The following is a 133,307-nucleotide window of genomic DNA, read 5'->3' as shown; positions in this document are numbered from 1 at the left end:
GACAGTGCACACCATTTACAGACAGTCATATCAGATTACCAGTTTGGAAGGCAAAGTATTGCTTCGACTGTCAGTGGCACGACTGTCAGACCCATATTTACCGATCATCAAACAGTCGTAAATCCTGTCGTCATGGACCAATCAAAATTATTCTACTTTCATTTCTTATATCTTTTAGTTAGCTACTAAGGAGGTTAAAGTCTATTTCAAGCACATTTTCGGAGATAATCAATATTCTTGTTATTATTCAAAACAGTTTGAAAGAAATGTTCAGAAAATTTGAATAAATTATTATTTCTTACTAAATATCTACTATATCAACGAAGGACAAAACAGTTAGATTGTCTCCACTTAGTAACGAAGGTTACCGCTATATCGCAAATTCCGTCCTTCCGCCGGACAGAAATTAGACGAAAATTACATGTGCAAACGTGCAAAATGAACTGTGGAAGGAAATATCATAGAAATTAATGTGATAGTTTGTGACGTTACTTCCTGTAGATGATTGCAATATGACAGGTGTAAACGCACCCATTAAAAAAACAAACAAAAACAAAAAACAAAAAAACCCCCAAAAAACCGCTATAGTATATTACTGAGATAAGTTGAAAGACTTTCTTTTATTACCTTGCTTTTTGTCTCACCTGCGACAAAGTCGCGAAGCGAGAATATGGTGTTACCGATGGGAACGGCGCCGTCGTCAATATTTAACTTTTTAAATTGTTGCGTTAAGATCTGTTCCTGGTCGCGATGCCGCAAACTGTCTTTTTAAGGTAGACACACGCGGGTATATTATGGCACCAGAAGAAATATCAATCCATCTTCCAAAATTAACAATGTAGGTCAAATGGGAAGTTAAAACAGATGTTAACTGTTGCAGGAGCCTACACAGCAACGCATACCAGGCTATGATATAGGGTGTAAAAGAGAATAATGCTCTGGACAAAAATTTGGTGACGTCCTACCACTCCGACAACTTCGTGACTGATATCCTTTCGAAGACTTGCGTGTTAGAGATATTTTGGTGTGTCTATATCGGATTAAAAACCAGCAATGCAGTACAAAAATGGTCAGAATCATGCTCTGAGCATTTCAACAAATAACATTTAAATTCATCTTCTGAGATAGCGTTCATTGAATTCCCAATCATATATTACAGACCGATCATTTCTATTAAGTTTCAACCAGATAATTTTATCACAAGAAAAAAGAATATTGAACTGTAAGAAACACTTCTAACTTAAAACAGAGGTCAAAATATACGTATAAACATTCACATGCCGACCCATAAAATGAAAAATAGAAACACCTTTTTTTCTGAAAGAGTCTTCTCCTTCAGCAAACACACTCGCTTTGTAAGCTTAAGTACAGGATAATGCCCACTTATCACACAAACTGCACAAGGAAATAGATCGCTTTAGGTGACATCTTCATGACGACCATACGACTTTCTCATACTTTACAGTAATATTAATTTCTCGAAACCATTCGCTTTATTTGTTCTGTAAACAATTAACAGCTATCACGGGCCAGGAAGGTTGTTAATGGGATTATACAATTGGTTAGAGAACCAATATCTACATTGATGCTGCTGTATCACGATTTGAACCTAGTAAGTTCAGTTTCGAGACTATAGTACTAAGAACCAAAACGAGTATGAATTGCAAACATGAGACTAATATTAACAAACAATGCAAATCACATTGGTCTCCCACGACGAGAAGTTATCGAAACAATAATGACTATATTTATTGCCGTCAAAATAAACATCTTGTGTCGTGTTTAAGACGAAATCGAATGAACCATCAGCACCCACATCAGCTTTTACCCACTTACTGTCTGCCATTGTCTTGATGTTTGTCACCATGCCGACACGAGAAAGACCATTACTAAAGGAGCGTAGTCGTCCAACAATATCAGGCATGCATTCGGGTTCTCATGCAATATATTATGTAATAGCGGCTTTTTCAATTTCAACAAATAACTGGACGCAGATGTTGTCGACCGTTTAACTCATTTTTCAAATTCAGCAAACATGCCTCCGCAGTATGACGTAAATAAACACACAATGCCATTTGTTGTATTGACAATTCTTCCCAACGTCAAGAACAATACAAAATGACAAGTTTTCCACTTTTGTGAGGTTCTGGGAGATATCTTTTATTTGATTTTCGGTCACAATAATGTAAAACATAAGTGTGATCAGGACACGATGGCATATGTGAATGTGTGAGGAGTGCAAGCCCTCCTGAATAAGGCCTGATGACAAAAAATATTTAAAGATTATAATCGAATCCTGCTCCTAACATGTCCTTCTTGTGAGGTTTCCACTAATGACACTGAAAGAAAAACAATCCTGATATGCACGGTCAACTATATCTATCATAAATAATGTATAATACTGAGTCTGGTAAAGAGGACTGTTGTTTACAGTCCTGAACCAGAATAAACTTAAATTATATCTCAAATGACCTTGGCGTCGATTTTTGTTGAAATATGTCATCGACCTGCATTGTTCGAAACCTGTATGGTATGGAAGTGGGGAAAGAGTTTTAAATTATTTTCAAGATGGCCGTTATAGCCATAAACATCAGCAAATATTCATGTTTGGGTGAAAGAAAGGAAATTTGGTTTTTGTTCATGTATAGGGCCTTCGGCGTCCAGTCGGCCGAATGGACGATCGTCAATACTTGGTAGTTTACAATAGTCTACTGCATAACATCGTTCTTCGCTTAATTACATAATGATTTCATGTTCTATGTATGTGGAGTAACTTGTATATGATGTTACTTGTATGTAGAGTAACTTGTGTAACACCTTGTGAAAAGGGGCAGATTGCCTGGATGATTCGACAATTCACTTGTCCGTGCTGTCGTTAATATATATCTAAGTCAGCAATGCGGTTCAGTACCAACATGTATATTGGTCCTTAGCGTCGTTATATTACTTACGAGACAATACACACTTACAGATATATGACGTATATTGGCTTATGAGAGTATAAATCAAATTAATGTTATTAATACTTTAATCGGTAGACAATTTTATCGGCATAAAATTACAGGGGACCTCGTAATCAAGCACCACTACCTTTTATGTGAGTGGCCAAGTCAGGCTGTACTAAGCTAGCTTCACACCTCACCAATAACTGATGACCAAATACTTGGCCAAGGTTTACCAATGGGATGCCGACATCCCTACCGAGGGGATACCCTCTAGTGTTTCACCACTTCCTGATTCTATGCTAAGGCATAAATTTCCTTTTTAACGTATACTTGTAAATTATGTTGTATTAACGTAGCAAGAGAGTCCGTAGTTTTGAGTTTAATCTAGAAAATTAATTTTACCCTAAACGAAGTTTTGGGACTTATTGTGATTACTCAGTTTCTTATTAATAGGGGGATTGATTGTGATAACTCTCCTCCTTCTGTAATGGTTTCCAATTACAATTAGTATCTTATTATAAGCAGTCTATTAACATATTATTTAGTTAAATCAATAGCTAGATATCATTTATGTATCGTCGTTCGGCAATCTATTTCCTCATCATACTTACACAATAACTCGCCGTTATTATACACTGTATATGATACTTATGCAGCAGTCTGACAGTGTTTATATTACAGTATCAGTTTTGCATATGAATAATTGGACTTTATAATATGTAACAAACGTTTTATAAAAATAAAACAAGATACTACCAAAATGCAAAATCCATCCATCTGTTACCTCATTACAAACAAAACAATGCAGGTATAGATAAAATCAATACCCAAAGTATAAGATATCCGACCGTCAGTCACCTATTCTGATAAGGCAAACATTATAAAACAAAACCATCATTACTCCATTTAGTCACGATTGTTTCACTAAGCGCCAATACATGTAACACATTAAAAGCTTGTTTCTATCATTTCCTATTGAGACGTTTCGTTGTAAAGATTTATGAATGTCGATGTACACGTAACACTTACCAAAACCTTTCAATGCGGCCTTTTGTTTTATCTGCTATCAAAATAGTACGTTCCCGATTTATCCAAGTATGTATTGCTTCAATAAAATCCAGTAATTCAGATCGGCATGGATTTATATCGAACTGTCTGACTTCCATCGATGTGAAGGGCTGCAGTCTCTTTTTGTTTGAATATTTCCACTGTTTGGTAATTATTAATTGTACAAAACTGTGGAATTCGTAGAGGTTTTGTTTAGATTTAGCAGCAATACCAATTTCAGCGACCATGACACTGACAAATAAATATATGTGATGGTGATAGACAAATCGATATGCAATAAATTTAATAATTTTATTATCAACGAATCATCATCAAATGAGTCCGTATATACACACAACGGTATCAACAATTAAAATAAACAAGGCGCAATCAACTCCTTAATATTAGTTCGTTGGTTGGAAATTTGGAGATTTTAATCCAAATTCTTTCCGTGGAAATAAAACAAAATAAAATAGGAAAATCTTAACAGTACAAAACTAAATTACAAATGGATGTGGCAAAGTACTGTCTGTGAGAGTTATCTGCTATAAACTGATTAACTAAAACATAAATAAAGAGCACTATACCGTACAACAAGTATCTGTGTATATTATTTCACAATATAAATAGTTTATCATGCAGACCAACAATTAGTACGAAATGAGATTCTCCAATCAATTTATTATAACCACAGAATAAATAAAATATGGCAAGATAGAAATATCATCCTTAACAAAATATTTTAGGTTGGAGATTACATTGTTACAAAACCTGTGTGTGTGTCAGTAACCAGTTACCTTCTAACAATTGTGATATAAAACAGAACAGAATAACAAAAACAATACAATAAACACAAACCCCGTGTGTATTAGCTGGTGGTCCGTTGTGGGACCATGTTGTATATGTATGTATTGTTATATTGTCTACCGTAATAAACATGGACACAAAGCCTTACAAGTAGAACTATTCAACGTGTACTTCTAGGGATATCAAATACAGTGATTTAATCGCATATACAAAGTGAGCTTTAAGGGAAGTTTTTTTTAAAACTTGTGTTCATGTTTGGTGTGTTTAGTCTTTCTCTGCTCTTAAAAATTCTAAAAGTAGGGCAATGAGATAACAAAGCGTTGCAAACGTTGTAAAACGAGTCCTATATTTGCCATAAGTGTTAAGAGCTCCGGTGGTATACAATATGTTATAAAACTGCTAACGATGAAATCAATTGAGGCACTAAACACAGATGCCATATATCTGTATACCAAACAAAACTATAAAAACGGGACCAACATAACATCATAAACTTATATGGAATGTAATCTATGTAACACTGAAATACCTGTTCATCCAAATAAGTACTCATTCAAACATAACTCATTTAAGTAAAGCAAGCAATGTACATGTTCATTTATCATATCGATATACCAAGCATGACAGTTTACCGGCAGTTTCTAGCGGTTACCAAAATGATATCATACAGATCAAGTCTGGCCAATAGATATCTTTCAAAAAGTATAATTTGAACAAGGCCTACTACTACTCTTAATTTATGGGTGTTATCTAAAGCTAACGCAATACACCAATCAAACATACGCAGACTTGGTAACCCTAACTAGACGTATTTGATCTAGGATTCACTTTATCTGGGACCCTTTGTAGAACGTAACAACACATCTATTTAGGTCCTCCCCCCCCCCCCCCCCCCCCTAATAATACATAAAATACAACCGTTATAGTCACGTCTGATCAATAACCTTTTCCCAATGCACATAAAATGATTCCATACTGTATAAAACGTTTAGTCCCTGACGTTTCATCAATACATTTTTGGCGGTATCCGTCTTTGGACAGAATCGTTATTCTGAATTTATAGCCACAAAAATGTTGTTCTCCATTGCTCCTTGCAGATGTTCGTGTCGATCAATAAAACCATAATCCCTCAGTCATTACATAACTCCCCACTTAACCCCACGGGAAACGTCTGTGCTACAACATTCACACCTCCAGTACCACTGCTCAATGGCACAGTTATCCGAAACAGTATGATTTATACTCTTTTCACATTAATGTTTCGAGAAAGTGCAAAACCAAAAACAGACTTTGACTGGAAATCTTATAATACACGTTAGCATGTGTGCCCTTAATACATTCTCGGATAAGAGATCAAAGGAAAGACATGTAGCACATCAGTAGGTGATATTATAATTTGTCAGATTACATAGCCTCTTAAGGGATTGCTCAAGTACTGACAAGTTAACAATTTTAAATGTGTCCAGTGAAAAAAGAACGCAGTAAAACAAAATAAAAGCAAATTTTGTAGCGTAAATGAAAAGAATATCAAAAAGTTTTCTTTATACAATAATAGCACATCTCAATCTAATTTAATCAAATTATAATAAAATTGGATAAAGGCAAAAATCGTTCAGCATGTAAAATACATATAATCACAATGTATTGCTTCCTTTGAGATTTTCAATATCTTACCACCTGGACCTATTCTCACCTTCAAACATCAATGTCTGCATTGGACTAATGACTTGAAATAAGTATGAAAGTCTAACCAATCTATCATTGATAAACGGTAGCATGCAAAATAACAACTTTGGTATACCTTTATCTCAGCATGCTACTGGATTAATATAATGACTTAAAAGTCTCTTCGATAATGGGGAAAAAAACAATGAAATATTTTAGCATTTTTTATTCCGGTGACCTAAAAAGAAGGTCAAAGTCATTGATTTGAACACACTTTATAGCCCTTCATCCCAGCATGCTACCTGCCTATTATTATGACCCTAGACATCTTGATTATTGAGAAGTCGTTTAAAGATCTTAACATATTTGACCCCTGTGACCTTGAACAAAGGTAAAGGTTATTGGTTATAGCAAACTTTAAAACCCTTCATAATAACATCACAATAGGCCACTTGTCTCAGTTGACCTAAATACATTTTAAAACATCAGGATTACAGTAAATAACAAAATAACTTACAAGCAATACACACCAAATTCAACGTGTAACCTACATCAAATAAGTATTTAAAATCAAGATTATATTACATATATAGAAACAAAATCTTTTCGCCAAAATATCAACTTCATAGATCGTTAAAAGTAACGGCGCAGCCATTTATCTGTGTTAAGCATGTAGCACATATACAGAGAAACGAACGATGATTATGTATACATCAAAGGTATTCCTTTAGAGTAAAACGATTCCTCGTTAACAGGTTATATAAGTTCAGTCTACCAAAAAAATTGCTTTCGGTGAAAATCTTAGCGCATGTCTTAACTTAAAACGAAAAGGATATAGATTAAAGAAATAATATGTGAAAATAGAAAAAAAGATTTTTAAAAGTAAAACCTAACATATGTAAATGAAATAAGCTAAATTTACAAATTGCAGACACACAAAAACAACAACAAAAATAACTGACAACATATCCGATTTACATTTAAATTATTAAACATCCCGTTATTAAACAATCTCGATGAGCTGTATGAAAAAGAATTCATGTTAACTTACTTAATCGACATTTATGTGTATATACCGTCTGGCTATGAAACATTAGGTAGGTAACATGTTCTGTTCAAGATTATGCAACGCTATAATCGAGTTCTCTGTTAAGTAATATTAGCTTCAAGGCCACAATGAATACTAAGAACCCGGACAATAGGTTTTTAGTCCGAGTATATAATGTCTATAAATACTTTCTTAAAATCAAACAGCGATGAGAAACTCAACAAATTATGCAATGTAAATAAAAAAAAATTAATAAAACAAAAAATGCTCGGTACTGTGGAAAGTCACTTCATGTGCTCGAACACTTCTACTGAATCAAAAATGAAATAAAGAATTAAACAAAAGAACCAATTTCATTCAAACATCTATCAACTACCAAATTCTAAGATGGACGAAAAGACCACCAGCACTAAAGTTGAGTGAACCGCCATAACACGTGAAAATTATCATCGCCTCGAAATGAATTACATTACGTTTATTCACTGCAATTTACATTTACTTTGGAAAAAAAACTTCATCCCAACAACACCTGTAACCTATAAAATTAATCATGCGTAAAGGATACCTATATGTCCTATGATAACACATGATGCCCGACACACCATCTTATTACATTTCTATCACCGCATCCGAATATTCCCGAAAGTTTTGATTTACCTTCTGCATCATATATACATGTAGAGGTGGTAATCTATCAGTGCTCCAGAAATCAAATTACAAGGATCTAGTTGGTCCAGCAACGTTTTTTTTAATTGTTTGCATATGTGTAGAGGGTGGTGTGCGGTATGTAGTGTTACTACAGCCACGGGCACATGAGATTACAGTCGGATGGTATTTGCATCACTTGAAAAAATTAGTAAAATCCCCATTATTTCTCTTTACACTACAGTTTCTATTTCGGTAACAGCAAATTTCGTAAAAACTCTGGATACATCCTCTTGTAATTCTTCTGTCAGTGGTTCCACCTCACCCTGGAACGTCTCCGGTCCATTTGAGGTACCAATGCAGGTATTTTGTATTTTGTCCCCGCGGCATCTCCAGATGAGCCCCTTAACATATTTATAAAAGGGTATCACAAGAAGGACAGTCCCTGAAGCGGCGATGAAAGTCCCGCCGGCGTAAAACGTGTGATCATAACTTCCGGAGTCATCATACAATTTTCCTACAACATCATGTGGAAAAGATATTATACATTTTTCATAAAATAAAACAATGTATGTTTTGTTTAACTTATCTTTTAGGAAAAAGTATTTTTATCGTTAAAATATATGAGTATTGTGCTGTTATTTGAACAATTGGATTAGACAAGGCAAGCCAGAACATGCATTCAGCTTCACCATAAATGAAATAAGTGAGCAGAATTATTTGGAATGGACAAAAAGAAATTTTAAGCTTTAAAATTGTAGTGAATCAAATATAAATTGCTTCGGAACTCTATTTATTTCAGGGGAAAAACCTTCAATCCCTTTGTTAAGATACTGATACAGGATTTATCCTGTTGTCTGGTCCATTTGTTGAAATAATGATATAGAAGTTATCCTCTCGTCTAATCCCTTTGTTAAATTGAATTCATGTTTAGCTTACCCGCAACAGGTGGTCCAATCATATTGGCCATTCCTTGTAACAGCATAGTCAATCCATAAGCATTTGTCAGTTTATCCATTCCCAAGTATTTCACTAAAAGTACTGTACTCAGCACATAATTTGCGCTAACGAAAATTCCATAGCATGCGGCCAATATGCAGAGAATTATCTGATCAACAAACAGAGGCACCAAAGCCACACTTATCCCTGCAACAGCGAGAGAGATCCCATACAGAAGTTCTAAATCTATGTCACGATCCCCTACTATTCCATACAGAATTTGTCCGAATGTGTTCGCAATTCCAAGACTAGATATTATCAGAGAGCTCCTATCCTCCGATATACCGAATTCCTTTGCTCTATCAACAATGAAAACATATGGTACATCATACCAAAAATAAAGCATAAAATTGGAAAACAAAAATAAAATAAAAACAGGAGTTTTCAAAATGGCGATGTCAAACATAGCTTTGAAAACCTTGACCATGTGAATCGGGAATTTCAAAATGTTGGTAACTTGACAAATATCTCCAGCTTCTGAACTTTCCTCGTCTATGGATCCCAGATGGAGCTCTGGGCAACTAGAAGAGCGTATTTCAAAGTGAGGAAGTTTCATTAGATTCCCTCTATAGAACAAATCTTTTCTGTGAAGTGGATAATATTGAAATACTTGTCGCTTTCGCCTTTGATTATCTCTCTTCCATATGCTTCCATTATCGATAAGAGATATCTTAGGTTCCACAATACAACCACTACAAGTATTCAATAAATGGCCATTCTCTCTGGTACTGTTGTTAATAACACTTTGGTTTAAGGACGAGTTCGTCACATTATTCATTGAAGAACTGCATCCAACAGCGCTTGGATGCCTGGTTCGAAGAACGTGCTGCCAGCTTTTGCCACTTTTCGTCACTTCAACAACTAAATTGTCTGGTGCATATTTTAGCTCTTTTTGGATATAAGTTGGTAGTTGTACTTGCGAGTAGCTCATATGCTCAAGGTCTGGTGTGTCTGAATCGGAATCAGCATCATCCGTGTGACTGGTGTGTCTACTACGAGGGAAGTCAGAAAGACTTGTTTTCGATATAGATCGCGAAACAGTCTTGGATAATTTTTCGAACGCTTCCAATTTTCTTTTCCATTGTTCTTGTGGTGAAAATTTCAATGGTCTAAGAAGAGTGCCACATACAACCAAATTCAATGTGATACCACTGAGAATAAGAAAAGATCCTCTCCACGTATAATGTTCTATCAAATATTCAATAAGCGGTGCAAACAAAAATGTTCCTAATCCTGAGCCACATACTGCCAGTCCCGTGGCCAAAGCTCTCTTCTTCTCGAAATAAAATGCTACCATTACTATAGAAGTTACATATCCGACCGACATCCCGAAACCAGCTACAATACCAAGTGTAACACATAACATTGCAACGGAGTTAGCAAAAGTACTTGCAAACACACCAATAAACGCAAGAATTCCGCCAGCAATTTGCACTTTTCTACAGCCATACTTCGTTGCTAATGCGCTGGAAATCGGTCCACATATAAGGGGTACTCCGTAGAACAAAGAAGCAATCCATGACGTGTAACTTTTGCTTTCCTGAAAAACTTCCAGCAATTCCGTATAGAGTACTCCAAATGAAAAGGCGAAGCCATCACTGATCAACATTATCATGAATGAACTTAATACAACAACCCAACCCCAGCCGCCATCGGGAGCTGGGGGCATAGAGTATGTAGAGGACGATGAATCAACTGTAAAGTCACTAGAGGAAGACGAGGACGAAGACGATATACTTTGAGATCGTTTTTTCTTTTTTCGTGAGCTGCTCTGGAATTCTGCCATTTCTGGACAACTGCAGAGGTGGTTTTTAAATTATTACTGCTAAAGAATTCAGCCAAACTGATAGAAAATATAGATGAAAAGCACAATTTAGTCATTGGTCGGATGAGATGTAATTTACTCTCTACGCACAATGTGAAGTCCCACGAATGGTTCGCCATACAGCTGTTCCACTTTGGGAGTACTCTGGAATGGGAAGAAAAAAACGAGTCAATACGTAGCATCATATTATACAACGATATTAAACAGAATAAGGATTAATAATATGCATACACGATACATCAATACACCATCAGCGTATACACACCTATAGTTACCTACGTTGGGTGTACCTCGATTTCCTGTCAGAAAAAGGCCACATACATGTAACACGTCTCTGAAATACGAACGCCGAACACTCATGCTGTAACAGGCATGTGTATTCAGCAAACTTAGGGGCAAATTACATTGTAGTCTGCATAATTAAGAGAGAAAGTCTACTAAATGCTCAAGCATGTAGTGATTTTATACGGAGTCAGGCTGGCAAAGAACCTAAAAACTGTTCGAAGTATCCAATGCCAGTATTCTGGCAGCCACGACGGAGTGACAGGAATCAATTGTGTAGGCAAGGTGAAGTATATATATATAAATATATCCCTGTTCTAGATACGTTTTCGTCTACACAACCTCGAGCTACTTGGGTATGCTGTGCATGCATATATATGTAGTCTTAAAAATTAAACATAAAATGTTCCAATTATCTTAACTAATTTTAGGTAATTAATAATTAACTTCTTATTTTCAATGATAGTATTATACTACCACCACCCTTCATAAGAAAATATCTCAGATTGACTTTACAACTTCATAACTCAACTATACAACCTATTACATGATGAATATATCAACGTTTCTTACATACCCATACTATAGCTCAACTATACAACCTATTACATGATGAATATATCAACGTTTCTTACATACGCATACTATGTCTATGTAAGAGTACATCAGTCGTATATTACATACGACTCTCTGAACCCTGATGTTCATTATAAGAAGATGGTTAAGTAGCCTTCCATAGTTTAAACTCTGATTATTGGATTGATTTGCATTTTTTCTCGAGATTGATGGAACTACCTAATCAGCAATACGTTTGTCACTACGCATTTATTTCTGATTACAAGAAGAATAAAGGCTTGCTTGACAATTAGGGTAGCCCTAGTCAGATTTTTCTGAAAACGAAATACTGTTCCAATCATTCTTCAGTATTTTTTTGTATCTTGTTCAAAATCCCGGATAATGAGAAGTATGTCTCTATATACATGTATCGGGTTCAACTAAGTCTTTATCTTATCTTCCTTCTAGCCTGCTTAGTACAATTTAGTCGGGGCTGCAGTGCTATTGGGATACTGTTTCCTCCAGAAGTGAAATAAATGGAATTTAGATTTTGAAAAATTCCCTTCTCAAAACACCCCCGTTCACTTGTAATGAGCGCTTTCCTTTCCAAGAAATGCGAACGGCAATACAAGTACGTAATTGTGAAATATACAGGAGCACATTTGGTAAAACATATGACTTAGGATCATAGAAAATGCACCGAAGATGGAAGCGTGAGACTGATTGAATTTTTTATCGCCAAAATCTTTGCTGATTTTGGTTACCATATCTTCAAACAGAGTATTATCATGGCCATCGGAACAAACTGTGCTCACCTGTTGGCTGACTTGTTTTCGTTTTCATACGAAACTGATTATATTGAAGAATTTATCAAAACAGGTACCTGAGACCTTGCAATGTCCTTCAATTTCACATATAGGTATATTGACAAGGTTTTATCTTTAAATAACAAAACTTTTCTTGACCATGTCGATCAGATATAACCTGCATGTAGAACTTGAAATAAAGAACACTTCAAACTTTTCAACATCAGTCGTTTACCTCAATCTGCTTACAATCGTCACGATTTTATTTGGAAGTATTCTATTTCCTTGTGCGATATGAAGTAAAACGTGTGTGCTGCTTGTTGATATGTTAAGTGGTTCCGTTATCACTAGTTCTAATTGTTGAGAATGTGACTTAACCCGAATAATACATAGATTCATATGGCATGTGTTATCCATTAGGCAGAAGGCGCATTTTCTTCCGGATCATCTGGTTTTATCATCCTTGTACTATTTCGTGAGTCTCTAGCAAATCTTTATATTCGATTTAGAGTTTGAAGCAGTATGGTTCCGTTATCATGTTGGTGTGTTCTTTTAATTCTTTATTCATGGTGGAATAAACACATTAAACTGTTGATCCAAGTATTACAATGAATGTAGTGTAAATGTTCTCCATAGCAACATCAGATATTTTATAGCATTGATACAGCCATGTAAAGCGGGGTCCAACTTTCCTGCATAGTGTGTTCTCATGATATATGAAAAAAAATATAGTTATATAACTCCTATGACAATGTTTCTATCGGTTCCGATTACACCCCTTTATTACTATAGCAGGTGCCTATGCCAATAAAGCATATATATCATGTTATATAGGACATGAACAGGAAGCCTGCTACAACAATTCGGATTAGATTTTCTGATGACTACTCAGTGTATAATAACACTGGATGTATCAAAGGTCGAGTGATCGTGCTGTTTTGTATACGGAATATGTATAATATCTTGACTCAAATCTATTTGTAAATCGAGGCAAGCACAATGAGTGTCGTTATCTTGTCAAAAGTCTATCAACCTTTAAAATCAGCTTAAGTAATTGATTTCATTATTGATTCTGACATTGTGGCCTTGTTTGGCCGTGTTAGACATTTCAGATACAAGGCTGTGGCGTCCAGGCAGAGAAACCAGACGGAGAAGCATGTGTAGTGCCTATCCAAAGTGAGCTCAAATCGCATCCTTCCGTGACATCTCACTGCATCAGACCAAAACTTTACATGCTGAATCAAAAGGGCAACAGCTTATGTCAATGGTTAACCAACATTTCATTGGAACATAGTCTTGTATCTAATCATTGCACAGAGATGACAATTGAATTAAATTACAGTGTGCTTTTACCCCTGCTTAATTTGCGATAAGTTGTCTTAGAATTACTACCTCAATACTCATTAGACTCTGTATATACAGAATTACAAGCTCAATCATCATAACACTCTGTATCTACAGATTTACCACCTCAATCATCATAACACTTTGTATATACATATTACCACCTCAATCCTCATTACACTTTGTATATACCGAATTACAACCTCAATCATCATAACACTTTGTATATACATATTACCACCTCAATACTCATTAGACTCTGTATATACATATTACCACCTCAATCCTCATTACACTCTGTATATACTGAATTACAACCTCAATCATCATCACACTCTGTATATACAGATTTACCACCTCAATCCTCATTACACTCTGTATATACTGAATTACAACCTCAATCATCATAACACTTTGTATATACATATTACCACCTCAATCCTCATTACACTCTGTATATACTGAATTACAACCTCAATCATCATAACACTTTGTATATACATATTACCACCTCAATCCTCATTACACTTTGTATATACCGAATTACAACCTCAATCATCATACCACTCTGTATATATAGATTTACCACCTCAATTATCATACCACTCTGTATATACATATTACAACCTCAATCCTCATAACACTTTGTATATACTGAATTACAACCTCAATCATCATAACACTTTGTATATACATATTACCACCTCAATCCTCATTACACTTTGTATATACCGAATTACAACCTCAATCATCATTACACTCTGTATATACAGATTTACCACCTCAATCCTCATTACACTTTCTATATACAGATTTACCACCTCAATCCTCATTACACTTTGTATATACCACTCTGTTTTACCACCTCAATTATCATACCACTCTGTATATACAGATTTACCACCTCAATCCTCATTACACTTTGTATATACTGAATTACAACCTCAATCATCATTACACTCTGTATATACAGATTTACCACTTCAATCCTCATTACACTTTGTATATACCGAATTACAACCTCAATCATCATACCACTCTGTTTTACCACCTCAATTATCATACCACTCTAGATCTGTATATACAGATTTACAACCTCAATCATCATCACACTCTGTATATACAGATTTACCACCTCAATCCTCATTACACTTTGTATATACCGAATTACAACCTCAATCATCATACCACTCTGTTTTACCACCTCAATTATCATACCACTCTGTATATATATACAGATTTACCACCTCAATCCTCATTACACTTTGTATATACTGAATTACAACCTCAATCATCATTACACTCTGTATATACAGATTTACCACCTCAATCCTTATTAAACTTTCTATATACAGATTTACCACCTCAATCCTCATTACACTTTGTATATAGTGAATTACAACCTCAATCATCATACCACTCTGTTTTACCACCTCAATTATCATACCACTCTGTATATATATACAGATTTACCACCTCAATCCTCATTACACTTTGTATATACTGAATTACAACCTCAATCATCATTACACTCTGTATATACTGATTTACCACCTCAATCCTTATTAAACTTTCTATATACAGATTTACCACCTCAATTATCATACCACTCTGTATATACAGATTTACAACCTCAATCATCATCACACTCTGTATATACAGATTTACCACCTCAATCCTCATTACACTTTGTATATACCGAATTACAACCTCAATCATCATACCACTCTGTTTTACCACCTCAATTATCATACCACTCTGTATATATATACAGATTTACCACCTCAATCCTCATAACACTTTGTATATACTGAATTACAACCTCAATCATCATTACACTCTGTATATACAGATTTACCACCTCAATCCTTATTAAACTTTCTATATACAGATTTACCACCTCAATCATCATCACACTCTGTATATACAGATTTACAACCTCAATCATCATCACACTCTGTATATACAGATTTACCACCTCAATCATTACATCCTGTATATACAGATTTACATGTACCACCTCAATCATCATAACACTTTGTATATACATATTACCACCTCAATCCTCATTACACTTTCTATATACAGATTTACCACCTCAATTATCAAGCAAAGTCCTGTGTTTTATCATGCAGAAAAAAATATTGCCTTAGAAAACAATTTTATCATGTTTTAATAACCTTTTTAAACATTGTATTCATTAATTATTGATTATAAATAAGATATATAACTATACTACTAAGAACACTCACCTTCTTCCAACAGGATTCAATCATATTCAGTACTTTGTAGATTCATTGGATGTATAGAGAAATGTCTGGGATAAAATACAGCAGGAACAAAATTCAATACTTAAATCAGACGCCTTGGTATGAATCCATTCATAGCATAAGTTTGCCTTAAAAGGTGTCCACCTAAAGCTTTGACAAGCTATAGCTAGAAGTTATACAAACAACCAACAATTAATAGAAATACAGAGTACTTATGATGATAACGGATTTTAATTAGACGAACAATCAGATAAAGCAATACACAGGTCAGTATTTAAATGCACATATATATGATATATGAGTAGCCATTGGTGTATAATGTACTCAAAATTGATCTTATGTGGCCTTAAACCTCCAATATAGCCATGTATTACCAGTATAGGTAACTCAGGAGCAACAGTGCGTTGTATATGTATTGTATGGTGTGTCCACAAGACTGTGTCCATGTGGGGCCATTATTATAAAATATCAAATTCATTTATATTTCAATGAATGCTTCTCCATCACTTGTCTCCATTGGGCAGGCAATTGCAAAGGCAAAACATTTGTGTGTTTAGCAGTTGGAGATACAGAGAGATTTTCATATTTGTAGTACAACAGACTTACAACCTAATGTGAACTATTCTGTTAAATGGGTCAGTAGGCAGTGGTTAAGATCTAAAACTCTCAAACATTTAACATCATACAACATATCTTGAAGAATTATCTTCTACAATTTGTATTGATAACAACATATTTCACCTTCTGTAGAGAAATATCATGCGTGAACATTTACACATGGTCGCTATCACTCATGTGTAGTTTGACTTGAAGCAGTTCACAAGTTTATGAGGAGTTATGGGGGTATAGATACAAGAACAAAATCAAGTCCATCCACTATAAAGATGTGTGGATATCCTGATTGGGTTCTCAAGGTGAACATCTGAGAGAAAGCATCGGAAAGAACAAGAAAAGGATAATCAAGGGAAAGAATAGGATAAAAGAACAAGTAGTAATCCCATACATACAGGGTTATCCAAAACACCATTCAGAGAATATAGCGTGGTCATGTCATTGTAACAGCCATGAAACCCCATAACATAAGACTCCCTGAAACATCCCTGTACATCCGAAAAGACAAAACACTCAAATCATGAAATGTGTATATAGGATCAGATGGCCATGCAAGAACTGTGACTCTTGTACATCTATGAGACTATGACCAGTTCATAAATAAAGCATGGTGAATCAACTTCTCCCCTGAGTAGCTGTATCAACTTTGATACTGTTTGCCTCCTCATTGTAGATAGATTCTATTGTGGACAGGTAAACCTGTTGATATGATTACACTCTAATTCACATAACACCAAAGTTTACATTGCTGCCAATTGGGGCATGGTCATTTGTCTGATAAAGGTGACATGGTCATTTGTCTGATAAAGGTGACATGGTCATTTGTCTGATAAAGGTGACATGGTCATTTGTCTGATGAAGGTGACAGTGTAGTCACAGAAATGTCACACTCAAATCATTCACTGGTTGTGATATACCAAGTATTCAAAAGTCAATTCAAAAAGGTTATCTTATATTAAGTTATATATTTTTTTTATTAAAGAGTTACATATTACACAATGTACAAACATTGTGTTGATAAGTGACTTTACAGGACTACTTGTCCCAAACCAACCAAATGATTATGCTGAGAGATGTGATGTCAATTAGTAATTCACACCAATCTGGTGGACCAGGCAAAATATTGAATTTCCTATCAATTGAGTTGTAGGTCTGCATATAAAAAAACTGTAAAATGCTTGTCTACATGACTATTGTACTTAACAACCGTGTCTACATGACTATTGTACTTAACAACCTTGTCTACATGACTATTGTACTAAACAACCTTGTATACAGGTCTACTGTACTTAACAACCATGTCTACAGGTCTACTGTACTCAAAAACCTTGTCTACAGGTCTACTGTACTTAACAACCTTGTCTACAGGTCTACTGCACTTAACAACCTTGTCTACAGGTCTACTGTACTTAACAACATTGTCTACAGGTCTACTGTACTCAAAAACCTTGTCTACAGGTCTACTGTACTTAACAACCTTGTCTACAGGTCTACTGTACTTAACAACCTTGTCTACAGGTCTACTGTACTTAACAACCTTGTCTACAGGTCTACTGTACTTAACAACCTTGTCTACAGGTCTACTGCACTTAACAACCTTGTCTACATGTCTACTGTACTTAACAACATTGTCTACAGGTCTACTGTACTCAAAAACCTTGTCTACAGGTCTACTGTACTTAACAACCTTGTCTACAGGTCTACTGTACTTAACAACCTTGTCTACAGGTCTACTGTACTTAACAACATTGTCTACAGGTCTACTGTACTTAACAACCTTGTCTACAGGTCTACTGTACTTAACAACATTGTCTACAGGTCTACTGTACTCAAAAACCTTGTCTACAGGTCTACTGTACTTAACAACCTTGTCTACAGGTCTACTGTACTTAACAACCTTGTCTACAGGTCTACTGTACTTAACAACATTGTCTACAGGTCTACTGTACTTAACAACCTTGTCTACAGGTCTACTGTACTTAACAACCACCTTGTCTACAGGTCTACTGTACTTAACAACCTTGTCTACAAGTCGACTGTACTTAACAACATTGTCTACAGGTCTACTGCACTTAACAACATTGTCTACAGGTCCAGTGTACTTAACAACCTTGTCTACAAGTCTACTGTACTTAACAACCTTGTCTACAGGTCTACTGCACTTAACAACATTGTCTACAGGTCTACTGTACTTAACAACATTGTCTACAGGTCCAGTGTACTTAACAACCTTGTCTACAGGTCTACTGCACTTAACAACATTGTCTACAGGTCTACTGCACTTAACAACATTGTCTACAGGTCTACTGCACTTAACAACCTTGTCTACAGGTCTACTGTAATTAACAACCTTGTCTACAGGTCTACTGTACTTAACAACCTTGTCCACAGGTCTACTGTACTTAACAACCTTGTCTACAGGTCCAGTGTACTTAACAACATTGTCTACAGGTCTACTGTACTTAACAACCTTGTCCACAGGTCTACTGTACTTAACAACATTGTCTACAGGTCTACTGTACTTAACAACCTTGTCTACAGGTCTACTGTACTTAACAACATTGTCTACAGGTCTACTGTACTTAACAACCTTGTCTACAGGTCTACTGTACATAACAACCTTGTCTACATGTCTACTGTACTTAACAACATTGTCTACAGGTCTACTGTACTTAACAACATTGTCTACAGGTCTACTGTACTTAACAACCTTGTCTACAGGTCTACTGTACTTAAAAACCTTGTCTACAGGTCTACTGTACTTAACAACCTTGTCTACAGGTCTACTGTACTTAACAACCTTGTCTACAGGTCTACTGTACTCAAAAACCTTGTCTACAGGTCTACTGTACTTAACAACATTGTCTACAGGTCTACTGTACTTAACAACATTGTCTACAGGTCTACTGTACTCAAAAACATTGTCTACAGGTCTACTGTACTTAACAATCTTGTCCACAGGTCTACTGTACTTAACAACCTTGTCTACAGGTCTACTGTACTTAACAACCTTGTCTACAGGTCCAGTGTACAAAAAAACCTTCCCTTCTAAGTACTTACCACAGTACATACTGGTAAACATGGTACATGCAGGTAATAATTCCTTAATGTTCTCATGAATTTTCATAAAAACTAAAGCCATAAGTCTATTGTGTTAAACAAGGAGCCAATTGAAAGCATCTTTATTTTATCTGAAATGTTTATACATATGTAATTTCCCAAAATCAATACCTGCAATCTGAATGTTATTTCTTATTGGATTTTCACCTGATTGCATTGTGTTATACAGACACATGAGAGCAATACACAGCAAGTAATTATTTATAATCCCAAGTGAAGGATAACTTGGGTCAAATTGCAGCCATGTAGTTTTGGAGTGAAAATGTTATATTGCTTTTGTTTTATAATAGTCTTAACTGTACTAAGTGACTCCGACTCCTGCCAGGTTGATAATCCAAAAAAACAACAGGTTTTGAGACCTACAGTAAACATGTCTTTTAATATTTAACACTTTTCTAAAATCTTGAAGCTGCCCTATCTTTCAGTTCTTTTAGTAAATCTGGAATACCAACAAATCAGCCTCAGCAAAGCACAGCTTAGAATGGTGCACCACCCCACAATCCCAGCTAAACACAGATCATTACTGCCATGATGTGATCCTAGATCACACAGATTATTACTGATGTGATCCCTAACACACACAGATTATTACTGATATGATCCCTACCACACACAGATTATTACTGATGTGATCCCTACCACATACAGATTATTACTGATGTGATCCCTACCACACACAGATTATTACTGATATGATCCCTACCACACACAGATTATTACTGATGTGATCCCTACCACATACAGATTACTACTGATGTGATCCCCACCACACACAGATTATTACTGATGTGATCCCTACCACAAACTGATTATTACTGATGTGATCCCTACCACACACAGATTATTACTGATGTGATCCCTAACACAAACAGATTATTACTGATGTGATCCCTACCACACACAGATTATTACTGATGTGATCCCTACCACACACAGATTATTACTGATGTGATCCCTACCACAAACAGATTATTACTGATGTGAACCCTACCACACACAGATTATTACTGATGTGATCCCTACCACACACAGATTATTACTGATGTGATCCCTACCACACACAGATTATTACTGATGTGATCCCTACCACACACAGATTATTACTGATGTGATCCCTACCACAAACAGATTATTACTGATGTGAACCCTACCACACACAGATTATTACTGATGTGATCCCTACCACAAACAGATTATTACTGATGTGATCCATACCACACACAGATTATTACTGATGTGATCCCTACCACACACAGATTATTACTGATGTGATCCCTACCACACACAGATTATTACTGATGTGATCCCTACCACACACAGATTATTACTGATGTGATCCCTACCACAAACAGATTATTACTGATGTGATCCCTACCACATACAAATTATTACTGATGTGATCCCTACCACAAACAGATTATTACTGATGTGATCCCTACCACAAACAGATTATTACTGATGTGATCCCTACCACATACAAATTATTACTGATGTGATCCCTACCACAAACAGATTATTACTGATGTGATCCCTACCACAAACAGATTATTACTGATGTGATCCCTACCACATACAGATTATTACTGATGTGATCCCTACCACAAACAGATTATTACTGATGTGATCCCTACCACATACAAATTATTACTGATGTGATCCCTAACACAAACAGATTATTACTGATGTGATCCCTACCACACACAGATTATTACTGATGTGATCCCTACCACACACAGATTATTACTGATGTGATCCCTACCACACAGATTATTACTGATGTGATCCCTACCACACACAGATTATTACTGATGTGATCCCTACCACACACAGATTATTACTGATGTGATCCCTACCACACACAGATTATTACTGATGTGATCCCTACCACAAACAGATTATTACTGATGTGATCCCTACCACATACAAATTATTACTGATGTGATCCCTAACACACACAGATTATTACTGATGTGATCCCTACCACACACTGATTATTACTGATGTGATCCCTACCACACACAGATTATTACTGATGTGATCCCTACCACACACAGATTATTACTGATGTGATCCCTACCACACACAGATTATTACTGATGTGATCCCTACCACAAACAGATTATTACTGATGTGATCCCTATAGCTACCACACACAGATTATTACTGATGTGATCCCTACCACAAACAGATTATTACTGATGTGATCCCTATAGCTACCACACACAGATTATTACTGATGTGATCCCTACCACACACTGATTATTACTGATGTGATCCCTACCACATACAGATTATTACTGATGTGATCCCTACCACACACTGATTATTACTGCCATGATGTGATCCCTACCACACACAGATTATTACTGCCATTATGTGATCTTTGAAGCTAGGACTGTGGATGTTAGTTCAATATGTACAGTATTAGTTGAGTTAATTTGAGGGAAATTGCATGTGGCAGAGATTCAATCATAAAAACACTTTTTGTTTCTCAGGTACCCTGACACTTGTCAAACCAAACACAACAGTGACCTTTACAGTGACCTTTACAATGACCTTGTGACCTTTACCCCGCCTATCAGATAACCACTAGTGGAATGAATGCATATTACGCCATACACTAACTGGTGTAAGTTTGTTCCCAAGTTATTGCTAATACACAGAGCAATGTTTCAGCTTTATTGTCAGGCCATCAATCTAAAAATAGACATTTAACTGTGGTAAGATGTTTGTTTACTGGGAAGATCAGCTACTGCATAATTAATAGAAAAATGGATGGCTAAGGTAGAGACTTTACTGTGTAGAAATAGGTTGTTTATAGAGGTTTTGTTTTGTATTCACTGTATACAAATAAAAGCCAGTATGTCGAGGTTGAAGGTATATTCATGCAATTGTAGGGCAATGTGTAGCTGTATAACTGTTTGTGAAGAGCATTAAACAGATAACTGTTTGTGAAGAGCATTAAACAGAGGCTTTTTTTATTGTATATAAATAAATATGAAAGTATTTAGAGGTTTTACTGTATGTTAATGAATGACAATATGTAGAGGTTTAACTGTTTGTGGAGGACATTAAATAGTCTTTTTTATTATAAACATATAAATGTATGACTATGCAGAGGTGGTGTTGTATGAAAATGAAGAAGAACAGTACATAGAGGTTTTACTGAATGTTAATAAATGACAGTATGTAGAGGTTTTCTGTATGTTAATAAATGACAGTATGTAGAGGTTTTACTGGTTGTTAATAAATGACAGTATGTAGAGGTTTTACTGAATGTTAATAAATGACAGTATGTAGAGGTTTTACTGAATGTTAATAAATGACAGTATGTAGAGGTTTTACTGGTTGTTAATAATGACAGTATGCATGGGTTTTACTGTATGTTAATAATGACAGTATGCATGGGTTTTACTGTATGTTAATGAATGGCAGTATGTAGAGGGTAATTTGTAAATACGTAATAAGGAGTACTGGGCTGTCATGATTAGAGGTGATGGACTGTCATCAATAGAGGTGATGGACTGTCATCAATAGAGGTACATTGTTAATAAGGTAATCAGTAGTACTGGACTGTCATCAATAGAGGTGATGGACTGTCATCAATAGAGATAATGGACTGTCATCAATAGAGGTGATGGACTGTCATCAATAGAGGTGATGTACTGTCATCAATAGAGGTGATGGACTGTCATCAATAGAGGTGATGGACTGTCATCAATAGAGGTACATTGTTAATAAGGTAATCAGTAGTACTGGACTGTCATCAATAGAGATGATGGACTGTCATCAATAGAGGTGATGGACTGTCATCAATAGAGGTGATGTACTGTCATCAATAGAGGTGATGGACTGTCATCAATAGAGGTGATGGACTGTCATCAATAGAGGTACATTGTTAATAAGGTAATCAGTAGTACTGGACTGTCATCAATAGAGGTGATGGACTGTCATCAATAGAGGTGATGGACTGTCATCAATAGAGGTACATTGTTAATACAGGTAATTAGTAGTACTGGACTGTCATCAATAGAGGTACATTGATAATACAGGTAATTAGTAGTACTGGACTGTCATCAATAGAGGTGATGGACTGTCATCAATAGAGGTGATGGACTGTCATCAATAGAGGTACATTGTTAATACAGGTAATTAGTAGTACTGGACTATCAAAAATAGAGGTGATGGACTGTCATCAATAGAGGTGATGGACTGTCATCAATAGAGGTGATGGGCTGTCATCATTAGAGGTGATGGACTGTCATCAATAGAGGTACATTGTTAATACAGGTAATTAGTAGTACTGGACTGTCATCAATAGAGGTGATGGACTGTCATCAATAGAGGTGATGGGCTGTCAGCATTAGAGGTACATTGTTAATACAGGTAATTAGTAGTACTGGACTTTCATCAATAGAGGTGATGGACTGTCATCATTAGAGGTGATGGACTGTCATCAATAGAGGTGATGGACTGTCATCAATAGAGGTGATGAACTGTCATCAATAGAGGTACATTGTTAATACAGGTAATCAATAGTACTGGACTGTCATCAATAGAGGTGATGGACTATTATCAATAGAGGTGATGGACTGTCATCAACAGAGGTGATGGACTGTCATCAATAGAGGTGATGAACTGTCATCAATAGAGGTACATTGTTAATACAGGTAATTAGTAGTACTGAACTGTCATCAATAGAGATGATGGACTGTCATCAATAGAGATGATGGACTGTCATCAATAGAGGTACATTGTTAATACAGGTAATTAGTAGTACTGAACTGTCATCAATAGAGGTGATGGACTGTCATCAATAGAGATGATGGACTGTCATCAATAGAGATGATGGACTGTCATCAATAGAGGTGATGGACTGTCATCAAAAGAGGGACATTGTTAATACAGGTAATTAGTAGTACTGGACTGTCATCAATAGAGGTGATGGACTCATCAATAGAGGTGATGGACTGTCATCAATAGAGATGATGGACTGTCATCAATAGAGGTACATTGTAAATACAGGTAATTAGTAGTACTGGACTGTCATCAATAGAGGTGTTGGACTGTCACCAATAGAGGTGATGGACTGTCATCAATAGAGGGACATTGTTAATACAGGTAATGAGTAGTACTGGACTGTCATCAATAGAGGTGATGGACTGTCATCAATAGAGGAACATTGTTAATACAGGTAATGAGTAGTACTGGACTGTCATCAATAGAGGTGTTGGACTGTCATCAATAGAGGTGATGGACTGTCATCAATAGAGGTGATGGACTGTCATCAATAGAGGTGATGGACTGTCATCAATAGAGGTGATGGACTGTCATCAATAGAGGTACATTGTTAATACAGATAATTAGTAGTAATGGACTGTCATCAATAGAGGTGATGGACTGTCATCAATAGAGGTACATTGCTAATACAGGTAATTAATAGTACTGGACTGTCATCAATAGAGGTGATGGACTGTCATCAATAGAGATGATGGACTGTTATCAATAGAGGTGATGGACTGTCATCAATAGAGGTGATGGACTGTCATCAATAGAGGTACATTGTTAATACAGGTAATTAGTAGTACTGGACTGTCATCAATAGAGATGATGGACTTTCATCAATAGAGGTGATGGACTTTCATCAATAGAGGTACATTGTTAATACAGATAATTAGTAGTAATGGACTGTCATCAATAGAGGTACATTGTAAATACAGGTAATGAGTAGTACTGGACTGTCATCAATAGAGATGATGGACTGTCATCAATAGAGGTGATGGACTGTCATCAATAGAGGTGATGGACTGTCATCAATAGAGGTGATGGACTGTCATCAATAGAGGTACATTGTTAATACATGTAATTAGTAGTACTGGACTGTCATCAATAGAGATGATGGACTATCATCAATAGAGGTACATTGTTAATACAGGTAATCAGTAGTACTGAACTGTCATCAATAGAGATGATGGACTGTCATCAATAGAGGTACATTGTTAATACAGGTAATTAGTAGTACTGGACTGTCATCAATAGAGGTACATTGTAAATACAGGTAATGAGTAGTACTGGATTGTCATCAATAGAGATGATGGACTGTCATCAATAGAGGTGATGGACTGTCATCAATAGAGGTGATGGACTGTCATCAATAGAGATGATGGACTGTCATCAATATAGGTACATTGATAATACAGGTAATTAGTAGTACTGTACTGTCATCAATAGAGATTATGAACTGTCATCAATAGAGGTGATGGACTGTCATCAATAGAGGTGATGGACTGTCATCAATAGAGGTACATTGATAATACAGGTAATTAGTAGTACTGGACTGTCATCAATAGAGGTACATTGTTAATACAGGTAATGAGTAGTACTGGACTGTCATCAATAGAGGTGATGGACTGTCATCAATAGAGATGATGGACTGTCATCAATAGAGGTGATGGACTGTCATCAATAGAGGTGATGGACTGTCATCAATGGAGGTGATGGACTGTCATCAATAGAGATGATGGACTGTCATCAATAGAGGTACATTGTTAATACAGGTAATTAGTAGTATTGGACTGTCATCAATAGAGGTACATTGTTAATACAGGTAATGAGTAGTACTGGACTGTCATCAATAGAGGTGATGGACTGTCATCAATAGAGGTACATTGTTAATACAGGTAATGAGTAGTACTGGACTGTCATCAATAGAGGTGATGGACTGTCATCAATAGAGGAACATTGTTAATACAGGTAATGAGTAGTACTGGACTGTCATCAATAGAGGTGATGGACTGTCATCAATAGAGGTACATTGTTAATATAGGTAATGAGTAGTACTGGACTGTCATCAATAGAGGTGATGGACTGTCATCAATAGAGGTGATGGACTGTCATCAATAGAGGTACATTGTTAATATAGGTAATGAGTAGTACTGGACTGTCATCAATAGAGGTGATGGACTGTCATCATTAGAGGTGATGTACTGTCATCAATAGAGGTGATGGACTGTCATCAATAGAGGTGATGGACTGTCATCAATAGAGGTACATTGTTAATACAGGTAATTAGTAGTACTGGACTGTCATCAATAGAGGTACATTGATAATACAGGTAATTAGTAGTACTGGACTGTCATCAATAGAGGTGATGGACTGTCATCAATAGAGGTGATGGACTGTCATCAATAGAGGTGATGGACTGTCATCAATAGAGGTACATTGTTAATACAGGTAATTAGTAGTACTGGACTATCAAAAATAGAGGTGATGGACTGTCATCAATAGAGGTGATGGACTGTCATCAATAGAGGTACATTGTTAATACAGGTAATTAGTAGTACTGGACTGTCATCAATAGAGGTGATGGACTGTCATCAATAGAGGTGATGGGCTGTCAGCATTAGAGGTACATTGTTAATACAGGTAATTAGTAGTACTGGACTGTCATCAATAGAGGTGATGGACTGTCATCATTAGAGGTGATGGACTGTCATCAATAGAGGTGATGGACTGTCATCAATAGAGGTGATGAACTGTCATCAATAGAGGTACATTGTTAATACAGGTAATCAATAGTACTGGACTGTCATCAATAGAGGTGATGGACTATCATCAATAGAGGTGATGGACTGTCATCAACAGAGGTGATGGACTGTCATCAATAGAGGTGATGAACTGTCATCAATGGAGGTACATTGTTAATACAGGTAATTAGTAGTACTGAACTGTCATCAATAGAGATGATGGACTGTCATCAATAGAGATGATGGACTGTCATCAATAGAGGTACATTGTTAATACAGGTAATTAGTAGTACTGAACTGTCATCAATAGAGGTGATGGACTGTCATCAATAGAGATGATGGACTGTCATCAATAGAGATGATGGACTGTCATCAATAGAGGTGATGGACTGTCATCAAAAGAGGGACATTGTTAATACAGGTAATTAGTAGTACTGGACTGTCATCAATAGAGGTGATGGACTGTCATCAATAGAGGTGATGGACTGTCATCAATAGAGATGATGGACTGTCATCAATAGAGGTACATTGTAAATACAGGTAATTAGTAGTACTGGACTGTCATCAATAGAGGTGTTGGACTGTCACCAATAGAGGTGATGGACTGTCATCAATAGAGGGACATTGTTAATACAGGTAATGAGTAGTACTGGACTGTCATCAATAGAGGTGATGGACTGTCATCAATAGAGGTGATGGACTGTCATCAATAGAGGTACATTGTTAATACAGATAATTAGTAGTAATGGACTGTCATCAATAGAGGTGATGGACTGTCATCAATAGAGGTACATTGCTAATACAGGTAATTAATAGTATTGGACTGTCATCAATAGAGGTGATGGACTGTCATCAATAGAGATGATGGACTGTTATCAATAGAGGTGATGGACTGTCATCAATAGAGGTGATGGACTGTCATTAATAGAGGTACATTGTTAATACAGGTAATTAGTAGTACTGGACTGTCATCAATAGAGATGATGGACTTTCATCAATAGAGGTGATGGACTTTCATCAATAGAGGTACATTGTTAATACAGATAATTAGTAGTAATGGACTGTCATCAATAGAGGTACATTGTAAATACAGGTAATGAGTAGTACTGGACTGTCATCAATAGAGATGATGGACTGTCATCAATAGAGGTGATGGACTGTCATCAATAGAGGTGATGGACTGTCATCAATAGAGGTGATGGACTGTCATCAATAGAGGTACATTGTTAATACATGTAATTAGTAGTACTGGACTGTCATCAATAGAGATGATGGACTGTCATCAATAGAGGTACATTGTTAATACAGGTAATCAGTAGTACTGAACTGTCATCAATAGAGATGATGGACTGTCATCAATAGAGGTACATTGTTAATACAGGTAATTAGTAGTACTGGACTGTCATCAATAGAGGTACATTGTAAATACAGGTAATGAGTAGTACTGGATTGTCATCAATAGAGATGATGGACTGTCATCAATAGAGGTGATGGACTGTCATCAATAGAGGTGATGGACTGTCATCAATAGAGATGATGGACTGTCATCAATAGAGGTACATTGATAATACAGGTAATTAGTAGTACTGTACTGTCATCAATAGAGATGATGAACTGTCATCAATAGAGGTGATGGACTGTCATCAATAGAGGTGATGGACTGTCATCAATAGAGGTGATGGACTGTCATCAATAGAGGTACATTGATAATACAGGTAATTAGTAGTACTGGACTGTCATCAATAGAGGTACATTGTTAATACAGGTAATGAGTAGTACTGGACTGTCATCAATAGAGGTGATGGACTGTCATCAATAGAGATGATGGACTGTCATCAATAGAGGTGATGGACTGTCATCAATAGAGATGATGGACTGTCATCAATAGAGGTGATGGACTGTCATCAATGGAGGTGATGGACTGTCATCAATAGAGATGATGGACTGTCATCAATAGAGGTACATTGTTAATACAGGTAATTAGTAGTATTGGACTGTCATCAATAGAGGTACATTGTTAATACAGGTAATGAGTAGTACTGGACTGTCATCAATAGAGGTGATGGACTGTCATCAATAGAGGTACATTGTTAATACAGGTAATGAGTAGTACTGGACTGTCATCAATAGAGGTGATGGACTGTCATCAATAGAGGAACATTGTTAATACAGGTAATGAGTAGTACTGGACTGTCATCAATAGAGGTGATGGACTGTCATCAATAGAGGTACATTGTTAATATAGGTAATGAGTAGTACTGGACTGTCATCAATAGAGGTGATGGACTGTCATCAATAGAGGTGATGGACTGTCATCAATAGAGGTGATGGACTGTCATCAATAGAGGTACATTGTTAATATAGGTAATGAGTAGTACTGGACTGTCATCAATAGAGGTGATGGACTGTCATCAATAGAGGTACATTGTTAATATAGGTAATGAGTAGTACTGGACTGTCATCAATAGAGGTGATGGACTGTCATCAATAGAGGTACATTGTTAATATAGGTAATGAGTAGTACTTTGCTGTCATTATAAATCCTAATTTAAGTGAATCAATGTTACACTAGTCCAACAACAACAGCAAAGGTTGATATGCTAGTCATGCTCAGAATCTACATATCTTGTGTGTCAAGCAATTCTGTATGATGCTAACTACAGATCAGATGACAGCACACGCACACAGTATCACATGTATTATTTTGTAATGACAATCCTGTGTTTTGACCATTTTGAGAAAATTGGTAAGGAAAAACTGCAGGCAAATTGTGTTTGATGGGCCTAAAGGAACTCGAGTTATCGCAAGGAAATAAATTTTCTACTTTTAGTAACAGTGACATTGACCTTTGACCATCGGACCTGAAAACTAATCTAAAGCAAGCACTTGTGGGAAGGAAGATCTGCATGAAGTGTAGCGGGGGATGTTATCGTATATGTACTGATAGGTTAAGCTGACAGGGTTAAGCTTAACGCTGTGTCTGTACTATGTGTACCTGTGTCACCTTGACCTTTGCTAGTCCTCTGTTCACGTGTGCTGTCTCTGGTCGATGTTTTTGTCGTGCATTGTTCGTAGTCGCTTGCTTTTTCGTCAGTGTCTGTCGTGCCTGTGTATCCTCTGTCGTGATTGGTCCTTATAGTTTTGTATTGTTAAAAAGTGGGATAATTCAGGGTGGTGTATCATATACTGGGCAGTCCGATGGATTAATTTCCTGTGTGCTGTCACGTCTTTCTCGCTAGTACTAATGTAACGTTTGGGTATGTAGGGTCTTGGGTGGGTAGTATTAGTCGGGATGTTGGGTTTAGCTAGGCCGTACAGGTATGGGGGTTGGTTTTAGGTTAGGATGTTAGATATAGCTAGGCCTATGCTGTTGTGTGTTTATATGTAATTTCATGTTGTAAATGTTTATGTCATCGTTAATAAAGTGTTAATTGTAATTCAAGGCGTTTGTTTTCTCTCTATACGACAGATACAAGTTACCCATCGAACCTGGGTTGTTGGTCCACAAGGGTGAGTCGGGTGCTGTTTACATACATAAACCGGGCCCGACACGCTCCTGTTACAGTTTGACATTGATCCATCCAAGGGAACTTGAGTATTGGCACATAAATCTTTATGCAAATGCTGCTGCCACAGACACCGACACATCCAATGGCGACATATAGTGATACACACACAAAAAAAGGGCTGGGGAAATGGGAAATGCTGGATTTCGTGCCCAAATTGGATAAAAATATCAGTACTGGATAATCAACATTTTACTGAAAAACGTTAAAGCTGAACAGCTAGAAACATCTATTTCAAAACCTGAAATCATTTTCTAACACAAAGTCAATTTTTTTTAAGGATGAAAGAAGTCAGTTTCACTTGTTTTTGTTAAATTTTCAGCATAAATGCATCAAGGTCACCTACACATATGATATACAGAATGCGAGAGGAACAAAGGTGTACATTTCATGTTCAGCTTGAATGGGTTAATATTTTTAATCAATATGGTTCTTGTTAGTCATATATATATGAACACCTGCCATTCTCTATAGACTTGTAGTCTAACACAGATATAGCTTCAAAAATGGATACCACCGATTGATCAATACTCACAATTTATTTATATTGTATGAGAAATCCATTCATATAAAGAAATATTGGACTCACTAAAGCATGACAACAATTCAAATGCTGGCCATAAGAGCATTCAAATTAAAGGATATGAAAACAATTACTGGTCAGGAACTGCCTTTCAAGAAAAGCAAGAATTTAAAATCAAATATTTCCAAATTAAAAGCCACACTGTTTCATATTACTGCTAAGTGATATTTCAATACATCCAAGTTCTTATTCAGGGATATGAAAACAATTACTGGTCAGGAACTGCCTTTCAAGAAAAGCAAGAATTTAAAATCAAATATTTCCAAATTAAAAGCCACACTGTTTCATATTACTGCTAAGTGATATTTCAATACATCCAAGTTCTTATTCAGGGAGTTTGACTTGAATCATTTTCTTCTAACAGACTAACATATCACTTCCTTATAACAAGCAAACATATTACTTCCTTATCACAAACCAACATATTACTTCCTTATAACAAACTAACACACCACATTCTACCAGACGATTGGAAAAAAAACTGTGTGTGCTATCCATAGCAGGCAACTACAGACCAGTCAGTTTATATGGGACGCTGTTTTACTATTTATTAGCAAAACTGGATATCCATAATTCGAATTTTGGATATCCATAATTCATTTTTGGATATCCAAAATTCGAATTTATGATATCATTAAATAATTTTGGATATCCAATGTTAATTTTGGATATCCAAAATTAATATTGGATATCCAAAATTCGAATTATGGATATCCAAAGATGAATTATGGATATCCAAAATTCGAATTATGGATATCCTAAATTCAAAGCATTTTAAGATATCATAAATTCGAATTATGGATATCCAAAATTCATTTATGGATATCCAAAATTCGAATTTTGGATATCCAAATATCATTTCTTGATATCATTAAATCGAATTTTGGATATCTTAAAATGCTTTGAATTTAGGATATCCATAATTCGAATTTTGGATATCCATAAATCGGGGAAATGTTAATATTTTACTGTCTAATGATTTCTCCCTGCTACATCCTGTTCCCACGGGCGCGTTTTTTCGTAGGATCGTAAGTCCTCGGACTTCACTATACGAATCAATGCCAATCCAAGATGGAGCGAACAACGTTGCGCTGCCAAAATCTTCCCCCTAATGTGCCGCAGTATGTCTGTCGCCATGTTCTGTTTAGTACAAATTCCTCCGTTGACTTGTCGGAGCACCCTAAGTAGTAACTTTTGGTAAATGTTGTATGTAAGGGCCTAACTGTCTGGGGAAGTTTGTCCTTTGGAACTCCTCTGCTGTATTCTATTTCGTAAACGTTGTTTCCGGTCCATTACGCGTATTTACAAGTTCGTAACAAGGGTCGGTTTTGACCGGTAGTAGTGCCGGGAGCAATCCAATTTGATAACACTGAGCATTTTTGGATATCACAAAATCGAATTATGGATATCCAAAAATACATGGAATTTAGGATATCCATAATTCGAATTTTGGATGTCCAAAAATGAATTATGGATATCCTAAATTTGAATTATGGATATCCAAAAATGAATTAAGGATATCCAAAATTCGAATTATGGATATCCTAAATTCAAAACATTTTAAGATATCTTAAATTCGAATTATGGATATCCAGAAATGAATTATGGATATCCTAAATTCGAATTATGGATATCCAGTTTTGTTAATAAATAGTAAAACGGCGCCCCATAAGTTTAACATCAGTGGTATTCTGGAGACATTAATATGGGAACATTTAACCAAATTCATGAGATCTAACAAATATTTTTCGGATAAACAATATGGGTTTATATCTGGAAGATCAACAAGTCTTCAGCTTTTGGAGGTTTGGGATATATGGACAAAAGGATATCTACCGTTTTGCAGATGACACCAAAGTATTCAAAATAATAACAAGAGATCCCAGAGGGATCTTGGTGCCCACCATTGAATGATCTTCATAGGTTCCATGTCAGATTGATCTTTTCTCTACTTTTCCCTTCCTCAAAGTCTTACTAATCTGTGTAAATTCAGAAACAGCCCTCTAGTACTTTTCAAACAAGGGGAACCTATATATAAAATTTAAGATTTAGCGATAATGGCTGTCTGTCGGCCATGTTGTTTTCGGATTGGTCCAAAAATGCAACATCAGGGACCAAAGGGAATCTACATATGAAATTTGAGAAAGATCCCTTCAGTACCTTCTGTAAAATAGCAATAACAAACTTCAATTGTCAAAATCCAAGATGGCTTCCTGTCTGCCATGTTGTTTTCCGATTGGTCTCAAAATGCAATATGCATAGCTAGGCAACAAGGAAAACCTTAATATGAAATTTGAGAAAGATCCCTTCATTACTTTCTGAGAAATAGGGATAACAAACTTCAATTGTCAAAATCCAAGATGGCTTCCTGTCGGCCATGTTGTTTTCCGATTGGTCTCAAAATGCAATATGCATAGCTAGGCACCAAGGAAAACCTTAATATGAAATTTGAGAAAGATCCCTTCATTACTTTCTGAGAAATAGCGATAACAAACTTCAATTGTCAAAATACAAGATGGCTGCCTGTCGGCCATGTTGTTTTCTGATTGGTCTCAAAATGCAATATGCATAACTAGGCACCGAGGGGAACCTACATATGAAATTTGAGAAAGATCCCTTCAGCACTTTCTTAGAAATAGCGATAACAAAGTTCAATTGTCAAAATCTAAGATGGCTGCCTGTCGGCCATGTTATTTTACGATTGGTCTCAAAATGCAATATGCATAACTAGGCACCAAGGGGAACCTATATATGAAATTTGAGAAAGATCCCTTCAGTACTTTCTGAGAAATAGCGATAACAAACTTCAATTGTCAAAATCCAAGATGGCTGCCTATCGGCCATGTTGTTTTCCGATTAGTCTCAAAATGCAATATGCATAACTAGGCACCAAGGGGAGCCTACATATCAAATTTGAGAAAGATCCCTTCAGTACTTTCTCAGAAATAGCGATAACAAACTTCAATTGTCAAAATCCAAGATGGCTGCCTGTCGGCCATGTTGTTTTCCGATTGGTCTCAAAATGCAATATGCATAACTAGGCACCGAGGGGAACCTACATATGAAATTTGAGAAAGATCCCTTCAGCACTTTCTTAGAAATAGCGATAACAAGTTTCAATTGTCAAAATCTAAGATGGCTGCCTGTCGGCCATGTTATTTTACGATTAGTCTCAAAATGCAATATGCATAACTAGGCACCAAGGGGAACCTACATATCAAATTTGAGAAAGATCCCTTCAGTACTTTCTGAGAAATAGCGATAACAAACTTCAATTGTCAAAATCCAAGATGGCTGCCTGTCGGCCATGTTGTTTTCCGATTGGTCTCAAAATGCAATATGCATAACTAGGCACCGAGGGGAACCTACATATGAAATTTGAGAAAGATCCCTTCAGCACTTTCTTAGAAATAGCGATAACAAGTTTCAATTGTAACAAGAGATCCCAGAGGGATCTTGGCGCCCACCATTGAATGATCTTCATAGGTTCCATGTCAGATTGATCTTTTCTCTTTTTTTCCTTCCTCTTACTAATCTGTATCAATTGAGAAATATCCCTCCAATGCTTTTTAAACAAGGGAAACTTATATATAAAATTTGAGATTAAGCAATAATGGTTGTCTGTCAACAATGTTTTCAGATTGGTCCAAAAATGCAAAACGACGGACCAAGGAGAACCTACATATGAAAATTGAGAAAGATCCCTTCAGTTCTTTCTGAGAAATATCAATAACAAACTTCAATTGTCAAAATCCAAGACGGCTGCCTGTCGGCCATGTTGTTTTCTGATTGGTCTCAAAATGCAATATGCATAACTAGGCACCAAGGGGAACCTACATATGAAGTTTGAGAAAGATCCCTTCAGTGCTTTCTCAGAAATAGCTATAACAATTTTCAATTGTCAAAATCCAAGATGGCTTCCTGACGGCCATGTTGTTTTTCGACTGGTCTCAAAATGCAATATGCATAACTAGGCACCAAGGGGAACTTACATATGAAATTTGAGAAAGATCCCTTCAGTGCTTTCTCAGAAATAGTGATAACAAACTTCAATTGTCAAAATCCAAGATGGCTGCCTGTCGGCCATGTTATTTTACAATTAGTCTCAAAATGCAATATGCATAACTAGGCACCAAGGGGAACATACATATGAAATTTGAGAAAGATCCCTTCAGTACTTTCTCAGAAATAGCGATAACAAACTTCAATTGTCAAAATCCAAGATGGCTGCCTGTCGGCCATGTTGTTTTCCGATTGGTCTCAAAATGCAATATGCATAACTAGCCACCAGGGGGAACCTACATATGAAATTTGAGAAAGATCCCTTCAGTGCTTTCTCAGAAATAGCGATAACAAACTTCAATTGTCAAAATCCAAGATGGCTGCCTGTCGGCCATGTTATTTTACAATTAGGTCTCAAAATGCAATATGCATAACTAGGCACCAAGGGGAACATACATATGAAATTTGAGAAAGATCCCTTCAGTGCTTTCTCAGAAATAGCGATAACAAACTTCAATTGTCAAAATCCAAGATGACTGCCTGTCGGCCATGTTGTTTTCCGATTGGTCTCAAAATGCAATATGCATAACTAGACACCAAGGGGAACATACATATGAAATTTGAGAAAGATCCCTTCAGTGCTTTCTCAGAAATAGCGATAACAAACTTCAATTGTCAAAATCCAAGATGACTGCCTGTCGGCCATGTTGTTTTCCGATTGGTCTCAAAATGCATTATGCATAACTAGGCACCAAGGGGAACCTACATATGAAATTTGAGAAAGTTCCCTTCAGTGCTTTCTCAGAAATAGCGATAACAAACTTCAATTGTCAAAATCCAAGATGGCTGCCTGTCGGCCATGTTGTTTTCCGATTAATCTCAAAATGCAATATGCATTACTATGCACCAAGTGGAGCCTACATACTTATGAAATTTGAGAAAGATCCCTTCATCACTTCCTCAGAAATAGCGATAACAAACTTCAATTGTCAAAATCCAAGATGGCTGCCTGTCGGCCATGTTGTTTTCCGATTGGTCTCAAAATGCAATATGCATAACTAGACACCAAGGGGAACATACATATGAAATTTGAGAAAGATCCCTTCAGTACTTTCTCAGAAATAGCAATAAAAAACTTCAATTGTCAAAATCCAAGATGACTGCCTGTCGGCCATGTTGTTTTCCGATTGGTCTCAAAATGCAATATGCATAACTAGGCACCAAGGGGAACCTACATATCAAATTTGAGAAAGATCACTTCCCTACTTTTTGAGAATTAGTGATAACAAACTTCAATTGTCAAAATCCAAGATGGCTGCCTATCGGCCATGTTGTTTTCCGATTGGTCTCAAAATGCAATATGCATAACTAGGCACCGAGGGGAAACTTATATATGAAATTTGAGAAAGATCCCTTCAGTGCATTATGAGAATTAACGATAACAAACTTCAATTGTCAAAATCCAAGATGGCTGCCTGTCGGCCATGTTGTTTTTCCGATTAGTCTCAAAATGCAATATGCATAACTAGGCACCAAGGGGAACCTACATATGAAATTTGAGAAAGATCCCTTCAGTACTTTCTGAGAAATAGCGATAACAAACTTCAATTGTCAAAATCCAAGATGGCTGCCTGTCGGCCATGTTGTTTTCCGATTGGTCTCAAAATGCAATATGCATAACTAGGCACAAAGGGGAACATACCTATGAAATTTGAGAAAGATCCCTTCAGTACTTTCTCAGAAATAGCGATAACAAACTTCAACTGTCAAAATCCAAGATGGCTGCCTGTCGGCCATGTTGTTTTCCGATTGGTCTCAAAATGCAATATGCATAACTAGGCACCAAGGGGAGCCTACATATGAAATTTGAGAAAGATCCCTTCATCACTTCCTCAGAAATATTGATAACAATCTTCAACTGTCAAAATCCAAGATGGCTGCCTGTCGGCCATGTTGTTTTCCGATTGGTCTCAAAATGCAATATGCATAACTAGGCACCAAGGGGAACATACATATGAAATTTGAGAAAGATCCCTTCAGTACTTTCTGAGAAATAGCGATAACAAACTTCAATTGTCAAAATCCAAGATGGCTGCCTGTTGGCCATGTTGTTTTCCGATTGGTCTCAAAATGCAATATGCATAACTAGACACCAAGGGGAACATACATATGAAATTTGAGAAAAATCCCTTCAGTACTTTCTGAGGATTAGCGATAACAAGAATTGTTTACAGACGGACGGATGGACGGACCACGGACGCAGGGCGATTTGAATAGCCCACCATCTGATGATGGTAGGCTAAAAATTAACAGAATTTGTGTTGTCTGTGTTGGATTATTAAATGTTAAATGAAAGGTTTTTTTCTGTATCTACACGTAATTCAATACCTTCTTTACAGAACATTTACGATTGCCTTATGTTGCCATCGTCCCTACAATATTGTATAGGCTCGAAATACTATCGACTGTTCGAACATTCTGATTATCGGCCATTACGGTTTACAGTGCCATTGGTGTACCTATTAGTTTATTTCCAAGAACAGGTAACAGGTATTTTATTCAAGACACTTCCTCCTCTCTATAAACAGAACAAGCTCTGGTCAAAACGACACCACTTTTGTAACAGGAGCGTGTTGGGCCCAGTTTGCGTACGTCAAACTGCACCCGACTCACCCTTGTGGACCATCAACCCAGGTTCGATGGGTAACATATATCTGTCGTATAGAGAGAGAACAAGCGTCTTGAACTACAATTAACACTTTATTAACGATGCCATAAACATTTACAACATGAAATTACATATAAACGGACAGCAGCATAGGCCTAGCTATATCTAACATCCTAACCTAAAACCAACCCCCATTCCTGTATGGCCTAACTAAACCCAAACATCCCGACTAATACTACCCACCCAAGACCCGAAATACCCTAACGCTACATAAGTACTGGCGAGGAAGACGTGACAGCACACAGGAAACTAATCCATCAGACTGCCCAGTATACTATACACCACCCTGAATTTATCCCACTTTTTAACAATACAAAACTATAAGGACCAATCACGACAGAGGATACACAGGCAAGACAGACATTGACGAAAAAGCAAGCGACTATGAACAATGCGTGACAAAAACATCGACCAGAGACAGCACACAGGAACAGAGGACTAGCAAAGGTCAAAGTGACACAGGTACACATAGTACAGACACAACATATAGGCATGGCATATAGTTAGCGTTAAGCTTAACCCTGTCAGCTTAACCTGCCAGTACATATACATTGAACGATAACATCCCCCGCTACACTTCTAACAAACTGTTTCATACAACTGCACTCCTTGAGTTGTAATCATAATGACCATGATTGAAGGTGAAGACTAGATTGTGGACAGTCAACGACCTACCGGACAGTGTAAGCTCAAAAGTACAACTCTTTGCAGATGATTGCCTTCTCTACAGAGAAATAAATAAATTCAAGGAATTGGGGTATGACATATTCAACACAAAAAATGCTACATCATGAACATCAATGACAAAACCCATAAATTCTATACTTTAAACAGAAACATATTATCTAGAACAAGCGAAAACAAAACCCTACCTTGGACTAACTATCTCAGACGACCTGAAGTGGAACACCCACATTTTGAACATTACAAAAAAGCTAGTTCAACTCTTGGCTTCCTAATAGAAACCTGAAATACTGTCCATCCTTGTGCAAAAAAACAGCATATATATCCCTAGTATATATGTTCCTTCCTCGAGTACGGCGCTATAATTTGAGACCCATACACCAAAAAAAAATCTGACAAACTCGAAGTTAAAGAGTTCAGCGACTGGCAGCCAGATTTATAATCAACTAGAACTATCACTAGGAGGGCTGACTAATACCACCGCAATCTGCACGAGTCAATGGTGAATTAGAACTGTTAATTAGAGGCTAACTAAGATAATCCAGTAATATAGTGACCAGTTGCCATAGCAATCATAATTTTAAGAAAAAGAAAGTGGCATGCACATATACACACGGTCCTCTATATTTGTGTGAAGTTTCATTAAAATCGGCTCTTCGGTTTATGAGGAGTTGTCCGGACAAACTTAAAGTTATGGATCTTATCGGAAAGCCTGTTTATAGTGACCAGTTGCCATAGCAACCACAATTTGAGGAAATAAAAGTGAGATGCACATCTACACATGATTATTAATATTTGTGTGAATTTTCAGACAACCTGATTCCAGTATACCCCCCTAACTTCGTTGCGGGGGTGTAACTATAGGACCAGAGAGGAGGGATGCCTCACATGGATGCTACTCTCAGACTCATCAGATCAGGTGTGTGGAACAAAGAATGGCTTTCATGCACAAAATAGTTGAGAGAATGTTGCCATCCATACCTCCAGACTAATACTTATCAGGACAACGGCCAAAGTGAAGCATGAAAGCTAAGTATTTCGAAAACAACATCACTTTGAACATAATAGAAAAAAATCATCACAAAAAACCACTTACAATACCAACACACAACTGTGAGCAATACACGAACTCATTCTTTGAACGCACAGTGATAGACTTGAATCATATCTAGATGATGAAATAGTATGCGCTCCATCATTGGACGCTTTCAGGAACGCATTCACACACCAATAGTCCCTCCCAAATCTGTATCTCTCTCTCTACCATTGTGTTAAAACCAGAATCGGGCACTACAACGTACATATATGTACTAAAATATAGATATAGAATCTGCATTCACATCCCCTACCGAGTACTAAGAGTAGGACTCGATACCCCTTATACCGTACGTTTCTGAAGGCAAACGTGTTTTCAACATAATTGATTAATTTACAAAATCACTTATAGTATACTAATACACATATGATATGCGCTTATGCATCCTTCCTATTTGATACAGATTGAGTTATGTATAATATTGTAAACAAAGCCTCAGTAGGTCTACATGGAAGGTTTCTGCAGCTGGCCGATGAAATAGATGCTACCATACACAGATTAGAGCAAGTTCCCTAGCACCAGTAAGACAGTCAAACTATTTAATCTATGTGTTTATGGATAAAATCAGTACACCTTAAATATATGGATGTCCTACTAATAGGGCCTACTGTAGAATCCGCGAATAAAGAATATGAACAACCAGCTGATTGATCGACAAGCGTCTATCGTTATATTTCCTTTAAAAAGCATTAAAGTACGATATAACTTACCCCATATCCTTTAGTCGGTGTATTTTACATGAACAATTAATCGTTGCACATCAGGGAGAAAGCAGACAGCAGTACGTCGATTGCAAAGAAAGCAACGAAAGTGCATACAACCAGTCAGTTGACATCCGTCTCGCTCCGATACACACAGTTGTTAACCTATGACCTGCAATTAGAGTGATCTCCCTTCATCTGTTGATCACGGACCTAGTACAATCGGGAACCGTCGGCACTTTCCGTAAACGAGAAAAGTATTTTCTCGTTTACGGAAAGTGCCGACGGTTCCCGATTGGGGCCTAGTAGAGTCTAATCACAGATATAAAAATCACCGTTTTATTCATAATGTATGAAAAATACTACACACACGATGCCAAAATGAGGAAATGTTGTCATTTCGGCGAATTTTTCTTAATCTTTTGGCAGTTGTTTTAAAATGTAAACTTTATTTAACAGTATTGCGAAATAATTTAAATAACCACTAGGCCTATAGTTACACTTGTATCTCGACTGTTTGCCCGAGTTGAAGCGCCATAGGGGTCAACCTACTATGGAAGGAAACCGAAATACCCGTAAAAAACTACCCCCCCCCCCAAAAAAAAACCTCCAACTAGTACGACAAGATATAATATAGGCCTACAGTAGATTACAACTAATGATATATTTTAACACCATGCGCATGTTGTCACTCACCGATATTCAAACCAAGGTTTTGTGAGCTATTCAGCCTTTTATCAGTACAGTGCTTTTTCCTGCAGAGTGTTCATATCAACCCTCTTCATCGGTCCATGCAGGCAACAGAATTGACAATCAATCCTTTATAATTTTACAAAAATTTGAATGAAAAACGATGTACTAATTTCATGCCCGTAAATCTGATATAAAGAGTGTTAAACGAGATAGTATGACAAATTGTTTACATCTTGTTGTCAATCCCAACGCACAGGTTTTGATTAGTTTAAATGCGAAAAAAAGTGTACAGTTTGGATTTTGAAATGGTAATGGTTTGTCGTATAAAATATAAAGGATGTTTATTGAAGCAGTAATATCGTTACACTTAATTTATTGACGAATTCGTTATTACATTTGACGTTTAGGATAAATTGTGCGTAGATGATTGGATACATACATGTATCGTACATAGATGTCAGAGTTAGATATGGTAAATGCTCTAATCAATACGTCCGACGTTACATTTACTCACATGCGTTCTTATCTATGTCTTCAACTCCTTTTATTTTACTTACTTGACTTCTAAAATATTCGTTTTTGTGACTCGTCGCCCGCATATTTTCATCATTAAAACGTTGAAAATAGAGACACCGTATAGCAAGAATGAAAATGTACTAAGTTTTACATTTACTATTTCCAGCTGATACTTTACGATGGACGTAAAACCGTTTTTGAATTGGGCCATGCTCAATTCTATTCTAAGTTGATGTTGACACTAAGAGAGCGTTGGTTCTGAATCAAATGGAAAAAAAGGTACTCATCTAGTATTCCTGATGTACTGGCGTTAGTTTTGTTTCTATCGAGACATATTCTGTAGGTCTTATAAAGTGTTGACTGTTTTACAAGTGTATCCACTGTCCAGCATTGTGTGGATAATTCAAGGAGGTTTGTTTCATTCAGGGACTGCTGTATTCATTGGTTTTTATCTTTCGCGTGGGTATGGCAAAATTTATTCTTGTCTCCGGAGGTGATAAACAACCGTTTGATGACTTTTGGAAGAGTCTTTATGTTTGGGACCTTAAGACGCCACCATGAAATTGCCTGAATCATATCCCATGGACCTTTCGTCGTTATGTCATCACACGACATCCAGAAAGGGCAGATAAGCAATGCTGTTTGTAGTGAACTCATCTTTTAGTCGATATCCACCTTTCACGCTTCTTCAGCGTTCTCAAACTGACGGAATAAGTTTGGCAAGGTATTCTTCGTTGTGAACTTCGTTATGTGCTTCGTCGTCTGCATGAAAATCGGTTTCATAATCATGATCTTCTTCAGTAATAGCCTCAGTCCATTGAGCATAAGATGTTCCTTCTTCAACTCATTTTGTTCACTTGTCCGTACTCGTTAAGCGGGAGGACTTGTCTTTATCATTGAAATCGTTTATACTGATAATAAAGTTTCCAGACTTTCCACTTTTTATTGATATATTTTGCCCTTTTTGGTGTAAGATGCTAGGCACCACAAGGAAATTGTAGGTTTGTTGTCCTGTTTTTGTGTAAGATGCTAGGCACCACAAGGAAATTGTAGGTTTGTTGTCCTGTTTTTGTGTAAGATGCTAGGCACCACAAGGAAATTGTAGGTTTGTTGTCCTGTTTTGGTGTAAGATGCTAGGCACCACAAGGAAATTGTAGGTTTGTTGTCCTGTTTTGGTGTAAGATGCTAGGCACCACAAGGAAATTGTAGGTTTGTTGTCCTGTTTTTGTGTAAGATGCTAGGCACCACAAGGAAATTGTAGGTTTGTTGTCCTGTTTTTGTGTAAGATGCTAGGCACCACAAGGAAATTGTAGGTTTGTTGTCCTGTTTTGGTGTAAGATGCTAGGCACCACAAGGAAATTGTAGGTTTGTTGTCCTGTTTTTGTGTAAGATGCTAGGCACCACAAGGAAATTGTAGGTTTGTTGTCCTGTTTTTGTGTAAGATGCTAGGCACCACAAGGAAATTGTAGGTTTGTTGTCCTGTTTTTGTGTAAGATGCTAGGCACCACAAGGAAATTGTAGGTTTGTTGTCCTGTTTTTGTGTAAGATGCTAGGCACCACAAGGAAATTGTAGGTTTGTTGTCCTGTTTTTGTGTAAGATGCTAGGCACCACAAGGAAATTGTAGGTTTGTTGTCCTGTTTTGTGTAAGATGCTAGGCACCACAAGGAAATTGTAGGTTTGTTGTCCTGTTTTTGTGTAAGATGCTAGGCACCACAAGGAAATTGTAGGTTTGTTGTCCTGTTTTTGTGTAAGATGCTAGGCACCACAAGGAAATTGTAGGTTTGTTGTCCTGTTTTTGTGTAAGATGCTAGGCACCACAAGGAAATTGTAGGTTTGTTGTCCTGTTTTTGTGTAAGATGCTAGGCACCACAAGGAAATTGTAGGTTTGTTGTCCTGTTTTTGTGTAAGATGCTAGGCACCACAAGGAAATTGTAGATCCGTACATCAGTATAGAACCCAAGTTTTCCGGCCTGGACGTTCAATTCCAAGCTTCTAATTTTAAGTACTTCGTCGTAGTGTTCCGTTAATGTGTGGGTTTCCAGGGTTACTATGAAGTTTTCGAAGTCATCAATGCCACAATTACAATACTACCACATAAAGTGATCCATGTTTCCATAACCACATCTGAAAAATGATATCAAAACCGTACACTTGGTTCAGTACCGTTTGTGTCACAACCGTACACAACACCGAGGTCAAAACCGCTGCAATATTAGTCAAATATCGAACACAACGTTGGTGCTATTGTTATCATTATAAAACGTATCATAATCAAACTCTATATCAACTGAAAGGGCAAATTCTCAAGATTTGAAAAAAATGAATCATCGTAGAAGTTTATCCCAAACTTATCGACAAATCGAGGCCAAATGAAGCTGAAAGTGGTATTATCTGTTCATGTTTGACATTCGAATTAATTTTCTGAAATATCGGGAAAAAGAAAAACATCTCTGTTAAGGCTCGGTTAAATACATGCTTTAACATCTATAACTTTTCACGCATCGCTAGATTGTCCGTAAAGCCAGAAATCAACTTTTATTCAACACATGCTGCCGTGATAGTGCACTACAATACAGTTATTCTTGTTTTCAGTTGATCAAAATCACTCTTTGTCGGAGATGTAACACATGAAAAAAGATACTTTCTTTCAATAGTGTTGAAGTTGAACTGAATGTAATTTCTTCAAAATACCACCATTTTTAAAGACGAGAAAATCTGTATAATTAGGCAATTAAGATTCAGTCACTTTCCTAAAAGACTTAGATTAAACTTTCTTTTATTTGATTTCAAGCATATTGATACATTTTACAAAATGACATCAGAAAATAAGTTTCACAGCCACATATGTTAACTTATCGCCATTACTAAACAGTAACTATAAATAACTTCAGTACATGATAACACCATTCATCCACAAACACTCGCTCACGTGTTTACCAATAATTAATGGAAACAACACTAGTGTAAACTTAAAGTGAAGTTTGGGGTGAAATATAAACATATTCTACATGTTTAGATGTAATATTAATCTGCCTGCCAGTTTATAGTACATAATTCTGTGGAGCAAATAATATTATTTTATTATCAGATAGATAAAAGGATTCGTCTCCAAGAAGTAGTACATGTAGTTCTAAATTAACAGTATAACCGAAATAATGATCTAATAAAAAAAATGCTTGTTGGCTTCGACTTCACCGCATATACATAACGGAGATAGAGAAATATTTTGTGCAACTCAATGGTCATTTAAAGAGCTACACTCCCTTCGTAGTCGTACGCGATATATTTGACACTTGCGGGTACCAAAACTATAATAGATGGGCGTTTTCTAAGTGTATGGCTTATCAAGATAAGATTTTAAATCAGCAGTAGACTATCCACTGATCTATAGCAGAAGATATGAAATATTGTTTATAAAGAGAAGTTTTGTAAAATATTGGTGTAATAAAAATATGGTCCGAGTTCCTGTTATCATACCGATGACCTTCATGTACAGTACTGGTGGTCGGGTGGCACAGTGGTAACACACTTGCCTTCACCTAGGGGGCCGGGGTTCGATTCCCCGATCGGACGTGAAAAGGTATGGGGTCACCTGCCCGACCACGTAGGTCTTCCCCGGGTACTCCGGTTTCCTCCCACAGTAAGACCCCTCGCGCGCTTCTATCCGGGCCAACAAGCGTGATTAATATAAGTTAATATAACTTGTTTCGCAATTGTTGTAAAATAAATTAAGTTTACAAAAAAAAAAAAAAAGGTAAGTACTCGGGATAAGGTTATGTAGGTACTCTAGTGTATATTGGTATAACATTTTATGGAGCTGAATAATTTTATGAATTTGCCTTCGATCAAATAAGCTGACCCAGCCTTATTCTATAAAACGTTTCTCAATGCTTACTAACTTATTTGCACCGTTACAGAATCACAGTCTTAGTGTTGTTGCACGTTTAGTTTAGCTTATTACAGTTCTGGTGGCTTCAATATATTTTCAAAATTTTCAAGTTTTTCCCCTAGCTCATACGGTATATTCCCCCACACAAAATCTCCATACTCAAGTAGCGGTCTTATAGATGGAAAAATAGATTGTTTGTAAAGTGGTTGTATCAAGTTGGAATTTTAATGCTCTCGTGAAGTTAAATTTAGGTGATGTTTTAGAAATTTAAATTAACTCTCTGTTTTTCGTCAAGAAGATGATCTTTTTAGCCAGGAAAACAACTTTAAAAATATGCCAAATTTTTGAAGTTTTTAAAAGAAGTTTCGATGCCAGTCACGATCGAAAGCTTTGATGTCACAAAGTCGTAAGAGATTTGTAGTAGAGTCACCGGTTGTGAACCTGAGTATGAACAATATGAATTGAAATAAGTTGAAACGGGTGACTTCCTTGGAAGGAAGTGACAAATGATTTTGTATCCGGGGAAATCTCACGAACTTGGAGTGTGTATATCCATTGTTATCAGGACAAAGCATGTAAGTAGTTTCCCTTTTCCCTTACCTACCGAGTGACCTGTCTCCATTGTCAGGAGATAAAACTAAGTCTGTTGTCTTGGCTGGTTGTCCACATCTATTGCCATCCATACAAATCTATACACAACCTTTCGACATGTTGGTTTTTTTCTAAACGCATACGAAAACTCAACTTTGCAATATCTCGAAAATAATTCTTCAGAACATCACCCTCCACCATGGAGATCCAGGGAGGGTCAAGGGAGGGTCCAATTTTCCAAGATATTAAAAATGCACCATAAAGTGTATTTTTACACGTACTGTAAGTCACACTCTAAGAATGGTCTATTTTAAAACAATTTTGTTCTGCGAGACATTACTCTTAATTAAGCGAAATTTCTGAAAAGACAGATCTTGTGACAGAGGTCATTATCTAAGGGTCACCATCAACTCGGACATAAAGTGGGATTCCTATACAGTACATATGAAAAACATCAAGAAAGCCAACTCCACCCTAGGCTTCCAAGGACGCAATCTGATAGTGTCATCCTCCAAAATCAAGTAAATACCTATACGTGTCAGTATGGGATCCTTGCCTTAAACATATAACTTAGAGATGGTTCAACACATGGCCATTCGTTATGTTGCCAACCGCTATCGTAACTCCTCGGGACAATCAAAGATTGGAATAACCTCCCTTCTGAAATTATCTCCCCGTCTTCTTACTTTCCTTCAGTGAAGTCATTTCTGTACTTACCGATTGAAGGACAGAGGGGGATTTCACATCTCTGAACACTCTTTTAAATACTTTATTAAATACAGATAACCTAATCATCTCTACCATGCATACCTCTAGTACAATGGACAGTAGGCATCCATCCTCACCTTATGGTAGCGACACCGTATATTGGTACTAAGCGAATGGAAACAAGTTGTCAACAGGTCAAACAAGAGGTAAGATTTTGGAAAAATTCTTTATTTCTAGGGATCAAACAGGACACATATTGATATATGTATTTCTTACAATGTACGGTGTTACGGTCAATTAAGTGTATAAGGTCGTATAAGTTATCTCCCTTCCCGGGATTATATAAGCGGTATTACCAGTACATGTATGATATTGTTATGTTAATTGCACGTGATATTGTAGATTCCGACACGTGGCGTGTAGAGTTAGGACATCGCGAGGCTCGCTGTTGTTCAGTAAGGACTTGTCTCTAATTGGGCGCGTTTTGTGGTTGCACTATGTCTGATCTTCAACATTCTGAGGAGGAACATATCCCTACTTGTTCTGCTATTGACGTTATATCAGCTTCTGGAGCTTTTGAGGTTTTCAATTCCAAGCTGGACGAAGATTTTGATAAACAAAGATTTTAATTGTTTACGAGTTGGAGAATAAAATTGCCTTGGATCAGTCCGTAAGTAAAGAGCAATTTGCCTTTACAAAGGAGGGACCACGAATCCAATACCTGTTCAACCAGGAGCGTTCCCGTTCTCTTGATCTTATCAGGAAAGGTGTTTTCTCCGGAAACTTGGTTGAAGTAAACAAAATAGTTTAATCTGAACTACGTGTATCAGCTATTCAACAAAGGCATAAACTTATTAAGATTGCTGACCGACATGGATGGGATACTGTCGCAGAGTATTCGGATAATCATTTCGCTGATAAACAGAGCAGCCAGGAGACGTAAGCCTTATTCAAAACTCATCCAGCACTTCCACATCTCCGGGATTTCGTTCGGCACGATGGTCCAGTCATACAGGTAGTTATTTTGCCGGACTTCAAGGGCAATAGCCTTTTCGTTGCCCCATCGCAGCTTTCCAGCATGGACAAGGCCGTGTCCCTATGTCTGCAGCAGTTCCTGAAGCTCAGACGTCGAGAACAAATGAAGTTGAGCAAAAGTTTTGACCATCTAAAGAGCAGTTATGAATATGAAAACGATGATTTTCAAATTTCCAAGGTTACAGGCAGACTCAATGTTAATTTGTCGTTTTGGAAAGACACCTTTAACGCTAACAAATTCGTTTTGGACGAGAATGGTTACAAACTAGAATTTTTTAAAAATCCAGGTCGTTTTATGGCTTCCAACAATCATTCATCTTTGGCACATAGTGAGTTTGTAAGTGCTGCTATTCTAGAGGGATAGACATACGTCCTAGCTAATAAGCTAACGAGAACTGTAAAGTGTGTTGTAACAGAGGGAGAGACCTACGTCCTAGTCAATAAGCTAACGAGAGCTGTAAAGTATACTGTAATAGAGGGTTAGACCTACATCCTAGTCAATAAGCTAACGAGGACTTTAAAGGGTGTTGTAACAGAGGGATAGACCTACGTCCTAGCCAATAAGCTAACGAGAACTGTAAAGGGTGTTGCAACAGAGGGTTAGACCTACGTCCTAGTCAATAAGCTAACGAGGACTTTAAAGGGTGTTGTAACAGAGGGAAAGACCTACGTCCTAGTCAATAAGCTAACGAGGACTGTAAAGGGTGTTGTAACAGAGGGTTAGACCTACGTCCTAGTCAATAAGCTAACGAGAACTGTAAAGGGTGTTGTAACAAAGGGGTAGACTTACGTCCTAGTCAATAAGCTAACGAGAACTGTAAAGGGTGTTGCAACAGAGGGTTAGACCTACGTCCTAGTCAATAAGCTAACGAGAACTGTAAAGGGTGTTGTAACAGAGGGGTAGACTTACGTCCTAGTCAATAAGCTAACGAGAGCTGTAAAGTGTGTTGTAACAGAGGGATAGACCTACATCCTAGCCAATAAGCTAACGAGAACTGTAAAGTGTGTTGTAACAGAGGGTTAGACCTACGTCCTAGCCAATAAGCTAACGAGAACTGTAAAGGGCGTTATAACAGAGGGAGAGACCTACGTCCTAGCCAATTAGCTTACGAGAACTGTAAAGGGTGTTATAACAGAGGGAGAGACCTACGTCCTAGCCAATAAGCTATCGAGAACTGTAAAGTATACTGTAATAGAGGGTTAGACCTACGTCCTAGTCAATAAGCTAACGAGAACTGTAGAGGGTGTTATAACAGAATGATAGTCTTAGATATTTTTACGGAGCCTCTGGACTACACCGTGACCACGTATAACACAGTTTACCAGTCATGCGTTGGGACTTTTGAAAAAGAAGCCGCTGATGGGTTTCCCAGCAACGTTTCCACAAAACTTTCTGGCATGGTCGACCATAAGCGACGGAGCTGCCATTTAGAGCACGAAGTACTATTCTTACGCAGTGAAGAATAGGCATAGACGCGTATACGTAACACTGCAGTGGCTGGTGGGTGATCCTGGGAACCAGCTCAGTTTAACAATAGAAATGTTCGCTGTCTCATCCGTGGGCACAGCGTGGGACAAGAGGAACTAATATCCATTAAATGTTAGTAGTACTCTCAGGAGTATAATTCGATTGTTTAGAGGAAGGACGTAAATCCAACATGGAGTGCTTAGAAGTAAAGGGCCGTATCACAAATTTATCCATTTTTAGATTTTAATAAAGTAGAACTACGAGTGAGATTTTCTTTAGAATTTGTACATTATATCAATTGAAATGGTCTAATTCTGTTAAAATACTGTGTGATTTCAAAGAATTACACAATTTCCATTCATATAAAGAACATATTCTATAAGAAAACCTCAGTCGGAATTGTAATTTATCAAAATCTAAAAATTGATAAATTTGAGATACGGCCCTTTACTTCTCAGCACGCCATGTTGGAGATACGTCCTTGTTCCTCTAAACAGGCATAGAGACACCAGTCTCACAGTCAGACAGTCGAGTAAGATTAGAGACACCAGCCACACAGTCAGACAGTCAAGTAAGATTAGAGACACCAACTACACAGTCAGACAATCGAGTAAGATTAGAGACACCAGTCACACAGTCAGACAGTCGAGTAAGATTAGAGAAAACAGCCTTACCGTCGGACAGTCGAGTAAGCTAAGAGACACCAGCCTCACAGTCAGACAATTGAGTAAGCTAAGAGACACCAGCCTCACAGTCAGACAGTCGAGTAAGATTAGAGACACCAGCCTTACAGTCAGACAGTCGAGTAAGATTAGAGACACCAGCCTCACAGTCAGACAATCGAGTAAGATTAGAGACACCAGTCACACAGTCAGACAGTCGAGTAAGCTTAGAGACACCAGTCACACAGTCAGACAGTCGAGTAAGATTAGAGACACCAACCACACAGTCAGACAATCGAGTAAGATTAGAGACACAAGCCTTACGGTCAGATAATCGAGTAAGATTAGAGACATCAGCCTCACAGTCAGACAATCGAGTAAGATTAGAGACACCAACCACACAGTCAGACAGTCGAGTAAGCTTAGAGACACCAGCCTCACAGTCAGACAATCGAGTAAGATTAGAGACACCAACTACACAGTCAGACAGTCGAGTAAGATTAGAGACACCAGTCACATAGTCAGACAATCGAGTAAGATTAGAGACACCAGCCTCAAAGTCAGACAATCGAGTAAGATTAGAGACACCAGCCACACAGTCAGATAATCGAGTAAGATTAGAGACAACAGCCTCACAGTCAGACAATCGAGTAAGCTTAGAGACACCAGCCTCACAGTCAGACAATCGAGTAAGATTAGAGACACCAGCCTCACAGTCAGACAATCGAGTTAGCATTGGAACATCAGCTAACTAATGGTGGAATAGTCGAGGAAACACAGGGACACCAGCCACATCAATCAGACAGTCGAGAGTGCATAGGGACACCATTTTAACAGTCGGACAGTCTATTTGTACTCAAATGTTTAAGATTCAGAGCTTGTTATTTTGAAAACACGTGTATATAGGAAAATATATGGAGCATATATCATGACCGTTGATTGACACTCTGTAATGATGACCATGACATAGATGGACACTCTGTAATGATGACCATGGCATAGATGGACACTCTGTAATGATGACCTTGACCGTAGATGGACACTCTGTAATGATGACCATGGCCGTAGATGGACACTCTGTAATGATGACCATGACATAGATGGACACACTGTAATGATGACCATTATTGTAGATGGACACTCTGTAATGATGACCATGACATAGATGGACACTCTGTAATGATGACCATGGCCGTAGATGGACACTCTGTAATGATGACCATGACCGTAGATGGACACTCTGTAATGATGACCATGACCGTAGATGGACACTCTGTAATGATGACCATGACATAGATGGACACTCTGTAATGATGACCTTGACCGTAGATGGACACTCTGTAATGATGACCATGACATAGATGGACACTCTGTACTGATGACCATGACGTAGATGGACACTCTGTAATGATGACCTTGACCGTAGATGGACACTCTGTAATGATGACCATGACCGTAGATGGACACTCTGTAATGATGACCATGACCGTTGATGGACACTCTGTAATGATGACCATGGCATAGATGGACACTCTGTAATAATGACCATGACCGTAGATGGACACTCTGTAATAATGACCTTGACCATAGATGGACACTCTGTAATGATGACCATGACATAGATGGACACTCTGTAATGATGACCATGACCATAGAGGGACACTCTGTAATGATGACCATGACATAGATGGACACTCTGTAATGATGACCTTGACATAGATGGACACTCTGTAATGATGACCATGACCTTAGATGGACACTCTGTAATGATGACCTTGACCGTAGATGGACACTCTGTAATGATGACCATGACATAGATGGACACTCTGTAATGATGACCATGACATAGATGGACACTCTGTAATGATGACCATGACATAGATGGACACTCTGTAATGATGACCATGACATAGATGGACACTCTGTAATGATGACCATGACATAGATGGACACTCTGTAATGATGACCATGACATAGATGGACACTCTGTAATGATGACCATGACATAGATGGACACTCTGTAATGATGACTATGACCGTAGATGGACACTCTGTAATGATGACACACGTGATTCGTCGCTTAGGAAACCACAAATAACAAAATACCAGATGTGATTGTATGGTCTTTATTATCCAACCGACAATGTTATGTTTGCATATGTACGTAATTATACATTTCAGAGTAATTCGATACTCATAAAAACACTCACTAGGATTGAAAACTGATAACATAACGATACTAGTACGTGTTATATTAAAGTGTTCACATCAGTTGTCAAGTAAAAACTATTGTAGTAATATACAAACTGATTTCAAACAATAAATATCAATATAGAAGGACAAAGTTTGTGATTATTTCATTTGATAAACTTGCCACGTGTTATTGATCATATAAATGAATAACATTCATTATAAATAGCATATATAGTTTCAGCAGCCAGCAGAGCGAAAAAATAATATGTACGACAAACACCCCCTCGATATTTTTAATTACCTGAGAATTATGAAGAATTACATTATGTGAAATCCACAAAAAGAGGTTGGGATCTCGCCTCGCCATTTCCCACATCGTAAACATACTGATAATGTTTTGAGACAATTTTTTTTTCTGGTGTGTTATCTGGTTTCCGTGCCTGTTAAAAGAGTGATATTAACACTGTCTTCCCTCGGATACACTGGTTGTTGACTGAATATATTTTCCTTTCTGCTTGAAGGTGGCTGTTGTTATGACATCCTCATCATAATGGCTATTTATATCTTTCTAACATATTTGTTATTTGTGTCAGAGTATGACTTTCAAAGTATGACTTTCGAACTTTGGGTGCTTTAAAAATTAACAATTATGAGTATGATTAACTGATGATAACTTTGTCTAATTTCTATCGGCATTATCAAAAAGTTTAAAATAGTTATTAACCTGGTTACATTATATTGTACCAGAAGAATATAGTCTTTATACGGAAGTTAATTTGCATACAACTGTAGCCCCCAAACCCATTGGTTCCGTTTAGTATACGCCATGTAAACGAAACAAAGATGATTACCCCTGACATAAGATATAATGACGTTACTGGAATGACATAAAGTGTGAACATTTGGTTCCTGATTCTACGTGTTAGGCAGAATAAAAGCTATCCATGGGAATTAATTGTAACATGAGAAACAAGTGATATTAATCACAACACGTGAAACACGTGGTACTAATCACAACACGTGAAACACGTGGTACTAATCACAACACGTGAAACACGTGGTACTTATCACAACACGTGAAACACGTGGTACTTATCACAACACGTGAAACACGTGGTACTAATCACAACACGTAATATTAATCACAACAAGTGACACAAACTATATCAGATATTATCATACAAAACGATACGGATCCCATCATAGCATAGATGATAACAACACAGAGCACCCAGTAGACCCATGAGAGTATGCTTTTGACTACTCAAGTCAGATTGGACTCTGGAGTTTGAAAGCATATGTATATTTGTCATATGCCCTTAAATTTTTTTAGAAATGATTATTTGACTTCTGAAATTGCTAAAAATCAAGGGTCAACTGAATTTCCTTCTTGACATGGTCGGATTGTGGCTTATACATCAGTACATATAGAGGTTACACAACGAGTGGTTGTTGGATATGGAATTTATTTCACTCGAGTAAGTTATTTTTTTTAAGTTAAAAAATACACGAGCTTTCGTGAGTGTCTTTTGTAACTTTTAAAAAATAACTTACGAGTGTGAAATAAATTCCATATCCAAAACCACGGGTCGTGTGACCTGTTTCTACCACAATAACATCGGCTTAAATCAAAGGAAAACGTGGCCAAGTATGCAAATAAGGTGTACAGGTGACGGCCGGGACCCGGTGATGTGACGTCAATCGATTATTGATGACGTCAAGAACAATCAAAAGATCGAAAGTTTGTATAATACTGGTGAAATATAACATTTTATTACATTTTTACCAGTGAAATATCAAAAATTATTCATTCTATAAAAGTGATATTTTCCCTCATATTTTTCACTAGTAAAAAAATTCACTTTTGCTGATTTGACCAATCAAATTAATGATTAGAAAATACCAAAATAATTGACCAATCAGAAAGCCCGACATATATGTCAGCACCTGGACAGGGGGAACTACTTTTTTTGTTTACATTAGGCCTAGTTAGCATACGGGGTAGGTTTTTCGTTGATAAAAAATGTAATAAACTGCGCACGAGTGAAAAATATCAAAATATTAGCCCCACTCGTGAAATATATTTGGTATTACTGAAGACACTGTTAGATATCCTCTATATTTTAAGGAGTGTACCTCATTTCGACTGCGTATTCGGTAGTATGCCCGCAGTTGGCAACGAACATTTCCTATGGTTAGCGCGTTAACGCTCAATAGGATATGTTCGTTACCAACTGCGGGCACACACTACCATATACGCAATCAAAATGAGGTACAATCCTTATATTGACATCAAACAAATCGTTTTGAATACAGTACGAAGAAAATCAAATTCAAGGTATGTTGCGACGTTGGTAACTACGGCAGCCGTGGTTGCTAAGATCATATAGTTCCATTGAATCTACATGTACGTAAAGACACCAGTATTGTTAACAAAATTAAACCCTTTTATGTTTTAAATTAAATGATATATGCACAATCCACTATTTCCGTCTCAGATTAACTATGGTTGTCAATCACAGCGTGTAATGACACAGATTTAGTAATGACGTGGTCGAATGCTCTATAGGAACTGTACATGTACGCTTCAGCTATTTGTTGTCAACTAACCTCTTGGAGAAGTTGAACATGCACCAATTTCCGCAATATTCAGTTTAGTTTTTGTCAAAATACTCACTTGACGTTAGCTTTTTGTTCAGAGATCATCGGTAACGTCGTAAATAGACGACGGCATGAGTATGTCACCGATTCCCGTACATATTACTCCGCTGAGCCTTTTTTCACTGCGTATATGCTAATTTATTCGCATTCAGAATTTACAAAGCTGTAGAAGGGAGATAACCAATGTATGTAAATAAATATCCAACAGTCGGCACATTTATGCAATGGCGGCTTGAGAGTGGAATAACACAGTGTATTGTGGTAAGAAGAATTATTCACCATACGATGAATGGTAGAAGACAAGGCCCATTTCCAATATGGTCATCAGTACACAGATGAAGAAATTCCATCTGTCAATCGCATGACTCACTTTCTGCCAGGTCAACACTGGGCGCCGATCTGTCTCCCCGGACACGACGTCGCGCTGTGTGACGTCATCTGTATCCGTCATGCCTAGATCTTTCTCCTCCGTCTTTGTATGAAAGCTCTCTGGTGATATTCTGTTAGGAACTTTACAATCGCTCTTATACGACCGCCAGGTAACTAACATAGTCATAAGTCGAAGATGCCATGATATCTTACGTGATTCACGTCGATGGTGGTAATTCAAAGACAGAATAGTACACGTACACACAATGACATTGTTTGCGAGATGTATGCAAAGGATGATGCTGATAACGGGGACTTCAGTGGACAATGGTGGTAACTGGTCCATGACAATAGTCATAAAGATAGCCAGGGACAAGAGAACAGTAATGGAGTAGCTTGCTTTCTCACCACATTCAGCCGGGAGGAAAAACACAAACATATTCATACAGATCAGAAAGGCAATGGGAATGAACAGGTTCAGAAGCAAAAAATCTGGACGACGTGACAACTGTATGGAAAGATCGACATACACAGATTCGTTTTCTCCTGGGATAAACGGCTGCTGGGTTAAATCCAACGCGTCCACAACCCACTGCCCGTTATCCACTATATACTGTTTATAAATCTGTGACGGAAGGGGGATCACATCGCCCATGCCGTAGCCTATCTGGCTTATCATCACATGACAGATGTGAGAATCGAATGGGAAGTATTTAATAAATGGTTTACATGTGCTCTTGATGTAAGCGGAGAAGACCAAAGACGCCAACCCTACCGAGGAGTATTCAACAAGAAGGGTATCCTTCTCGCCAATGAAGCCGTAGTTGTCGGCTGGGTTCACCACCACCATCGGCGGAACCCACACGTCAAGTAAGGGAAAGTTAACTGCTGTGATATTGTCATAGTCCTCACTGTCCCAATGTATATATTCGTCAATCCAGTGGAGTTGGAAAAATAGATGTGTGCCTAAAACGCTTTCTACGATGTTAAACTCTTTCACCATACGGAAATATATGCTGACGTTCACAAACACGGTATCGTTCTGGTTTCTAACAGGGAGATTAGACTTTGTATAGTCCTGTAAGAGGTCAAACTTTAGTCGAGTCATATTCTCATATGATTGTCCCGTTACTTTTGAGATCACAACGAACACACTGAGTATACGCAGAACTAACATGATGACTGATGGTAACATGTTTCCTGATACAGTAACTTGTGTGTCGCCTGTGACTGTCTCCTCAGACGGTAACTTGTGTCGCCTGTGACTGTCTCCTCAGACGGTAACTTGTGTGTCGCCTGTTGCTGTCTCCTCAGACGGTAACTTGTGTCGCCTGTGACTGTCTCCTCAGACGGTAACTTGTGTCGCCTGTGACTGTCTCCTCAGACGGTAACTTGTGTCGCCTGTGACTGTCTCCTCAGACGTAACTTGTGTCGCCTGTGACTGTCTCCTCAGACGGTAACTTGTGTCGCCTGTGACTGTCTCCTCAGACGGTAACTTGTGTCGCCTGTGACTGTCTCCTCAGACGGTAACTTGTGTGTCGCCTGTGACTGTCTCCTCAGACGTAACTTGTGTCGCCTGTGACTGTCTCCCGATACAGTAGCCTGTGTCGTCTGTGACTGTCTCCTCAGACGGTAACTTGTGTCGCATGTGACTGTCTCCTCAGACAGTAACTTGTGTCGCCTGTGACTGTCTCCTCAGACGGTAACTTGTGTCGCCTGTGACTGTCTCCTCAGACGGTAACTTGTGTCGCCTGTTACTGTCTCCTCAGACAGTAACTTTTGTCGTCTGCGACTGTCTCCTCAGACAGTAACTTGTGTCGCTTGTGACTGTCTCCTCAGACGGTAACTTGTGTCGCCTGTGACTGTCTCCTCAGACAGTAACTTGTGTCGCCTGTGACTGTCTCCTCAGACGGTAACTTGTGTGTCGCCTGTGACTGTCTCCTCAGACGGTAACTTGTGTGTCGCCTGTGACTGTCTCCTCAGACGTAACTTGTGTCGCCTGTGACTGTCTCCTGATACAGTAGCCTGTGTCGTCTGTGACTGTCTCCTCAGACGGTAACTGGTGTCGCATGTGACTGTCTCCTCAGACAGTAACTTGTGTCGCCTGTGACTGTCTCCTCAGACAGTAACTTGTGTCGCCTGTGACTGTCTCCTCAGACGGTAACTTGTGTCGTCTGCGACTGTCTCCTCAGACAGTAACTTGTGTCGCCTGTGACTGTCTCCTCAGACGGTAACTTGTGTCGCCTGTGACTGTCTCCTCAGACGGTAACTTGTGTGTCGCCTGTGACTGTCTCCTCAGACAGTAACTTGTGTGTCGCTTGTGACTGTCTCCTCAGACGGTAACTTTTGTCGCTTGTGACTGTCTCCTCAGACGGTAACTTGTGTGTCGTCTGCGACTGTCTCCTCAGACGGTAACTTGTGTGTCCTCTGTGACTGTCTCCTCAGACGGTAACTTATGTCGCCTGTTGCTGTCTCCTCAGACGGTAACTTGTGTGTCGCCTGTTGCTATCTCCTCAGACGGTAACTTGTGTCGCCTGTGACTGTCTCCTCAGACGGTAACTTGTGTCGCCTGCGACTGTCTCCTCAGACAGTAACTTGTGTGTCGCCTGTTGCTATCTCCTCAGACGGTAACTTGTGTCGCCTGTGACTGTCTCCTGATACAGTAGCCTGTGTCGCCTGTGACTGTCTCCTCAGACAGTAACTTGTGTGTCGCTTGTGACTGTCTCCTCAGACGGTAACTTTTGTCGCTTGTGACTGTCTCCTCAGACGGTAACTTGTGTGTCGTCTGCGACTGTCTCCTCAGACGGTAACTTGTGTGTCCTCTGTGACTGTCTCCTCAGACGGTAACTTATGTCGCCTGTTGCTGTCTCCTCAGACGGTAACTTGTGTGTCGCCTGTTGCTATCTCCTCAGACGGTAACTTGTGTCGCCTGTGACTGTCTCCTCAGACGGTAACTTGTGTCGCCTGCGACTGTCTCCTCAGACAGTAACTTGTGTGTCGCCTGTTGCTATCTCCTCAGACGGTAACTTGTGTCGCCTGTGACTGTCTCCTCAGACGGTAACTTGTGTCGCCTGCGACTGTCTCCTCAGACAGTAACTTGTGTGTCGCCTGTTGTTGTCTCCTCAGACGGTTACTTGTGTCACCTGTGACTGTCTCCTCAGACGGTAACTTGTGTCGCCTGTGGCTGTCTCCTCAGACAGTAACTTGCGTGTCCTCTGTGACTGTCTCCTCAGACGGTAACTTGTGTCGCCTGTGACTGTCTCCTGATACAGTAACTTGTGTCGTCTGTGACTGTCTCCTGATACAGTAACTTGTGTGTCGCCTGTGACTGTCTCCTGATACAGTAACTTGTGTGTCGCCTGTGACTGTCTTCTGATACAGTAACTTGTGTCGCCTGTGACTGTCTCCTGATACAGTAACTTGTGTGTCGCCTGTTGCTGTCTCCTCAGACGGTTACTTGTGTCACCTGTGACTGTCTCCTCAGACGGTAACTTGTGTCGCCTGTGGCTGTCTCCTCAGACAGTAACTTGTGTGTCCTCTGTGACTGTCTCCTCAGACGGTAACTTGTGTCGCCTGTGACTGTCTCCTCAGACAGTAACTTGTGTGTCCTCTGTGACTGTCTCCTCAGACGGTAACTTGTGTCGCCTGTGACTGTCTCCTCAGACAGTAACTTGTGTGTCGCCTGTGACTGTCTCCTCAGACGGTAACTTGTGTGTCGCCTGTGACTGTCTCCTGATACAGTAACTTGTGTGTCGCCTGTGACTGTCTCCTGATACAGTAACTTGTGTGTCGCCTGTTGCTGTCTCCTCAGACGGTTACTTGTGTCACCTGTGACTGTCTCCTCAGACGGTAACTTGTGTGTCGCCTGTGGCTGTCTCCTCAGACAGTAACTTGTGTGTCCTCTGTGACTGTCTCTTCAGACGGTAACTTGTGTCGCCTGTGACTGTCTCCTCAGACAGTAACTTGTGTGTCCTCTGTGACTGTCTCCTCAGACGGTAACTTGTGTCGCCTGTGACTGTCTCCTCAGACAGTAACTTGTGTGTCGCCTGTGACTGTCTCCTCAGACGGTAACTTGTGTGTCGTCTGTGACTGTCTTTTATATGCATGTGACTATTTCCACATACGGTAACATAAATATAGCTATCGATATTCTGTGTAACCTTTCCTGGAACAGTAGCTTGTCACCAAAGTTTCTCCGTCATTAACTGATGTAGTACCTATATCTCTTTAGTGTAGTGTGTCGATTTACAAAGGAATCGGCCATAATGTGCTGCTCGCCAATAACCAATACCTCTATTGATATAGACCATTACTTAATTGTACAGAACAGTGAGTGATCTAGAGGGATTGTTGAAAGGTAGGCTAAAACAAATAGTGATATTTACCGCTGAGACTGGCAATCTAGTCCAGAGATGCATTAACCAACTACACAAATTGTATTTACTGTGTTACCTAGCGACATCACGCTGAATTACGGGTTTTCTATTGCGTTTGTAAATAATGACGTCTCCAATAATTGTCTGCTATAGTTGTTTGCTGATTTTATCAGGTTAGTGGGTTCGGTCATGTCGTAAAAAGGATATAATGTACTAGGTTAGACAAATGTGACGAAGTGACTGAAGTCTGAAGGTGATCTAGCGTTACCAGGGACACCACATTAATACTACAAACAGTACACACATATAACTATCAAATGATTTAACTTGCTCCGATTGCTTTATCTAATGTTATTCACTTGACACCAGAACTGTCGTCCGGGGGCCAACTCATACCCCCGGCCGCCGCTTATGAGATTGTTTGTAGAATAATAAAATTTAATTGCAGTCTTGTAACACAGGGTCAGGGTCAATTTCCTAATAGGGGAGGTAAATTCTACCTCTTATAGATTACGCACACGGTAAGTTTAATTCAAATTCCATTACATAAATTTTATATGAAAGTACTAATTGTAATGGGAAACCATTACATAAGTCCTCCAAACGTTTCACATATTCACGAAGATGCAAATGTGGTCTCTATGGCAACGAAACTCATGCAGTTGAATGTGCAGTCTCTAATACCCCTTTGAACCAATTTTCGAGGAATACCGTGAAAAGGCTAACCAGCTATCCAATAGACGTCCAGCAATATCGGAATTATAGGACCTGCAGCCCAAGGAAGTAATGTATGAAAATGTATGAAAATTCTATCAACAAATATGGTGTACAGACAACACCTAAATTCATATAATTTGACTCAATTTATACACACCAAAAAAATTCTACCTGGAGTGATATATACTTCATTATTTAAATTATACTCTAATCTACTGTTAATTTGTGATTTGGCAATTGTATGTATCAACTACGTAAATTAATATATATATTCATATATATGTTCCTGTTAATATATATAAAATTATGTATACTACTTCTGTTATATTCGAGATTAGAAAATTGTTACCTGTATATATGTTTATATGGAGATGACTTAAATAGGCTATGCCTGATGTCAGATCCATTTGTCGAATTAAATGACAATAAAATGTCTTGAAATTGAAAATTGAAATATCGGAATTACCTTTACGTTTCGTTTTGGCAGAATCTGTCTGCGTTTAGGCGGGCCCACGTTTTCGGCGTTCCGCCATTTTGTGTTGACTGATAACCCGCGTTGCATTGTGGGACTAATTTGCATTGAAACTTGGTCTGTCAGACCGAATTATTATTTTTTGGAACTTCCCGTATACTTTCATAAATACACATTTCCCCCCATTTTTTGTCAATAATGTGTTAGGTATATACGTGTATATATTATGTCTGAAAACTGTAAAGAGGTCAAAATGTAAACATTTATATATATATTTGTTTGGAAGTATGGGGTTTAATGCATAGAGTAGACAATTTCTTTATATTTAACATCATATTACTTTTATTAACTATTTATTTTTAAAAAATTCCTAGTAATTGCATTTAGGATAATCGTTTCTATGCAGCCCGTGATTTTTTAAAACATCTTTGAGCTGACATTACATTGTTAAATGTAATAATGATAAAAGATAGCATCAATTCGTTTAACACGATGTTTTATCCTTTTATAATTTTTTTTTCCGCATTTCTACCTTTTACAAGTTAAATATCTCTTTTATGTATAGAATGAATATCATACTGAGCATCTATTGTGATTCTGAACATTCCAACATTCTGTTAATAGGAGTATATAATCCCAACCAGCTAGAACATACATATTTACCAATTATTTATGGCACATCAATTCTGGTTATAATAGTTTCCGGTAAATATTAAGGCGACGTATGTGATGTGTTACCTATGGTGGCTGATCCCGCCCATGTCGCATGGTCGTATTGGCGCACCCGCCAGGCGAAGAGCAATAGTGTGTCATGCGACGAAAGTACCCCGCCAATGCGACAGGGCACCACATTTTTGTTTGTTTGTTAAATCTAGCTGTCGCGTCATTTTGTCGTATGGGGCATTCATTTTGTCGTATGGGGCATTCATTTTGTCGCATTGCGCACTGTTGTATTGTCGCTACCAGGGACTCGATTGTAACTGTTGGTACAAGTAATTCAAGCTGAATTAATATTGACTTCATCTTGCTCTATTAGAACAAGGCCTCACGCAGTCTAGGCTTTTTAACATAATCTTCCTCAAAAAGGTTAAGATGACCACGCGATAATGTGCGCCTAGGTGCTTCTGATCAACTGTTCCCATCGAACAGAAAACTTTCTCATTGCAAGATCCTCGGATGGAATGTACTCTTTCCTGTGAAATGCCAACTCTACTGGCTATATATCTTACCCTGGCTTATCTGTCACTCATAACAATATCATGAAATTTATTGACCATTTCTGGGGTTGCAACATTGACAGGCCTTCCAGGATGGGGGTCATCCTAAAGGCTCTTTCGGCAGCGCTTAAATTGCGTCACCCACCTTTTCATTGTAGAATATGAAGGGACATCTTTCCCTAGTGTTGCTACCAAATCATTATGGATATCCTTAGGTATTAAACCTTTTTTATGCATATATTGGATCACTGCTCTTCTACCGATTTTGTCCATTTTGCAAAAGCCGCTTGTCTTGTTTACTTTAGAGTGCTACCTCGTCGATATAAACTAACCAAATGAGACCCGTCCTTGGGTACACGGCCCTATATAGTCGGAGAATAGTAGGATTTAAAACGAACATCCTTGAGTACCTCCTTCAATACGAGGCTCATAACATATCAATCATCCATCGTAACTAACAAATTGTAAGTGGGAAACTCGGTTTAAAGATGAATTACTGGTAACTAACATACAAAATATAAGTTAGAAACTCGCTGTATAGATAAAAGTGTCAATGTAACACTGGAGTATTTATGTTATTTTGAATATGTAACCTGGTGTGACTTTTGTATGTCGCTTCAAAATGACTTTGAATTAAATTCTATCAATATACAGATAGGGATTTGATTATTAAAGAAAAAATACATATCTTTCCCCTGGACAATAAAGGTCCCAAAATGACTTCACATGTTTAAAACCCTTGTAATAAGTAGCGTCGGTTAAGGGTATAAACGCTTGTTTTTGTATAATCTTAGAATTTTGAAATATCTCAAATACTCTATTAGATTAATCTAGTAAGCCGGTGAATCTCTCCTTTTATGCTTTCCGTGGTTTCCGTAACTTTCTCCTGAATCGCCTCACATTTGGCCCCTTACACCACTGACGATCCCAAGAAGACCGGAACAGCTGTATGAAGGTGTGTTAATTCGTCAGTCGGTATTTACTATCTATGTTATTATATTTATAATCAAAGTTGCTGTTCAAGTGCCTTTTGTACAATCATTTCAGTTTGTTGTGTGGTAAACTGTCTGGATTCCCAGTCCCGAAGTTTGACCTAACACTACGTTTATATCTGTCCCTAGGGTAAAGGGGACCACTCAAACTGTTTGAGGATTGGTATAATTTTAGTTTAATAAGTGCGCGAGAAGATTGAAAACTGTCATCAGAATAAATAGTGAAGGTAATCTATAACACTGTCGAAAAATTGATGAATTTAATTTTAATTGAATCCATACAAGTTCAGTTGTATATATCAAGTTGTATATACATATTCAGTTGTATATATTAAGTTGTATATATTAAGTTGTATATATCAAGTTGTATATATTAAGTTGTATATAGCAAGTTGTATATATCAAATTATATATATTAAAATGAATCATGACACACAGAATACACCAATAAAGGGTACGTACAATGTCAGGTAAAATTGTATGTACGGAAATGAACAAGTATACAAACACACATTCATACAAAATGTAAAATAAATAAGATAACTTAGGGCAATATATTATTTTTCTTCCTGAAATAAATATAATAAATATATCCGAATAATATCGCACATATATTAAATATAAGTACCCCTGTAAAAAGTTGACATCGCCAATACCCCCCCCCCCCCCCCCCCCCCCCCCCAAACACACACACGCACACCAACTGTCTCTCAAACATCAAACTCAACAAGCATTTTCTCGTAGTCAGTGTGGAACTCCCGTTTGTCAATGACCATGTAGGTACAGCCAGCTACCTCCATCATGGTAGGGAAATGTTTACTTGTACACACGGACACGTCGCCCCCTATAACGCTGTATATGTCTCGGTAGTGTGTGTCATCGTAACATGTCTGCTGCTGGTGGAAAGTAACGTCCCCACCCAGAACCAAAAGTCTCTGGCTGTCGTTGTTATCGCGTATCATACTAAAGTGTTTCCTGTCGAAATTCGGGATCCTTCCGATGAGCTTGGTGGGTCCGTTTCCAGTAAAAGACACTAATTTGCCCTCAGAACATAAAACGTCAATTCTTTTGCCACACGCAACCGCTCTGGTAAACCTACTAGGGCTGGGGAGATTGCCGACATGCGTACAAGCGTATGTTTCAGTATTAAAACACTGGATGGCTGCAGTTTCTTCGGCACATCCAAGCCAACCTCCAAACGTGTAGATCTTACTTCCGATGGCCACAGCACACGAGGCGTCTACACACATGTGGAGGTCACCGACTGGTTTCCAAATATCGTTCCGAATGTCGTACTCCTCGACACTTTTCAATGTGCCGGCGTTGTAACCCCCAAGAACATACAGTGCCCCTTTTACGGACACCATACAATGTCGGTAACGACCTGAATTCATCGAAGCACGACTACGCCATCGGGACAGTTTTGAGGAGAAATAATAGCAGCCGTTCAGTTTGTTGGTGCCGCCCGTTATGAACAGGTCATCACCATGGCAGCAAGTTGCGAACTCCTCACCCATATCTGGCGGTGTTGGATGAAGGGAATACCATTTTTGCTGAGCAAAGCTGTAGGCAATGAATTCCACTATCCTCTCGCCGTTCTCCTTTAAACGCCGGCCTATCACTGTCAGCACTGTTTCTCTGTCTGAACTCTTCCTCTGCGGCTGTAACATATGACACTGTTCGTTTCTTCTAGCGGGAAAAGCATGTAGTTTCACTGCTTGGCTGACCAGTTTTGAACTTATGTCGTTTGAGCGAACCATTTCTAGAGAGTCCAGTTGGTCTAATAGATACTCCAAACTGACCAGAGTTAACCTTATGTGAGACAACAAGATTCCCACGGATGTTTCCCTTACGTCCTCGTCGGCATCGATCCAACGTAACACCGAGTCACACACATTCTCCTCTCTAATGACTACTAAGTCGTCTGCTTTAATGATCTCACAAAGTTCGTCCAGTTCAAGCGTTACAAATTCCTCATTCAAGCGAACTTCTTCAAAATGTTTTTGTATAAATTCCCAGCACTTGGCCTCTAGAGATTTACTGTGATATGCTCTAGCCAGTTTCCAAATTCCCAAACAATTTTCTTCGTTCATTTTATTTTCCAAGAAAACCTCACATTTTTCCAATAAGGAGTCGATCTGAAGAAGAGAAGACGTTTTGAAGAGGTCCTCTGCAGTATGTTCGGTTAGGACTTCGGCATCCTTGTATATAAATGAAATCACAAGTTTGAACACGGACGGTGTGATGTCCTTCAGGCAGATTCTGTCCTCCTGGGACTCTTTCATCCCAGATGAGTACATGGCGTCGAAGAATTTAGAGACGGCGGAAAGCACGATCCGATGACAGTGAAACGACTGGTCTCCCACTTGCACTATGACGTCAGTATATCTGTTGGTATCATAATATTCCTGTATCCCTCGCATAAGGGTATCTTTCACTGCTGTGATGGTCATCTCGACAACAAATCAGGACCTGTCAATAACAAACATATCATGAATAATAACAGGAAGACAAATTAAGAATAATTGTTTACTTATATTGATAATGTGTGTAATTAACTGAGTTTGATAATTATCAAAGCCTGACCTATAAACTCCAAACGTCGGCATCGTATTAACGCTTTTCCAGATATTCCTATCGTGTACTGAAAAAAACATGCTCATAAATGTTATCTGCCGAGAAAAAGATTTCCAATCGAACGTCAGACCTTCTATGAGCAACGTTACGAAATATATAGGGGAGATAACTCCCTCTTTTCGTGATAACCCCCCCCCCCCCCCCCCCCCCCAAAAAAAAAACCCCAATAAGTAAAACAAAGCACAAAAAAAACATAAAAAAATAATTAAATAAATAAAAAACCTAATACGTTCAGTATTTTTATTTCCATTGTGAGATCATTTTTTCTTCTTCTTCAATAATGTAATATTTATCGTCATTTATCACTAGAAAAAACTTGTACATCAAATTTTATCCACGACATTTTTTTTTTTTATATCATTGGCAAAATAAAAACGCCCGAAAAATACAATTCTTACTTTCAGGTACAGATTCTACCATAAACTAGAGTTCTTAATGTAAGCACTAAAAACTTTTCATATAATTGGGCTATTCATGAATCCTTATTTTGAGGTAATCTTTTTAAAATACATATCTTTTCCAAAAAAAGTCTAGATTTTTAGAAAATTAGCATGGAAAGGCATAGCAACAAAACAAACAGTGATACAAAGATCATTTCTGTCAATTTTCATAAAAATAGGCTCCTTCCTGTTGGTATCGTATCACCTTAAACGATCTGTAAACTTAAATAAGGAACATTGATGAAATCGTGGACGAAACTGTGGCATTATACAATATTTGTCCATCCAAGGCTGACCAGTACTAGTTATTTATCATTCTTATTATTTAATAGAAAATACAAATGTCTGTGATCCTTCAATTCTTCATATTTTCTGACATTCCGCACACATGTACACTATACCATCACTGGCAGAGGTTTAACGAGTATAATACATGTAATATAAATGTACGTACTTGTCATCCGACACCAGTTCATTTTTATTGATACCTACGGCTATATATGATGGGATTTATAAATAAAAATACGTTTTCGCCGATGGCAATTACGTTGTTGTGTTTTATTATGGAGATATTGGTATATTCTGTACGTTGCCCACGGGGATGACGTCAGATGCCAGAAATATATATATATAATAGATGTTTCTTAGTATGCGAAGAAGTAATTAGTGTGTCATCCGTAAGATATGTGTAAGTTCAGACAATAAATAAAAATATTGAATATTTGTTTAAGCTCACTGGCAGACGAAACAGCCGCACAGAGAAAATGTTGGGATATACTGCATGATATAAAATCAAGCTGATCCGTGTTTTGAAATAACTCCCCATATTGTATACAAGGTAATAGTATTATACATCGCCAGGTCTTAGTTCAGGACGTCAATAATTAGATATATGTACACAGGGTCGGGATACATTTCACAATAATTACCAGATGGTGGGCAGCCACGTGCACCTTATAAACAAAAGCTGCGTGACACGCCCACATGGCCGATGTATGCAAAGTGACCACCCAGATTATTCAGAATCTCAGTACAGTGACTTCAGGCAATGTAATAAAGATAGCACCATCCTTAAAATATTGAGACTGGATGACCAGTTGGTCTTCTAACCTGTTTTTACTGAATACTGCCATCACGGAATAGAACTGACAGGTCTTGTTTATGTGGACAGACGACCTTTTGTGTTCACACACAGAGGAATCAATCGATTACTGAGCTTTGTTCTCACGTGATTTTATAAGTTATTTATAAACAAGGACATGTGTTATACACATCACTATGGTAATATATTGCTTATGGTGCTTCTGTCACGACATCGTATGTAGGCGACATACTCCGGTATTACTGGTCATGTCCCCGACATATCATACATCAGTGTCCCCGACATGTCCAGAGCTACGTTATCGCAGCTAATCATACCTCAGTGTCCCCGACATATCATACCTCAGTGTTTGTGTATCTATGTCATGTCCCCGACATATCATATACCTCAGTGTTTGTATATATATGTCATGTCCCCGACATATCATACCTCAGTGTTTGTGTATATATGTCATGTCCCCGACATATCATACATCAGTGTTTGTGTATCTATGTCATGTCCCCGACATATCATACCTCAGTGTTTGTGTATCTATGTCATGTCCCCGACATATCATACCTCAGTGTCCCCGACATATCATACCTCAGTGTCCCCGACATATCATACCTCAGTGTTCCCGACATATCATACCTCAGTGTTTGTGTATCTATGTCATGTCCCCGACATATCATACCTCAGTGTTTGTGTATCTATGTCATGTCCCCGACATATCATACCTCAGTGTCCCCGACATATCATACCTCAGTGTCCCCGACATATCATACCTCAGTGTTTGTGTATCTATATCATGTCCCCGACATATCATACATCAGTGTTTGTGTATCTATGTCATGTCCCCGACATATCATACCTCAGTGTTTGTGTATCTATGTCATGTCCCCGACATATCATATACATCAGTGTTTGTGTATCTATGTCATGTCCCCGACATATCATACCTCAGTGTTTGTGTATCTATGTCATGTCCCCGACATATCATACCTCAGTGTTTGTATATATATGTCATGTCCCCGGCATATAATACCTCAGTGTTTGTATATATATGTCATGTCCCCGACATATCATACCTCAGTGTTTGTGTATCTATGTCATGTCCCCTACATATCATACATCAGTGTCCCTGACATATCATACATCAGTGTTTATGTATCTATGTCAAGTCCCCGATATATAATACCTCAGTGTTTGTATATCTATGTCATGTCCCCGACATATAATACCTCAGTGTTTGTATATCTATGTCATGTCCCCGACATATCATACCCCAGTGTTTGTGTATCTATGTCATGTCCCCGGCATATAATACCTCAGTGTTTGTATATATATGTCATGTCCCCGACATATCATACCTCAGAATTTGTGTATCTATGTCATGTCCCCGACATATCATACATCAGTGTCCCTGACATATCATACCTCAGTGTTTGTATATCTATGTCATGTCCCCGACATATCATACATCAGTGTCCCCGACATATAATACCTCAGTGTTTGTGTATCTATGTCATGTCCTCGACATATAATACCCCAGTGTTTGTGTATCTATGTCATGTCCCCGACATATCATACATCAGTGTCCCCGACATATCATACCTCAGTGTTTGTATATCTATGTCATGTCCCCGACATATCATAACTCAGTGTTTGTGTATCTATGTCATGTCCCCGACATATCATACCTCAGTGTCCCCGACATATAATACCTCAGTGTTTGTATATCTATGTCATGTCCCCGACATATACCTCAGTGTTTGTATATCTATGTCATGTCCTCGACATATAATACCCCAGTGTTTGTGTATCTATGTCATGTCCCCGACATATCATACCTCAGTGTCCCCGACATATCATACATCAGTGTTTGTATATCTATGTCATGTCCCCGACATATCATACATCAGTGTTTGTGTATCTATGTCATGTCCCCGACATATCATACCTCAGTGTCCCCGACATATCATACATCAGTGTTTGTATATCTATGTCATGTCCCCGACATATCATACCTCGGTGTTTGTGTATCTATGTCATGTCCCCGACATATAATACCTCAGTGTTTGTGTATCTATGTCATGTCCCCGACATATCATACCTCAGTGTCCCCGACATATCATACCTCAGTGTCCCCGACATATCATACATCAGTGTTTGTATATCTATGTCATGTCCCCGACATATCATACATCAGTGTTTGTGTATCTATGTCATGTCCCCGACATATCATACATCAGTGTTTATGTATCTATGTCATGTCCCCGACATATCATACCTCAGTGTTTGTGTATCTGTCATGTCCCAAACATATCATACCTCAGTGTTTATGTATCTATGTCATGTCCCAAACATATCATACATCAGTATTTGTGTATCTATGTCATGTCCCAGACATATCATACATCAGTGTCCCCGACATATCATACCTCAGTGTTTGTATATCTATGTCATGTCCCCGACATATCATAACTCAGTGTTTGTGTATCTATGTCACGTCCCAGACATATAATACCTCAGTGTCCCCGACATATCATACCTCAGTGTCCCCGACATATCATACCTCAGTGTTTGTATATCTATGTCATGTCCCCGACATATCATACATCAGTGTCCCCGACATATCATACATCAGTGTCCCCGACATATCATACCTCAGTGTTTGTGTATATATGTCATGTCCCCGACATATCATACCTCAGTGTTTGTGTATCTATGTCATGTCCCCGACATATCATACCTCAGTGTTTGTGTATCTATGTCATGTCCCCGACATATCATACATCAGTGTTTGTGTATCTATGTCATGTCCCCGACATATCATACCTCAGTGTTTGTGTATCTATGTCATGTCCCCGACATATAATACCTCAGTGTCCCCGACATATCATACATCAGTGTCCCCGACATATCATACCTCAGTGTTTGTATATCTATGTCATGTCCCCGACATATCATACATCAGTGTCCCCGACATATCATACATCAGTGTTTGAGTATCTATGTCATGTCCCCGACATATCATACATCAGTGTTTGAGTATCTATGTCATGTCCCAAACATATAATACATCAGTGTTTGTATATCTATGTCACGTCCTAGACATATCATACGTCAGTATTAAAATATCGATTTTTTTTTTCAACATGCTTGAGTACCCGCTGATATGCTTCCATATCCAGATACCGACACTCTATAACGCCGTTAGTAGATTGGTTTTCTTAACATATATTTTCAATAATGCCTTCATATTTACTATCATTCTATTCGCCTGATGTGTCTACACTACGGTATATCCCCAAAACATGGCACGTCCTTAAATGACTCTGGCTTCGTTCATATGATTTTAGACATATTACTGAGCGAAATATTCCACTTACCTTCCGACTGCTGTGTGAATGATGGCGTGTGACCAGTCGACGTGTCCGTACGGGACCCGGGATTAATAGTAAAGGGAACTACTACCATGTACCTAATGTAAGCTTACGTAAGTCCGCTCTGCCCATTGGTCAAATCAATCAATAGCGGTCAATATCATGCTCGCCCGGGCTTGTACACACAAACATGGTACGGCGTTGTAGTGCTAATGTTTGGTTAGCTTAACCACACTGGCATTTGGTTGTACTTAGTCGGGTGCTACATCAATCAGTGTCAATTTTAAATGTGCGGGTGGTGAGGGTAGAGTGAGGGTTGAAATTGTTTAAAGCGGACAGTGGTATTGAACGGATTATCCAAGAGTTGAAGCGAAACTTAACGATGTATAAGTTGAGGTAGCTTAACGGTTACTTAACCAATTGGTTGATATATCGACCGTGATAACAGTTACCCAGGTAATGCTTTGTTCTACAGTATCTGTACACAATGTTAATATTTACAATCTGGCACAGCATAAAATATTAATAATAGCACATGTTCAGAATTCTGGAAAATCATTTTTTTTTTAAATGTAATACATTCTAATTTATGAACGCGAGCATATTTTTCAAAACAGCACATTTTAATCAAATTTTCACACAAACTCGGTCGAAATAAGCGGGATTTTTTTTTTTTATAAAGTCCCGATCTCGTTTACACTACATTGTTCCTGTCCTGCTTCTGTGTCATTGTGCTCATCCGGATCTTGTTTGGTTACTTTTTCTTTCTTATCTTTTTATATGATGTATGGCCTCATTCTTTATTCTCACAGATCAAGGAATTCTGCAGACAGAACTACAATTTAATTCAGCTTCTTTACCCTAAGTTCTGCAGTTACACTGGACTATGATTTTATGTCAGATTCGAATTCTTTACCATAAATTCTGCAGAAAAAAACAACATAATTCTATTTCTGAAATAAATTATTAACAGGATATATTATCTTTACATTAGCTTATCTGGGTTAAAACACATTTGGTTTATCTTATGTTTGAATCATTGTCATACACATTACAGTGGTTATTTATATTAATTATATTCTTAACCTGCTTATGAAAAAAAACCATTGAAAACAATGACCAATATCTCACCTTAAAGTGAATTCACCTCTTATAGAATTTGAACTAGGTCAGTTGCTTATTTAGGCAGCTACCTTTGTCAATCAATGCCGATATTAATCATGCACAGCTAAGGACCAGGGTGAACATGTAAGAATATAAAGTTTTAGAAAGAACCATGCAGGACTATCCGAGAAAGAACGATAACAAATTTAAATGTTAAATTTAAAATGGCCACCATTCGGCCGTTCTGATTTCCTGATCAGTCTCAGAATTGATAATACACAAATAAGGACCGAGGAGAACTTACATATACGTACAGACATGATATTTGAGAAACATCCTTCTGTGACACCTCAAGAGAAACGATAACGAGGATTATTATACAAAAGATCCCAGAGGGGATCTTGGCGCCCACCAATGAATGATCTTTATCGGTCATATGAAACTCCGATCTTTTCTCATCTTCCCCTTACTCATTTGATGAATAATGTTATCTGTATATGAAGTCTAAAAAAGATCTTAAAACTTTCTGATATATATGAACAAAACAAACAAACAAGAAAAAAAAAGTACTTCTCAAGAAATATCAAATATCAGCGTCAAAATCCAAGATAGCCACACGTCAGCCAGTTATTTTCTTATGAGTCCACAAAAGTACTCAAGAAATAACGGCAATAATAATGTTTAGGGACGGACGACAGGCGGACGGACTACTGGTAACGGACAGATGCATGGACCTAGATAGATATATTTTCATTTGTTGGTTGGCGAAAAAGTCATATCGACTAGTTGACGGTGAGTTATTGAAAACATGGATCTAAGCATTGTCAAATAACGTTATAACAGTAAGTCGAAATTTCGAGTTATTAGCTTGAAATTTCGAGTTAGTAAGTCGAAATTTCGAGTTATTAACATGAAAAAATGAATTTAATTTTTTTGCTTCATGGCCCTAATGCTCTTCCGTAGTAAAGTAATATCTTTGCGAATGTATTTATATGAACAGAATTATGAACAGATTAATATATGACGGCGGATGGCGGTATGCGAGTTTGGCGGTAAAACGGGTGCATTAGCGTGGTAGGAAATCCGTTCTGAATTAATTCATGGCGATAAGCGAGTTTGGCGGTATAATGGGTGACAATATAACGGGGTTTTATTGTATAATTACATGGTGTAAATGTTACTTTTCCAACTAGAGCAGATATTACCTTTCTGTCTCTTTGGTAACATGGTTTGGACGGTCTCCGGGCGATCTACTACAGATGTAAGTGACAAATCTTTGATAGATAACAATCGGATAGAACCTCGGCAATGAAGCTGTCTCAGTATCTATAAAAGTTTAGTACTGGAATCAACCAATTGACAGGTGCAAGGCTGTAGAAAACAATTGCAATGGTCAGTAGTATCTGTGGCTTTGAACTGGTATTAACTCTCCGAGACCCGATGGTAACTGGTATTAACTCTCCGAGACCCAATGGTAACTGGTATTAACTCTCCGAGACCCAATGGTAACTGGTATTAACTCTCCGAGACCCAATGGTAACTGGTATTAACTCTCCGAGACCCAATGGTAACTGGTATTAACTCTTCGAGACCCAATGGTAACTGGTATTAACTCTCCGAGACCCAATGGTAACTGGTATTAACTCTCCGAGACCCAATGGTAACTGGTATTAACTCTCCGAGACCCAATGGTAACTGGTATTAACTCTCCGAGACCCAATGGTAACTGGTATTAACTCTTCGAGACCCAATGGTAACTGGTATTAACTCTCCGAGACCCAATGGTATTGCATTGGCAACGTTCATGACCTATATGCGGCGCACTAAAACAAAAATTGCCCCCAGTGTGTGTTTAGATTAACGTCCATAGTCTAAACAATGAGTTAACGAAAGTCGAATCGATTCTGCTCTGTACAGAAAAGATGCGTGTTTTACAGCAAATACAGTATTCTTAGTACTGTATAGTTGTTTAATTTCGCGGGGAGAAAATTTCGCGTTTTTCTGTTCAGGACTATTTCGCGGGGAGAAAATTTCGCGCATTTTCAATTTCTTACAAAAATGAATTAGTACGAGTTATCTTTCTTGACATAAGTATCGCATACATATTATAGTGTAACCATTTGTAACTCCTCGGGGGATTATAAAGGTTAATACGATACCCGAGTAAACCAGCGTGAACAAAGGACAGCCACAGGTAAGAACAGGTAAGGCTTACAGAGTGAATTGTGTTCATAATTAAAATCATTTTGCAATTGTGAGTTAGCGTTGTGTCTCAGTTTTCTGTAATGATTTGGAACGTGTAGACGTACATATGGAGAATTGGTTGAAATACGGGAAACTTGGAGTGAAACCTCCATCATCTCCACTTTTACGTGATCCACGCAATGTTGCAGAGGCCGATCCCGATCTTGCAGTCGTTTATACGAAATGTAAAGAGGAAGTCTCAAAAACATACATAAATACAACAAATGTTCATACCCCAAAGAAGAGAAAACGACCAGCTACAACCCCTTGACCTTATCCCGAACAACATTTTTAAATGTCATCTGAAATCGGAGTTTCAGTCTTATTACGCAAATGAAATCCAAAAACAACTGGAAAAGGGAAATGACATCAATGGTGTAAAAATTGACTTGAAACTATCAAATATCAAGCCGTTGCATGCATCGTGGCTTGTAGCCGCAGTTGACAAACTTGCAAACGATAAGGCCATGCTACGCAATGCTTTTACCCTAGCCGGACTTTAACATGTATTCAGTATATATAAATGGTTTTAATATTTTATGTGACTTTTAATACCATATAGGGAAATAGTAGAAATTATACTTACGATGTACACATTTTATGCGACTCTAATATGATATCGTGAAACAGTAGAAACTACATGTATACTTACGATGTACATGTTCTGCTTAACAATATGCTTTAAATAAAGATTGTTTATTATTCATTGTCATAGTGGTCACTCATCACAAGGTGAAAAATATTCACGGGTATCTAATTTCGCGGACATTAACTTGTATATAAACCATACCGTGTGATAATTTTATACTATTTACGAACTTCCAGGATTGGCTTTTGTCTGAAAATTTGTGGGGTGCAACCCATAAATCGATCCGAATTTCCTAATCGTTTTAATGATGCGCAGAGGTCCAAATAGGAATTGTAATAAAAGATATATTTTGACGGAATTAATTGCTAATGCGTGGCCAAAGTATGTTCTGCGATTAAAGGCGAACGACGGACGAAACACCATTTGAGCAACCCAAATTCGATCATATGCACCAGGATCAACGATATGTTGAGACACATTATTTTTATGTTTTTAAAATAGCCTGAACTTCAACTGCGCTATTGTTGTATCTTTTGTGTACGAAGTTGGTGTTGACCAAATACTTATATGCCATCTGTAACTTGTAACAACAGGTTAATTACAAATAATGGGACATACAGATCTAGATCCTATAACATCAGGTTAATTACAAATAATGGGACATACAGATCTAGATTCTATAACACCAGGTTCATTACAAATATTGAGACATATATATCTAGATTCTATAACACCAGGTTCATTACAAATATTGAGACATATAGATCTAGATCCTATGAGATCAGGTTAATTACAAATAATGAGACATATAGATCTAGATCCTATGAGATCGGGTTAATTACAAATAATGGGACATACAGATCTAGATCCTATAACATCAGGTTAATTACAAATAATGGAACATACAGATCTAGATCCTATGAGATCAGGTTAATTACAAATAATGGGACATACAGATCTAGATCCTATAACATCAGGTTAATTACAAATAATGGGACATACAGATCTAGATCCTATAACATCAGGTTAATTACAAATAATGGGACATATAGATCTAGATCCTATGAGATCAAGTTAATTACAAATAATGGGACATACATATCTAGATCCTATGAGATCAGGTTCATTACAAATAATGGGACATATATATCTAGATCCTATAACATCAGGTTAATTACAAATAATGGGACATATAGATCTAGATCCTATAACAACAAGTTCATTACAAATAATGAGACATACAGATCCTTTAATGTATCTTTTAATAAAATAACAAACATAACATGATAATGAAATAAGATAATACATGTAGTAAGATAATGTAATTTCATGTGTTCAACAGTATCATGATTAAAAACAAGTATCAGTAAGTAAATGAAACAAAACAATAAACATGTAACAATATACAAGTACCAAGTAGGCTACTAGTAAATCAATTTATAGTATACATATACTGTACTATATATTGAAAAAAAAATACAGCTTAAACTAAAAATGGCAATATTTATATTATACCAGTATTGTGACTGTGACGTTGGTGATATAATCGAACTTACTTTCCTTACACTTTTGAAAACATGTGTTTGATATATGACAAAGGCGTTGTAAAGTATGATGATTTAGAATCCTTTTCAACAGTTACACACTCGTCCTTTCCTCTCAGTAACGCTGTTGCTTGTTTCGTATTGACAGCCTCTACAAGCCAATCGAGCATGTCATACAGTCCCTCACCGGTGGTGGCTGAGGTACCGAAACACTTTACACGTGTGGGTTTTACGGATATAATTCACGTCCAGTTTCTCGTGGACCTCCTCTGGAGTCATAGATCCGGGTAAATCCTGTTTGTTGGCCATTATGACAATAATCACTTCATTGAGCATGTCTTCCTTCATGATAGCATGAAGTTCCTTCTTGGCTTCTTCAGTTCGTTCTTTATCATTACTGTCAACAACAAAAACAACCGCATCAGTCCCGGTGTAGTAATGTCTATACAGGGGCCGCATTTTGTCCCTGCCTCCAACGTCCCAAGTCACCAACTGTATTTTTTTATACTCCACCGTCTCAATGTTCAAACCGATTGTAGGAATTGTCGTGACGACTTCCCCAAGTCTGAGTTTGTATAGAGTTGTTGTTTTACCTGCAGCATCAAGTCCGTTTAACAACACTCTCATTTGACGTTTCCGGAATAATTTACAGAATATGCCTCCCATTGCTGCGGACAGACACCCGGCCCTTACACATTACCTATTGTATTGTGTACCTGTGGTATTTATACTCCGATACACGTCACCAGGTGATGTGTAAACAAGGCCACGCTGTTCCAAATGACTATTGAAGCAGGGGGCATAATCAGGTATGTCGCTACACGCTACAAATTTGAGTTTAGTAAATAAGTATATACAGAAGATTTATTACACCTTTATGGCACATGATTACCTACTCTGAACTAATCCAACAGAATTTTCCATTTAAACTTACAAGTTGCAGAGTAAACAAAAGCCGTTGGAGAACAGCATAGCTCGTCTCGCAAACGTTTGTCAATAAATAATTAAAATACATCAATTGGAATGGTTTCGCAAATTGCATAAATAATATTTATATTGTTTACTTGATCAGATTATGTTTTGTGAATTCATGCAATTTTCAAAACCATATCAATTTATATATATATATCAATTATTTATTGAAAAACATTCGGGAGATTAGTTATGCTGTTGTTGATTAAATGAATATATCAAATACAAATGTAATTGCTTTTGGACATATTTCTTCATTTTTTTGATAAAATATTATCCTTATGAGAGTTGTTTACCTTGAAAAATGTGGACTGGACTGTGGACTAAATTGTCTAATGTGAGCATTTTCACATTGTTTTATTTTCAGTTTCATCACAAGAAGTGATGGTGTAACTCCATAGGGACTCTTTTACCAAATATCAGCACCCTAGTACAATCATAAAGTGATGTGTTATTAGCTTTCAACATTTGCACAAAAACTTAACGCAAACATTTTCAAAATCTGTTTTTCCCCCCCCCCAAAAAAATCTTTGTTTAACTCCGGCAGGGGATAGTTTAACCCCCAGAAGGACTATATTACCCTAAATTACTATTACTACACTTGCACCAAACATTTAAAATTTGAAAAACCAACGCCGACGCCGGAGTGACGACATAAGCTCTCACTCTTCTTCGAAGAGACGAGCTAAAAAGGAGAAATTTTCATGCATAATGCTGAACGGCATTCAAATAGAAAATAAGCTTTACACAATTTTAAATGGTTAGATTTTATCAGTATCGGGACAGATAGCAGATGTTTGAAAGTTGGCAAATACATGATAATATGATTTAAACATGTCCGTGGATTTATATATTTTTGCATCATCTACAGACCACAACAGTGTGGTATACAATCACTCTTGGCACTGTCTTCAGGACACCATCAGCTGACTTTTATACTTTTACACAAACACATGTTCGCATGTATCTAGGACTTTTAACGTAATTTATACAACAAAACAGCTCGATATCTATTCCGAACACACTTTGATCTTGTACATAGAAATATTTCCATACAAATTTAGAACAGATTAGGTTAATTGTGAGCTTTGCTCAATCATGGTTATCATTTACATTTTGATACAGGTTACTATAGGTGACTGTCAAAACGTTTACAAGTACCCATGATTGTAAGGTTATGTAATGTCGATATATCCGTATCCCATTCAATAAAGTGGACTCTTAGATGCAACGCATAACTTCCCCAAACAATATACACGTAAATACATTATGTATGATTCGTAACACGGATTACTTAACAAAAATACTGATGATATGCCATTTTTGGTTGTAGGCGGGTGGTTTGTAAATTGTTCACATAACTGAAACTTCAAATAAACTTCGGTACAGAATATCTATAATGATAGAGATGTAACAGTACAATCGAGTCAGAAGACGTAAAGGAGGTTTTATTAACATTTAGTTCAACTGTAACAAAACGACATTAATATCGAATCTCAGCAGCCTTTACAACCCAGTACAATTCTTCCCGGGTGGTGACTGAGGTATCTCATACTATAACGCACAGGCGTGTAGGTGTGGGTTTTATGGATAGCCCATTCTTGGTAACCAGGGTTCCCTGGGGTAGTGGACATCCTCCACGTCCAGTTTATCTACTGGAGTCATACCTCCAGACAAATTCATATCATTCAGTGCTGCTTTCTGGGCGTCTTCAATTCGACCCATGTCAAAACTCTCATCTAAGAAAATAAAGATATCAGTGTCAACAAAGTATCCACTTTAGGGAGATCTCTGCCTCCCATGCTTATGTTCCAACTCCTACACGTTAAGCCCTTTGTTTTAAATTTCCAGTCCCCAGTCCGAGTTTCAGAAAACTGTTGTTTTACCAGGGCGATCAGGTCCGTTTAACAGCACCCATATTTGACTTTTTTTTTTCCAATAAGGAATAATTTACAAATATACCATACCTGTCGTACATGAATATACAGAGGAAATAACCCTTTGTATCGTAATAACAAATTCCAGTAATAACAGTATGTCACTAATTGGGTCAGGGGCTGCCAATGTAATCTAATTTACGCACACATATAGATAATGTTTTAGAAAAAAAAACACCAAAAAAACTACATTATATTCGTGCGAAAAGTGTCAGCAGATCAAAAGCTATACTACCTCGGACATATAAACAAAATGTTGTTGAATTAAGCAACGTTACTTTCTTCTTGCTTGATTCTTTATAAAATGTATCACGAGGTGATGGCCTACATCCTCCTCCTTCTTGTCCTATGATTATAACTATGTTCGTAGTCTATAGCTCCATTTTTCAAAGACTGATTCAAATAACGAATTTGTTAGTAACACAATTAAAAATTATTTCTAAAAAACAAATGCAATACAATAACACACACCCAATTACTGTTCAATGGGTCCGGCTCTTTATAATACTACATACTACATCAGAACGTGAACTATGTATACTTCCTACATCAGTAAGTGAACCATCTCCTACATACAGAGATCTGTAGCGCTGCAGGTAAACCATACGTAAACCACCTACTACATCAGTAAGTCCAACCATCTCATGAATCAATAAGTAAGCCATCTCCTACATCTGTAACTTGTAACACCAGGTTAATTACAAATAATGGGACATACAGATCTAGATCCTATGAGATCAGGTTAATTACAAATAATGGGATATACAAATCTAGATCCTATAACATCAGGTTAATTACAAATAATGGGACATATAGATCTAGATCCTATAACATCAGGTTAATTACAAATAATGGGACATACATATCTAGATCCTATAACATCAGGTTAATTACAAATATTGAGACATATAGATCTAGATCCTATAACATCAGGTTAATTACAAATAATGGGACATATAGATCTAGATCCTATAACATCAGGTTAATTACAAATAATGAGACATATATACCTAGATCCTATAACATCAGGTTAATTACAAATAATGAGACATACAGATCCTTTAATGTATCTTTTAATAAAATAACAAACATAACATGATATTGAAATAAGATAATACATGTAGTAAGATAATGCAATTTGATGTGTTCAACAGTATCTTAATAAAAACAAGTATCAGTAAATAAATGAAACAAAACCATATACATATAACAATATACAAGTACCAAGTAGGCTACTAGTAAATCAATTTATAACATACATATACTATATATTGAAAAAAATACAGCTTAAACTAAAAATGGCCATATGTAAATTATTCCAGTATTGTGACTGTGACGTTGGTGATATAATCGAACTTAACTTTCCTTACACTTTTGAAAACATGTGTTTGATATATGACAAAGGCGTTGTAAAGTATGATGACTTGGAATCCTTTTCAACAGTTACACACTCGTCCTTTCCTCTCAATATCGCTGTTGCTTGTTTCGTATTGACAGCCTCTACAAGCCAATCGAGCATGTCATACAGTCCCTCACCGGTGGTGGCTGAGGTACCAAACACTTTACACGTGTGAGTTTTACAGATAGAATCCACGTCCAGTTTCTCGTGGACCTCCTCTGGAGTCATAGATCCGGGTAAATCCTGTTTGTTGGCCATTATGACAATTATAACTTCCTTCACCGAGTCTTCCTTAATGATAGCATGAAGTTCCTTCTGAGCTTGTTCAGTTCGTTCTTTATCATTACTGTCAACCACAAAAACAACCGCATCAGTCCCCGGATAGTAATGTCTAAATAGGGGCCGCATTTTGTCCCTGCCTCCAACGTCCCATGTTACCAACTGCACGTTCTTATATTCCACCGTCTCAACGTTAAAACCGATTGTGGGAATTGTCGTGACGACTTCCCCAAGTCTGAGTTGGTAAAGAATTGTTGTTTTACCTGCAGCATCAAGTCCGTTCAGCAACACTCTCATTTGACGTTTCCGGAATAATTTACAGAATATGCCTCCCATTACTGCGGAGAGACACCCGGCCCTTACACATTACCTATTGTATTGTGTACCTGTGGTATTTATACTCCGATACACGTCACCAGGTGATGTGTAAACAAGGCCAGACTGAAAACAGGGGGCATAATCAGATATGTCGCTGCACGCTACAAATTTGCGTTTAGTAAATACGTATATACAGAAGATGTATTACACCGTTACGTGACATCGTTACAAATTCTAAAATTAATCCAATATAATTTTCTATTTAACCTTGCATGTTGTAGAGTAAAAACAATGAGAAATGTTCACGTATGATGTTGAACGGCATTCAAATAGAAATTAAGCTTTAAACAATTTTAAATGGTTAGATTTTATCAGTATCGAGACAGATACCACGTTTGAAAGTTAGCAAATACAGGATAATTAAGACATGTCCGTGGATTTATAAATTTTTCAATCATCTACAGACCACAACAGTGTTATACAGTCACTCTTGGTATTGTCTTCAGGACACCATCAGCTGACAGTTATACTTTTACAAACACATTTTCGCATGTATCTAGGATTTTAACGTAATCTATACAAAACAGCTCGATATCTAGTCCGAATCAACTTTGATCTTGTACGTAGATATGTTTCCATACAAATTTAGAACAGATTAGGTTAATTGTGAGCTTTGTTCAATCGTGGTTATCATTTACATTTTGATACAGGTTACTATAGGTGACTGTCAAAACGTTTACAAGTACCCATGATTGTAAGGTTTTGTTATGTCGATATATCCGTATCCCATTCAATAAAGTGGACTCTTAGATGCAACGCATAACTTCCCAAAACATTATACACGTAAATGCATTATGTACCTGTAATTGATGGAAAACCACACGGATTTGTAACACAGATTACTAAAGAAAAATATTCATGATATGCCATTATTTGTTTGTAAGCGGGTGGTTTGTAAATTGTTCACATAACTGAAACTTCAAATAAACTTCGGTACAGAATATCTATAATGATAGAGATGTAACAGTACAATCGAGTCAGGAGACGTAAAGAAGGTTTTATTAACATTTAGTTCAACTGTAACAAAACGACATTAATATCGAATCTCAGCAGCCTTTACAACCCAGTACAATTCTTCCCGGGTGGTGACTGAGGTATCTCATACTATAATTCACAGGCGTACAGGTGTGGGTTTTATGGATAGTCCATTCTCGGTAATCAGGGTAACCCTGGGGTAGTGGACATCCTCCATGTCCAGTTTATCTACTGGAGTCATACCTCCAGACAAATTCATATCATTCAGTGCTGCTTTCTGGGCGTCTTCAATTCGACCCATGTAAAACCTCTCATCTACGAAGACTAAGATGTCAGTGTCAACAAAGTATCCACTATAGGGAGATCTCTGCCTCCAATGTTCATGTTTCACCTCCTACACGTTAAGCCTTTTGTTTTAACAACTTTCCCCAGTCTGTGTTTAAAAGAACTGTTGTTTTATCATGGCGATCAGGTCCGTTAAACAACACACATATTTGACATTTCTTGAATAAGATACAGAGGAAATAGCCCTTTGTATCGTAATGACAAAGTCGTACTTCACCAATTGGCTCATGTAATCTCATAAACGCACACATACAGACAATGTTTTTGCAAATAAAAACAATACGTTATATGTGTGAGAAAATCATCTTTCATCGGCAGATCAAAAACTATACTACATAAGGACATGTAAACAAAATGTTGTTGAATTAAGCAACATTACTCTCTCTTTGTTTGATTCTTTATAAAATGTGTCACGAGGTGATGGCCTACATCCTCCTCCTTCTTGTCCTATGATTATGACTATGTTCGTAGTATATAGCTCCATTTTTCAAAGACTGATTCAAATAACGAATTTGTTAGTAACACAATTAAAAATTATTTCTCAAAATCAAATGCAATATAATAAAACACACCCAATTACTGTTCAATGGGTCCGGCTCTTTATAATACTACATACTACATCAGAACGTGAACTATGTATACTTCCTACATCAGTAAGTGAACCATCTCCTACATACAGAGATATGTAGCAGGTAAACCATCTCCTGAATCAATAGGTAAGCCATACCCTACATCAGCAAGTGAACCACCTACTACATCAGCGTGTGAACCACCTACCACATCACCATGTGAACCACCTACTTCATCACCATGTGAACCACCTACTACATTAGCATGTGAACCACCCACTACATCAGCATGTGAACCACCTACTTCATCAGTAAGTCAACCATCTCCTGAATTAATAGGTACGCCATACCCTACATCAGCAAGTGAACCACCTACTACACCAGTAAGTGAACCACATATTAGATTAGTAATCGAGTCTCCTCTTACATCAGTATGTGAACCACCTACTACATCATCACGTGAACCACCTACTACATCAGTAAGTCAATCATCTCCTGAATCAATAAGTAAGCCATCTCCTACATCTCCCAATTACTGTTCAATGGGTCCGGCTCTTTATAATACTACATACTACATCATAACGTGAACTATGTATACTTCCTACATCAGTAAGTGAACCATCTCCTACATACAGAGATATGTAGCAGGTAAACCATCTCCTGAATCAATAGGTAAGCCATACCCTACATCAGCAAGTGAACCACCTACTACATCAGCGTGTGAACCACCTACCACATCACCATGGGAACCACCTACTTCATCACCATGTGAACCACCTACTACATTAGCATGTGAACCACCCACTACATCAGCATGTGAACCACCTACTTCATCAGTAAGTCAACCATCTCCTGAATTAATAGGTACGCCATACCCTACATCAGCAAGTGAACCACCTACTACACCAGTAAGTGAACCACATATTAGATTAGTATGCGAGTCTCCTCTTACATCAGTATGTGAACCAACTACTACATCATCACGTGAACCACCTACTACATCAGTAAGTCAATCATCTCCTGAATCAATAAGTAAGCCATCTCCTACATCTGTAACTTGTAACACCAGGTTAATTACAAATAATGGGACATATAGATCTAGATCCTATAACATCAGGTTCATTACAAATAATGAGACATACAGATCCTTTAATGTATGTTTTAATAAAACAACAAACATAACATGATATTGAAATAAGATAATACATGTAGTAAGATAATGCAATTTCATGTGTTCAACAGTATCATGATAAAAACAAGTATCAGTAAGTAAATGAAACAAAACCATATACATGTAACAATATACAAGTACCAAGTAGGCTACTAGTAAATCAATTTATAGTATACATATACTATATATTGAAAAAAAAAATACAGCTTAAACTAAAAATGGCAATATTTATATTATACCAGTATTGTGACTGTGACGTTAGTGATATAATCGAACTTAACTTTCCTTACACTTTTGAAAACATGTGTTTGATATATGACAAAGGCGTTGTAAAGTATGATGACTTAGAATCCTTTTCAACAGTTACACACTCGTCCTTTCCTCTCAGTATCGCTGTTGCTTGTTTCTTATTGACAGCCTCTACAAGCCAATCGAGCATGTCATACAGTCCCTCACCGGTGGTGGCTGAGGTACCAAACACTTTACACGTGTGAGTTTTACAGATAGAATCCACGTCCAGTTTCTCGTGGACCTCCTCTGGAGTCATAGATCCGGGTAAATCCTGTTTGTTAGCCATTATGACAATAATCACTTCATTGAGCATGTCTTCCTTCATGATAGCATGAAGTTCCTTCTTGGCTTCTTCAGTTCGTTCTTTATCATTACTGTCAACAACAAAAACAACCGCATCAGTCCCGGTGTAGTAATGTCTATACAGGGGCCGCATTTTGTCCCTGCCTCCAACGTCCCAAGTCACCAACTGTATTTTTTTATACTCCACCGTCTCAACGTTAAAACCGATTGTAGGAATTGTCGTGACGACTTCCCCAAGTCTGAGGTTGTATAGAGTTGTTGTTTTACCTGCAGCATCAAGCCCGTTTAACAACACTCTCATTTGACGTTTCCGGAATAATTTACAGAATATGCCTCCCATTGCTGCGGACAGACACCCGGCCCTTACACATTACCTATTGTATTGTGTACCTGTGGTATTTATACTCCGATACACGTCACCAGGTGATGTGTAAACAAGGCCACGCTGTTCCAAATGACTATTGAAGCAGGGGGCATAATCAGGTATGTCGCTACACGCTACAAATTTGAGTTTAGTAAATAAGTATATACAGAAGATTTATTACACCTTGATGGCACATGATTACCTACTCTGAACTAATCCAACAGAATTTTCCATTTAAACTTACAAGTTGCAGAGTAAACAAAAGCTGTTGGAGAACAGCATAGCTCGTCTCGCAAACATTTGTCAATAAATAATTAAAATACATCAATTGGAATGGTTTCGCAAATTGCATAAATAATATTTATATTGTTTACTTGATCAGATTATGTTTTGTGAATTCATGCAATTTTCAAAACCATATCAATTTATATATATATATCAATTATTTATTGAAAAACATTCGGGAGATTAGTTATGCTGTTGTTGATTAAATGAATATATCAAATACAAATGTAATTGCTTTTGGACATATTTCTTCAATTTTTTGATTAAATATTATCCTTATGAGAGTTGTTTACCTTGAAAAATGTGGACTGGACTGTGGACTAAATTGTCTAATGTGAGAATTTTCACATTGTTTTATTTTCAGTTACATCACAAGAAGTGATGGTGTAACTCCATATGGACTCTTTTACCAAACATCAGCACCCTAGTACAATCATAAAGTGATGTGTTATTAGCTTTCAACATTTGCACAAAAACTTAACGCAAACATTTTCAAAATCTGTCTTTTTCCTCCCAAAAAAAATCTTTAAGTTTAACTCCGGCAGGGGATAGTTTAACCCCCAGAAGGACTATATTACCATAAATTACTATTACTACTCTTGCACCAAACATTTAAAATTTGAAAAACCAACGCCGACGCCGGAGTGACGACATAAGCTCTCACTCTTCTTCGAAGAGACGAGCTAAAAAGGAGAAATTTTCAGGCATAATGCTGAACGGCATTCAAATACAAAAATAAGCTTTACACAATTTTAAATGGTTAGATTTTATCAGTATCGGGACAGATAGCAGATGTTTGAAAGTTGGCAAATACATGATAATATGATTTAAACATGTCCGTGGATTTATGTATTTTTGCATCATCTACAGACCACAACAGTGTGGTATACAATCACTCTTGGTACTGTCTTCAGGACACCATCAGCTGACTTTTATACTTTTACACAAACACATGTTCGCATGTATCTAGGACTTTTAACGTAATTTATACAACAAAACAGCTCGATATCTATTCCGAACACACTTTGATCTTGTACGTAGAAATATTTCCATACCAATTTAGAACAGTTTAGGTTAATTGTGAGCTTTGCTCAATCGTGGTTATCATTTACATTTTGATACAGGTTACTATAGGTGACTGTCAAAACGTTTACAAGTACCCATGATTGTAAGGTTTTGTTATGTCGATATATCCGTATCCCATTCAATAAAGTGGACTCTTAGATGCAACGCATAACTTCCCCAAACATTATACACGTAAATACATTATGTATGATTCGTAACACGGATTACTTAACAAAAATACTGATGATATGCCATTTTTGGTTGTAGGCGGGTGGTTTGTAAATTGTTCATATAACTGAAACCTCAAATAAACTTCGGTACAGAATACCAATAATGATAGAGATGTAACAGTACAATCGAGTCAGAAGACGTAAAGAAGGTTTTATGAACATTTAGTTCAACTGTAACAAAACGACATTAATATCGAATCTCAGCAGCCTTTACAACCCAGTACAATTCTTCCCGGGTGGTGGCTGAGGTATCTCATACTATAATTCACAGGCGTGTAGGTGTGGGTTTTATGGATAGCCCATTCTCGGTAATCAGGGTAACCCTGGGGTAGTGGACATCCTCCATGTCCAGTTTATCTACTGGAGTCATACCTCCAGACAAATTCATATCATTCAGTGCTGCTTTCTGGGCGTCTTCAATTCGACCCATGTCAAAACTCTCATCTAAGAAGACTAAGATGTCAGTGTCAACAAAGTATCCACTATAGGGAGATCTCTGCCTCCAATGTTCATGTTCCACCTCCTACACGTTAAGCCTTTTGTTTTAACAACTTTCCCCAGTCTGTGTTTAAAAGAACTGTTGTTTTATCAGGGCGATCAGGTCCGTTAAACACCCATATTTGACATTTCTTGAATAAGATACAGAGGAAATAACCCTTTGTATCGTAATGACAACGTCGTACTTCACCAATTGGCTCATGTAATCTCATAAACGTAGTAACACAATTAAAAATTATTTCTAAAAATCGAATGCAATATAATAAAACACACCCAATTACTGTTCAATGGGTCCGGCTCTTTATAATACTACATACTACATCATAACGTGAACTATGTATACTTCCTACATCAGTAAGTGAACCACCTACTACATCAGCGTGTGAACCACCTACTACATCACCATGTGAACCACCTACTACATCACCATGTGAACCACCCACTACATCGGCATGTGAACCACCTACTACATTAGCATGTGAACCACCCACTACATTAGCATGTGAACCACCCACTACATCAGCATGTGAACCACCTACTTCATCAGTAAGTCAACCGTCTCCTGAATTAATAGGTAAGCCATACCCTACATCAGCAAGTGAACCACCTACTACACCAGTAAGGGAACCACATATTAGATTAGTATGCGAGTCTCCTCTTACATCAGCATGTGAACCACCTACTACATCAGTAAGTAAACCACTTCCTACATACAGAGATCTGTAGCAGGTTAACCACCTCCTGAATCAATAAGTAAGCCATATCCTACATCAGTATGTGAACCACATCTTAGATTAGTATGCGAGTCTCCTCTTACATCAGTATGTGAACCACCTACAACATCATCACGTGAACCACCTACTACATCAGTAAGTCAATCATCTCTTGAATCAATAAGTAAGCCATCTCCTACATCTGTAACTTGTAACACCAGGTTAATTACAAATAATGAGACATACAGATCTAGATCCTATAACATCAGGTTAATTACAAATAATGGGACATATAGATCTAGATCCTATAACATCAGGTTAATTACAAATAATGGGACATATATATCTAGATCCTATAACATCAGGTTAATTACAAATAATGGGACATATATCTAGATCCTATGAGATCAGGTTAATTACAAATAATGGGACATACAGATCTAGATCCTATGAGATCAGGTTCATTACAAATAATGGGACATATAGATCTAGATCCTATAACATCAGGTTAATTACAAATATTGAGACATATAGATCTAGATCCTATAACATCAGGTTAATTACAAATAATGGGACATATAGATCCTTTAATGTATCTTTTGATAAAATAACAAACATAACATGATATTGAAATAAGATAATACATGTAGTAAGATAATGCAATTTCATGTGGTCAACAGTATCATGATCAAAACAAGAATCAGTAAGTAAATGAAACAAAACCATATACATGTAACAATATACAAGTACCAAGTAGGATACTAGTAAATCAATTTATAACATACATATACTATTGAAAACAAGAGATCCCAGAGGGATCTTGGCGCCCACCATTGAATGATCTTTATAGGTTCCATGTCAGATTGATCTTTTCTCTACTTTTCCCTTCCTCTAAGTCTTACTAATCTGTGTAAATTCAGAAACAGCCCTCTATAGCTAGTATTTTTCCAACAAGGGGAACCTATATATAAAATTTAAGATTTAGCGATAATGGCGGTCTGTCGGCCATGTTGTTTTCCGATTGGTCCCAATATGCAAAACTATATATAGCTAGGCACTGAGGGGAACCTACATATAAAATTTGAGAAAGATCCCTTCATTACTTTCTGAGAAATAGCGATAACAAACTTCAATTGTCAAAATCCAAGATGGCTGCCTGTCGGCCATGTTGTTTTCCGATTGGTCTCAAAATGCAATATGCATAACTAGGCACCAAGAGGAACCTACATCTGAAATTTGAGAAAGATCCCTTTTGTGCTTTCTGAGAATTAGCGATAACAAACTTCAATTGTCAAAATCCAAGATGGCTGCCTGTCGGCCATGTTGTTTTCCGATTGGTCTCAAAATACAATATGCATAACTAGGCACCAAGGGGAACATATATATGAAATTTGAGAAAGATCCCTTCAGTACTTTCTCAGAAATAGCGATAACAAACTTCAATTGTCAAAATCCAAGATGGCTGCCTGTCGGCCATGTTGTTTTCCGATTGGTCTCAAAATGCAATATGCATAACTAGGCACCGAGGGAAACCTACATATGAAATTTGAGAAAGATCCCTTCATTACTTTCTGAGAAATAGCGATAACAATCTTCAATTGTCAAAATCAAAGATGGCTGCCTGTCGGCCATGTTGTTTTCCGATTGGTCTCAAAATGCAATATGTATAACTAGGCACCAAGAGGAACCTACATCTGAAATTTGAGAACGATCCCTTTTGTGCTTTCTGAGAAATAGCGATAACAAACTTCAATTGTCAAAATCCAAGATGGCTGCCTGTCGGCCATGTTGCTTTCCGATTGATCTCAAAATGCAATATGCATAACTAGGCACCAAGGGGAATCTACATATGAAATTTGAGAAAGATCCCTTCAGTACTTCCTCAGAAATAGCGATAACAAACTTCAATTGTCAAAATCCAAGATGGCTGCCTGTCGGCCATGTTGTTTTCCGATAGGTCTCAAAATGCAATATGCATAACTAAGCACCAAGGGAAACCTACATATGAAATTTGAGAAAGATCCCTTCAGTACTTTCTCAGAAATAGCGATAACAAACTTCAATTGTCAAAATCCAAGATGGCTGCCTGTCGGCCATGTTGTTTTCCGATTGGTCTCAAAATGCAATATGCATAACTAGGCACCAAGGGGAATCTACATATGAAATTTGAGAAAGATCCCTTGGGTACTTTCTCAGAAATAGCCATAACAAACTTCAATTGTCAAAATCCAAGATGGCTGCCTGTCGGCCATGTTGTTTTACGATTGGTCTCAAAATGCAATATGCATAACTAGGCACCAAGGGGAACCCACATATGAAATTTGAGAAAGATCCCTTCAGTACTTTCTCAGAAATAGCGATAACAAACTTCAATGGTCAAAATCCAAGATGGCTGCCTGTCGGACATCTTGTTTTTCGATCGGTCCCAACATGCAATATGCATAACTAGGCACCAAGGGGAACCTACATATGAAATTTGAGAAAGATCCCTTCTGTACTTTCTCAGAAATAGCGATAACAAACTTCAATGGTCAAAATCCAAGATGGCTGCCTGTCGGCCATGTTGTTTTCCGATCGGTCCCAAAATGCAATATGCATAACTAGGCACCAAGGGGAACCTACATATGAAATTTGAGAAAGATCCCTTCAGTACTTTCTCAGAAATAGCGATAACAAACTTCAATTGTCAAAATCCAAGATGGCTGCCTGTCGGCCATGTTGTTTTTATATCGGTCCCAAAATGCAATATGCATAACTAGGCACCAAGGGGAACCTACATATGAAGTTTGAGAAAGATCTCTTCAGTGCTTTCTGAGGATTAGCGATAACAAGAATTGTTTAAGGACGGACGGACGGACGGACGGACGACGGACCACGGACGCAGGGCGATTTGAATAGCCCACCATCTGATGATGGTGGGCTAAAAATACAGCTTAAACTAAAAATGGCCATATGTAAATTATTCCAGTATTGTGACTGTGACGTTGGTGATATAATCGAACTTAACTTTCCTTACACTTTTGAAAACACGTGTTTGATATATGACAAAGGCGTTGTAAAGTATGATGACTTAGAATCCTTTTCAACAGTTACACACTCGTCCTTTCCTCTCAGTAACGCTGTTGCTTGTTTCTTATTGACAGCCTCTACAAGCCAATCGAGCATGTCATACAGTCCCTCACCGGTGGTGGCTGAGGTACCAAACACTTTACACGTGTGAGTTTTACAGATAGAATCCACGTCCAGTTTCTCGTGGACCTCCTCTGGAGTCATAGATCCGGGTAAATCCTGTTTGTTAGCCATTATGACAATAATCACTTTCTTGAGCATGTCTTCATTCACGATAGCGAGAAGTAGCTTCTGGGCTTGTTCAGTTCGTACTTTATCATTGCTGTCAACCACAAAAACAACCGCATCAGTCTCGGCATAGTAATTTCTATATAGGGGCCGCAAGAAGCCCCTGCCTCCAATGTCCCAAGTCACCAACTGTATTTTTTTACACTCCACCGTCTCAATGTTCAAACCGATTGTAGGAATTGTCGTGACGACTTCCCCCAGTCTGAGTTTGTATAGAGTTGTTGTTTTACCTGCAGCATCAAGCCCGTTTAACAACACTCTCATTTGACGTTTCCGGGATAACTTACCGAATATGCCTCCCATTGCTGCGGACAGACACCCGGCCCTTACACATTACCTAGTGTATTGTGTACCTGTGGTATTTATACTCCGATACACGTCACCAGGTGGTGACTGTTGTAACAGGGGGCATAACCAGGTATGCTGCTGTACGCTACAAATTGACCATTTAATCGATGTGATTTGTAAATAAATATACAGAGGATTTAACACATCTTTACGTGATATCATTACCCATTTCCAAGATTAATCCATTAGAATTTCTCATTTATTTGGCATGTTGCAGAGTAAATATGGAGAAAATTTCCACGTATGATGTTGAATGGCATTCAAATAGAAATTAAGCTTTACACAGGGTTTCATTGTATCGGGACAAATAACACTTGTTTGAAAGTTGGCAAATGCATTATTTGATTTATCACGGACTTTTATAAATCATTAAGTTATATAAGTACGTTTGGTTTGGTTTATTTTGTTTAACGTCCTATTAACAGCCAAGGTCATTTAAGGACGGCCTCCCGTGCGTGCGACATGCATGTGTGTGGTGGGTGCGTATGTGTGTTTTGGGAGGCTGTGGTATGTTCGTGTTAAGTCTCCTTGTGATAGGCCGGAACTTTTGCCGATTTAAAGTGCTATCTCACTGAAGCATACTGCCGAAGACACCAAGCAGCACACCCCACCCGGTCACATTATACTGACAACGGGCCAACCAGTCGTCCCACTCCAAATATGCTGAGCGATAAGCAGGAGTAGCTACTACCATTTTTATAGACTCTGGTATGTTTCGGCTAGGGTACAGAACCCAAAGCCTTCCTCACAGCGGCGAACGCTCAACTAAAGGCCAAAAGTGAGGCATTGTCAAGGGAGACATTAGGAAGAAGAAAGTTATCAAGAAAGAAGAGAAAAGATAAGATCCCAAGTTTAGTCGCCTCTTACGATCATGCAATGGGGGCAGCAGGTACAATTCTTACGTACGTGTCCCTGGATATATATTTCTTTTTCAAAGTGAAATACAGATATGTGCATGGATTCATATATTTTCAAGGTTATATAGACATTTCCGTGAATTTATATATTTACAATGTGATATAATATACATATATATATATATATAAATTTGACAATTGACAAAAGACTTTACATTTTGCACTAGCGCTTTCACTCTATTAGATCTTCAGGTGCATAATGTAACGTCTTCTTTTGTCAATTACATTGTATCAGTAATATATATATTTTACTTGCATGTCGTCAACTTAAACATTTTCTATATATATATATACACATGTTTTTTTATTTATATTTCTCTCGGTACAACTACGACAGGAAATTCACACGTGCGTGGATTCTATATATTTTCAAAGCTATTTTTTTCAGTTATATACCTAGGTGTCCATGGATTTATATATCGTTTTTCAGAGTTTAATGCAGGAATTTCAGTGGATTTTCAAAGTTATATGCATGCGTGTAGGCGGATTTATATATCGTTTTCAAAGTAATATACCTAGGTTTCCGTGGATTTATATTTCTTTTTTAAAAGTTATATACAGGCATTTCCGTGAATTTGTATATTTTCAAAGTTATATACAGGCATTTCCGTGGATTTATATATTTTCAAAGTTATATACAGACATGCCTGTGGTTAAACAGTAACCTCTGTAAATTTCTTGAGGACATAATCATGTCACAGATATAATTTCACACACACGCACGCAGATTTTATAGTAAAGGAGAAATAAGATCACCTTTTGAACAACTGGGTGTTAGGGCGCTTTACCAGCGGTGTTCACGATAATACAACACAGTTCGATATTTATTCTGATTCAAATATGATATTGTAAATACAAATAATGTATACATAAAAAGAGCGGGATTGATTTATTGTGAGTTTTGCGCTCTTGGTTGCAAGGTTTTGTAATTTCGAGGTATCCGTGTCCGCATCATTGAAGTGGGCATTAAAATGCAACGAATAACTTCCTCAACAAAATAAATGTATTCTTCGTTACACCGGTTTTAAAATGTTCAAAATTTCAGATTCTTTAGCCTCTCTTTGCATCCGATTGGTTTCAGATGAAAAACTATACGATGGGAAGATTTGAAAAAAAGTCGTCATTGCATTCCGATGTGTGTCGGCTTATTGGTAAATGTCTATACCGTTTATGGGATATAAGAAAATAAAACAAGACCCACATTTACCATAAGGCCTTTCTGCCCTCTTCGGCATCTTTAGGCGCCCGAAGTAGCCGGAGAGGACAGAAAGACCTCACGGTACATTTTGGATTTTGTTTTATTTTCCTTACAGTTAACCCTTGGCAAGGACTTGACTTCATTTATCATATATATGAGCTGGTGATCTGAAGGTAAAAATTCGAATTTCCTGTCGTAGTTGTACGGTGATGAATGTACAATTATACATTGCGATCCAGGTATTCATATCATCTTATAGACGACTTGTCACTATGATAATGACAAGTTATCGGGTTGACCATCACTGTGCCGTGGAAACGTTCCTTTTAAGAATGTGGATGTGGCACAGCGGTATATTAAGCTGTGAGTATTTCTGGCTAGGCCATTTGGTGCCATAGATCGTGAGATGGAGGCCCGGTCAGGGCACGAGTCATAAAATTGTCTTCCTTCGTCATTTGTGTCTTGCCTTGGAATAACTTGGCAGAGGATGAAGTCTCGGCACCAAGTGTAAACTGTTTTAAGTAGAGACTAAACAAACACTGAAAAAAAACATCCATGGCTCATTTTGGTCTTAACACAACTACAACTAATGACAGTTACTTAACCAACGTTGTGGTATATCGGCGTATTTGTATGAATACAATAAGTGAGGATCCAACCATACAAAGGATGGATGGAAACTACTTTTAACCACATCCTTTGTTTACATGTTTGATATCCCTTATCTCCAATTATGCTCAAGACTAAATTTTGTAAAAATCCATTCAAGCGTTCAGGACTAGTAGGGATTTAAAGGATTACCCTCAAGTTCCCCTACTAGGCCTCGCCCCAGGGGAGCCGTTTTTGCCCAATAATGCTCGAGACCAAATTTCATCAAAATCCATCCAGGCCTTAGTATGGATTTAAAGGAATTGTTAACGGATGTCGGACGGACGAGGCACGGTGGACGCTGCACCATGGCATTAGCCCGAGTTTTCTCTGGCCCTGTCACCATGTCTGGTGTAGGGCCAGAGCGCACTACTATATGAAAACGTGGAATTATCCGACACCGTTTGGTGTCGCTAAGAATTTGATGCAAAAACAATAAAATCGGGTGTGACATAACACCTACCTTACATATATGGATAAATGAGATGTTTATGTACCCCAAAACACCCATTTAGTCTCATCTAGGTGTTTTATTCCGTCCGTATAGACCCTCACTTTACACTAGTCAAAATTTCATACTTGACTCGACGCCATATTGCTAACTATGTAGGTCGCGGTCCGCCTAATTACCCTAATCTGTGCGCGATGGAGCGAAAAGAAAAAAAAAATACAACATTTATTTTTATATATTTTACCGCTTATAATTTATAAATAATGATTTTTTTAATGGAATATAACATCTTTTGGGAAATAATCAACTTATTTTTCATAATTTAAACTTTGTAAGAAGAAAAACACAATAAATGATATGTGGTCTTTTCGGTCCATTGCGTTCCGATTTGGGTGGTTAGTCGTACTGTCACTTACAAAATGGCGGGTCAACAGTATGAAATTTTGACTAGCGTAAAGCGAGGGCCTGTACGGACGAAATAAAACACCTAGATGCGACTAAATGGGTGTTTTGGGGTACATAAATATCTCATTTATCCATATATGTAAGGTAGGTGTTATGTCACACCCGATTTTATTGTTTTTGCATCAAATTCTTAGCGACACCAAACGGTGTCGGATAATTCCACGTTTTCATATAGTAGTGCGCTCTGGCCCTACACCAGACATGGTGACAGGGCCAGAGGAAACTCGGGCTACATGGCATAAGCTCACCGGCCCTTTGGATCAGGTGAGCTAACAAAATGATGTTGAATTAAGCCACATTTCTATTCCTTTATTTCCAATACAGTTCACATAACTTCAATGTACGGTCCATGTTTGATTCGTAATAAAATATGGTACGAGGTTATCGTTTCTCAATCACCATCAAAATCCATGATTATGACTATGTCAGAAGTCCATAGCTCCATTTTAAAGGATTGATTAAAACAAACTAATTTGTTAGTGTCACAATCAAAAATAGAAACAAATGCTGTACAATAACACACACAGAACTAATGTTTAATGGGACAGGCTCGTTTATAATACCCAACACCCTACATAAAAATATGAACTACTTCCTACATCAGTCAGTGAACCATCTCCTACATCAGTCAGTGAACCATCTCCCACATCAGTCAGTGAACCATCTCCTACATCAGTATGTGAACCATCTCCTACATCAGTATGTGAATCATCTCCTACATCAGTCAGTGAACCATCTCCTACATCAGTATGTGAACCATCTCCTACATCAGTATGTGAACCATCTCCTACATCAGTATGTGAATCATCTCCTACATCAGTATGTGAACCATCTCCTACATCAGTATGTGAATCATCTCCTACATCAGTATGTGAACCATCTCCTACATCAGTATGTGAACCATAGTTAAACAATTAATAAGTAAGAGTGTATGTTCTAAAAGAATTTACAAGTAAACCATAGTAGCTTAAAAAAAATAATGACCTTAAAAAAGTTAAAGAACCACCTTCTACATTGGTAATGAACAACATCCATCCTACATCAGTAAGTGAACCACATCCATCCTGCCTTAGTAAATAAAACACTTTAATCCTACATCAGTACCTGAACCATATATAACCTACATGTACATCAGTATTTGAACCTTAGTTTAACAATTAATAAGACGTATATGTATGTTCTAAAAGAATTTACAAGTAAATCATAGTAGCTTAAAAAAAGAAAAACTAACCTAAAAAAATTAGTATGTGAACCACATCCATCCTACATCAGAAAGAGAACTACATCAATATGTGAACCAAATCCATCCTACATCAGTATGTGAACCACATCCATCCTACATCAGCAAGTGAACTACATCAATATGTGAACCAAATCCATCCTACATCAGTAGGTGAACCACCCCAACATCAGTAGGTGAACTATAGCTAAACAATTAATAAGAAGTTTGTGTTGTTCTAAAAGAATTAACAAGTAAACCATGGTTGATTAAAGAAAAATACTGACTCTAAAGACCCTTATACTGTTGGCCATGGAGGCCATTCTGGCTTTTGCACTGACCCAAAAAATAACAACACTTCATCAGGACCATCTCAGGATCATTTCAGGTAAGTTAGAGCTGAATCCCACTGGGGAAACTTGAGAAGAAGTTTAAACAAGAGGCCCAATGGCAGCAACTTTGAAGTTGATCGAGGTCATTTCTACAGATACTATGCTGATTACCTCTTTATTCAAATATGAATATGAAGCTTCAACCAAGCGTGCTACAGGCCCAATATCAAGTCCCTGGGCCTCTTGGTTATTGAGAAGAAGTCGTTTGAAGATAAAAGTGTATTTGACCAATGTGACCTTGAATGAAGGTTAAGGTCATTCATTTGAACAAACTTTGTAGCCCTTTACCTGAGCATGCTACAGGCCCAATATCAAGTCTCTGGGCCTCTTGGTTATTGAGAAGCAGTTGTTTGAAGATTATAGCCTATTTGACCCATGTGACCTTGAATGAAGGCCAAGGTCATTTATTTGAACAAAATTTGTAGCGCTTCACCCCAGCATGCTGCAGACCCAATATCAAGTCCCTGGGCCTCTTAGTTATTGAGAAGTCGTTTGAAAATTATAGCCTATTTGACCCATGTGACCTTAAATGAAGGTCAAGGTCATTTATTTGAACAAACTTTGTAGCCTTCACCCCAGCATGCTACATGCCCAAAATATCAAGACCATGGGCCTCTTGGTTAATGAGAAGAAGTTGTTTGAAGATTATAGCCTATTAGACCCACATGACCTTGAATGAAGGTCAAGGTCATTTATTTGAACAAACTTTGTAGCCCTTCACCAGAGCATGCTACAGGCCCAATATCAAGTCTCTGAGCCTCTTGGTTATTGAGAAGAAGTTGTTTGAAGATTATAGCCTATTTGACCCATGTGACCTTGAATGAAGGTCAAGGTCATTTATTTGAACAAACTTTGTAGCCCTTCACCCCAGCATGCTATTGGCCCAATATCAAGTCCCTGGGCCTCTTGGTTATTGAGAAGAAGTTGTTTGAAGATTATAGTCTATTTGACCCATGTGACCTTGAATGAAGGTCAATGTAATTTATTTGAACAAACTCTGTAGCCCTTCACCCAAGCATGCTACAGGCCCAATATCAAGTCCCTGGGCCTCTTAGTTATTGAGAAGAAGTCGTTTGAAGATTATAGCCTATTTGACCCATGTGTCCTTGAATGAAGGTCAAGGTGATTTATTTGAACAAACTTTGTAGCCCTTCACCCAAGCATGCTACAGGCCCAATATCAAGTCCCTGGGCCTCTTGGTTATTGAGAAGAAGTCGTTTGAAGATAAAAGTGTATTTGACCAATGTGACCTTGAATGAAGGTTAAGGTCATTCATTTGAACAAACTTTGTAGCCCTTTACCTGAGCATGCTACAGGCCCAATATCAAGTCTCTGGGCCTCTTGGTTATTGAGAAGAAGTTGTTTGAAAATTATAGCCTATTTGATCCATGTGACCTTGAATGAAGGCCAAGGTCATTTATTTGAACAAACTTTGTAGCGCTTCACCCCAGCATGCTGCAGACCCAATATCAAGTCCCAGGGCCTCTTAGTTATTGAGAAGTCGTTTGAAAATTATGGCCTATTTGACCCATGTGACCTTAAATGAAGGTCAAGGTCATTTATTTGAACAAACTTTGTAGCCTTCACCCCAGCATGCTACAGGCCCAATATCAAGACCATGGGCCTCTTGGTTAATGAGAAGAAGTCGTTTGAAGATTATAGCCTATTAGACCAACATGACCTTGAATGAAGGTAAAGGTCATTTATTTGAACAAACTTTGTAGCCCTTCACCAGAGCATGCTACAGGCCCAATATCAAGTCTCTGAGCCTCTTGGTTATTGAGAAGAAGTTGTTTGAAGATTATAGCCTATTTGACCCATGTGACCTTGAATGAAGGTCAAGGTCATTTATTTGAACAAACTTGGTAGCCCTTCACCTCAGCATGCTACAGGCCCAATATCAAGTCCCAGGGCCTCTTGGTTATTGAGAAGAAGTCGTTTGAAGATTATAGCCTATTTGACCCATGTGACCTTGAATGAAGGTCAAGGTCATTTATTTGAACAAACTTTGTAGCCCTTCACCCCAGCATGCTATTGGCCCAATATCAAGTCCCTGGGCCTCTTGGTTATTGAGAAGAAGTTGTTTGAAGATTATAGTCTATTTGACCCATGTGACCTTGAATGAAGGTCAATGTAATTTATTTGAACAAACTCTGTAGCCCTTCACCCAAGCATGCTACAGGCCCAATATCAAGTCCCTGGGCCTCTTAGTTATTGAGAAGAAGTCGTTTGAAGATTATAGCCTATTTGACCTATGTGACCTTGAATGAAGGTCAAGGTAATTTATTTGAACAAACTTTGTAGCCCTTCACCCAAGCATGCTACAGGCCCAATATCAAGTCCCTGGGCCTCTTGGTTATTGAGAAGAAGTCGTTTGAAGATAAAAGTGTATTTGACCAATGTGACCTTGAATGAAGGTTAAGGTCATTCATTTGAACAAACTTTGTAGCCCTTTACCTGAGCATGCTACAGGCCCAATATCAAGTCTCTGGGCCTCTTGGTTATTGAGAAGAAGTTGTTTGAAAATTATAGCCTATTTGATCCATGTGACCTTGAATGAAGGCCAAGGTCATTTATTTGAACAAACTTTGTAGCGCTTCACCCCAGCATGCTGCAGACCCAATATCAAGTCCCAGGGCCTCTTAGTTATTGAGAAGTCGTTTGAAAATTATGGCCTATTTGACCCATGTGACCTTAAATGAAGGTCAAGGTCATTTATTTGAACAAACTTTGTAGCCTTCACCCCAGCATGCTACAGGCCCAATATCAAGACCATGGGCCTCTTGGTTAATGAGAAGAAGTCGTTTGAAGATTATAGCCTATTAGACCAACATGACCTTGAATGAAGGTAAAGGTCATTTATTTGAACAAACTTTGTAGCCCTTCACCAGAGCATGCTACAGGCCCAATATCAAGTCTGTGTTTAAACGCACCACGGCAGGTGAGCTAATAAACTACTGGTAATGCAGTAAGAGTCATTACAAATCTCCATTTTTTTCAAAATTTTATGCTTATAATTATACAAATTATTTTCATATTAGAGAATATGGTGGGAAATTCCACCATCAAGTTAGAATTATATATCCTTCATACAGTAATACAAGTTCTATAAATTATTTCAAGGCCAATAAAAACCACTCGATTGTAAACACTTCACAACTTAACATTGTTAAAAATTGACAAAAGCTCTTACTTACAAAAATGTCAAAAGACAATCAAAATTACTTTTTGTAGGATTTCCAATAGATTCCAGTACACACCATTAAGACTTTGATATGAGAAATTCTAATTTTCTTGTATTTTTTTTTTATCAAAATGATAAAGAAAAATAAAATACCTGATAAAGGTACAGTATTTTTAAGCATTGTACATTTTACACAAGTTTATAAACTCTTTTGTTTGAACAGGTTGCTAATTTTACAGGTATACTAAATGTCTACATACATCCTTACCTGAACTGAATTACCTAATTGGTGTTTTAAATGTGGCAGATCTCACACCCAGACTTTTCCGTTGTGAAAATCTACTTTTCTGTCCGACCTGCTTAAACGGCAAGCTAGTATTTGATCTGCTACTTTGGAAGGAACAGTTGTATCTAGAATTAGTTTCTATCCCAAGTGTTGATTCCCACTTAAAATAATCACAGCCTTTCCTTTTGTCCTGAGGATTATTTTGACGTGATCCAGCTCCACAAGTGAAGAAGAATCGGCCCATATTAGGCCCTGGCGTTTGAGCCATGCGTCTCTTTGATCGTTTGCCACATCTACATAAAGGTGGTGTTACCTTCATACTGCTTATTGTGCCCTTTGACAATTTGGTGGAGAAATTGGTTGGGGTTATATCACCAGAGATTGATGTCATATTTTCTTGCCCTGTTGAGTTTTTGGAGGAATCCAAATAACAGCATGATGTCCTAGACTGAGGGTGGTCAACATGGATTGGAGTTTTGAATGAGGAATAATTTGACGGGTTCTTAAAAGAAATATTACCCTGAACATTTGGATTTGCCTTGAAGCCCTGTGGTGTTTTGAGTGCTGTGTTATTTCTGGTTGATGTGTGGTTCAGTTGTTGATTATTACAAGGAATAATGTTATTCCTGGTTCTAAGACCCGTCATAGTGAGCTGTTTTTTATCACTTGCTCTTGGTAATAGGTTTCCTGTTGGTATTTCCTCAGGAGAAGGATCTCTATAAATCTGATCTACTATGGATTGTTTTGTTGTGGTTGCAGTCTTTCTATTGTCTCCAGACTTTGGGGACCTTACAGGGATTTTACTGCGAGCAATCCTTGGACTAGAGACCAACTTATCTATATCTCGACTGTGACTAGGGTTTTTAGTGGGTGATACACATGTATCGGTTTTCCTCTTCTTGTGACATGGACTTCTGCTGGGACTGTTTAAGACTTGGACAGTTGGGATGGTCTTGTGGACAGCATTATAGTGCTCCCCATTGCCACGGTTTGTCCTACTACTGTCCACAGCTGTAGGTAATTCTGTCTTACCACTGGCCTCACCTATCTGGTAACAAACAACAAACAGGTCCACAGGTTATCAAGCTTTATTTTATAAAATCATACTCATATCACAAAAATTCAAATACATTGAATAAAGATGATTCAAAAGTAATAACATTTTAATTTCTTATTTATTTCTTAATTTACATTGCATGAGGACAGCACAGGACGGAACGGGCATGGGAAACACTATATGCCCCGCCCATAAATTCTCAGACTGGAAGATAATCCATAAATTAAGAGTGTATTGAGAAGTCCACTACTATATATACTAAGTTTGGTTAAAATTGAACTTATACTTTTAGAGCTTCAGATCTAAAAGCAAACTTTAAGTGAAATGTTGAAGATGACTTCATTGTAGGTGAGACAAAAATTGTTACAATTACTCAGGATAAAATTTAAGTACATGTATGTGCTAAAAGAAAAATCAATTTAAAATCTGTAAAAGTATAATGATTACCAATCTTCGAAACTAATTCTTAAGCCTTTATCTGGGCAGTAAAACACATTGCACACTTTAGTTTTGTATGATATTATATGGTGGTTCACAAACAAATAGTCATACCAGCTGTAGCGTTTTAGTGGTGGTCAGTATACATCCATCCCTGGTCATTCTCCAGGCCAGTCGGGCAGTGTTACGGGAATCATGCAACCCTTGAAATAAAGCAACCAAACATTAATGGTATCTCTCAATTTCATGAGATTATGATAGATTTCTTATTTTTGCAGTAATTATTGCATAGAACTTACAGATGTCCAGTTGTAAGGTTCTTAACATTTAACAGAATTTTGATTAATGGCATTTATTCTTATAATAACAATGTAACTTTTCAGGAGTTTTTTTGTCTATACCAATAACTGACCCCCTAATCAGCCACCATCAGATCTTCAATCTTCAACTGTTAAATCAAATGTACACAACTTGGGACCAAGGAGAACCTACATATGAAGTTAAAGAGAAATCCTTCCAGTGATAACAAATTTCAACGGTCAAAATTAAAGATGGCCACCTGTTTCATCATTGGACGATCTTTATCAGTTGCCTATGAAAGAGTGATCTTTCCCTACCTTCCCCTCTTTCTCTAAGTCATTAGATAACCTGGGGAACCTATATACGAAGTCTAGGAAATAAGGTAGAATCTCCAAATCAATAACATATTTCCATTGTCAATATAAAAGATGGCCATTTTGTTTTTTTAATCCGATTAAAAACTGAATAAGCACAACTTGGGACCAACAGGAACCTACATATGAAGTTTGAGAAATATTCCTCCAGTACTTTTTAAGAAAAAGCAATAACAATGTTTGTCTTTACCTTATGGCAATCCTTTGCTCAACAATAAAAAAAAGAACCCCTGGCTTTAGTAACTTTGTTTTTAAAATACTGCCATTGTGGGCAAATAACTTATGGCCCATCACGTGCACTATGTCTATTGTGTATGCATTGGTATGGCATTCACCTGAATGTTCCCGCCCCTCAAATGTGATACCAAGGTCCTGAAGAGCTCCATTTAATCCCTGCGGTCGACGGTTGTAAAATTTCCTGTATGTTGCTCTCAGATCTATCCAGCTGTTCAGTTGTGATGGCTTCAGCAGCTGCTTTCTTCTGCATTCATTGAAAAGACAAACACCCAGGTCCCAGTCTGAAATAAATGTAAAGGAAAATCCAATTAAAATTGTTCCAGCCTTAATTGTTCCAGTGTTTTTACAGTAGACTAACAATTCATTATGCGCTTTTTAATTCAATATTTCCCCATTTTCCATCTAGTAAGAGTGTTGGGATTTTTCAACAAACACAAAAAGGTATGCACTTAAAAAACAATCAACAGGAAAAAAGTTTCAATGTTAAACCAACAAAGATTTTTAAAGAGTGTTTTGGCCTTGCCTGCAGGTTTCATTGGCAGACCAATAATTAGGTGGTCTACAGACTTTAAGGGAATACTACATGCACCTTCAGGAAATAATGAAACAGATAGTCATGAAAATGAATTTCAGAAGTCCCAAAAGCCTCCTGGCTACATCGAATGTGTCTGCAATCACAGGGGGGAATAACTCTAGATCTTACAAGCTGTACCCAAATGTAGGTCTGATATTCGTATGAAAATCTTTATCTCTGAAGATAGCATTTTATGAGTATGGTTCCACAGGTGTGCTAATAAGTCTACACAAGTTTAACATTAAACCATCATATTCATAAACTCAGCATCAACAGTTACTAGAATATGGAACATTGAAAAAATCTTATTAAATATTATTTACCTGACCATGTTACAAACGTAGCTGCCTTTGAGCTAGACTGTTGGCCCAGAACAGGTGAAAATGTTATCCCTTTGTCTTTACATAGGCTTTCTAACCACTTGGAGAATTTCTTCAAGCACAGTCTAAGAGGAATTCCTTCATCAACTTGTTCCTGTCCAAGAGGAAATTTGTCTTGTTTTCATACAAATGTACATAAAATTTTAAATACTGTCTACCCTTGTTATAACACCACATTTCATCCACAACAGTTAAGGCGGTATAACGAGGGTGGCAATTGTATCAAATTTTGAAAATTACAACAATGCAATTGTATTAGACATTACATTACCAAGGTTTCATTAAATAAAAGGTGAGCATTGCATTTACAATATGTATTGTGTTGATTATTATACACATATGATTTCTTAATTTTGTGTTTTAGGTTTATCTACACAAGATAGTTTGAGAAAGAACTATAAAGAACTTTGGATGACGGTGGACTAAAAACTTAAGCTGATGTCCGCTGCATTCAGTTTTATTTTTTGAGAAAGCTGTTTTCCATATGTGGTATGCATCCTTTTAGAATTTACCTGTCTGGTGTGTGTCATTTTGTATTTTACTTATGTGACAAATGTCATTCTCAAATTTACCTGTTTGGAGTGTCATTCTACAATTTATCTGAGTGTTGTTTGTTATTCAAGAGTTTACTTGAGTGATGTTTGTCATTTTAAAGTTTACCTGAGTTTTGTCATTTTAGAGTTTACCTGAGTGATGTTTGTTATTCTAGAGTTTACCTGAGTGAGGTTTGTCATTTTAGAGTTTACCTGAGTGAGGTTTGTTATTCTAGAGTTTACTTGAGTGATGTTTGTCATTCTAGAGTCTAGTTTACCTGAGTGAGGTTTGTTATTTTAGAATTTACCTGTGTGATGCCTGTCAGTTCATGACAAAAGTCACTTAGTATGGGCTGTTCCTGTGGCTGAACATAGTAGTGGAATTCACTCTCAATATCACCTGTGGTCGTGTTTAAGAGCACTGCTGGGAACTCAACTGGAAAATAACCAAATGTAAAATTTCAAAAAAATGGCAAAAGTACAATATAAACGAGAGGTGCAAGATTTGGTTTGGTTTAGTATTGTTTAACATCATTTCATAACGTCTCCCATGTGCAGGATACATTAGTGAGGTGTATGCATGTGTATTTTGGGAGGCTGCAGTATGTTTATGTTCATCTTGTGATAACGTGGAAATAATGCTGACTTTGAAGTGCTACCTCACTGAAGCATGTAACAGGAGACACCCATCAGAACATCCCACCCTGTCACATTAAACTGACAACAGGCTAACCAGTCATCCCACTTCCAAAATGATGAGTGGTAAGCAGGAGAAACAACTATCATTTTCAAAGACTCTGGTATGTCTCGCCAGGGTACAGAACCAAAAGCCTTCCTCATAGGGAAGAGAAAAGATCCCAAATTTAGTTGTCTCTTACAATCATGCAACAGGGGCAGTATAGGTACAATTCTTATCTTACCCTCCACCTGCAGGGCAAAGGTACAAGGGTCTAACGTCTGATAGATACATATATGGTGCTAGCTCTTTATGCTGTTGTGATGCAACATTGAAATTATCATGATAACACAGTATTATATTTGTATCTTTAATTAGTACATGTCCATTACTGCATTACAAGTACATTGTTACCGTATCAATATGGTACACACAGTATATATATATAGCAACTGCATTAGATATTTTTCCTATCCAGTTTATTGGAGCATTGTTGTGTTGGGTATATTATACTAATTTATTTTTAGTCCAACAATCTTACTTATTTCTTGAGTTTGGAATTTTTTCTCCTTCCAACAGGTGGATTCAAAGTCCAGAACTATAAGGTATCCAAATGGCTGTCCTGTGGAAAAAAAAGAAAGTTTTTGCTATAGTTACACAGTATAAAATAACTGCATTAGTATGAATGTATTTCTGTCTTTATCCTTCTAATTCACAAGTTCAGTAGTAAAGTAATTAAATAAGGGAAGGTTTATAATTATAATAATTATTTATAATTATGTGAATTCGAACCTGACTTTCAGCTTATACTCTTTTTAAATTGATGATTCTGCAAAAATGAAAAAAAGGCTTATTTGTGAATAAATGTGTTACTGGTTTAACAACAATGCATGTTCATGGGTCTTTATGATCATGATCAAGAAGTCGTACATTGAATAATTAATCAATTATCAAAACTTAATAAAGTGACAGGTTTTCACTTGAATATACGAACAAAACTTGCACGCTTATAATTTTTGCTTTAAATCTATCAGCATAGTAAGCTTTAGCAAACTCAAAAAATTTGATATCTTTTCTAAAAACAACCAATGAAGAAAACCTTCACTTATACACGGAGGGGAATCACGTGATCAGAAGATACGAATTCAAAATGGTGGCCACCAGTGAAGAAAGCATAAAATGAGGTAAGACACTGAAAACAATCATTACATAGGCTTTTCATTGTCGCGAGCATATGCTATATTTAATTTAGACATATCCATACCTCATGTATGCTAGAACAGTCTAGTTTTCCGTAACATTCTGACCAAAATTTTGAATCAAATTCGTCAGTGGAATCCTTTGATTCGAAATTTTGGTGAGAATGTTACGGATAAAATATACCTACAAACTGTCCCAGCACACATGAGGCATGGATATGTCGCGATTATAGTATGACATATGCTCGTTACAATAAACAAGAGATCCCAGATCTGGGGTTCTTGGCGTCCACCATTAAATGATCTTTATAGACTCTATGTCAGATTGATCTTTTCTCTATTTTTCCCTTCCTCTTTCTAATCTGTGTAAATTGAGAAACATCCCTCCAGTACTTTCAAACAAGAGGGAAATATACCATATTTGACCTAATAAGGGCGCAGGGTGTAGGTAATTGACAGTTATATATGAAACAGACTATACCTTTTAGCAGAATAACCAAGGCTGTGGAAACGGTAAAATATTCTGTCATAAAAATATTCCAGATGAAGATATCTATTCAGTATCATATATTAAGCTTAAACATCACTTGAATAATCCTGCAAACTTGTAAACCATGCCAGCTGAACTTTAGACCAGAGAACGTGTTTTCCACCATTTATGTTTAAATGGAACTCTTTTGTGTTTTATTTATATAGGCAAAGATGATTTCCCAAATCATATCAGACATCGTTTTCTTTGACCTAGTAATTGATTTACAATGTCTTTTACTAGCTTTCTGTTCTTAACAACAGTTAGTTAACAACAAGAATGAAGTCTTTTACCCTATCTTCATATAAAGATGGTAAGTTATTATTTGTATGTGTGTTTAGTTTTGGGTGCTCTTTAATTTGCACTGACATGTCATCTGTAGGAATAGACAAAATGTGGCGAAAACTTGTGTTTCACTTACTTAATTTGCTGAAGAAAATTGAACACATAAAGTAGCAAAACATTTCACATGAATTATTATTTTTGAACACCATTTGACACTCGGTTAAAGATTTATTTCCTTGAAAAAAGGTAGAGGCGTCCTTATTTGAGATTTAGCAATAATGTCTGTCTGTCGACCATGTTGTTTTCAGACTGGTCCCAAAATGCAATACAAATGACCAAGGAGAACCTACATATGAAATTTCAGGAAAATTCCTTCAGTACTTTCTGGGAAAACGTGGTAACAAACTTCAATTGTCAAAATCAAAGATGGCTGCCTGTCAGCCATTTTGTTTTCTGATCGGTCCCAAAATGCAATACAACTGCATGACCAAGGGGAACCTACATATGAAATTTGAGAAAGATTTCTTCAGAACTCTCTCAGAAATAGCGATATCAAGAATTGTTTACAAAGGACAGAGGGATAGACGAAGGTCCATGGATGCAAGGCGATTTGAAAAGCCCACCATCTGATGACGGTGGGCTAAAAACGCATGTAATGACTATCAATATCTTACCTCATTTTATGTTTTCTGCACTAGCGCGCGGCCACCATTTTGTATACAATACTAGTACAAGAGGCCAAATGGGCCTGTATATATGCTCACATGCTTCTCAAATGCAACTTTGCACATCAAGCAAGTAGACGACAGACATGTGTAAATATTGATGGACTGCAATAAACAAAATTACAAATTTTTGCAAAATCACAATTTTTTTAGCATTAGATTTTATCTCCTAGATCTCATACCTAAATTCCCCTCGTTATCAAATGATATAATTATCATCAATTTCTTTCAGAAGCAATAAATCTATGAAAACTTTGTTTTTTTGTGGTCCTGATGAACCTGATTTTAGCAGCCAACTGTCTAAGCACCCAATTTCTGTCGGTCCCCTGGGTGACCACTTCATACAGGTTTTACTGAACTTTGTAACTATATACAATATAGGAATATGATCATAATGAAAACTTACTTGAAGAACTGGGATATTTATTGCTTCCAGATGATGAGAGTGTCCGTTTTCTCAAAAGTCCAAGTTCCCTATTTAAATCAATGACAAAGTATATTATTGCTACTCAAGTAACTGTTGAATGACCATGAGCAAATTCAATAAGACTAATATATGCTCATCCCATGCCAAAAAGAACAGCATTATCGTATTAATTAACAAGAGATCCCAGAGAGATCTTGGCGCCCACCATTGAATGATCTTTATAGGTTCCATGTCAGATTGATCTATATTTTTCCCTTCCTCTCCCTAATTCTGTGCAAATTGAGAAACATCCCCTGAGTACTTTTTAAACAAGGGGAACCTATATATGAAATTTGAGAAAGATCCCTTTAGTACTTTCTAAGAAATAGCGATAACAACTTTGATTGTCACAATCCCAGATGGCTGCCTGTCGGCCATGTGTTTTCCAATTGCAACTGGTCTCAAAATGCAATATGCATAACTAGGGACCATGGGAAACCTATAGCTACATATGAAATTAGAGAAAGATCCCTTCACTACATTCTGAGAAATAGTAATAACAAACTTCAATTATCAAAATCCAAGATGGCTGCCTTTTGGCCATGTTGTTTTCCGATTGGTCTCAAAATGCAATATGCATAACTAGGCACCAAGGGGAACCTACATATGAAATTTGAGAAAGATCCCTTCAGTACTTTCTGAGAAATAGCGATAACAAACTTCAATTGTCAAAATAAGATGGCTGCCTGTCGGCCATGTTGTTTTCCGATTGGTCCCAAAATGCAATATGCATAACTACAGACCAAGGAGAACCTACATATGAAATTTGAGATGGATCCCTTCAGTACTTTCTCAGAAATAGCGATTAACAAACTTCAATGGTCAAAATCCAAGATGGCTGCCTGTCGGCCATGTTGTTTTCCGATTGGTCCCAAAATGCAATATGCATAACTAGGCACCAAGGGGAACCTACATATGAAATTTGAGAAAGATCCCTTCAGTACTTTCTGAGAAATAGCGGTAACAAACTTCAATTGTCAAAATAAGATGGCTGTCTGTCGGCCATGTTGTTTTCCGATTGGTCCCAAAATGCAATATGCATAACTACAGACCAGGGAGAACCTACATATGAAATTTAAGATGGATCCCTTCAGTACTTTCTCAGAAATAGCGATAACAAACTTCAATGGTCAAAATCCAAGATGGCTGCCTGTCGGCCATGTTGTTTTCCGATCGGTCCCAAAATGCAATCTGCATAACTAGGCACCAAGGGGAACCTACATATGAAATTTGAGAAAGATCCCTTCAGTACTTTCACAGAAATAGCGATAACAAAAATTGTTTACGGACGGACGAAGGACCACAGACGCAAGGTGATTTGAATAGCCCACCATCTGATGATGGTAGCCTAGGCTAAAAAGGCATGCAAATATAATTAAGTTGACCAGACATAGGTAAGCATGTGGCTAACCTGTGTATTCAACATGTTTCTTGATACAGATGACCCGGTTATATGTTATACCTGTGCACGTGTTACCATTCAGACAAAATGTTTATCTGTTTGTCAGTTTTTCTCAAATTTTCATACAAAAGTTTTTTGACAATTACTAATCAACACAAGTCATTTATTGATATCAACTAGTTGGCATAGAGATAATATTTATATACATGTACTGACCACTCTTATATAGAACTCACAAAGCAACCCTCAAACCAAATATTTTACATGTAGGCCCTACGTACCCTAACAAAAATAAGGAGTACTCAGTATATATTCATAAAACTTTACATTAGATTTGACAACTCTAAAAACTCTTAAAAATATGTTAAAAAATACTTCTTTCTTACCAAATATTAGACCACTAGTACACTTTAGCCCGAGTTTTCTCTGGCCCTGTCACCATGTCTGGTGTAGGGCCAGAGCGCACTACTATATGAAAACGTGGAATTATCCGACACCGTTTGGTGTCGCTAAGAATTTGATGCAAAAACAATAAAATCGGGTGTGACATAACACCTACCTTACATATATGGATAAATGAGATGTTTATGTACCCCAAAACACCCATTTAGTCGCATCTAGGTGTTTTATTTCGTCCGTACAGGCCCTCGCTTTACGCTAGTCAAAATTTCATACTGTTGACCCGCCATTTTGTAAGTGACAGTACGACTAACCACCCAAATCGGAACGCAATGGACCGAAAAGACCACATATCATTTATTGTGTTTTTCTTCTTACAAAGTTTAAATTATGAAAAATAAGTTGATTATTTCCCAAAAGATGTTATATTCCATTAAAAAAATCATTATTTATAAATTATAAGCGGTAAAATATATAAAAATAAATGTTGTATTTTTTTTTTCTTTTCGCTCCATCGCGCACAGATTAGGGTAATTAGGCGGACCGCGACCTACATAGTTAGCAATATGGCGTCGAGTCAAGTATGAAATTTTGACTAGTGTAAAGTGAGGGTCTATACGGACGGAATAAAACACCTAGATGAGACTAAATGGGTGTTTTGGGGTACATAAACATCTCATTTATCCATATATGTAAGGTAGGTGTTATGTCACACCCGATTTTATTGTTTTTGCATCAAATTCTTAGCGACACCAAACGGTGTCGGATAATTCCACGTTTTCATATAGTAGTGCGCTCTGGCCCTACACCAGACATGGTGACAGGGCCAGAGAAAACTCGGGCTAACCTGCCCCTACCTAGTGAAATTTGTTGTATTTTTCCAAAGTCATGTTCATATTTTCCCAATTAGAAATTGTTGAAGTGTCCCCCTACATCAATATGATAATGAAAAATATTGATCAGAATATATTTCACGTTATATGTTTTTCAATATGTACACTCACTTGCCTCTGATCAGTCACTTAAATTTATCACTTGTTTAAAACAGCGATTTTAACAAATACCGTTTTAAATCATTTCATTTCTCTTATATGCTTTTCGATCAATTCTAAAATTATGGTTATGGCGGTAGTATTAGTTACCTGGCCAATTCCTTCGTAGTTTTCATGCTACCAAAACAAACAATGCGCATACACTGGTTTGAAAATGCCGCACACAAGTTTTGCAAAACATCAACTAGATCATGATTGTTAAAATCTGAGTCAGCAGAGTGTTTAAAATGGTATGGGGTGATAAGTATATGAAAAACACTTGGGCGATACAGATGTAGAAAAATAATAACACGTGAAAGCAAGAATTAAGAATCTACATGAATACTGAAGGAGTTTTCACAATGAAATAGACACTGGCAGTTGAAATTCTATTTCCCTCGTTTTCTTTTTACAACATGACACCAGAAGAGAAATCATTGGATTCCCAATCATCAAAGAAAATGAAGCGGATAGAGTCCAAGAAGAGAAAAGCAGTGGCTTTCCTTCAGTTAGCTAAAGATGTGGATGCGGTACGATTTATAAAATTATTTGTAGCACCTGTCAAAATAAACATATATGGTCAGTCCCACTGTTATAAAACTATAATCTTAATCTAATATGTGGAAGAGGGTTTACTGGAGTGCTTTCAGGTGAGCGGAGACGTCCTGATTTCACTATTATAGTGGTATTCCACTATGATAGCTATATATAGCTATATAAACAGTAGCAAATTGAAGCATGTCTGTCAGAAAAGGCATACCTGACAAAAAGCGAGAGTTATGGTCGGTGGGTACATAATCCATGTCCTTGGTTGCTATGATAACTGTGTTAAAATTGAAATTTCACCCCCATTCTAAAATTTAGTTCTAAGTATTTCCAGTAGTTGTCCAAATTAATTTCAAAGTCTTTAACAATTGTCGACTGTACAACCGAGTCAGGTGAGCTGTACTGATTCTAAGTTCAAAAGAATATTTTTGTATATTCTGTCTATATTATTTCTGTAGTTTTTGCGAGTTGCCTCTTATTCTGTCTACAATGTGATTTTCAAATGCATGTATCCTAGTGGTTTAATCGTCATGAACAATTTTCCGAAATTTGAAACGTTTACCATAACTCTCCTCATGACCAGTCTCCTATAATACATGTATGTGAAATGTTAGAATACCAAGCTTCTTCAGAAGATCTTTGAGACCAGGAATTAGCTATGTATTTATCTGTATATTTTTCATCAAAAGGTTGAAGCCAGTTTGGATGACTCTGACAATGAGGACCACATACAAACTAAGAAACAGAGGATTCCTGAGGCATTTGGGAATATTGCATCATTTGTTTCACAAGAAAAGTCAACCACAAGATCAAAGAGCAACTCTAAAGAAGTGAACAATACAATACTGTCAGGAGATGCCCTGCTTGAACTTCGTAAAACCCTACGAGAAAAGCAGAAAGCTAGCCTGGTAATTTAATTGATTTAGATATAAATGATATAGGGGAAGGGGAATTGAATGAAAAGTAACCCTGACCCTGCCTGATGATATCCCTACCCCATAACTGTATGTAACATTGAAAGGCACCAAGATATAAATACAACCCTGTTGTGAAAATGGACCCTGGGGGTCTTTCCCCACCCCTAGGGACTTAATTCTTTGATATTGTTATATCTTTGAAACTGCTGAAATCCCCACCTTATAAAAAACACAGTCATTATATAAAAATAGGCCATGGGGTTTTTCCTCACCCCTAGGGACTTGTGTCTTGGTTATATTTTTAAAACAGTTGAGATCCCCACCCCATTATAACCACATATAGCACATACTTGCCAACTTTTTAAAATTCTCATGGGGGAGAAAGTGTGTGAGCAACATTTTTGACCGGAAACCATTTCACACGCGACACATTTAGCAAACAAAAACTAAGGGGAGATAATTTGCTATTGGAAAATAAATTCCTTGCATGAACACTTAAGCTTCCTTCCCTCACTGAAAAAAAGGGGGAAAAAATTATTTCAAGCTTGGCCAATGATCTTTTTTATTCAAGTTTGGAAAGATAATTATATAAGCAACAAGTTACAAAAAAATAGCTGCAAAATTACATCATTTTTAATTATTTCTGGAAATTATTTAACTCACTGTTCACTCTAAATAAAAGTATTTACTTAGATATGTTATGAAAATTATGTTGTAAGATAGATGTCAGTCAATTAAATGCAAATTATCACAACGATATCACTTTCTATCAAGCTTTCTCTCCGGCAGTAAACTTCAAAAGAAAATACCTAAAATGTCACAATAAATATCTAGAGTACAATATAATATCTGAATGAAATTTTAAATGTTTCCTTTGGTTTACAACAAAGACAATAATACAAAAAAATAAAAAGGGCTGTACCAGCAGTTGTAATCACTATAGGCTTACAACTCAGTGCTTTGTAGGTGGGGACTGATACTTAAATTCTAAGTTTTAACATGACAGTATTTAGTTTAAGAAAGTGAGTATTTGTGGACATGTTTTTGTCTTTCAAAATGTGAATGGGGAAAGTTTCTGCCAAAATAAGATCAAATTTGATACTCCGTTGATAACATTGCCAATGTTGTTTTCCCTTTTTCTGTCCGAGATATACTGTCAAGTAGAGGTCGTTTATGCGCTTGACATCAAAGGCAGTATACGAAGCCATTTGCGAGCATTTAATCAACCATGACCGACCTGCTACAAAACCATCACCACATGTCCTCAGCTTAATTGGTTTTAATTAATTGTTTATTAATCGGGGTATTGTCACCCTTGCAGTCAGTGAAGTGTCAGAATTCCGTTACAGTCTGTGAGCAGGTCAGTTAACTGACCAATGCCCCACACATATGTCTTTCACCAGCCACCAAGCGTTACCTGTCATAGGCCTAAGTGAATCTAACAAGATGAATAGGGGCTCCATACGGGGTTATCAAGACATATTCTCCAAAATCGGGAGAATACACTATGTTTTATCTATACGATCGGGAGACGGGGCAGGGAGTCTGGAATCAGGAAATTCCTGACTAAATCGGAAAAGTTGGCAAGTATGATAGCATTGTTCGACATCAATAATTAAAGCTATGAACAAATTGAACATGAACATTATTTTGACATCTAGTTAATCAAACCAGGTGATTGGCCTTGGGCCACTTGCGTAATGGTTTAGCTCATCAGCTCATAAATCATTTCAATCCAAACTAATTGTGTAACTTATCAAAGGCTATAATTTGAAACATCCAGTATTTCAAGAACTGTAACTATATGGAAACATTATGAAGGATTCTGATTGGTCGTAATTGAGGTATTGTTCAATAAGGCTGAAAATTAGTATTAAATCTTTTTGAGGGATGGCAAATACCATCATAGTACTGTTTTTCAAAACATTGGATGTCATTTGGTTGCTGCTGATTACCAAAATATTCCCTATGATTGGACAAATCTTGTCCAGTGTGTAATATACATACCTTTGTTACAGAAACTTGACCTGTCATCATAATCTTGTCGGTGTACATACAGCTTTTGGTACATTGTAGAAATACCTATATAAACTATGTTGCCCTTAGATCTGATCAATTTTGTTTAAACAATGTATTAAATTGTATTCTCCTTGCTTATTTATTTCTACCATTTTATGGATACTAATTCCTATGACATTAGATCTAACTCTGATCTCTTTATTTAATTCATTGGTCTGCATTATGAATTGCTGATATAGCAAGATACACATGTAATGGGTATGTATCTGGACTTTATACTCCTCACCTTTGTCTCATACAAGTGTATATTACAAATGATGGGTAGTTGGAGTATTAGTTTACAATGGGCTTATATTTCCTTTTAAGACATTGTATAATATGATAAAATTACTTTTTCTGGCAGTATGACATAAATATATAACTTGATAAAACAGCTGTTTGATTACTTCATTCACAATAATCCTGCATTTTTTCAGGAGAGAGCCAAGATATTCCTTACACTGGATGACCTAGCATCAGACTATGGTGCTATGCTATGTAAGGAAAGCCCAGCTCCTACATTACCTCCCCTGTTTATGATGGATGTGCAGCACTTGATGTTGTATGCCATACAGGGTAATATCTCATCATATAGGCCAAGGTAAATAACGCTTCTTATTCATTTCTTGTCATAGTTGTGTGAATTAGGACTGTACATAGCAAATGTTAGGCAGATCAAGTGCGATGTGATGGAGTTATTACACAGAATAATAGCCAGGTCATGTGATGGGGTTATTACACTTAATAATATCTAGATCATGTGATGGGGTTATTACACTACATTATGGCCAGGTCATGTGATGGGATCATTACACTACTAAATAATGGCCAGATCTTGTAATGGGGTTATTACGCTTAATGGTGGCCAGATCATTGATAGGGTTATTACGCTTAATGGTGGCCAGATCATTGATAGGGTTATTACGCTTAATGGTGGCCAGATCATTGATAGGGTTATTACGCTTAATGGTGGCCAGATCATTGATAGGGTTATTACGCTCATTGATAGGGTTATTACAATAACCATTACAATAACTGATGTGATAGTTTATGATTATCCCCCACGAAAAGAGGGGGGGGGGGGGGGAATTATGCATTTTGTCTTTTTGGCTCCCCATTTGTCTTTCCATCATTCCACTATCTTGTCCAAAGAAAATGTTTGTACAGCTCTACCTCTTTTCTACCTGTCAACAGAACTTCATTCTTAGGTCATGGATTCACCTAGGTAAGGTTTTGGTGTCATGTATCAAATGTAGGTTACTTTGACCTTTGACCTAAATCAAAGGAAAAAAATGTTTTGTCTGATCATGACCTGCTACTCTTTTTCTCTCCAGAACTACTACTGAACATAGGTACATCTTATATGAGGTTCACTTGCATTGAACTTTTGATATTGTTTACTAATATTTCTGAATTCATTCACATTAATGCCAGTTAAAGAATTTAAATGCAGTGAGTCTCTCAAATAATTAGTGTGTAGAATTAGTTCATTATCATACACAAGTTAACAATCTGCGCTTTCTTGGTAGACAGTTTCACATCCAGTGGGGGACTGAGAATTTGCCAAATTGTCTTGTTACACTAAATAATGGCCGTATCAAGATAACATGATAGTGTTATAGGACAGATGATGGAATGAATTTATTTCTAAAGGAAACTATAAATGTTGATCCATTGAAACTTCATTAAAGTGTCACTCTGACCTCAGGTGGTGTAAGTTGCTGAGACCAAGCAAGATATCTGGGGTAGTGGTAATCGTGCTTGATGGAGTCGGCAGTGAGGATTATCAGGCACATCCAGAATGTTTTTCTAATATACAGAAGTTCTTTGAAATGGTGAGTAGGCTTAAGATATTGGTGCAATTTTAAAGCATTTGAAATATGACGGTATGAATGTGTATGTTTACTTCACCTCATAGATATTGACCATAGCAACTAATAAAATATAAATATAAATATTCAGATAAGTCTTTAACACATTCATTACAGAAAAATACTGAAATGCCATACTCGTCACTTGGTGATAGTGGTTGTGGAGTGTATTTGGCTGTTTTGAATATAGATTAAATTAAAACCAATAAAATTTTTTATTTCAGTCTATAGAAATGGTATCTCCTGCGGAGTATGGCTCTTCTGTTGCTGAGGAGCTACTGTATGTTCCATTGTCATTCAGGGAAAAGTTACAACTCAAGAAAAATTCTTCTGGAAAACAGGAACAGTGCCAGTTGATTAATGTTGAACCAATGGTCCCTATCATTGGTGAAAAAGCGCTGCATACAAGTCATGTCAATGTGGAAAATACAGATGAAACAAAGGAAACTGGGGAAATGTCAGAAATGAAAAACTTGGAAGCTGAAGAATTACCAGCATCAGACAGATTTCCCAGGACACATCTCCTACTGAGTACATCACAGATGGTGATAGAGGGATTCCCTATGCCTAGCCTAAATACAAGTAAGTACATCACAAACAGTTATAGAGGACTTATTTATACCTAGCCTCAATACAAGTAAGTACATCACAAACAGTTATAGACGACTTATCTATACCTAGCCTAAATACAAGTAAGTACATCACAAACAGTGCTAGAGGGCTTCCCCATGTCCAACCTTACAAGTTAAGTGCATCATAAATAGTGTTATATAATCAGATGTGGGCTATTGAAATTGCCTTGCATTTATGGTCTGTTGTCCATTCATAAACAATCCTTCTTATCGTTATTTCTTGAGAAGTAATGAAGAAATGTTCTCAAGCTTCTTATGTAGGTTTCTCTTGGTCCCTAGTTGTGCCCATTTGGAGTGCTAGTCTGATCCAGAAAACAAAATGGATGCCAGGTGCCCATATTTGATGAGTTAGGTTCCCCTTTGTCCTAGTTATGCCCCTTTATGAGTCTGATCCAGAAACAAAATGACTGATAAAGGGCCATCATTGATTTCTACAGATGAAATTTGTTATTGCTATTTCTTGAGAAGTACTGGAAAGATGTTTCTCAAATTTCATATGTAACTACTGCAGCTATGCTATTTGTTATTCACTGAAAATTCTTCAAACATGTAGATCTCTTTTAGATTTCTGATGTAGTTTCTCCTTGTTATCAAATCATTAAAGAATTTAAGAGAAAGATCAATCTGTTATAAAACCAATAAGGTCATTCAATGGTGGACATCACAATCCCTCTCGGATCTCTTAAGTAAGCTTGTTCTTCTTCTTGATGACCTATTACAGTCTTTTCCAGTGCATAACTTTTCAACAATTAAAGGTATTTTGATGAAACTTGAAATGGGGGTATACATTAGCTATATAGGTCTCTGTGACTTTTAGGTCAAAGGTCAGGTCATTGTGACCTTCATTTTAAGTGGTAACAACAATCCTGTCTGGACCGCGGTGGCCGAATGGTGAAGGTGTCCAAACACTTTATCACTAGCCCTCCACTCGAAACCTACGTGGAGCAGTTGCCAGGTACTGACCGTAGGCCGGTGGTTTTTTCTCCGGGTACTCTGGCTTTCCTCCACCTCTAAAACCTGGCACGTCCTTAAATGACCCTGGCTGTTAAAAGGAAGTTAAACAAAAAACAAACCAAACCAAAACTAAATTTTGTCCGGACTCTACTGTTGTTTACATCTTGATAAATATTAAAACATCACATGTACTCATCATTTTGAAAGACGTGGGAAAAAGTTATTTGTGTAATTTTGTTAGTAAGAGGAGAAGACAGACAGTTTTTGTTCACAATATTATATATGGGTTATTTTTTTCAGACACAGATTTTGTCTACTCAAAAGAAGAATATGGCACAGTAACTAACCAAAGCCCGATGTTTGCAGTGGATTGTGAAATGGTATATAAAATTTTGATCAACTTATTGTGTGGAGTGATAGCATTTAAAGGTTTTAATTGGCCATGAGGAACAAATCTATCAATAATTGTCATGTATTCTGTCATTATATACTGGTATATGACCCGATTCTTGTCACTGAGTTAGTTAGATAGGTGGTTTATGGACCGTGGAATCACATGCTATTTTGAGAGGAGAAACCGTTCCCATGAGTTAACCTGTTACCGTGCCTCAAAATAACTCATAATACCCTTGACAGATCAGCAAATACTATCCATTAGGACTTCTTATGATGTTATGCTATGTCAATTATGACTTCCAATGATGTTATGTCCATTATGACCTCCAGTGATGTTATGTCCATTATGACCTCCAGTGATGCTATGTCCATTATGACCTCCAGTGATGCTATGTCCATTATGACCTCCAGTGATGTTATGTCCATTATGACCTCCAGTGATGTTATGTCCATTATGACTTCTTATGATGTTATGTTATGTCCATTATGACCTCCAGTGATGCTATGTCCATTATGACCTCCAGTGATGCTATGTCCATTATGACCTCCAGTGATGCTATGTCCATTATGACCTCCAGTGATGCTATGTCCATTATGACCTCCAGTGATGTTATGTCCATTATGACCTCCAGTGATGCTATGTCCATTATGACCTCCAGTGATGCTATGTCCATTATGACCTCCAGTGATGTTATGTCCATTATGACCTCCAGTGATGCTATGTCCATTATGACCTCCAGTGATGCTATGTCCATTATGACCTCCAGTGATGTTGTGTCCATTATGACTTCTTATGATGTTATGCTATGTCCATAATTACAACCATTAATGTTGTCATGCTATGTCTGTTATGAACTCTAATGTTGTAATGCTATGTCCGTTATGACATTGAATATTGTTTAGTTAATCCTTGTTTCTTATTACTTTAAGTGCCTGACAGTTAGAATGAAGAGTGAATTGACCCGTGTTTCTGTGGTCAACGAGGACCTGGAATGTATCTACGATACATTTGTGAAACCAGAACACAAAATCCGTGACTACGTCACAAAGTAAGTGCTCAGTTTCTCTGAAAAGTCTTTTTCAAATCCTCGCTACTTAGGAAAGGGCCCCAAAGGGGAACTTTGCATAACTTTTATTTGAAACACTACTCCTTAATGCCTGAGTGGACCACAAAGTCAGTGTGGGAGGCCAGTTATAATTGATATAAATGATTTTTATTTACCAAGGGGATAGAGGGGCATATCCCTGAATGCATTGGCCTCTTGTTTGTAGTTATATCAATCAAAACGGATGATGACCTTGCAGAGAAACATCATATGTATTGTGTGTGTTTTCAATGTAGGCATGAAATGACCATTAAGTTGGTACTAATTAATCACTGATGGTGTGATCACTCACAACAGTATTGTATTGTAACAGATACAGTGGCATCACAAAGCAGATCCTGGATCCGGTGAAGACACGTCTGAGTGATGTACAGAAGTACTTGAGGAAGATTCTACCTGATGATGCCATTTTGTGTGGACAGTCACTATGTGGTGACCTGAATGCTCTACAGGTTCGTTAAGCAGATTTGTTGATAGATATTACTTTGTACGTCAAGGTTCTATCCCTGCCTTTTACATAATGATTTATAAATCTAGAGGCTTGGAGTGTTTAATCTGTAAAAGTCAACCTGTGACAACCATCTGTTGGATGTTTTATGAAATGATATATATCGTTTGTAGAACACAACTTGTTGCTTTTGTAGAAGTTGATGCATAGGCCATAGGGATCTAGGTCACTATGTTACCAGAGGAATGTCAAGGGATCTAGATCACTAGGTTACCAGTGGAATGTCAAGGGATCTAGGTCACTGGGTTACCAGAGGATTGTCAAGGGATCTTGGTCATTAGATTACCAGAGGAATGTCAAGGGATCTAGGTCACTAGATTACCAGAGGAATGTCAAGGGATCTAGGTCACTAGGTTACCAGTGGAATGTCAAGGGATCTAGGTCACTGGGTTACCAGAGGAATGTCAAGGGATCTAGGTCACTAGGTTACCAGAGGAATGTCAAGAGAACTGGTTACTCTGTTGCTAGAGGAATATGGATGGAACTAGATTTCTGGAGGGTTGGCAAGGGATCTAGGTCACTAGGTTACCAGTGGAATGTCAAGGGATCTAGGTCACTGGGTTACCAGGGGATTGTCAAGGGATCTAGGTCACTAGATTACCAGAGGAATGTCAAGGGATCTAGGTCACTAGGTTACCAGAGGAGTGTCAAGAGAATTGGTTACTCTGTTGCTAGAGGAATATGGATGGAACTAGATTTCTGGAGAGTTGGCAAGGGATCTAGGGAACTCTGTTACTGGAGAAATATTGGTGGAACTAGGTCACTAGATGAATGTCAAGGAAACTAGGTCACTAGAACACTGCTGGTAAGGAATGTCAAAGGAACTAGGTTGCCAGAGGAATGTTGAATGAATTAGGTCACTATGTTACTCAAGGAAGATAAAGGGAAATAAGTTACTATGGTACTCAAGGAAAGTTGAGTTGACTAGGTCACTATGTTACTTGGGTAATGTTTGGGAAACTAGGTCACTATGTTACTTGGGTAATGTTTGGGAAACTAGGTCACTATGTTACTTGGGTAATGTTTGGGAAACTAGGTCACTAGGTTACAGGAGGAATGTTGAGGGAACTAGTTTATTAGGTTACATGAGGAATGTTGAGGGAGCTAGGTTATTAGGCTACATGAGGAATGTTGAGGGAGCTAGGTTGCGGATACCACCCGAGGAATTATGAGGGAACTAGGTCATTAGGTAACTTAGGGAATGTTGAAGGAACTAGGTCATTAGGTTACTTGAGGAATGTTGAGGGAACTAGGTCACTAGGTTACTTGAGGAACGTTGAGGGAACTTGGTAAATAGATTACATGTTCTAGATAAGTCGGTCTGCCACGTGGCTGCCTAGTCTTGCTTGATTTATAAGAATATCTATTTTTTGACAGATGTTTCACCCTTATGTGATGGACACCAGTGTTATGTATAATCTGAATGGAGACAGGAGAAGGAAAACAGGACTGAAACGACTTACTTCAGTATTTCTCAAGTACTCAGCTTTTTGTTTACAACACTATTGGTTTTATCAGTGGAGAGCATTATACATCTTCAATAATGTCCACTTAAAGACACTTTTTAACCCCCTCACACTTTAGCACCCTCACACTTTAACACCCTCACACGTTGTAATACCCTCAAACTTTGTAATACCCTCACACTTTGTAATACCCTCACACGTTGTAATACCCTCAAACTTTGTAATACCCTCACACTTTGTAATACCCTCAAACTTTGTAATACCCTCAAACTTTGTAACACCCTCACACTTTGTAATATCCTCACACTTTGTAACACCATCACACTTTGTAATATCCTCACACTTTGTAATATCCTCACACTTTGTAATACTCTCACACTTTGTAATACCCTCACACTTTGTAATATCCTCACACTTTGTAATATCCTCACACTTTAGCACCCTCACACTTTGTAACACCCTCACACTTTGTAATATCCTCACACTTTGTAATATCCTCACACTTTGTAATATCCTCACACTTTGTAATATCCTCACACTTTGTAATATCCTCACTCTTTGTAACACCCTCACACTTTGTAATATCCTCACACTTTGTAATACCCTCACACTTTGTAACACCCTCACACTTTGTAATACCCTCACACTTTGTAATACCCTCACACTTTGTAATATCCTCACACTTAGTAACACCCTCACACTTTGTAATATCCTCACACTTTGTAATATCCTCACACTTTGTAATATCCTCACACTTTGTAATATCCTCACACTTTGTAACACCCTCACACTTTGTAATACCCTCACACTTTGTAATACCCTCACACTTTGTAATATCATCACACTTTGTAATACCCTCACACTTTGTAATACCCTCACACTTTAGCACCCTCACACTTTGTAATATCCTCACACTTTGTAATATCCTCACACTTTAGCACCCTCACACTTTGTAATATCCTCACACTTTGTAATATCCTCACTCTTTGTAATACCCTCACACTTTGTAATATCCTCACATGTACACTTTGTAATATCCTCACACTTTAGCACCCTCACACTTTGTAATATCCTCACACTTTGTAATACCCTCACACTTTGTAATATCCTCACTCTTTGTAATACCCTCACACTTTGTAATATCCTCACATGTACACTTTGTAATATCCTCACACTTTAGCACCCTCACACTTTGTAATACCCTCACACTTTGTAATATCCTCACACTTTAGCACCCTCACACTTTGTAATATCCTCACACTTTAGCACCCTCACACTTTGTAATATCCTCACACTTTGTAACACCCTCACACTTTGTAATATCCTCACACTTTAGCACCCTCACACTTTGTAATATCCTCACACTTTGTAGCACCCTCACACTTTGTAATATCCTCACACTTTGTAATACCCTCACACTTTGTAATATCCTCACACTTTAGCACCCTCACACTTTGTAATATCCTCACACTTTGTAATATCCTCACACTTTGTAATATCCTCACACTTTGTAGCACCCTCACACTTTGTAATATCCTCACACTTTGTAATACCCTCACACTTTGTAATATCCTCACACTTTAGCACCCTCACACTTTGTAATATCCTCACACTTTAGCACCCTCACACTTTGTAATATCCTCACACTTTGTAACACTCTCACACTTTGTAATATCCTCACACTTTAGCACCCTCACACTTTGTAATATCCTCACACTTTAGCACCCTCACACTTTGTAATATCCTCACACTTTGTAATATCCTCACACTTTAGCACCCTCACACTTTGTAATATCCTCACACTTTAGCACCCTCACACTTTGTAATATCCTCACACTTTGTAATACCCTCACACTTTGTAATATCCTCACACTTTAGCACCCTCACACTTTGTAATACCCTCACACTTTGTAATATCCTCACACTTTAGCACCCTCACACTTTGTAATACCCTCACACTTTGTAATATCCTCACACTTTGTAGCACCCTCACACTTTGTAATATCCTCACACTTTGTAGCACCCTCACACTTTGTAATATCCTCACACTTTGTAATACCCTCACACTTTGTAATACCCTCACACTTTGTAATATCCTCACACTTTGTAATATCCTCACACTTTAGCACCCTCACACTTTGTAATACCCTCACACTTTGTAATACCCTCACACTTTGTAATATCCTCACACTTTAGCACCCTCACACTTTGTAATATCCTCACACTTTAGCACCCTCACACTTTGTAATATCCTCACACTTTGTAATATCCTCACACTTTGTAATATCCTCACACTTTAGCACCCTCACACTTTGTAATATCCTCACACTTTGTAATATCCTCACACTTTAGCACCCTCACACTTTGTAATATCCTCACACTTTGTAATATCCTCACACTTTGTAATATCCTCACACTTTAGCACCCTCACACTTTGTAATATCCTCACACTTTGTAATATCCTCACACTTTGTAATATCCTCACACTTTAGCACCCTCACACTTTGTAATATCCTCACACTTTAGCACCCTCACACTTTGTAATATCCTCACACTTTGTAGCACCCTCACACTTTGTAATATCCTCACACTTTGTAATACCCTCACACTTTAGCACCCTCACACTTTGTAATATCCTCACACTTTGTAGCACCCTCACACTTTGTAATATCCTGACTCTTTGTAATATCCTCACACTTTGTAATATCCTCACACTTTGTAATATCCTCACACTTTGTAATATCCTCACACGTTGTAATATCCTCACACTTTGTAACACCCTCACACTTTGTAATACCCTCACACTTTGTAATATCCTCACACTTTGTAATACCCTCACACTTTGTAATATCCTCACACTTTGTAATATCCTCACACTTTGTAATATCCTCACACGTTGTAATATCCTCACACTTTGTAACACCCTCACACGTTGTAATACCCTCACACTTTGTAATATCCTCACACTTTGTAGCACCCTCACACTTTGTAATACCCTCACACTTTGTAATACCCTCACACTTTGTAATATCCTCACACTTTAGCACCCTCACACTTTGTAATATCCTCACACGTTGTAATACCCTCACACTTTGTAATATCCTCACACTTTGTAATACCCTCACACTTTGTAATATCCTCACACTTTAGCACCCTCACACTTTGTAATATCCTTACACTTTGTAATACCCTCACACTTTGTAATATCCTTACACTTTGTAATATCCTCACACTTTAGCACCCTCACACTTTGTAATATCCTCACACTTTGTAATATCCTCACACTTTGTAATACCCTCACACTTTGTAATATCCTCACACTTTAGCACCCTCACACTTTGTAATATCCTCACACTTTGTAATATCCTCACACTTTGTAATATCCTCACACTTTGTAATATCCTCACACTTTGTAATACCCTCACACTTTGTAATATCCTCACACTTTAGCACCCTCACACTTTGTAATATCCTCACACGTTGTAATACCCTCACACTTTGTAATATCCTCACTCTTTGAACACAGAAGCTTGAAATAAAAACAAGTAGAAATAATGACAGGGCACTTGATAACTATTATGGTGGTATTTAAAATGGTAAGTTATTACAGAATACTGAGTTCAGCTCTTGATTTACAGACGTGATATCCAGGAGAATGCATCAGGCCACAACTCAATAGAAGATGCCACAGCCACAATGGAACTTGTCAAGCTCAAGCTGGCCAATGGTAAGACTTGGATGTCCTTTGTGCTGATTTGTTGACATATTTTCTGTTGAAAAGGCAATATTCATGACGTATATATAGTGTTTATTGTGTAGTGTTGTCCGTCCCTCTAGCTTAAACATTATTTTGTTCTGATATCTCTTCTTACATTTATTGACCTATCTCTTTGAAACTTGGTTCCATTATTTGCTGATTATTGTAGTTGAGTGTCCCTGATTTATTGATTGAACTGCTAAGCAAACGTTATTGCCCTTTGTTTATTTTAGAATTTGATTTTTCTACATTTTTCAACTGATTAAATCAGATTTCTTTGAAACTTTGTAGGCTTTATAAACATAACATAAGTTGTGTTTCCCCATACAGGCATTTTGATTAATCGTTTTTGTAAAAGTTATTTTCCTGACTAGATACTATAATTTAGACTGATTTCTTTGAGACTAGTCTTTGTATTTATAATGTCATGTGGAGGCATCCTTTTTGTTGTGAACGGTGAGGGTTATTTATAAGGCATGTAATCTAATCACTCATAAGGAGATGCAAATTTTAATTCAGTGCAAGATAGTATATAACCATATGTATGGCATTCGACAGTCGTATATTGTTCAGCCACGCGATACAATAGTATATAACACTATATGGCATTCAACAGGCGTATATTGTTCAGCCACGCAATACAATAGTATATAACACTTTTTAGAATTGTACTTTAGCTATGATGGCATAAAATTAAGATTTTGTCTACAATTACTTATCATAAACATGCATGTATATAGTTTACTATATAATTACTATTCATATACTAAATGTACATGTAGGTAAACAAATTAATCATTGTCATGATTTGTTATAATTTGGTTGTGCTAAATGATGCACAGGTAGACTGTATTTGTGTATACATTACATTTCGTGGATCTTGTAGTTGTATGAAATAAACTTATAATTGCAGATATTGGTTTCGGTGATTGTGTAATTGGTGGAGCGTTATTTCCACCAGAAGAACAAGGTGATTCAGACCATAAATCTGATAAGCTAGATGATCCAGACCACAAGTCAGAGCAGCAAAGTGTCATGACATCTACAGATGGAACAAAGGATGGATGTAGTTCAGGGACTGTGGACACTCAATCAAAGTCGGAGGCTTTGTCACATAGACAAATCATCAAAAGGAAAAAGTCCTTTTTCCACAACACATCAAGTAGCTCTTACAAGAGTCTCTTCAGTGTTATCAAGGATGTAAAGAAAACAGGTAGGTTGTAATACACTTACAGTAATATTGATCTGTAACTGACATATTCAAGACTGAACTTTCACTTGTTTAATCACTCAAGCTCATGCCATTTTCTACAACACTTACATGTAAGCTGGAATTAATCAAATCTTTTTTTGTGAGATAAAGCATTGTTCAAATTTACTAAAATTGAAATATTTGAATTTACTATTAATATTGAACTAGCTGCCCTTGTGGATGAGACCCCTGTTGTACAACAGCATGCTAATCAGGATGTGGTTGCCATAGAATCTGATTGTGACAGAACTAGTAAATCCCTGTCCAAGTCGTATGTGGAGTACCATGACTTTGTCTACACATGCTTTCCCTCGTACAAGAAAGAAGTCTCAGGTAGTCTAACAGAGGAGGAAAAAAAGGTTAGTTTAACTCATTATCTCAAACTCACTTAAATCAAAGACCCTGCTTAAGTCAAAGTAAAAATGTCTTATTTAATCAGAGATAACTTTGATTTTTGCTGTAAAAAGAGATTGCAAAGTTCTAATGTAATTAGAGATAACAAGGTTCTACTGTAATTAGAGATAAAAAGGTTCTACTGTAATTAGAGATAACAAGGTTCTAATGTAACTAGAGATAACAAGGTTCTGCTGTAATTAGAGATAACAAGGTTCTGCTGTAACAAGAGGTGACAAGGTTCTGCTGTAATTACAGATAACAAGGTTCTACTGTAATTAGAGATAATAAGGTTCTGCTGTAACTAGAGATAACAAGGTTCTTATGTAACTAGAGATAACAAGGTTCTAACTGTAATTAGAGATAACAAGGTTCTACTGTAATTAGGGATAACAAGGTTCTGCTGTAATTAGAGATAACAAGGTTCTGCGGTAATTAGAGATAACAAGGTTCTGCTGTAACTAGAGATAACAAGGTTCTGCTGTAATTAGAGATAACAAGGTTCTACTGTAATTAGAGATAACAAGGTTCTACTGTAATTAGAGATAACAAGGCTCTACTGTAATTCGAGATAACAAGGTTCGGTTCTGCTGTAATTAGAGATAATAAGGTTCTAATGTAACTAGAGATAACAAGGTTCTACTGTAATTAGAGATAACAAGGTTCTACTGTAATTAGAGATAACAAGGTTCTGCTGTAACTAGAGATAACAAGGTTCTAACTGTAATTAGAGATAACAAGGTTCTACTGTAATTAGAGATAACAAGGCTCTACTGTAGTTAGAGATAACAAGGTTCGGTTCTGCTGTAATTAGAGATAATAAGGTTCTAATGTAACTAGAGATAACAAGGTTCTGCTGTAACTAGAGATAACAAGGTTCTACTGTAATTAGAGATAACAAGGTTCTACTGTAACTAGAGATAACAAGGTTCTACTGTAATTAGAGATAACAAGGTTCTACTGTAATTAGAGATAACAAGGTTCTACTGTAACTAGAGATAACAAGGTTCTACTGTAATTAGAGATAACAAGGTTCTGCTGTAACTAGAGATAACAAGGTTCTACTGTAATTAGAGATAACAAGGCTCTACTGTAATTCGAGATAACAAGGTTCGGTTCTGCTGTAATTAGAGATAATAAGGTTCTAATGTAACTAGAGATAACAAGGTTCTACTGTAATTAGAGATAACAAGGCTCTACTGTAATTCGAGATAACAAGGTTCGGTTCTACTGTAATTAGAGATAACAAGGCTCTACTGTAATTCGAGATAACAAGGTTCGGTTCTACTGTAATTAGAGATAACAAGGTTCGGTTCTACTGTAATTAGAGATAACAAGGTTCTGCTGTAACTAGAGATAACAAGGTTCTACTGTAATTAGAGATAACAAGGCTCTACTGTAACTAAATATAACAAGGCTCTACTGTAATTCGAGATAACAAGGTTCTACTGTAACTAGAGATAACAAGGTTCTTATGTAATTAGGTTCGTCTGCTAAGTTAGTGTTGGCAATGATGTATGACTGATGAAAATAAAGCAATACAAAAATGTGAAATAATAATTTATTTCATAAACAAAACTTAATTACAGCCAGAACTGTCTGTCAAAGGACTCAACCTTGTCAAGGTTAACTTGACAGGGACTTAGAAATCATATTGTAGTTAAGGTTGTAAGATGTCAAGTATCCATCATCTTCCAGGGTCTGCATTTTGTCCAACATGTAAGATATCCATGTCGATAAGCCTAAGTGACATGTGTTGTCATATTCACTACACATCACAATCACTAGAATTTCTATCCCCAGAATTGTCTCAGAAAATATTGTTTTCCCCACTCACTGTCATAGGAAACTTTAATGATTATTATTTGGTTGGGATCAAAACCTATCCTGACACATGTTATCATTTTACAAAGTAGAGCATTGTTGTCTGGGTAATGGAAACCTTTGTAGCTTGGAACAGTCAATGGGATAAAAACAAACATTAATAGAAGAACTATGTGTCTAATCACTTACTGTGTTTTAAAACCAGACAAGTAGAGTTTAGTTATCTTTGTTTAGTTATTTTATTAGCCCACCATCATCAGATGGTGGGCTATTCAAATCGCCCTGCGTCCGTGGTCCGTCCCTCCCTCCCTCTGTTCGTCCCTCCGTCCGTCCGTAAACAATTCTTGCTATCGCTATTTCTCAGAAAGTACTGAAGGGATCTTTCTCAAATTTCATATGTAGGTTCCCCTTGGTGCCTAGTTATGCATATCGCATTTTGAGACCTATCGGAAAACAACATGGCCGACAGGCAGCCATCTTGGAGTTTGACAATTGAAGTTTGTTATCACTATTTCTCAGAAAGTGCTGAAGGGATCTTTCTCAAATTTCATATGTAGGTTCCCCTTGGTGCCTAGTTATGCCTATCGCATTTTTAGACCAATCGCAAAACAACATGGCCGACAGGCAGCCATCTTGGATTTTGACAATTGAAGTTTGTTATCGCTATTTCTCAGAAAGTACTGAAGGGATCTTTCTCAAATTTCATATGTAGGTTCCCCTTGGTGCCTAGTTATGAACATTGTATTTTGAGACCAATCGGAAAACAACATGGCCGACAGGCAGCCATCTTGGATTTTGACAATTGAAGTTTTTTATTGCTATTTCTCAGAAGGTACTGAAGAGATCTTTTTCAAATTTCATATGTAGGTTCCCCTTGGTGCCTAGTTATGAACATTGCATTTTTAGACCAATCGGAAAACAACATGGCCGACAGGTAGCCATCTTGGATTTTGACAATTGAAGTTTGTTATCGCTATTTCTCAGAAAGTACTGAAGAGATCTTTCTCAAATTTCACATGTAGGTTCCCCTTGGTGCCTTGTTATGCATATTGCATTTTGAGACCAATTGGAAAACAACATGGCCGACAGGCAGCCATCTTGGATTTTGACAATGAAGTTTGTTATCGCTATTTCTCAGAAAGTAAAGAAGGGATCTTTCTCAAATTTCATATGTAGGTTCCCCTTAGTGCCTAGTTATGCATATTGCATTTTGAGACTTATCGGAAAAAAGGATTTTGACAATTGAAACTTGTTATCGCTATTTCTAAGAAAGTGCTGAAGGGATCTTTCTCAAATTTCATATGTAGGTTCCCCTTGGTCCCTGGTGTTGCATTTTTGGACCAATCCGAAAACAACATGGCCGACAGACAGCCATTATCGCTAAATCTTGAATTTTATATATAGGTTCCCCTTGCTTGAAAAGTACTAGAGGGCTGTTTCTGAATTTACACAGATTAGTAAGACTTAGAGGAAGGGAAAAGTAGAAAAAAGATCAATCTGACATGGAACCTATAAAGATCATTCAATGGTGGGCGCCAAGATCCCTCTGGGATCTCTTGTTAGTCAGGTCCTGGGTTCGGTCTCTAGCAGATATAGTGAATTCAATTTAAATCAGTCATGCTCTCTATTACATGGGCACCAATCTAACAGAGTGTATGATTAATTTAAATTTAAATTACTACCTTTAGATTGAACAAGGGACCTCTGGCTTACTAGTCTTACCCTCAACCAATCAAACTAAAGAGATATCTCCAGCTGAGTGGTATATTGTGGCTGGTATTTATCAGGTTTGAGTAATCAGTGAGACCATTATAAAACACTGACATTAATATTATTTGTTGTTCACAGAGACTCCTTGGCAGAATGGATAAACGTCTAGGGAAGGTGCTGAAACATACCAGGGTTGGTAGTCTGGTGATGGTGATTTTATCTGGACAATCTACTGCGCAAAACTGCCAAAGTGCCAAGACTTTCATAAAAGTTGTCTGAATCAGAGGATTATTCTGTTGTCATTCATTATTAAATACAAGTACACTGATATATACTTGTTTGGTGATACCAACGGTCATGGCCACATTGCTATATAAAGTGTTCTTTAGATTTCAGACGTATGGAGCTACTAATAATTTACAATTCAACATCACTATGGTGATTCGTACCTATAATCATTTTACAATTCAACATCACTATGGTGATTCGTACCTATAATCATTTTACAATTCAACATCATTATGGTGATTCGTACCTATAATCTTTTTACAATTCAACATCATTATGGCGATTCGTACCCATAATCATTTTACAATTCAACATCATTATGGTGATTCATACCCATAATCATTTTACAATTCAACATCACTATGGTGATTCGTACCTATAATCTTTTTACAATTCAACATCATTATGGTGATTCGTACCCATAATCATTTTACAATTCAACATCATTATGGTGATTCGTACCTATAATCTTTTTACAATTCAACACCACTGGTGATTTAATTTGTAACCCAATAAAGTGAAATCCCAGTGAACATGAAATTACAGGTAAAAATTGTTACCAACAAAGGTTTGTTTCAGCAAAACCATATAAACATTTTAATGGTAGTTAGTGTGATAACACTCTTAAATACTTATTAAAACTTACAAAAAAAAAAAAAACTACTCCTGAAAACCTGAAATATTTGCCCATATAGATATGACACCCACGGCCTTAATGGTCACATTTGATATCTGTGACCTTGAAAGTAGGTCAAGGTCATTCTTTTGAACAGTTTTGCTAGCTATTCATCCTTGCATGCTACTGGTACAGACCAAATATCAGGCCCTTAGGCTTCTTGGAGATGTGAAATGTACGACAAGGTCATTCATTTTAACAAACTTTGAAGCAATATCAGGTCTCTGTTCCTATCTGTTATTGAGAAGAAGTTGTTTAAATGGAAGAGTTGACATTTGATAGACAATCGCTTGAATGACAAGTTGGCTAGCCAGTAGACAATAGATATGTAGATATTGATGCATTGCAAAAAAAATTACTAATTGTCAAAATTAGTTGTTTAAAGAATTGACACATTTGACCCCTGTAACTTTAAAAGTAGGTCAAGGTCATTCATTAGAACAAACTTTGTAGCCCTTCATCCCAGCATGTTACTGGGCCTATATTGAGAAGAAGTTGGAAATGTAAATTGTTTATGATAGACACTGGACAAAAGGCAATTACAATTGGTCATCAGAGACATAAAGAAATTAGAAAAAAATCATGACACAGACAGTATATCAAGATATCTTGATCTTAAAAAGTAAGGGTGAAAGTGTTCCTTTTTTTATGCCATGCCTGGCCTGGGTCCAATTTCTTGTGAATACGTAATCTCAATAATATGGCTTATAAAGAAAATGAGTTTTTCTTTAAAAATGAAATTGAACATTTGATCTGCTAGAGCCATTGTTAAGATAAAAATACAATTCAAGGTCAAGCACAGGAAAAACAGGATTGAGACGAGGCATGTTGGGACACCAATTCATCCAAAACAATAGTGCATCTATAGCTAGGCACTGATATTGCTTCGCTTCTCATATACATTAAATGTACTAAAATTGAGCTAAAATTCATGTTGTTACTGTACATTGTATATTGGTGTAAGTGACAACAAGATTATTAGCTTTTTTTCTTTTTGTACATGATCTGCCAATAAATTTACTTTTCAGACAGTTTTAATACCAACAACAACACAACCACATGAAAACTTTTGTAATTTTATTTTAGATATTTTTATTTTCATGCAAAGATTTCTTTCAACATATCTCAATTACAAACCAAATAAATATAAAATTTGATTGCACTACTTGTAGCTATAACATTTGCATAGCACACTTAATAAACAACAATTCAAAACCATACTAACAAAACAGGGTTATAATAAAATGTGAGTAATAATATGAAACAGATGTACTTTTAAATGACTATTACTACATTCTTGAATTGTAACACATGACCATTACTGTTGTAACACTGGCATTTATCAATCAGAAATTCAGTTGTAAATGACCATTACTTTTGTAACACTGGCATTTTAATACAAAATTCAGTTGTACATGACCATAACTAGTGTAATACTGGCATTTGACATGCATAAATTCAGTTGTAAATGACCATTACTGTTGTAAACCTGGCATTTGACATGCAGAAATTCAGTTGTAAATGACCATTACTTTTGGAACTAGAACTGTCGCAAGGATGGCTGACTAATACCCCTGCAACCTGCTAAGATAACCCAGTAATATAGTGACCAGTTGCCATAGCAACCATAATTTTGAGAAAAAGAAAGTGGCATGCACATCTACACAT

At 37.3% G+C, this 133,307-nt stretch overlaps 9 protein-coding genes across 9 annotated transcripts; 1 reads left to right on the top strand and 8 right to left on the bottom strand.

Annotated features, from left to right (window-relative positions):
* Window positions 1-4,290: 4,290 nt before the first annotated feature.
* Window positions 4,291-40,997, bottom strand: LOC117325304 (monocarboxylate transporter 4-like). Its single transcript, XM_033881426.1, has 3 exons — window positions 40,866-40,997; window positions 9,097-11,125; window positions 4,291-8,674 (listed from the first exon to the last, which is right to left on the bottom strand). The coding sequence occupies exons 2-3, from the start codon at window positions 10,940-10,942 to the stop codon at window positions 8,391-8,393; spliced, it is 2,130 nt and encodes a 709-aa protein (XP_033737317.1). The 5' UTR covers window positions 10,943-11,125; window positions 40,866-40,997; the 3' UTR covers window positions 4,291-8,390.
* A 14,547-nt stretch (window positions 40,998-55,544) lies between these two features.
* Window positions 55,545-56,750, bottom strand: LOC117329169 (acetylcholine receptor subunit alpha-like). The gene has a single exon (XM_033886975.1). The coding sequence runs from the start codon at window positions 56,748-56,750 to the stop codon at window positions 55,545-55,547; it is 1,206 nt and encodes a 401-aa protein (XP_033742866.1).
* A 6,926-nt stretch (window positions 56,751-63,676) lies between these two features.
* LOC117325294 (kelch-like protein 24) lies at window positions 63,677-71,045 on the bottom strand. The gene is made up of 2 exons (XM_033881415.1): window positions 70,967-71,045; window positions 63,677-65,888 (listed from the first exon to the last, which is right to left on the bottom strand). The coding sequence occupies exon 2, from the start codon at window positions 65,867-65,869 to the stop codon at window positions 64,127-64,129; it is 1,743 nt and encodes a 580-aa protein (XP_033737306.1). The 5' UTR covers window positions 65,870-65,888; window positions 70,967-71,045; the 3' UTR covers window positions 63,677-64,126.
* A 5,084-nt stretch (window positions 71,046-76,129) lies between these two features.
* Window positions 76,130-77,418, bottom strand: LOC117325285 (ADP-ribosylation factor-like). Its single transcript, XM_033881403.1, is given in 2 exon segments — window positions 76,130-76,671; window positions 76,673-77,418. Coding segments are annotated over 2 exon segments (648 nt in total). The 5' UTR covers window positions 77,108-77,418; the 3' UTR covers window positions 76,130-76,458.
* Window positions 77,419-78,840: 1,422 nt separating this feature from the next.
* LOC117325254 (ADP-ribosylation factor-like) lies at window positions 78,841-88,441 on the bottom strand. Its single transcript, XM_033881369.1, has 2 exons — window positions 87,870-88,441; window positions 78,841-84,000 (listed from the first exon to the last, which is right to left on the bottom strand). The coding sequence occupies exon 2, from the start codon at window positions 81,362-81,364 to the stop codon at window positions 80,717-80,719; it is 648 nt and encodes a 215-aa protein (XP_033737260.1). The 5' UTR covers window positions 81,365-84,000; window positions 87,870-88,441; the 3' UTR covers window positions 78,841-80,716.
* Window positions 82,384-85,702, bottom strand: LOC117325266 (ADP-ribosylation factor-like). Its single transcript, XM_033881381.1, has one exon. It carries the CDS (start codon window positions 85,398-85,400, stop codon window positions 84,753-84,755), a length of 648 nt encoding a protein of 215 aa, XP_033737272.1. The 5' UTR covers window positions 85,401-85,702; the 3' UTR covers window positions 82,384-84,752.
* Window positions 88,442-91,153: 2,712 nt separating the features above from the next.
* LOC117325277 (ADP-ribosylation factor-like) lies at window positions 91,154-92,333 on the bottom strand. Its single transcript, XM_033881392.1, has one exon. The coding sequence runs from the start codon at window positions 91,873-91,875 to the stop codon at window positions 91,228-91,230; it is 648 nt and encodes a 215-aa protein (XP_033737283.1). The 5' UTR covers window positions 91,876-92,333; the 3' UTR covers window positions 91,154-91,227.
* A 7,810-nt stretch (window positions 92,334-100,143) lies between these two features.
* Window positions 100,144-111,520, bottom strand: LOC117325248 (ERI1 exoribonuclease 2-like). The gene is made up of 8 exons (XM_033881357.1): window positions 111,397-111,520; window positions 108,394-108,461; window positions 105,791-105,871; window positions 104,882-105,009; window positions 103,984-104,134; window positions 103,185-103,367; window positions 102,290-102,378; window positions 100,144-101,728 (listed from the first exon to the last, which is right to left on the bottom strand). Exons 1-8 carry the CDS (start codon window positions 111,444-111,446, stop codon window positions 100,673-100,675), a joined length of 1,806 nt encoding a protein of 601 aa, XP_033737248.1. The 5' UTR covers window positions 111,447-111,520; the 3' UTR covers window positions 100,144-100,672.
* Window positions 111,521-111,567: 47 nt separating this feature from the next.
* Window positions 111,568-131,005, top strand: LOC117325242 (RNA exonuclease 5-like). Its single transcript, XM_033881344.1, has 13 exons — window positions 111,568-111,815; window positions 112,521-112,739; window positions 115,244-115,407; window positions 116,515-116,641; window positions 116,902-117,259; window positions 118,564-118,643; window positions 119,590-119,708; window positions 120,079-120,217; window positions 121,651-121,751; window positions 125,378-125,466; window positions 126,410-126,709; window positions 126,917-127,107; window positions 130,814-131,005. Exons 1-13 carry the CDS (start codon window positions 111,702-111,704, stop codon window positions 130,952-130,954), a joined length of 2,142 nt encoding a protein of 713 aa, XP_033737235.1. The 5' UTR covers window positions 111,568-111,701; the 3' UTR covers window positions 130,955-131,005.
* Window positions 131,006-133,307: the final 2,302 nt, after the last annotated feature.

The sequence above is a fragment of the Pecten maximus genome, chromosome 1 (genome assembly GCF_902652985.1).
Source record: "Pecten maximus chromosome 1, xPecMax1.1, whole genome shotgun sequence".
Taxonomy (NCBI): domain Eukaryota; kingdom Metazoa; phylum Mollusca; class Bivalvia; order Pectinida; family Pectinidae; genus Pecten; species Pecten maximus.
The sequence above is the reverse complement of the archived record's forward strand: the minus strand, read 5'-3'. Positions and strand labels throughout refer to the sequence as shown.

Bases quoted from the DNA above. Each gene is read 5' to 3' on its own strand.
- LOC117325304 (XM_033881426.1), bottom strand. From the start codon at position 10,942: ATGGCAGAATTCCAGAGCAGCTCACGAAAAAAGAAAAAACGATCTCAA. The intron at 8,675-9,096 runs GTAAGCTAAACA...ATGATGTTGTAG, and splicing joins GATTGGACCACCTGTTGCGG to GAAAATTGTATGATGACTCC.
- LOC117329169 (XM_033886975.1), bottom strand. From the start codon at position 56,750: ATGACTCGACTAAAGTTTGACCTCTTACAGGACTATACAAAGTCTAAT.
- LOC117325294 (XM_033881415.1), bottom strand. From the start codon at position 65,869: ATGACCATCACAGCAGTGAAAGATACCCTTATGCGAGGGATACAGGAA.
- LOC117325254 (XM_033881369.1), bottom strand. From the start codon at position 81,364: ATGGGAGGCATATTCTGTAAATTATTCCGGAAACGTCAAATGAGAGTG.
- LOC117325266 (XM_033881381.1), bottom strand. From the start codon at position 85,400: ATGGGAGGCATATTCTGTAAATTATTCCGGAAACGTCAAATGAGAGTG.
- LOC117325277 (XM_033881392.1), bottom strand. From the start codon at position 91,875: ATGGGAGGCATATTCGGTAAGTTATCCCGGAAACGTCAAATGAGAGTG.
- LOC117325248 (XM_033881357.1), bottom strand. From the start codon at position 111,446: ATGCGCATTGTTTGTTTTGGTAGCATGAAAACTACGAAGGAATTGGCC. The intron at 108,462-111,396 runs GTAACTAATACT...TGATTTAAATAG, and splicing joins ACTACGAAGGAATTGGCCAG to GGAACTTGGACTTTTGAGAA. The intron at 103,368-103,983 runs GTAAATAATATT...CATTTATTTCAG, and splicing joins TACGTTTGTAACATGGTCAG to ACTGGGACCTGGGTGTTTGT.
- LOC117325242 (XM_033881344.1), top strand. From the start codon at position 111,702: ATGACACCAGAAGAGAAATCATTGGATTCCCAATCATCAAAGAAAATG. The intron at 116,642-116,901 runs GTGAGTAGGCTT...TTTTTATTTCAG, and splicing joins TACAGAAGTTCTTTGAAATG to TCTATAGAAATGGTATCTCC. The intron at 125,467-126,409 runs GTAAGACTTGGA...TTATAATTGCAG, and splicing joins CAAGCTCAAGCTGGCCAATG to ATATTGGTTTCGGTGATTGT.